This window comes from Pleurodeles waltl, chromosome 3_1 (assembly GCF_031143425.1).
Source record: "Pleurodeles waltl isolate 20211129_DDA chromosome 3_1, aPleWal1.hap1.20221129, whole genome shotgun sequence".
NCBI classification, from domain to species: domain Eukaryota; kingdom Metazoa; phylum Chordata; class Amphibia; order Caudata; family Salamandridae; genus Pleurodeles; species Pleurodeles waltl.
This window is the reverse complement of record NC_090440.1, coordinates 468,870,393-469,014,571: the sequence shown is the minus strand read 5'-3', so window position 1 is coordinate 469,014,571 and position 144,179 is coordinate 468,870,393.

The following is a 144,179-nucleotide window of genomic DNA, read 5'->3' as shown; positions in this document are numbered from 1 at the left end:
ATAGTTCAGGGAAAACTATGTAAATTCGGTCAGAAATGTTCTCCACCAAGAATGGAGAAAAGATACGGTGGATGCTCTCGCATGGTTCCTCGTAGTGAATACCATTTTTAAACTACTCCGAAGTAATTGCGGGATGTGGTTATTCAGATTTAACACTAAAGTGGACTTGCTTTTAAATACTTTCATAAACTTCTTTATTTTATAAGCACTACATCGTCACCTGATACTAAATACAGGGGGAATGGCATCCGAGTCTCCTGATACTAAAAATATCAATGGATTAGACCCCCGTCTTGGTTTACTACCGACACCTGTGTGTGTACAGTTTCCACACATTACAAGGTGCTCCTGCCACATGTGCTGACAGTGAAATGCAGTGCGTGCTGCAGCTGTGAGGTTTGACTGGAGACTTCAAGGGCCTGATTCAAAAATGTAAACTTTTGTGTATGTTTACAACTGTTTGCTAATCACATAGGTATTTTACTGGGAGTATATTTACGAATGCGGAATCTGCGAACATAAAGAGATAGGACTCTTCTATGGGTTTAATGGATCAATTGATCCTCAAATGCTGTCGGAGAGTGGGGGGTAGGTACCAGAAAAGAGCAACCCCGTCAAAATCAGGTTTTTTAAGTACCCCAGCAGGTTCTCAAGCGCTGGATGATCATAGGTTTCCAGCTGGGACACAATGGACAACCACTGTGACTAGAATAGGATTCTGTAACAGTTGAACTCATGACGTGCAAAGCACACTGCCTTGAACAATGTCCATCGTGCCAAAGGAAGCCATTGTAATGCTTGGAACATTAAGATAATACCAGACTTTAGTAGCTGTCAAAGTTGACTGTCCAATGACAGTCCATCAGTACTTCGCCATCTTCCTTGTCATAGCCACAACCAATGAAGTGCATAGCTGACAAGTTTTCAAATTGCTTATATGTGACACTTTCATGTTTGCAGTGTCCTTATAAGTGTTGTTCTACTGTCTAATGTATGATACTAAAAGTGACACTTTCTTACCATTAAAACCGGGCAATGGAGGCCATATAAAAAGCAAATTAGAAATGATCACCTTTTGAGCAATGAGAAGCACTAGCCGGACTCCATATGGTCTATACTCACCCCATTAACTACCATGTCAAGTAGTTAGACCCACCCAGTATGTTCAAACCCTACACACATCCATCAGATTTACCCCTGCTAAATGCGCTCTATTCTAATTTGCATCCATGTTAGACTTGTAATCTTTTGGCATGGTTTACCCTGACTTTTTTGCTTTCTGACCTCCTGTTTTGACTGTGTGCTGAACTTCATTTTTGCTGACTTTAGGACTCTGTGTGCCTTTTCACTGCTGACCAGTGCTAAAGCGCATGTGCTCTGTGTCTAAAACATGATACCGTTGTCTTTCCCAAGATTCTCATATTTGATTTACCAGTAACTCCCTTGTAAAGTGCACTGTGTGTGCAAAGGGCCTCTAAATCAAATGCCACTAGTGGGCCTGCAACACTGATTGTGCCAACCACTACTGTAGCCTTTCAAACATGCCTCAGACCTGCCACTGCAGAGCCTGTGTGCCCAGTTTAAAGTGCCATTTCAACCTCACAAGTGTACCCACTTGCGAGGCCCAAACTTTCCTTTTTATTACATGTACGTCAACCTTAAGATAGGTCCTAGTTAGCCCAAGGGCAGGGTGCAGTGTATTTAAAAAGTTGGACGTGTACTTTAAGTGTGCCATGTCCAGATAGTGAAAAACTCTTACATTTGGTTTTTACTATTGCAAGGACTAGCTCTCCCATAGAGTAGCATTGGTGTTGCCTTAAAACACCTTCTAAATGTAATTTCCAATTGGTAAAATATAGAAATATGGAATTTTGTGTCTCTGGACTCTCAATTTAAAAATTCATCTTTTGGTGAAGGTGGTTTTTAAATTGCAAGTCTGAAAATGCCAGTTTTAGAAAGTGGGCATTTTCCTACTTTAACCATTCTGTGCCTTAGCCTGTCTCTGAATAAGCATCTGGTTCTAGGTGGCAGCTACATTTGTGCATTCTCTTCAAAGTGCCATAAACAGGAAGGGCTGGGTGAGACAGGAGATACATCTGCACTCATCTGCATACTGATATTTGTTCTGGGCTGGGAGAGGAGGTGCACGCTTACATCTAAATAGGCTGTGTCCTGCCCTCACACAAATGACTGATTACCCTCTACTGGTGGTCCGGAGCAAGGGCTGAGTTGAAAGGGAACCTTGTACACTTCAGAGAAATCTTTTGAAGTTACCTCTACATCAAAGGCTTTTTTGGGTACAAGTACTGGGCCTCTGGCACCATATACTAAGTACACTTCTGGAATGAGGACATTCTACCAGAAAAAAGGACATCTATGCTGTCAGGAGGGACTGCCACTTTGCTGTTTGCTCTGCTGTGTTGACCTGCTGCCTGCTAGTTCTTGCGAGGGAGTGAGAGGACTGGATCTAACTCCTCTGCTGTGAGTCCCGCTCGGCCAAGTATTGCCAAATCCATTCCCAAGCCCTTGGGTTTGAGTGGGGTGCTGCAACACAAGAACTGGCGCAATGACACCTGTGCGTCACTTGTAACCGACACATCACACTGCAGAAACCCACTTTGCCACTGCCTGCACTGAAGCTGCAGGCACTGCTCGCCGTGTTAACATTAATGGACATAGGATGGAAGCTCTGAGAGACACAGGAGCCAGCATGACAATCGTCCAGTGTCATCTGGTGTCTTCAGAGCAGGTAGTCCCTAATGTGGTCCACTAACTTGTTGACAACCGCAAGAGGCAATGTATGGTGGCTCAGGTTCCCTTTGAATGGGTGGGTCTCAGATTCCTTGAGGGTAGTTTTGAGTCAGTCCATGCCTGTGGACTGTCTGCTTGGCAATGACCTGGAGCATACCGTCTGGATGGAGGTGGAGCTCAGGTCACACTTGGATATGTTCAGGTTGCCTGAATAGGTGTGCCTGACCACATGGTCCATAGTAGCAAGCAAGGGTGGTCAGAAAGACCTGTAGCCTGAAAGAGTAGACCGGGTGTCTGCCAAGATGAGAAAGGGCAAGGGGAACAGGAAACCCACTCCTGAAATTCACACCATCAGGCAGAAGGCTGACCTTGAGGGGGACACCCCAGAACCTACAGGGCAAGAAATGGCCGAACTGGAGAACCAGTCGGAGCTCACCAATTAGCAGCAGGAGGGAGGTCTTTTCAGGGAGGAGTTCTGTGCAGTGCAGAGGAAGTGCTCTACTCTTGTGGGCCTTCAGCAGCAGGCCGAGGCCCAGGCAGTTGGTGACACCTCTGGCAAGCACCTGATTTATTGGGAGAATGGTCTACTGTATAGTGAGCCTAAGGCTCCTGAACCTTTGACAGCCCATGTGCTGGTGATACCCCAGCATTTTAGAGCCTTCCTACCGGGTCTGGCTCATGATGTGCTACTGGCAGGTCATTTGGGAAAAGGACAAGACCTTTGATATCCACTTTTATTGGGCTCAAATGAGAAAGACATACAGGTGGTCTGACAGAGTGAGGGCTAGCATCAAGGAGGAGGTTGCCAAGATGCTAGAGCTTGGGTTATTGAGCACTCCAACAGTCCTTGGTCCAATCCAGTGGTTCTGGTCCCCAAGGCTGCCTCACTCGGTTTCACACCTGAACTCTGGTTTTGTGTCGACTACAGGGGGCTCACTGGGGAACACACACCCCATCCCCTGAGCTGATGAGCTAATTGATCAGCTTGAAGTTCCTCAGTAACTTTGAGTTAAGATCTGGGTACTGGCAAATTGCCTTGACCTAGGGGCAAAACTGAGGTCAGCGATCTCATCACCAGAAGGGCACTATCACTTCCATGTCATGACTTTTGGGTTGATGAATGCCCCTGCCACCTTTCAGATGTTGATCAATCAGGTACGGCTAGGTTGGAGAACTTCAGTGCTGCTTACCGTGACAACATTGCCGTCTTCAGCTCCAGTTGGGAGGACCATTGGTAATACCTCCAGAAAGTGCTAGGGACCCTGCAGAGTACAGGCCTCACTATCAAGGCTAGTAAGTGCCAGATAGGGCAGGGCTCTGTGGTCTACTTGGGACACAAAGTAGGGGGTGGAAGGTGCAGTCCCTGCAACTCAAGATTGACACCATTCTGGCTTTGGAATTCCCAAGACCCAGAACGAAGTGGCGGGCCAGACCGCTTTTGATACCCTGAAGGCCATGTGAACTGCACCCATGCTCAATGCCTTGACTTCTTTGAAGAATTTGTGGTGCAGACTGATGCCTCAGAGCATGGCATGGGAGCCGTGCTTTCGCAGCTATATTAAGAGGGCCTGAATCAACCTGTAGCCTTCATTAGTACGAGGTTACTTCCCAGAGAACAGAGGTGGAGCGCAATAGAAAGGGAAGCTTTTGCTGTGGTCTAGGTGCTAAAGAAACTAAGACCCTACTTATTTGGGACTCACTTCAGGGTTCAGACATCAGATGGCTGATGCAGATGATGGGTGAGAATCCTAAACTGTTGGGGTGGTCCATCTCCCAACAGAGAATGGACTTGATGGCGGAACACCGTCCTTGGCTAGAGCACAACAATGCTGATGGTCTTTTTATTTTTTTCCACATTAGTGAAGACAACTCCCAAGGGGTTGGGTAGCTCTCCCCAATTTCTTCTGGGGACAACACATGTCAGAACTGGCATCTTTTGGTGTGGTTTCTTCTTACTTTTTGCTTTCTGACCTTCTATTTTGATTGTGTGCTGAACATCTTTTTGCTGGCTTTAGTTCTCTGTGCGCTTTTTCACTGATGAACAGTGCTAAAACGCATGTGCTCTGTGTCTAACCCATGGTAACATTGGCTTCCCCATGATTGGCATATTTGATCTACCAGTAACTCCCTCGTAAAGTGCACTATGTGTGCACAGGGTCTGTAAATCAAATGCTAATAGTGGGCCTGCAGCACTGATTGTGCCAACCACTACAGTAGCCTTTCAAACATCTAAGGTCTGCCACTACAGAGCCTGTGTGCACATTTTAAACTATCATTTAGACCTGTCCAAACTTTCCTTTTTATTACATGTAAGTCACCCCTATGGTAGGCCCTAGTTAGCCCCAACGGCAGGGTGCAATGTATTTAAAAAGTTGGACATGTACTTTAAGGTTTACAAAGGTGTTTTTTAAATTGCAGGTCTGAAAATGCCACTTTTAGAAAATTGGCATTTTCTTACTTAAACATTCTGTGCCTTAGCCTAACCCTGAATACACGTCTGGGATTAGGTGGCAGCTACATTGGTGCATTTTCACAAGAAAGCCACAAACAGGAAAGGCTGGGTGTAACAGGAGATACCTCTGTACTCATCTGCATAGTGCTAGGCGTCCTGGGCAGGGAGATGGAGAGGCAGTTTACACTTACATCTAAAAGGCTGTGTCCTGCCCTCACACAAAGGTCTGCGTGACTCCTAGTGCTGGCCAGCGCACTATCATGGAAAGACTGCACTTTTGAATTTGCCCCAGTCCAGCGCGACCAGATAGTTCCGGTTGGAGCTAATGTCTTCTAAGCACTGCATTTTGATTCAATCTTTGAAAATTCATAACTTGACTTGTGTATGTTGGATTTTTGTTGTTTTGGTTTTGTTTGACTCAGATAAATAGTGACCACTAAATTCTAAAATGGTGTGGAGTTATTTTGAGGTGTTTTCACTGTTTTACTGTGTGTGTGCACAAGTACTTTACACATTGCCTCTTTATTTTAGCCTGACTGCTATGTTCCAAGCTAACAGCGGTTGAGCACAGGTACATTTTAGTGTGTATCTTACTTGCCCTGACTAGGACTGTGGTCCATACTTGTACAGAGTGCAAACCCCTGCCAGCTAGCACCAAACCCCAGATTTAAGAAAAGTGGTGCTTTATTACGTGAAGCCACACTTTCTTGCATCCCGTTACACCCCCCCCCAATGCCACAATGTGTGCATGTATTAATGATACAGCACACCATGGTGCATGTTAGGATCAATAGTGTCATAATTTCTGATGCTATTATAGTACTTTGCAGAATTAGCTCAAAAAATGATGGCGCTAACCCTGCAAAGTACATAGAGGCTCATTATAAACAATGGTGTGCCTCAATTTAATTCCTGGACTGAGCATGCGTTAAAAATGACGAGAAGAATAGCACAGGGGATCTCACTGATTCCACTGCCATATTTTTCTGGGCCTCCTAATGGAGGACCGCCCCCTTGCATACATTATGCCAGGTGCACGCTTAATGTAGCGCAAGGGTTTACAAAGTGCGCAATGCATGCATTCCACCACTTTGTAAATTTGGCTCAGCGTTTTTGCCAACCTACTGCCATATTAGTGTAAAAATAAATGACGCTAATGTGGTGCTAGGTGGCGCTAGGCCCGCCTTTAAGTTGGGCCCACATTTCTAACAATCAATCAGAGCCAGCCCAGCAAGTTTAAAGCCATTCTAGACCTACTTGTATCCACCAGAACCGGTGTGACTGTGCGAAGTCCATTCTAGCCCCTCATCAGAACTAGCCAGGTCCTGACAAGCCCCTCTAGCCCCATTCACAATCTGAACAAGCTAGGACATTGTTTTACCAGCATGGCCAGTATTTTAATGTCCTGGATGGTACAACATTTTTAAAAATCACCTAAAACCGGTATGTTTTCCTCTTATCAGTGCATACTTAAAATGGCAAACATAAGAAGATATGGCTTTACAATGTGTTTTAGAGAAACGTTACTGATCTGTGTCTGATAATTGAATAAAGGCAGCAAAGCAGTATTCAAAATGTATTGAACATTTTATATAAAGTTCAGCATGGAAACTCCATAGTGGACTTGGTGCCAGTTTGGTACTCTCAGGTCCATCCGGGGTCTTGATCCATGAAGTGCTCCATGTAACATTATCATTCAGGCTTCAGTTTACCCTGTCCTCTTTTTTCCACTTCGGTTCAATTCATGGCCATCTGAGCTAAAAATGGCTTATGTCCTGATTGTTGGAAATAGACCTTTTTGCAGGGTTATCCCCAAACGTTTCGCCTTCTTCCTCCTATTTTTTAAGATCTGGTTTTCTGGTTTATTGTCTCTCAACTATGCCACTGCCTGCACCGTGACCTGACGACGATGCATGGAGCCGTGCCCCAGTTTGCACTGCAACCCTGGTCTCACTGACGACACCACCTGATGCTGTCACAAGCCGCTGCTCACACCGTGACCTGTGGGCCCCGCACTCTGCATCGCCTTGCTCACATAGCAGCCTTGGTGTCCCCGATAATGACACCAACGCCGATGCCTGCACCATGGACCGTGGACACCACTAGTGAGGTGCACAAAGCACCGTCCCGTTCCTTACTGTAGCGCTGGTCCACTGACACCAGCGCCATCTTCTCCAGCATCGTCAACAGACACCCCTGTCTGCACCACGACCCGTGGGTGCCGCACGAAGCCCGCTCCACCTCATACCGCCACCTTGAGCCTACCGTTGGCAGCTCTTCAGCAACGACGATGCAGCTTCCTGCATCGTGACCTGGTGACAACACACATCACACCGGCCCGCTTCACACCTCAGCCCTGGTCTCACCGACACCGCAGGACACCGTCACCAAGCCACTGCCTGCACCATGGCCTGTGGGCACCACACGTCGCATCGTCCCACTTCACACCTCAGCTCCGACGCCATCCACACCAGTGCTCCTGACTTCGTCATCAGCCCAGAGTTCGATCTGCAATGGGTATGACTTCAAGGTCCCGATGACCCCTGCAGTGACCTCTGAAACCAACCCTAGCCGACACCTGTTGTTGCCAGCGACGCCGCACTCTGGATCTCATAGTGAGAATCACAGCGCCATTTCCAAGGTACTGTTTGCAGGTCTTTCCGACACCGTAGCTGACCCGCGACGCCACAGTTCGCCTGACCTGTTGGATCTGTTGTTCACAACACCTTGATAGTCCCAGACGAAACTATTGATTTCAAGAAACTGTATTTTTAAGTTAATTCTCACAAAATTCATATCTTTATTACTGTATGTTGGAGTTTTCGCATTTTGTTCTTGTTTTACACAGATATTACTGTGTGTTATGTGCAAATGGTTTACACATTGCTTCTGAGATAAGCCTGACTGCTCATGCCAACCCACTAAGGTGGTGAGCAGGGGTTATCTCAGCTGAGTATCTCCCTTACCCTGACTAGAGTGAGGGTCCTTGCTTGGACAGGATGTAAACCAACTACCAACTAGAGACCCCACTTCTAACACTAATCTTCTCTTGGTCCCGGTGGCTTTCCTGATTATTTTGCGGTTTAGGTTGCCGGTTTATTGCACTTTTGAGGAGCAGAAGCTAAGCTTATAATATTAGGAACTCAAATCGATCTAAGGACAGCTCACCTTACATTATGTTGTGTCTGTCTTAGTGCACTCCCACAATGATACACGTCCGGGATGCCTGACCTCAGAGTGGCGGGCATCCAAGACTGCCAGAGGTCATGGCTACTTTAACTCGCATTGTATATATCGGTTTCCTATAGCACTCCATATGTCACTTTCTTATGGCAACACCCTTCCTACTATCCCTCTGAGATAATCCCTTGAAGAACCATGGATTCCTTCCACCTTGCTCCCTCTGTCTTCTCCCTGCCCTCTTCTCGCTCACTATAGCCTCCCACTTATTTTGTTCTTCCAGAATCCCAAATTAAATGAATCATATTCCTGCGTCGTCTTCATGATTCCTAAAATATCCCAAATTAAATGAATCATTTTTCTGGATCGGACTGATGCTACCTTCTTGCCCACAATCCCAATATCCCTGCAACCTAAGCACCCAGCTTCATCTTAATCACTGACTGATCACTGCAATGTACTGTTGAATTTATGTAGGGTGCAAGGCACCTGTTTTAAAGTCCTGATGGGATTCACTGCATAGCTCTTCAGTTGGGCATATATAACTAGATTTAGAGCTTAGATTTGTCATGTGGTCCACCACCTTGAAGAGTTCTGCAGGATGTTTACTTAATGAACTACCTCTCAGGACATCACAACATCCTTTAGCCTAAAAGTTTACAATAATATTGCATACATTAATATAGCACACGTACAAAGTGAATTACTCCAAGGTACAAGTGTTAATTTTAACCAGCTGAAAGTTACTCATTTTTATGACCTCAAACCTTTGAAAGTCTAAGGTCATCATTATGACATTGTCAGTACATGCCGCTTACCGCCACAGTGACGGCCGGCAACATACCGCGCAGTGGCGACTATCTGTTCGCCATATTATGACACACACACCAATCCTACAGAATACAGCCACATGAACAAATCTGCCAGCCCAAAGGTCAGTGCGAAAGTGGCAGGCCTAACACCCTTACCGTTACAGCAACAAAACAACGCCCATCACATTATGACCCACGAATCACCACAGCGGACATTCAACGGCGATAAACCATTGGCAGTACATACTGCCGTGCTCACAATGGACACCCATATACAAAACAACACTACATTCGCCAATATGAAAAACACACACCTGACATTCAAACACAGACCGCAACCACAAACCCACAGCCACATTACCCACAACCCTTTACGAATACAAATCATTGCCACCAGACTGACACCAATTCAACTGCGACAACTAGACACACACCACGTACACCCATACATCCCTCACGCACCCCACATCACACACCCCACCACATTACTCAATACACTCTCGGCAACACACACCACACAACACCCATGTCCCCACAAAGGCACCCCAGTTTCACTGATGAGGAGTTAAGGGCCATGGTGGAGGAAATTGTCAGGGTAGAGCCACAGCTGTTTGGAGCATAGGTACAGCAGATATCCATTGCCAGGAAGGTGGAGCTATGGTGGAGAATCGTGGAAAGGATCAATGACATGGGACAGCACCCAAGAACAAGGGACGACATCAGGAAGAGGTGAAACGACCTATGGGGGAAGGTACGTTCCATAGCAGCAAGACACCATCTCGCCATACAGAGGACTGGTGGGGGAACCCTCACCTCCTCCCCCACAGCTCACGGAATGGGAGGAGCAAGTCTTGGCATTACTGCATCCTAAGGGACTCACTAGAGTAGCCGGAGGACTGGACTCTGGTAAGTCTACACTTACCACTTATCACCTCCCATACCTGCATGCCAACTCATACCCTCACCCTCAATCTCACTCCCATCACTCCACTCCATCCCACATACTGCACCAACGCAGATGACTAACCCCAATGCCAAGCCCTGCATGCTATGCCAATGCATAGACAGCCCTCCCAGCCCTGCATGGACACCCATCACCAAAGCATGCACAGCTTAGGGAAACTAACAACCCTACAATACATCACCATACACAAGCAAAAGGTGGCCGGGCAACACCAATGAAAGAGGGGAATTCAGGGATGTACAATATGTCAGACACATGAAGCATAATACATCACTTACATCCCCACAGGTACCCCAGGCAGTGTCAGCGGAGAGGATGTGCCATGACTATCCAGTCCCCCAACAGAAGATGTCCCCAGTGATGACAGTAACTCTGGATGTCTGAATTTGGATGACCTACCTGGCCCATCAGGGACCACTGGACAGCCAGTCACCCAAGTCCACTCACAGTCCACCACAGAGCCTCCCATTTCAGTATCCAACACCACAGCACCCACCCAGCGTAACCACACCTGTGTCCCCAGGACAAGTCAATCAGCAGTGTGCCCACCTGTACAAGGACCCCAGGCCACACCTCATACCCAAGACAATGAGGGACCTGGGGTCAGTGGCAGTGGGCACACTGTTCAGGGGACACAGGCACAGGCCATAAGGGACACTGGGAGGACTGCTGTGCGTCAGGGGGAAACAGAACCAGGGAACTGACTCTCCAGGAGTCACTCCCTGAGATCCTGGGAGCCAACCAACATTCCCAGGACACGATTGGCCAGATCCTTGACAACACGCAGGAGAACAGGCTGCTGCAGGAAGGACAGTATCAGTGGATCAGAGAGGACTTGCAGGCATTAACACCACCCTTATCTCCATAGCAGGGGTGCTGGCAGACATGGCCAACATCATGAGCGAGACAACAGCACACCAACTGGTCCCCTACCACTAGCCATCCATTGACCAGCCCCCCACTTCCACTGCAGCTAGTGGGCAGGACGTCCCGCCACAGGACCCACAGGCCACCAGCACCCCATCCCTTGCAGAAGGTGAACCACCCCACAAATGTTCCCTGCGACCCAGACAGAAGCCAGAGACACTTGCCAAGACCCCGCCAGGAAGTGAGACTCTCCTGATTGTCCCCCTTGTGTCCCACTCAGTTACCTTGTCCACTTTGAACTGCAGTTGCTCCCCTTCCTAAGGCCCCTTGGACACTGCACCTGTGTTACAAACAGACTTGAACAATACCCTGTACTTTCCTCCATCATCACCCCATTCCGTTGCACTTTCCCCTCAATTTCTTAGCATTACAATAAACACCCTTGAACACACCATGACTACTAGTACTTTATGTATTGAAAATGTGTATTCATGGAAACAGTCACATCCATTGCAAATGAACTGTACACTGTGAGAGCACAGAAATAATGACCGTAGCTGTCTGTAGGCAGTACATCAGTGCATAGTTGTTATATCACCAACATCTGTAAAATGACAAACCATAGGTGACAGTAAGTTGATATAAAAAGGAAGTTAATGCCATCATGCTACAGCCACACAGAATACACCATTAGTCATAGAAATGTGCAGTTGCACTGTCTCACCTGTGTGTCATTGGAAGTACTGATGGATAACTGATGTTCTGTTCTCCTCATCCTCAGCCTCTTCATCCTCACTGTCATCAGGGTCTATTGCTGCCACAGGGGCATCTCCAGTTTCCTCCTCCAGCAGAAAAGGTACATGGCGTCTGAGGGCCAGGTTGTGCAACATGCAGCATGCCATTACTATCTGGCAGACCTTCTCGGGTGAGTAGCACAAGGATCCACCTGTCAGATGGAGGCACCTGAACCTGGCCTTCAGGGGCCCGAAGGTCCTCTTGATGATCTGTCTGGGTCACCCATGTGCCTCATTATAACATTCCTCAACCCCTGTCCTGGCATCCTCACAGGGTTTAGCAGCTACAATAGTTTTGGGTAGCCAGAGTCACCTGCAAGTACTGAGGGAACACATTTAGGCCCATATTTATACTTTTTGACACAAAACTGCACCGACGGGTGTCAAATTTATACTTTGACGCACAGCGGTGCAAACCACAGGTGTGAGTCATTTTTTTGTACTCAAACCACTGCGTCACGTCGTAAAGGAAAACGATGTTAACGCGGCGAAAATGACTGTGAGCTGGTTTACGATGCCGCAAACCGGATACGTGCCGTTTCTTTACGTAATCACGTCAAAAAGTGCCGCAAACACTGCAAAATGTGCATAGGAGAACTAAAATGGATCCCAGATGCTTGCACAGACCCCAGGAAGATGGCAACAGACCAGGAACCAGCCAGGAGGACCCACACAAGACCCAGGACAGGGAGAAGAAGAAAAGAAAGTGTTGCTCCAGTTGCAAACGAGCAGGAAATTCTGGTTAAAGAGGTGACGGAACACCAGCACCAACTGTTTGTCACCTCAAAGTTGCCAATCAGTAGGAGAGAGGCAATATGGAAACAAATTGTTGACAAGATCAACAGTGTGGCAGAAGTACGGAGAACAGTCATCGAGTGCAAGAAACGCTGGCATGACTGCAAGCGCAGGACCAAGGAAAAGATGGCCAGGAACAGGAAGGCAGCAATGCAGACTGGAGGTGGGAGTCCAGCACCGCAGGAGGACCTGGACCACATGGAGGAGATGGTCGCAGCTGTCATCCCTGAGGAGATCATCACAGGGATTCAAGGACAGGACAGCGCAGACTACCAGGAGACAACACACATGCAGGGTAAGTCGCACGGGGAATTAAAATGCACAAATGTTAACTGTAAGCAGGGGGGGTGGACATACCTACCACAAAATACATGTAAGTCATGATATTTAGGGAGTGGAATGGGTAAAGGGGCACGGCACGGGGGCATGGCCCATTCTGAGGAAACCTGGAGCACACTACTACACAACACCAACGACCTTTCATGGGGGTATGCTGCCATGCCAAGGATGTTGCAAAGGTAAAGCCAGGCCAGGAGGGCAGGGTACAGGGTAAAACTGGCAGCCCGTCACACGTCAGCCAGTATTCTCCCTACATTAACTAGGGCCCAATTAACAACCTCTGGCCATACCTGCAAGTGGAATGTAACATTGACAACAGTTGCCACTACCACCTCTGCTGTGTGTGCAGGTCAAGTAGCTAATGGCAGTAACGTCCCCATGGATCAAACACACCCAAATTAGAGGTTTCAGGACGACAACGTTATCAATCCCCTGAAATCAAGACAAATGTTCCAATCCTGTCAAATGTGATTGTCCAAAGTTGCTACAAACATCAGCCATTGTTATTAACATTATGAGGTCCACAGCACTAATGTCATACCCATGCTGCATATGTCAGGGTCCACCCTGTGCCTGGGTCACAATAGCTCCAATGACACCAAGCAACATCCCAAATGTCATACTGCTCAGACAACAGCATTGAGGGGGAGGACACATGTAACTAGTTACAGAAAATACACCTGCACAGTCAGAGGCGGAAATAGAACACTGCTACGACTATCAGTGCAATCTAATGTACCACGCATTCCCCAACATCAGCAGTACACATTACCAATGCTGACATCCATATTGTGCCATAACAAAGCTAGACATAGTATATGCTACATCTCAACTACATATAGGTGGATGTGAAAGATCAGAGACTGGGGCAGGTCCAGATTGTTAAGTGTGGTGCTTGTGCCATCAGAGCACCCACAGCCAGTGAAAGGCCTCACCAGGAGAATGGAAGTAGACGGAGGGTTGAGTAGGACAAGAAGGTGGCAATTCACAATTTGGCTTGAACCAACACCTAGAGGATGTGATGCTGACAAGTCCACAAACTGACCACAATACATGTGACATGCAGGTGGGGCATAGGCCTGGGAGAATGCTAATATGAAAGACTGGAACAATGAACAGGAACCAAGATCACAATGTTAAAATAATCGGAAGGCAGGCATGTCACATTGCAAAGCCCACAACACAGACACACTAATTGTACCGTATCTCATTGCAGAGGATGATGGCTCTCCTGCGGATATGCCTGTCCTGGACCTCCCTGATGACATGGATGACGAGCTGACAAACATCAGCCAGCAGACCCTCCAAGATGACCTTGGAACCCTCCAGCACCCACCTTCAGTCACAAGGAGGAGCACAGATACAGCAGCCATCACAGAGGACCCACCCACCACCCCAATTGTATGATCTGCCAGCTCCTACACAGCTGAGGACTCTGACAACCTGGCACCAGCTTTGAGCGAACTGTAGTTGGAGTACAGCGGGAGCTGGCCAAGGAGGTGCGGGTGGGGATGCAAACTATGACAGCCAGCCTAGAAGGGGTGCGTTTGGGCATGATGTCAACTGACGAACAGGCAGCGGCTATGCAAGAGCGAACAACAATCATGCAGGAAGTAAAAAATGGTTGAAGGAAATTAGCACAGCTGTAATAGAGTTGACCCAACACCTACAACAACAATCCTGTCAACGCGTGCACGAATGCAATATTTAACCCCTCAGGGCCGACCTGGTTGCCTACCACCGTGATGTGGCTGCTATTCTTAAGAACCAGCAGCTCCTCCTTGCTGCAGTACTGCCCTTAAGACCCCCACAGCTAGCAGCTACCGGGATGTCTGACTCCACATCTTCAAACACTGAGGTGTGTGTTTCACCTTCACAACCACCACCACCAAGGGCAGAGGAGACTACACACACATCAGAAGATGAAGACGTGGAGCAGATCACCTTCACCCGTAAAAGTACCCGGTAGCACTAGTCCCTGCCACATGGCCACCTATTACCAAGGTCCTGTGCTTTGTAACATGCCAGTCTTGCAACAACTGTACTCAAGCACTGCTCTTCAACCCACTGTTTATCTTGTCAGCCTGCCCTGTGATTGTCTCTCACTAACTGATTGGCAAATCCTGTCCCTCTGCACTGTCTGACACTTCACCTCAGCATGTCCAATGACATGTCCTTTTGCACTTGTGTAGGATCACAATGGAAGATGTCACACTAATGGACTCACAATCATGGACAATGTACATATAGCACTAAAGCACTTTTAAATAACTAGGACTTACACAACAACTTTGTCTCTGTGTAATGTGACACATCAACCGTGATGGCCATCAGTGATGTTAACCTCAGCTCAAGGATCATTGATTGTCTATACACCTGACCTGAACAATTCTTGGGTGATAATTATGCACAGTGGCCGGAATTGTACCATCATCTGCCCTCCCTGAGGGTTATTTCTGAGCAAAATATAAACTATCCACCAAAATGCTGTGTTGTACAGAATAACGCTGTGTTGTACAGAATAACGCCTCCTCAAGGGATGTCTAAGCCAGAAAGTAGTGCCTTCGATTGTTACTGAAAGTCAAAACTTACGTACGTGACATTTTCGCCAATTTTTACCTAGCACACACCAAACAGCATGAAGGGATGTGTATGAGTTTCCATACAAATAAGTAACCGTGCTGAACATTGTAACAAATGATATGTGTGAGTTATGTATACCATTCTACGTGAGAGCATACTACCACTCACCTTATAAGGATTTGCTTGGACATGAGGCTGCAGGCAGATTTTACACAGTGTCCCCAATACCAAATCTGGTAGCAAAGTATGCGACATTGAAAACATACAGCACAAAATAACCACACTTTGGGATCCATAGTAACCGTGAGTGGTGGGTGCAATGGATGGCCGAATCTTAGCTAAGTAGCTTTGGTGTAGCTGCCAATGTAACAGTTCAGTTAGGATATGGTTGCAGATCGGGACACAAAAGCTAATACAAAAGAGGCACTGTTCACTCATGGCAAGGCCCTGATCTACAAGCATGTGACACATACTGTAAAGGGTTACCTAGATATTTATTAAACAGTAAAAACAGAAGCTAAAACCATGGGAAACACCTAACCTAATCTATTCTACTCAAACTACACATTACCCACAACTGTCCCTAACTAACCTAAGCTAAACTTACTTATCACATTTAATGAAACTATCTAAACCCCCCCCTTATAAGACGGGACACAGATACTAACCTAAACACATACTATCTAATACTAAACAAATATATATATTTTTGTATTTGTTTTGTATTTTCTTTTATTTATTTGATATTTTTTCAATTTTTCAAACACCAAAACCCCAACATTGCCCCATACACAAATAATAAAAACAGTTGGAAAAAAGTATGAAACCCCCACCCACTACTACTAACTAAACTAACAGCCTATACTAACCTAACACTAAGCCCCCTAAACCCACTAAGTTAAAGAACCAGGAAAGAGGAGGGTAGGGAGGGAATCATGTCTGAGTAGAAGCCTACAAGTTGGCCCTCCTCAGGGTCTTTTTAAAGGCACGCACCCTCCGGTTAACTTGTGCCACCTCCTGCTGCAGTCTGGTCATTTTCCATAGGACACGGTCCAAGTTCCTTTGCATCTGGGCAAAAGCTGCTGGGTCTATGGCTGCAGCAGGGGTGGTCTGGGTGCCAGTCGATGAAGTATGGGCCCTTGTCGGTGCCATGTCCGTAGGCTGAGATGCAGGTGGTGCTGCGACTGGTCCTGGAGCTGTTGCTGTAGATGGTCCACCAAAGGTCCCAGCTGCTGTTGGTGCCACCTGGGTGGTAGTGGTGGTGCTGGTGGTGGTGGCTGTGGTGGACACGGAAGGGCCCCCTTGTGCAAATGGCCTCCATACTCCGGAGGCTCTTTCATGGCGATATCGTCTTGCCATGTTGTGGTACCCAGACTCCACATCCGGAATGTGGCGGTAACGCATTGCCCTGCGTTGAAACTCTCAAAGCTGGATGGGAGTCATATTGGTAGCTGTTAAGACAAATAGAAAACCAAACATTAGGTACTGCATTGTGTGAAATGGCTCAAGACGTAAATCAGACAATACATCTAATGTACCTGTAACAGCCCATATCATCATACAGATCATTGATAGTCCCTGAGTAAGTACATGGCAAGCCAGCCTACAAATGTCCTATCATCAAATAGCACATCCAAACCCTACAAAATGGGTACCAACTGGAATGACTTTGGCATCATAGTTCTGCCAGTTGTCAGGTAAAAATCATGCTGCATATCCTCCACCACTGACAGGCCAACAAATTTCTATGTTCTGAATGGAAATCTAGGGCCACAAGATCTGCAAGTTGTAAATGGAATTGCCAGTATAGAATGCATGTGCTAATCATGAGTGGGTATCCTAGGTTTGGACAAGTGATTTACTGATTTACATGTCTGTGTACCAAACTTGGATCATCAGTCCTAGGTACACTATTCACAACCCTACGCCTGTGGTCTGGGGGGGGGTGGACAAGCAACTAATAATTTCTAACAACAAGGACACCCAGGAAGCTTTGGAAAGATGTGCATGGGTTTGGCCAGCACATCACAGGTAAGGAGGAACTCCAAATAGAATACACCCAAACCTTGGACAATCCCATCAACACTTATCTTTGGAAATGCAGACCATTGTCTACATCATTTCCTACCAGTAACCCATGACTTACAACAAACAGATAGATGCAAGCACACCTCTGGCCATGAGCTGCATGCACACCTAGGCCATGGTACTTAAGTGCCTCATATTCGTAGCACAACATGTGGAGCTACATGCTGCTAGGAAGTTAAACATACAGTCCAACATATTTATTAGTGAATAGGGAAGCTGAAGTCTGTGGGTAAGACTTTGGCATCCCTATTCTGGGAGAATCAGGGTCTGACTGGGTGACTAATTAACTAATATGGTCCACTGCTACATTTTCAGATTTCAAGTTTTATCCACATAACTCATCCCTATTCACACTGCTGTGCCTAAAGGACTGACCTAGAATCCCAAAATATGACAATACGATAAGGATTGGCCAACTCAAAGATGGTGATAAAATGATACTCCACTCAAGGAACAAAACAGATGATTGACCAGCACATCACACCTTGTTATGTGTCCAACACACAGGAGTCAATCACACATCATCAGCAAACACAACACAGAACAGAAATATCAACACTTACTGGAGATGTCTGGGTCCGCAAATCAAACCACCTCTCCAATACTGTGGGGTGCAGGTCCACCTGTAAGGCATGGAAGGGAGAAATGTGCTCAATGTCTGTGCACTGTACAACACTTCAAAATACAAATACTATGTGTAATATTAACTCAGAAAGTAAAGCCTCTCAGACATGATGGTACTGCCTTCTACATAGCACTGCAAACATGTGCAGACCCGGGGACTCCAGTGAGTGATACACACATATCCGCACACATGCACTGGCCCTAACTATCATGTGGTGGCAAACATGCTCCTTCATTAGTGAGCAGACAAAATCATGGAGTGTATTCCTCTCATCATGTGTATCCATGAGAGACATCCAAAGCCACTATCCGTGAGGACTGCAATACCAGTCACCCAGACATTGTGACTAAGATCAATTTTAGACACACAGGTACAATGTACAGAGGGCCAGGGACAGTTGTTAGCCCTCAATTTGTATCATTTTCTTCATTTGATGTGCTACAGCTATGGTGAGTTGCACCAACTATAGAGATATGAACCCCTGTGCATACCTTTTGCCAGCCATCCCTAATTGATATGTGTTGCTACAAACTCAAAATATCAGTCTGAGATGTTACTTGGGGTAAGCTATAACTTGTTACGTATGTGTCAGAATCCAGTTCAGACATGTATCTGAAAACAATTGAGGGACACAATATTTCAGGAAAATTTCTGGATTTCCAAGATATGTTTCCTGATACACTCAACGGCCACACATGAAACATATGTTTGATCCACATTGCCATCATCAATTGACGTGAAGCCAGCACTTATTTTCAGGCTCCTGTTGTGTTTAGAAAGTTAGTCTAGCTGTTGCGTCAACAAATGACGGTAATGTGTAAGAAATCTGTATACCTCACAGGCAACTGTGGCCCATATCTATACATATTTTGCACTGCATTTTTGTTGCTGTTTGACACAAAAGCAGCGCAAACTTACAAAATACAATTGTATTTTGTAAGTTTCCGCCGCTCTTGCTTTAAAACAGGTCACAATTGCGGTGCTAACAAAGTAGAAATATGACCCTGTATGTTTCACTAGCATTCCACATGTTCAAAAACATTGCCGGCAGAATATGAAAAAATCAGCTACTGTCACTACAGAGCATTTAAACGTGCACATCACTCTGATTTGTACTCACCAACAGGGCCACCAATCACAATCACCAGGTGGTCCAGCAGATATTGCTTCCTGGCAACAAGGTCAGCCCAGCGGTGCTTCAGCTGGTGGTCATTTTGCGATGTGTTGTATATTCTCTGCAACTGGTACATCACCTTTGCCCACCAGAGCCTCCTTACCTCTGTGTGATAGCCTTATATCACATGACCACCTGCCTCTATCATCAGGGGTAGGAAGTGGCACACCAGCCAAATAAACCCACCCAGCTCTTCCTCTCCCATCCTGCCAAGATGAGGCCTACCCAACATTATTGCACCAAAAATAAAGAGGAGTTAAAGCGGAACAAAGGAAAATAGAGGGAAAGTAGGACAGGAAAATGCAAAAAAGCTACAAACAAAGCCCAACCATACCCAAACTACCACTACCCACAACAGACTCCCAACACAACAAAGACAAATGTTGACAACACAAATGACCACAAAAACACTCAGACAGGATACCACAGGCACTTATTATACACAAAAAGACAATTTAAAGACCACACTGGAGACAAAATCACAAAATGCACAAAGAGACAAGTCTATACACAGCCACACAGTCAGGAAATATCACAGACTGCAAAGTGAAAGTGAAAGTACACCCACTGCACCAAATCTGTTAACAGGAAATCCTATTACATCACTTCCTGCCTCAAATCCGGTGCGTTTTTCTTGTTATGCGTCAAAATATAATGACGCTTACTGTCTGTGCGTCATTTATTTGGACGCACAGGATAAGAAATAACCCCGCATTCATATTGTTAAATATGTGTTCTACTTAACCAGTTTCCAGGGGGACAGAGTGGGAATTACTGCTCAGGGCCAATGGATGTTTCAGGACATTATGCGTCATATTGCGACGCATATGCGTCATTTTTAGACGCATGTGCGTCTTTTTTTTATGCATATGCGTCAAAATTTTGGTAATTAACAGGGTTTGGGTCATTTCTCATTTTGAATGGGACATGACAGTTGTGAAAATACAGAGATAGGCTGATTGCACTCACATTGGGCATTACGGTGTATGGGCACATGTGACAGATCATACTACTGTGGACCATGATCCTCTACTTGGTGTACCGGATTTTCATGCTTCACTGATGCAATAGATGACCAAACGTGTGGGATACAATTATGTACTACCCAGTTTGGGCATGTTTTGCGTCGAGAGGATAGCAAGGCAACGCAACTCACTACAATAACTCAATGCCTCTGGGTCAATGTGTGTGATGTGGCTACTACTATTGTTGTTGACCCACTGTGAAACATCACAAGATGCATTTTTGCTAATCTGCTTGTATGCATGTGGAGTCAATGTGTCCAACCCTCAGATGCAAGTCAGTGTGGAAATGAGAGAGGACGTGTGTTAGTCATACACATGGTAAGAACTGCTGTGTGCACTTTAGGTTTTTTGGAACATAAACACCACCAATGACAAAGCATGCACTGAATAGATAGCAGACGGTTATTCATGTCAATGTTCCAAAACCTAGCCATCACATGTCCTGGAATGTTGGATACTACTTCCTAGGCACTTGTTTGTTAACCCATGATTCAGGAATGGGATCATACTATGTGGGTACCGTGTTTCTGACACGGAGTCCCAAATATAATAACCAATTGTAATGTTACGCCACAGTTGGAGTCATATGACAGAGCCATGTCTCTCCTGTGGCAGTGGAGGACCAGCAGACCAAGCAGCACGTGTTCACATATTTCCAGTGGTAAAATGCACAGAGGTTTCTGGTTCATGTGTGTGGGCCAATGTTTAGCCTGTATAATTATTGGGGTCTATTTTGTCACAGTTACATGCAGGTCTAGTCATGAGTCTGTGGAGTTATTTCCTGTATCTACAAAGTATCCTTCGCAGATCAATAGAACGAAAGCCAATGGGGATTTGAGAACACACATGGGGATGGTCCAACCCTGTCACTGCAGACGTGTTATGAGACTGTCAACAGGGCAACCTTGGTGTGCTGACAAAGTTAATGTCTCAGGATTCTTATACCGGCAGGTTTCCTCACAACATTTGTACACAGGTTGGCCTTTAAAATTCCCACAACATCTGCGAACATCAGTGCCTCTGTGCTGAATACTCTCACAGCTATTCACCACACATGCCCCATCAATATGTTGGAAGCAATGTGAATCAGCGTGTGGACTGTCAGGGTCCTAACATGTGTAGACATTTCATGCACATTATCTGACGTTGTTTGTTGTGATGGAGGCACCATATCCAATCCATGCATACAGCCATGGTACACTGTCACAATTTGTCACTCATGCATACATGAGACCCAGACGAGGGATAGGCCATGATTCGGCTATTTGGAGACAGGTTCTCCCCCATGGTACAATAAATAAACTGATTATGCTATACAATGTATTTGAGTATGCATTGTAGACCCACCTGACACAATACCCCAGGAGGAATATGAGGGTTGGGAAAGCAACTATGATACAAATGTAGGCCCAAGGAACCTTTAGGGTAACGCTAAGACAGGAGCCAGTCAGGCTAACAGGATTCAGGGTCAATCAGGATCCAAACATTTCACAAGGTAAATACACAGTGGTCAGACTGAGAGTGGTCAAAGGAGGAACAAGACAGTGGAAACGGAAAAGTGTGTTTGTCCTGTGTGTTGGAACGTAACACATTAACCCATGGGCTATGTTACACAGCTGATTTATACGGCAAGGCATAACAGTGTTATAGATGAAATGGCTGCTTCTATGCTGTTCCAAGCAGCTGCAAGGGCAGTGCATGTTCAAATGGCTGGTCTCCATGGAGGTGCTCACAGGTGTGTGCAGCATCAGTCTCTCACAAGTCCTGTAGGTGAGATTCAAGTTCAAATGGCCAACAGTACCTTTCACATGGGAAGCAATGTACAGGTGATAACAGGGCTTAGAGACTACAAGCCAGTGCATTATTTAACCTGACGTCCATGCAGACAGAAGTACAATGACTATGGCATACCATACTAAAGAGGGAAGCACACTGGATTTACATTGTGAGTCTGGGAGTGTGTAGAGGTGGGATTATCTGGGGACACCTATTACCATTCCAGGAACATCTGAAGAAGGGTGGGGTGAGACCGGGAACATGGGTGTGTCAGGACTTAAGACATGGGCTGCCATGTGCAGGGGATGTCATGTGAGCAATGCTAGTCATACCTGGGGCACTTGTGCTATGAATTTGCTGCTTATATGGAAATCTAGTCACACATAGTCCTTGCAAAGATAGGTGATGTACGACTTACTGCTGTCAAGGGTCTGGTCATACATTACTGTTACTAATGCAATAGCACATCCACTGCCTCATGTATGAGGCATTTTTTCCCTTATTGACTGAAGGTGTCTTAGTTGTGTGCGTATGCTGCTATGAACCATGTTGCCAACATGTATGTGTGAAATAGGTGTGGTCCTCTGCTATTGCCCTTCAAATGTGAAATGGACAGGATATATGTAATTTACTCTGTGAGTTAATGTGGCTGTACTTTAATACGCTTCAAACTAGTTTAGGAATGTTCTGTGTCCTAGTCGGTATTTCAGCAATGCTCCATGAGGCAACACTCTGATTCTGATAATTAGAGATAATGTTATGCAAAAATTATTATCCAGACCATGGTATAGTGATTAGTATAGGTGTTTATTTACATATGGTAAAACAGTGGTGATGGGTGAGTAGAGTTAAAAGAAATTTTGGGCAATATGTTGTCTCCGACACAATCCTGCAGCTGTGTTTGGATGGCCCCCCTCATGTTGATGGACAGCATCCTCCTCTTCAGGCATTTGTGGGTCAGGTTCAGATAGGGGAATGTTCCTTCTTACACATATGTTGTGCAGGATGGCACAGGTCAAAATTGGAGGCTGCCTCCAGTGATGTTGAGGCACCTGAATCTTGACTTCAAGATGCCAAAGGTCCTCTCGACTATGGTGCGTGTCCTCCTATATGCCTCATTATATGCACGCTCTGCTGCAGTGCTTGGGTTTGCAAATGGGGTCATGATCCATGGCTGGATCCCATAACCCTGATCAGCTGAAAGAGAAAATGAGTGAGAACATGTTGACGTAGCTTGCACCATAAATATCACTTTGCATGGCAGTTGTTCTCTTGTGTTGTCTGTGACTCATTGGTGTTTGTGTTATTGTGTGGATTCGTAGGCTTCTAGGATGTACCATCAGCATTGGGTTGTTTCCTTATCTGAACGGGTGTTTGGCTTTTGTCCGGATGTCAGCAGTATTTTTGTAGAGTTTCAGTACAGTGTGTACTCCCTTGCATTGTGACTTGTGAAATAGGTGTCCCTGTGTCTTAACTGGGTGTGAGATGATACTTCCATACACAGAATGTAACACGGTTGGATCTATGTACCCTGGACATCCCATACAATTTGACATGTGCAATAGATTTATTTAACCATCAGTGGGACCCTTAGACTTTGCAAGGTGACAATGTGCAAAACATCTCCGTACGTTGTGAGCACTGACGTGTTAACAATTGACTATGCACTAATTTCACATGTGTGACACGTTCACTGCAGACCTATTTCTATGCCCTTGCCAAGTCGACTCAGGTTGTAAAGTGTACCTATACTACTGAACATGTTCAGGTTCAGATGGCTAACTTTGTTGTGAGGTTGTCATTTAGAATTTCATAAGTTCTGTATGCCAGTATATCTGTTGCGTGAGTGTTAATTTGTCGCAATGCGTATGTGTAGGAATGTGCACTTTCAATATTGTCCCATCAAGATGTGTTCTTCGCACAGTCCACTTCGTTCTTGGCAGTGGGCAATGTGAGAGCAGGAGTGATGTGAGATATTGGTACAGCCTCAATGATTGCACGTGACCTTCATTGTAGTCATCATCATGCTATGTGTGTCATGGTGTTTGACCTGCAGCAAAACACATTACATACCCCTTACACAGTACGTATTGGTTTGAAGGGTGTTGGATTGAGTGTTATTGATGTGATATTGAAAGATTAATCTTCCCAGATGTACTGCCAGTTGGGACCATGTGTTTGTCATTGTGTTGTTTTAAATTTTTCCCTTCTGTCTGTGGAGTGGCATCAGTTGTTATTTGGAACGGTTATTTGTCCCTAGTTGTGTCTCCCATTGGCTGAGGATATCAAACATGCCTAGCAGTGTCACAACCTCAGTGTGTTCCTATACACGTGTCGATGTCGTGATGTATGTGTTGTGTGTCCTAGAGGGTTGCTGTGCAGTGTGTATATAAGTAGGTTTCTGTACTTACCAACAAGTAGGCCATTGCCATATCGTCCATCCTGGAAGTATTGATTGATGGTACAGTGACGGAAGATGAATGAATCATGTACACTCCCAGGATACTTTGCCACGATGTTGGTGATCAAACCCCGGTGATTGACAATGTCCTGCACATTAATGGAGTGTGTGTGCTTCCTGTTGCGGTATAGATGTTCGGTTGCAGCAGGTGGCACAATGCGTACATGTGTGCAGTCAATGGCACCAAGGACGTGTGGGAAGCCATTAATTTGGGAAAACCCCTGTTTTGTCTCCTGCTGCTTCAGCTGTGTGTTGGAGAAGCTGATGTGGCGGGTGTGAGTGAGATCATGGCATCCAGTACCTTGGGTAGGAAGGCGGAGAATGATGGCTGTGAGATCCCAGCAACCAGGGCATCAGTGGTTTGAAAGGAGCCACTTGTGTAGCACAGCTAGCAGCTTGGTTTCTGGTGGAATGGTGCGAGGTGTCTGCAAGCTGGGTGCCAACTGTGGCTCAATGTTGCGCAGCAGCTGCTGAATGGCTTGCCAGTTAAGCCTGTACCTCTGAATGATGTCTTGTTGGCGGAGTCCCAGAAGGGTTGTTCTGGTGCGGAATATCCGCTCCTGCCTTCTGCATTGTCCTTTGGGGTCCCTGCTGGTGTTGTAGAAGCTGCTGTTGTTGGTCCTGTGCTCTGCGTCTGGGTGCATGCTGGATAAAAAGCACCTCCATGTCTTCATTTTAGAGCTCTGCTGTTGCTTCTGTGTGTTTTCCTTAAGTAGTGGTGTGTTTGCCCCATTTTAACACCTGCCCTGACCCAGGCGCACAGCTGTTTAAGTCATTTTTGGGACGGGAATGCCTACCTTGCATGTCATTAACGCAAGGCGGTTTCCCGCATCCAGAAAATGACGCACACAGAGGGATTTTGGCGTTCGCGGGCGTCAAAGGTTAAATATGGTGCACGGTTTGCGCCGATTGTGCATCAACATTTTTGACGCACATTCGGCGCAAACAGAGTATAAATATGCCCCTTAGCCTCAGAGAATCCTATGGGGTTAATACCAGAAGGCATACACTAACATACAATAGATGGGGACCAAGGCTCACCTATTAACCATACCCAGTGCCTCTGTAGTTGGGTCATCACATTGGGGATGCTGCTATTACTCAGAACAAAGGCATCATGCATTGACCCAGGATACTTAGCAATGATGTGGGAGATGTACTGGTCCGTCAGGCACACCATCTGCACATTCAGTGAGCGGAAACTCTTACTATTCCTGAATCCTGAATTGCCCACTACATCACCCGGAAATGGTGGGTGGACCTGAGACGCTGGGCACGGAAGACTGTGGAGGCCCAGCTGGGGATGGCCTCCCAACGAGGAAGGGCTGCCTGTCGGAACCTGACCCCCTGATGGCCTGCATACTGGCAGAGGCCTACCCTGAGCTGGATGGGCGCTTGAGGGAGTCACAGCAGCCACAAGGGGGTGAGTACAATTGGTATCATTACATATTTTGGCAGGTGGGGTGGGATCCGGGAGGTGGAAGTGTGTAAGTGAGTGCCCCTAAGGCCAGGCCAGACATTGCAGCGTGGGTCATCTCGGGTAATGGGTGTATGACAAATACAAGTAACCTAGCTTGTTAACAGTCCATTTCAGGCAGGGCATTTTGGGTCCCTGGAGCGCTGCGGTTGGCAGTCTGTGGCCCTCATCTTGCCTTAGCATCTAGCCAAAACACTGGTAGTGGAATGCAAAGTGCTTAAGCCTGTTCCCTGTGTGTGACATTGATGTGCATGCCAACTGTGGTGTTGGTGTTGGTGCAGTCAGTGTTTCCTGTCTCTCTCTCTCCCCCTTTTTTGTTCTGTCATCCTGTCCTTTTGTGCATTAGAATCATCTGGCAGAGGAGCAGGGGCACCGGCGACAGAGGGAGCTGCATCCTGTAGAGGGTGGCCTGGCTTGTAGTGGGTATCAGAGGTACTTACACCTTGTGCCAGGTCCAGTTATCCCTTATTAGTGTAGAAGAGGTGTTTCTAGCAGCTTAGGCTGATAGAAGGTAGCTATGGCAAAGCAGCTTAGGCTGAACTAGGAGACATGTAAAGCTCCTACTATACCACTGGTGTCATATGCACAATATCATAAGAAAACACAATACACAGATATACTAAAAATAAAGGTACTTTATTTTTATGACAATATGCCAAAAGTATCTCAGTGAGTACCCTCAGTATGAGGATGAGAAATATACACAAGATATATGTACACAAACCAAAAGTATGCAAGTAATAGCAAAAGGAAGTAATGCAAGCAATGTAAAGTTACAGTAGATTGCAATAGGAGCACATAGGTATAGGGGCAACACAAACCATATACTCCAAAAGTGGAATGCAAACCACGAATGGACCCCAAACCTATGTGAGCTTGTAGAGGGCCGCTGGGACTGTAAGAAAACAGTGGGGGTTAGAAAAATAGCCCACCCCAAGACCCTGTAAGGTAGGTGTAAAGTGCACCTACAACCCCCAGAGAGCACAGAAGTCGTGATAGGGGGATTCTGCAAGGAAAACCAACACCAGCAATGCAACAACAGTGGATTTCTGGACCTGAGTACCTGTAAGACAAGGGGACCAAGTCCAAGAGTCGCGACAGTGTTGAGAGTGGGCAGGATCCCAGGAGATGCCAGCTGAGGGTGCAAGGAAGCTGCCACCGGATGGAAGAAGCTTAGGGGGTCATTCTGACCCCCGCGCGGGCCAGGGTCGGCGGGAGCACCGCCAACAGGCTGGCGGTGCCCCGCAGGGCATTCTGACCGTGGCGGTTTGGCCGCGGTCATAAGAGGAAAACCGGCGGTCTCCCGCCGGTTTTCCGCTGCCCTGCTGAATCCTCCATGGGGATTCAGACACCCCATACCGCCATCCTGTTCCTGGCGGTTCGCCCGCCAGGAACAGGATGGCGGTGTGGGGTGTCGTGGGGCCAATGGCATGGGCACTGCAGGGGCCCCCGTAAGAGGGCCCCACAAAGAATTTCAGTGTCTGCTGTGCAGACACTGAAATTCGCGACGGGTGCAACTGCACCCGTCGCACCTTCCCACTCCGCCGGCTCCATTCGGAGCCGGCTTCCTCATGGGAAGGGGTTTCCCGCTGGGCTGGCGGGCGGCCTCCTGGCGGTCGCCCGCCAGCCCAGCGGGAAACACAGAATAACCGCAGCGGTCTCCTGACCGCGGTGCGGTATTCTGGAGGGGGGAACTCTGGCGGGCGGCCTCCGCCGCCCGCCAGAGTTAGAATGACCCCCTTGGTGTTTTGCAAGAACGAAGAGGACTAGGAACTTCCCCTTTGGAGGATGGATGTCCCACGTCGTGAAAAAGCTTGCAGAGGTGTTCCCACGCAGAAAGACAGCAAACAAGCTTTGCTAGCTGCAAGGGTCGCGGTTAGGGTTTTTGGATGCTGCTGTGGCCCAGGAGGGACCAGGATGTCGCCACTTGGATGAGGAGACAGAGGGGGTACCCAGCAAGTCAGGGAGCCCTCACAGAAGCAGGCAGCACCCGCAGAAGTACCAGAACAGGCACTTAGAAGAGGAGTGAACTGGAGTCCACGCGGTCACAAAAGGGAGTCCCACAACGCTGGAGGACAACTCAGAAGGTTGTGCACTGCAGGTTAGAGTGTTGGGGACCCAGGCTTGGCTGTGCACGAAGGAAATCCTGGAAGAGTGCACAGGAGCTGGAGCAGCTGCAAATCACACGGTACCCAACAATGCAGTCTAGCGTGGGGAGGCAAGGACTTACCTCCACCAAACTTGGACTGAAGAGTCACTGGACTGTGGGAGTCACTTGGACAGAGTTGCTGAGTTCCAGGGACCACGCTCGTCGTGCTGAGAGGGGACCCAGAGGACCGGTGATGCAGTCTTTTGTTGCCTGTGGTTACAGGGGGAAGATTCCGTCGACCCACGGGAGATTTCTTCAGAGCTCCTGGTGCAAGAAGGAGGCAGGCTACCCCCAGAGCATGCACCACCAGGAAACAGGCGAGAAAGCCGGCAGGATGAAGCGATACAAGGTTGCTAGTAGTTGTCTTGCTACTTTGTTGCGGTTTTGCAGGCGTCCTGAGCAGTCAGCGGTCGATGCTTTGGCAGAAGGTGAAGAGGGAGATGCAGAGGAACTCTGGTGAGCTCTTGCATTTGTTATCTGAAGAATTCCCCAAAGCAGAGACCCTAAATAGCCAGAAAAGGAGGTTTGGCTACCTAGGAAGGAGGATTGGCTACTAAGAGAGGTAAGAGCCTATCAGAAGGAGTCTCTGACGTCACCTGCTGGCACTGGCCACTCAGAGCAGTCCAGTGTGCCAGTAACACCTCTGTTTCCAAGATGGCAGAGGTCTGGGGCACACTGGAGGAGCTCTGGGCACCTCCCCTGGGAGGTGCAGGTCAGGGGAGTGGTCACTCCCCTTTCCTTTGTCCAGTTTCGTGCCAGAGCAGGGCTGGGGGATCCCCAAACCGGTGTAGACTGGCTTATGCAGAGATGGGCAGCATCTGTGCCCATCAAAGCATTTCCAGAGGCTGGGGGAGGCTACTCCTCCCCAGCCATCACACCCATTTCCAAAGGGAGAGGGTGTCACACCCTCTTTCAGAGGAAATCCTTTGTTCTGTCTTCCTGGGCCAAGCTGCCTGGACCCCAGGAGGGCAGAAACCTGTCTGAGGGGTTGGCAGCAGCTGCAGTGGAGATCCCGGAAAGGCAGCTTGGCAGTACCCGGCTTCTGTGCTAGAGACCCGGGTGATCATGGAATTGTCTCAATTCCATGATCTTAGACATGTTACATGGCCATGTTCAGAGTTACCATTGTGACGCTATACATAGGTAGTGACCTATGTATAGTGCACACGTGTAATGGTGTCCCCGCACTCACAAAGTCCGGGGAATTTGCCCTGAACAATGTGGGGCCACCTTGGCTAGTGCCAGGGTGCCCACACACTAAGTAACTTTGCACCTACCTTCACCAGGTGAAAGTTAGACATATAGGTGACTTATAAGTTACTTAAGTGCAGTGGTAAATGGCTGTGAAATAACGTGGACGTTATTTCACTCAGGCTGCACTGGCAGGCCTGTGTAAGAATTGTCAGATCTCCCTATGGGTGGCAAAAGAAATGCTGCAGCCCATAGGGATCTCCTGGAACCCCAATACCCTGGGTACCTCAGTACCATATACTAGGGAATTATAAGGGTGTTCCAGTATGCCAATGTGAATTGGTGAAATTGGTCACTAGCCTGTTAGTGACAATTTGGAAAGCAGAGAGAGCATAACCACTGAGGTTCTGGTTAGCAGAGCCTCAGTGAGACAGTTAGTCATCACACAGGGAACACATACAGGGCACATACTTATGAGCACTGGGGCCCTGCCTGGCAGGGTCCCAGTGACACATAGACTAAAACAACATATATACAGTGAAATATGGGGGTAACATGCCAGGCAAGATGGTACTTTCCTACACATCCCACAGGACCCAGGAGGCAGAGTCCACTGATGCCAAAGAAAGCAGTGGGATGGAAGGTGAGGGGAGCACCACGGTGGAGACAGGAGGTGACAACACAGACTTAGATACCTCCTCCGATGGAAGCTCCCTGGTGGTGGTGGACACCTCTGTGACCACCCCAGCTGCAGATACAGCCGCCACCCCCATACCAGCCCCACCCTCCCAGTAGCTCCTCAGGGAGTTGTTCTGTGCCCGCTCACCCAGGAGGGTGGGCATATCCTTCACCCCAGGCACCTCAGGGCCTGTCCCAGTGAGTCCTGCTACCCAGAGTGAGGACGCTATTGACCTCCTGAGATCCATCTCTGTAGGGCAATTAACCATTGTGAATGCCATCCAGGGGCTGGCATCCCAGATGCAGCAATGCAGTGCATTTCTGGAGGGCATTCACAGTGGATTGGCGGGCCAACAGAGATCGATTCTGGCTCTGGCCTCCTCTCTGATGGAAGCTATTGTCCCTGTTTCTACCATTCCCTTTCCAACTACCACTTCCCAGTCCCATTCTCCTCAACCCCAACCCATCCCAGGCATGCATACAGGCGAGCATGCACACAAGACAACACCCAAGAGTGGCACAGGCATACACAAGCACCACACTTCATTCCACAAGCACTCACGCAAACACCGTACAGTTGCAGACACGACAACATCCACTGCCTCTGCTGTCTCCCCTTCTTCCTCCTCCACCTCCCTCCCAGTCACGTCCACACTCACACCTGCATGCACTACATCAACATCCTCCACCAGCATCACCACACCAAGCAGCACACACACCTCACCAGCAGACACCTCCACAAAATCCATGCACGCATCCCCTCTGTTCTCTCTCACCCTGTTTGTCCCCCCTAAAGGACACAAACGCAAGCAGTCACACACCCAACATCCATCCACCTCACATCAGCATACATCCCATGCACCTGCAACCAAATCCTGCAGACATACACCTGCTACAACCACTCCCTCTACCTCCACTACATCACTCCTCCCTCCTCCCTCCTCCCGCCCCACCGTCCCTAAAAAGCTTTTCCTTGCCCAACTCATCCCCCGTCCTGCCCACATGAGCAGGGTACCAAAGACCCAGCCCAGCACCTCAGCCAAACAGTCCACGGGGACAGTGGTGGCACCACCTACTCGTGGTGGTAAGGATACCACACCTCTAGGCAAGAAGGGGAAGGAGCCTGCCCCTCCATCCAAGAAGGGTAAGAAGCCATCAACCCCTGCCAGGATGGGTAAGGAATCCACGCCCCATGTCATGGAGAGGAAGAAGCCCTCTACTCCAGCGGAGGCTGCCATGGTGACACCTCCACCACCACCAGGGGTCACGGGCCCTCACTGCCAGCTAAGGAAGTGCAGCCATCACCAACTGCAGAGGCTGTCCAAGAGCCACCTCCATCCGCCACCACACTGAGGCCATTACCAGCTGCAGAGGCTGCCCAGGAGGCACCTCCATCCACCACCACACTGCAGCCCTCACCAACTGCAGAGGCTGCCCAGGAGGCACCTCCATCCGCTACAACATGGCAGCCACCACCACCACCGAGTACCAAATAGGCCACCCTCCAGGGGCTGCTGTACGAAGGGCCCAATCCAGAGACTGTGGCCTTGCACTCCCCAGGACAGAGCAATGGGCATGTTGCCCCATCCAAAACCAGTGGGAACCTCACCCACCTGAGAGACTGTGCCCTTGCACTCCCCAGGACAGAGCAATAGGCATGTTGCCCCTTACAGAACCAATGGGCAAGTCAACCACCTGAGAGACTGTGGCCTTGCACTCCCCAGGACAGAGCAATGGGCATGGAGCTTCCTCCTGAACAAGTGAGCTTGTTTCCGAATCCGGCTGCGGTGCTCCCCTCCCCCTGAGGTGCCTGCCCACTTACAAACTGATGCCCCTGCAGAGTTCCATCCGGATGAAGTAAGGATTCGAGTTGGGCCTTAGACTGTGCCCTGTGGCCATGTGGGAAATTTGAACATTGGACTGAGCTGTGTCCCTTTGTGTACATCTGTACATATCTGTTTAATTGACAATTCGATAATTTATTAGCTGTTGATATGAATACATTCACTTTCATGCATTCCTGTTGTCCTTGCATTTTTCTGCTGTGTATCAGGTGCAAATTGGTGTGTGTGTGGATGGTGTATGTTGTGTGTGTGTGTGTGTGTGTGTGTCACTCTCGTTTTTCTCCCTCCCTCCCTTGTGGGTTCCAGGTGGAGCGTAACATAGATGTTCATCAGGAAAACTTGCAGTTCGGGTTCCATGGCGGTATTTTTCTTCCCTGTGTCTCCGATGGTGAGTCAGTTCTTTTCAGTGATATGTTTCTTCCAGGCTTCTGATGGTGTTGGTACCGACCTGGGAAAGGTGGCGATTTGCAGTGTCTTAAAATGGTGGGCGGCACTTTGTCTCCCGCCTGGCTGTTGCCGGCTACCGCTGTGGTGAGTGTTGTTTCTGCCCTGGCAGTCCGTGTGATACATTGGCTGTCTATGGGAGTTATCACCGCCATGTTCATAATTTGGCAATAATTACCGCCAGCCTGTTGCCCGTATTACCGCCACTTTCTCATTCACTGCCACGGTCGTAATGAGGTCCTAAGTGATCTGTGAGCACAGATGTATACAGTGGATGTAATAGCCCATTGGACTGATTTACTGGTTACACACAGTCAGCATCATCCATTGACCCTATATATTATAAATTCATCTTACACAAGGTGTGTAAAATGCCATAGGGTATGTAGGTTCGCCAAGATAAATCTCATGATTAGAGGCATACTTAACCTCATCAATAGTTTTTTAAAGTGCAGACAACTGTGCTAACAGCCCCAAAGCGCTTTTCTCCCCTGAAGCCTCTTTTATAATTAATCCATTTTGATGGATACTTCTAACCATGGGTTTCTTGCCTTTTGAATAATCCCCAGACATCATACTGAATCAGGACTTTTTCAAGCAGTACCTCTGTGTGCTGGTAGGTGGCTTTTCATGGCTCTGCACCAAAGTCATTCCACGCTGGAAGTGATCATGGAGCCGCATATAAGCTCCACCCAAGCACACTGAAGTCAACTCCTTTTTTTTCCATACCACTAATTACCAATCCAGAGCTACCCTTCATCTCTTCACAAGATGTTTGCTTAAAAATAAACATAGACATGCCAGTGAACAAGGGAAATGTCCCCCTCTAAAACTACATGGTGAAAAGCCTTGTTGGGGCTGTCGCAAATAAATGTCTGTGACAGATATCCATCAAGTATGCTGTGGTGCTTGGGGTTAGGTCACAAACCCAAGGCCTGAAGTGAATGTGCCCAATTAATCCAAAGCCCATGGGGGACTGTAAGGCAAAGGTATACATTGCCAAGCACAGAAGACGCCATGCAGTGATGGGTCGAGGCCAAAAGGAATGTCCTGTTCCCGCTCCCAAATTCATTCCCACAGCAGATCCTTGTCACAGTCAATGTCCTTGGTAAAGTCAAAATAGGAGCACAGAATGTCTAAGCGGACTCGGCTACTTTCCACCACTTTCAAACTCTAGAAAACCAAAAGGGTATCAACATGCCTTTTGGTCTTGCTTTTGAACTTCATCTCCTTCGGAAGCTGATTCCAAATCTTGTTTCAAATTGCTAAGCATTTTCGGATTCATTGGTGATGCCGCAGCAAATCCGAGAATTTTGTGAAGCCATGCTGCATCTTTTTGGCACACTACTGGCTCCCTCTGGTGTGCCTACATGTCCCAATGAAACACAAGGTCTTCCATATGGAACTCTGCTGGCCACCAGCTGGAATCTATAAAAGTCAGACTCGGTGCCGAGTTTGAGCTCAGTGTCATAACTTTTGTCAAACCATCAACTTTACTGCTGCCGATTGTGGACAACAAATCACAGCCAATACTGTTTTCTGACTCCAATGCGACCTTGCTTTGACTGAGGCTGCACCCTAATCCCACCAGGCTTCACATCTATTTTATGTAGATTGAGACAATGACCATTATGACTGTTAGACTTGGCATCCTTGGTGTGGTCTCCCCTAACTTTTTGCCTCTGTTTTCCAGGTTGTTGATGTGTTCTGGACCCTGTTTTTGTTACTCTGGACACTTTACCATTGCTATCCAGTGCTAACGTGCAAGTGCTCCTATGTAAAATGTATGTGTGATTGGTTTCCCATGATTGGCATATTTGATTTACTGGTAAGTTCCTAGTACTGTGCACTAGAGGTGCCCAGGGCCTGTAAATCAAATGCTACTAGTGGGCGTGCAGCACTGGTTGTGCCCCCCACATTAGTAGCACTGTAAATATGGCTCAGACCTTCCACTGCAGTGTCTGTGTGTGCAGTTTTAAACTGCCAATTCGACTGTATTCAATTGTACCCACTTGCCGGCCTAAACCTTCCCTTTTCTTACATGTAAGACACCCCTAAGGTATGCCCTAGGTAGTCCCATGGGCAGTGTGCAGTGTATGTTTAAGGTGGGACATATACTAATGTGTTTTATATGTCCTGACAGTAAAATACTGCCAAATTCGTTTTTCACTGTTGCACAGCCTATCTCTCTCATAGGTTAACATGGGAGCTGCCTTTAAATATTATTAAAGTGCAGATTCCCTTTGGGAGTAGATGGACATGTGGAGTTTGGGGTCTCTGAACATCTTTTAGTGAAGTTGGTTTTGAGATTGTGTGTGTTTGAAAATGCCACTTTTAGAAAGTAGGCATTTTCTTGCTTAAACCATTCTGTGACTCTGCCTGTTTGTGGATTCCCTGACTGGGTCAGTTTGACAGTTGGGCTGTTTGCACCTCTCTCTAGACAGTGACACAAAGGGAGATGGGGTGTAGCCTGTATATCCTGATGAGCCATGTGTGCTAGGAGGGAGGGGAGGAGTGGTCACTCACACCTGAAAGGGCTGTGCCTACCTCACGAAATGCAGTCTCCAACCCCCTGGTGCGTGTCTGGGGCCTGGCCTGGACAAGGCAGGATCTTACAAACAAGAGAGACTTACTTCAAATGCAGAAAGGAGTATAATCAGAGGACCCTAAACCCCTTGGAAATTAGATCACTTCTAGAATCAAGAGGAACCTCTGCCAAGGAGAAGAGCTGAAGAGCTGAGGAGAAGTGCTGCCCCTGCCTGTGACTGTGCTTTGTGGAGCTATCCTGCAGTTACTGCTTCTGCTTTTGAAAGGGGACAAAAGACTGGACTTTGTTGTGCATTCCTCCTTAATCTCCAAGGGCTTGAACTGAGCTTGCCTCCTGTTGTTGAAGTCTCAGGGCCATCAAAGTCTTACCCTGCCAGCACCTGGACTCTCTGCAGAGACTCCTGCCCTGCCAAGTGGTGCCCTATCCAGTTCCTGGGCCCTTGAAAGGTGAAGTTGGCAGACAAAGACTGAAAATCCACGCACAGACCGCTGTGCGGGGATATTTTTTAACGAACCTTCCGTGATGCGGATGATAAATGGCCTGCTGCTGGCTTCACAGCTGAAATCAACACTCTACCTGCATTGCGGCTGGAACCACGACACAACACGGCTGGAGAAACAATGTGAAACACCTGCTAACGAAGTCTGATAACGATGCAAACCCTTTGGAGCGTGGTTTTGTGACACCGTGAGATCAGATTTTCAACGCAACATCATTGGGCGCGGAAAAACAATGCAAAGACTGCCCGGACCTGAGGTGCCTGTCCAGATCGATGCATCGCTCTCTTGCGGGAGAGAAGAAACAACGCATGCCGACCCGACCGGAGGAGGAACGATGCATGGTCTTGCTTGCTAGTGATAAATTGACGCATCGCTGGACTTTTTTCACCACACACTCGCCCGTGCGGCTTTATTGTGACTCTACCCAGGTACTTTTATGAAATAACAGCATTCTCACTGTTTTCTAAAGATTGAGTCCCTCATTACGACGTTGGTGGTCAAGTCCATTGACCACCAAAACCAAACCTGACATTTGACCGCCAGTGCTGGCAGTCAGCAGATCGCCATATTATGAGTGGTGGCTGCTCACTGCCATTTTTGAGGCGGAGAGCAACCACCATTTGTTCTGGTGGTCGGATGTGCAGAAGCTGTTCCCTCACCGGCACCGCCACATCAGCATGACTTCGCCCTCCATATCACAAGCCATAATACGGCTCGGCGGTGTCCGTCTTGTGTGGTGGTGGAAGTGAAGGAAGACTGCCAGGACCCACCACCTCCCGGACGTCCTCCTCGACGGAAGAGGTAAATGGGCATCCAAAAGGGGAGGAGGAGGTCTGTGGTGTGTTTGGGTGCGTGTGTGTGTTTGTGGACGGGGTGTTGAATGCGTGCGTGTCTGCGAGTGTATGTGTGTGTGTGTGTGTGCATGTATGTGCACGTGTATGGGGTGTCTGTATGGATGAATGCGAGTGAGTGGGGGTGTCTGAATGCATGTATGCATATGCTGAATGGGTGTGTATGTGAATGCATGTGTGTGCGAAGGGGTGGGGGTGCTTGTGAGTGTATGGACGGGTGGGGGGATATGTGTGCATGTGTGCTGACGTGTGTGTGTGTGTGTGTGTGTGCCGGTGACAGGAATGAAGATTCCTGTTGCTGGGTGCGTGACCACCAGGCTTTTAGTGGTGGGGTGACTGCCACAGTGAGTCTGGCAGTCTCAAGACCACCAGACTGGTAATGAGGGCCTAAGACTCTTATTCTTTGAAAATTCAGAACTTGACTACTGTATGTTGGATATTTGTTGTTTTGGTCTTGTTTTGTTTAGATAAATATTCCCTATTTTTCTAAACTTGTGTTGCGTCATTTTGTAGTGTTTTCACTGAATTACTGTGTGTGTTGGTACAAATACTTTACACATTGTCTCTGAAGTTAAGCCTACCTGCTTTTGCCAAGCTACCAAGGGGGTGAGCAGGGGTTAACTGAGTGTGATTCTCCTTTACCCTGACTAGAATGAGGGTCCTTGCTTGGACAGGGGGGTAATCTGACTGCCAGCCAAAGACCCCATTTCTAACAATGACCAGTATGATGAGGGGGATGAACTAGTGCTCCAATAGAACAGATGACAACTACAGGATGCCAGTGGCCTGCATGTTTCCCCAGATACTGGCCTAGACACCCTCCATGGTCCCACCACTGAGGACAGCACTTCCTTTGCGGTGGTGATGCGGAGGGCAGCTGAGGGCAGCTGAAGTACTAGTCATCCGATAGCCCATTGTGGAGGTAAAAACCAATGTCCTTCAAGCAGGACTGACAAATCCAGAGTCTCTTTTGCCTTTCAATGAGCCCTCGGTGGAAATACTACTTGGGGCATGTGCGCAGCCATGCTCCAAACCCTCAGTGACCAGAGAAATGGCTCAGCACCATCACCCAGCTCCTTGTGACCCAGTTTCCTGATGCAATACCTCATACCAGAGAACTTGGAGGTTCAGGCATCCACCAGCAAAGTCAACCTTCATGCTTTTCCTACTACTCCACCGGCTTATGGTTCTTAGTAAATCAAAACATTCCATAAGTGTTTTCCTCCATCACCCTTGTGATGCACTTGGTCAATGCCAGTTGTTTGCTTGGCTGCTAGTTCCACGCATTTTGGGACATTGTTGCAGAGGTTCCACCTGCTGTACCAGAGGATTTATGCCCTGTCCTCACACAGATAATTCAGAAAGGCTGCGATGTTGCAAAATTCACCATCAGATGCTGGCTTGATTCTACACACTCCATAGGCCCATCTATTGGCCCATCTGTTGGCACTCAAGTGGCACTCAGACATCACACCTGGATGAGGTCCACAGCTTTTTCAGGGCTGCTAAATCTTCACTGAAAGACATGCCCTTTGACGACTCTTCCCCTTTCAGGGAAAAAGCAGACTCAGCCCTCAAGTGTTTTATAGAGAACAGCACCACAGCTCACACTTTTTTCCTGACCAGCTCCAGTTTTGTTCCCATCAGGACTACAGTAGGGGCTTTTAATTCCAACAGCAACAATCTAGGCAGCCAGTTCAACAAACCCCACATCCATTTCATGACCAAGGCTGTTGATCCCACAGACAGCGTGGACAGCAGAGGGCAGCATGAAGCTCCATCTTCTGCCTGCCCAGCTGCAACAGTCACAATATCTGTTAAATGTGTCCTTCAAAGCACACAGACAACATGATGGAGGTGGGATATGGAATTTTCTTCCAGGGTGGCAAGAAACTACTTCGGGCAAGTGGGTCCTACAAATTGTCTTGCGGGACCATGCCCTTCCATTCCTTTCTACCCAACCGCACCTTCCATGTTTCAGAGTGACTGATGGAGGACCACATATTTCTTTTACAGCAGAAAGTGCATTCCATTTTGGTCAAAAAAGCTCTAGAGTGGATCCCAGCATCATAATAGAAATTGGTTGTTACCCCACTTCTTTCTGGTGCCAAAGAAGGTTTGAGCCCTTTCCTTCTATTTTAGACCATTCCGTTCAGAGTACTACCCTTTAGTCTCATCAGTGCCCCTCTCATGTGCAAAAAAATGACGATGGCTGTCACAGCACACTTTTGGAGATTGGAGGTACCAGCCTTCCCCTACCTTGACAACTGGCTGTCATAAGGCAGGCTCACACCAGGCAGTAATCACCCACCCAGACTACAATGAACTTCCTAACATTGTTGGGAGATCAACACACAGAAGTCACACTTTACTCCTTCACAGACGATTCCTTCCATTGGAGCAGTTTTGGACATGTGCAGTTCATGCCTCCCCCATGGAGGGGAAAGTCTGGACAAACTGGTTATGATTCCGATATATCAGCCTCTGTCCTGGATCTAAGTACGGATAGTTCGACGACTACTGAGATTTTTGGCCTCCTGTATCATGCTGGCCAAGTATGTCAGCGGGCATAAACAATGCAGTGGGATCTGAAGTCCCAGTAGGCACAGCATCAGGCTGTGTCCCATTTCAGAGGAGACTTCAAAAGAACTGCAATCGGGTGAACGGCAGACCCCCTCCTAACCAACCACAGCTAACAGTGGTAACAGATGCATTGCTACTGGGTAGGAGAGGCTATGTAGGATAGAAGTGGGTGGAAATTAGAGGCATTTGGTCTCTGGTGGAGGCCCAGCTCCACATTAACCTGAAGATCCATTTGGCACTGAAAGCCTGCCTGCCATCCATCAAAGGGAGGATGGTACAGGTACTCACAGAAAACACTGCCATGTGATATCACAATAAACAGGGAAGAGTTAGGATATAGACCCTGTGCCAGGAGGCACTACGCCTCTGGAAGTGGCTGTATCACCAGGGAATTTTCCTGATGCGAACCACCAGGTGGGATCTTCAAATGTCAGGAATGACAAACTCTGCCTTCATGTGTACACTCTTTGATCTGCTGCATAACTGTCCTTTGCAGCTACCCACTATATTTTCCTCATCCCCAAAAACATTGGCGTGTCGGGTAAGTGAGCTACAAGCCCTCTCTGTCAACTCACCATACATGAGTTTTGAGAACAGCAGCCTCCTTTCACTCGAAAACAGTAACTCCTTTTCATATCTGGAAAAGCATCATGCTCTCAGCATTCTTCACTCTACCTCACCACTCTAAGGAAGATGAGAGACTGGATAGGCTAAAGCCCAAAAGAGCTCCAAGCTTCTACATCGATCGTACCAGGAAACATCATGTGGATGATCAACTCTTTGTTGGTTTCACTGGAACAAAGAAGGGCAAAGCAGTCCAGAAAAGAACCATCTCATGCTGGATCATTCCCTGCATCAAAATCAGATACTCACTGGATAAGATGCGGGAGTGCCTGTTCTGGACATTTGGGAGACTGCTACATGAGTGTCAATTCAAATGCTTATGAAGCACTACTCCATGAACAACCAGGTCCAATGAGAGGGACACTTTGACTGCTCGGTCCTGCACGGCTTGTGGATCTGAGCCAGTTCACAGAACCACCCCAGGGATCTATTCAAAAGGTGAGGAACCTGTGGTTAGAAGTATCCACTGTAAGAATATTACTTACCTTTGCTAATGCTCTTTCTGGTAGATACTCTATCTAACTACAGATTCCTCACCAACCCTCCCATACTTCTTGTACTGTGAATTTAATTATTTTCCCACCTAATAAGATCTAGAGATTGTCACACAGCTCAAAACTAATCTGCAGTTGTTCTCTACATCCAGAGGGGCGGACATCCTAGAAAGTAATTGAAGTCAGCATGCATGGGTGGCACTAACATGCAGCTCCACCTTCCACTTTCAGCATGAAATGATGTCTGGATGGCACGTCATGATGCCACATGCCACCGCACAAAGATACTGCTTGAAATTTTCAGATACCGTCTAATGCCTGGGGAATATTCAAAAGATGACCAATCAGCAGTTATATAGACAGTATTCATTACCAAAGATAAGTACTTTGTTCAACTGCTCAGCTCTCCTCCTTCTGTAAATAAGTTTGCGCAGTTTGTTCTCCAATCCCTCTGGTTTTAGCAGAACAATACCATAACTTTAGTGTTGCCTTACCATGAACTGTTCTGCTCTTAGAATATTTGGAACACAAATTTTCAATTTTTAATACGCACACAAACACCATCCAAATTCTTAAATAGTAATCTGAAGTAAACCCTCCTCTTAAATATTAGGGCCCGATTCAATTCCTGGAGGATGGAGTATTCTCCCTCAGACTGGCGGAGGACTTTACGTCCGTCAGGCCGATACTACTCCACCCTCCAGGTTTATAAATGGCCACCTAGCTGGTGGTCATTTATAAAGCATTGTCAGGAACCTCCTTCAGTGTGGTTCCTGTCAATGCATTTTACTGTTTGCTATGAGGCTGCGGCGGAATAAGGCAGCCCTGGAGCACACAGTATTCTTTTCATCTTTTCAATTTTCTTTTCTATTTTGAAAGAAAAAATAAAGCTCCCCTCACCATGGGACGCTTCTCCCATGGCAAGCATTATAATGTTTTTACTGTACCTTACCACTAGGTTTTACCTGGCAGTGAGGAACAGTAAAAAAATATGTTCGTCCATCTAAATTGGATGGGCAGACATGGAGCTTTCTCTGACAGCCTTGACTCCCCAGTGCTATTGAGGGAGATTAATCACAGCGGGGAATGAGTAGTCTATGCCATGATAAACTCCAAGGTCCCTCCACATGTCAATGCGGCAGACGGACCATTTATATTGGAGCAGAGGGAACAACATCAATGTTGCGACTAATTACCCTCTCCACCAACATATAAATCAGGCCCAAAGTTTGTAATGTGAGAAATAGTGCACAGGAATATACTATTGACTTTCACACCACTGTGATGTTCTTGTAATGAACAGCCCTTTTCTTGGGTAATACAAGATTTAAACATTCTTACGCTCCTGTGTGTTTTTTCACATATAACAAGTCCCTCGATATCTGGAAGTTTTTCTCTGTTATTTATGTGTTTTTATTACAGCTGTCTCTAGCCCAGAAATAAAAATGTACAGTTTTTTTTTACTTGACTCCAACCCCGTCCACTCCTACTCCCTCTTTCCATTACTCTAGCACAACAAAGGGTCGTGCACCTGCTTTCGCAGAGCAGCTGGTCCCCCTAATGCGATGAGGGATGTTCAGCTGCTAGAGCTTTGCCTTCCAGCCCTCGCTGCCAGGGCAGTCTCCTTGCTTTGGTGAATCATGCTGTATGAAGTCAGACTCCCACATACCCTAAGAAATGAAGGTCGCACTGATTCACGCAATCTTCAAAGACTTAATGACAGATAAATAGCATCGCCGCTGCTACCCTATCACTGCTCTTACTGTGGCACTCTAAAGGCAGGCACGCCTCGCTGGATAAACACAAATGCTGGATCAAACCAACCACTTATTTCCTTTTGGAAATTCAGAGATGGTCACCTCTTGGCGCGTGAACGGCAACACAAGCTGTCCTCAGGACAAGGTTGATTCGAAAGCGTCTGCAGATAAAACGGCGTTGTCTCTAAACATCGAAATCGCTGTTGGACAGTTTTTGATTAATATTCATGAAATAGGCTTTGGACTCCAGGCCCGATAATGTCAAGTTTGAAATTCGTTCTGTTTATTTCGCCCTCTTTTGCTGATTTCTCACAGTGAGAGTGGTGGAAAAGATAAGGAGTGTATTTCTGTCTCTCTCTTTCTCTTTTTCTATCTTTCTTTTTCCTTCTTCTTCATTTATTTTAACTCTCTCTCACTCACATGCATGCATTTAAAATATACTGAAATGTATTTTAATTCACTTTACCTAAGATGCCAGTGGAGGTTCCGTTCCAAATCCTGCTCTTCCACTTTTTTTTATTACATTAATAATGAATTATAAATTAGGAATCACTATTAATGTAATTGAGTGAGCAGAAAAGGAGCCTGGAGCCCTCGGCTGGTAATGCGAACTGCCTCTGTTTTCCTGACACTAATTTTGCCACCACTCAGGCCAGAGGCCGCAAAGGCAATGCCTAGGGTTGCAAAGGGCAAGCCAGGGGTCGCAGTTGCGACCTCTGGCGACCCCTTAATTACACCCATGCTCTTTTCTCGCTCCCTCTGCCTTACTCTGACTCTTTTTTTTTTGCCAGGTGGTAACGCGGGCTCTTGCAGTCCTTGCAGCTCAGGAAGGGGTTGGGACCTCAGTTCAGTCGAAGACCTATGAAGTTTTGTGAGATGTCAGTCTTGAGGGCCCTTACTACGTCCTGCAGGAGGCTCAGTTCATTTTGCGTTACGCCACTTTTTCTCCGTGTCGTTCGCAGTATTTCGTTAATTCCCTTCTGATCTCCTCTCTTTGCCGTATTCTTCTCTTTGGTTGCTTTCATACGACGCACACACTTTGATGCCAGCAGTAGCTTCAAGGAGTTTAATGTTCACCACAAAATATGAGACGGAACTTCAATGTTAAGCTGAAATATAAAACAATCACAAAATAGTAAGAGAAAGATATAAAACCAGTTATGAAGAGAAAAGATGACTTTTTTAGAACGAATGATACTATCAACAGCTACCGAAGCAATAGTGTTGCCGTTTGAGTAGTGCTTTCACGCAAAGTTACAAAAATTACAACTGCACACTTAGATGACACACACATGTAAGCATCCACAATGCTGTGGGCATTATTTGAGTATACAAGGAATAAAGTACCCCCTGGTGGACATTAGAAGCAGTCGCTGCTCACTGCGCGCACACGCAGAGGGACAGGGCAGATGCAGCCCATGGGGGAGGAAGGGGGTACAATTTAATTTTTTTTAAAATAAAATTAAAAAACGTATCTGCACGCGGCCGCACCGTTGCCCTCCTCCATCTCTTCTGCTGCATGCAGGTACTGACTCCCCCTCAGTGCTCGTCACAGCCTGTGGTCCTGCCCCGTACCAAAAAACGATGATAAACACAGTTTATTATCGGTTTTTGGTTGAAGGTTTGCAGGTGCCGCTGCTGGCGAGGGGGTCGACACTCCTACACCCTAATGGAGAAGCCACCCCTGATTGGAAGGATATTTCAAGCCACCTCGGGGTTCCATAACCATATAGAGGATCAAGGCAGAATTCGAGTACCTGTATAGGATTATGGAGCTCCGAGGTGACTTGCAATATTCTTATCTCATACACAAGGGTTTGCTTTATCCCATAAAATGCATGATCACACCATCACCTTTCCCACGAAACACTTAAAACCTTGGTGTGTAGTTCTTTCACATTAAAGCTCGAGCATGTTTCCAAACATGAAGAATAAAAATAAAACATTTAGTGCAAAATAAAACACATCAAAGACCTCTTAAATATTTGTGCAAACTGATATTAGAAACAGTTCAATACAAGTCAGTTTAAAAAAAAAAAAACTGTGGTAGCTTGGAATGTGTAAAAACATGCAGAAAGATACTAGCATATGTGAAGCAGAAGCACACAGCAAGCACGCCGCTGGTGTGCCTAAGGCAAGTCTGTGTGCACCCATCCATGCCCGGATCACTCCGAGCACCAGAAACCCTGTGCCTATTCTCAGAGGCACATTTTCCACTGAGGTATTCAAGGGAGGAATTCATGGGTTTTAAGAAGGTAGGCAAGAATACAAACTGTGTCACTCTTGAACCTCAACTTAAGGTGGATTTATTGTGTGCTTCATGCAACTTCACCTTTATGAATGACACTGTTCGAGGTAGACAATTCACGTATCCTGACTGGGCCTCTTTAGCAGTTTCACAGAAAGTTTTCCTTGTGCTCTGCTTAATGCAAGGTCTGTAATTAAACATAAATTTGAGCTACGGAATTTATAGGTGCCCACAAGCCTGACATCTTATTTGCTACAGAAACCTGGGCAGACTTAGCTTCCGGTCCCGACTTAGTGTAGGCGGGTCCGGCAGCATACGTTATCTCCAGATCAGACAGAGTTCGCAAACCGGGTGGTGGGCTGACTATCACCTTTTGCAACCATCTTTCTGCATCTTGTTCCTCAGTTTCAAATAGCTAAGACTGTGAAACTCTTTTGTTCCAAATCAAACTCTCTAATTTCAATTTCCATCTCGAAAACACAGCAGACAAAGATACCTTTTTTGATTGGCTCTATGGCTATGGCTATGATTATATCAGATGGTGAATCTTCCAACTCATTTTGCAGGCCATACATTGGATGGCATTTCCACCATTAATCCATTTCTCCAGGTCACTGATGCCCTGCCACTGCTGTGGTCAGACTATAGAGCAGTTGCATTTGGGATCAGTATTCCTTCCTCACAATCTACAGGAGGCTCTACTTCCAGAGTCAGGAGAGGTTGTGCCTGTAATAGCATTAATGCCACAGAATTTCAATCTGTACTGTCAGTCACAAAACCTACTGCCATGATAGATCTTAAATTAGCAACGCAGAATTACTCCTCATGGATTGGGGCAGCAATAGATGTGCTTGTGCGCAAAAAAAACTACACCAGTCAGAGAAAATAAACATCTGAACCAAGGTTTACAGAAAGGCTTAGAGCTCATTGACAGCTCTGTAGAATGCAAGTGGAGATCAAAATATGATCCTCGGGACAGATAGGTTTATTCACAATAGATTGCAGATTAGTAGTAATGGGGGAATTCAAGTCTGGAACCTTCCGCTTGCCAGGTGGGGAGCCGCAGGCCTCTTCCTTGAGCCCCACCCTTTTCAATCTGTACGTCACCCCACTGGCAAAGCTCATTCAAGCATTTGGCTTTTCTGTTGTCTCATAAGCCGATGACAAGCAAATAGTGATCTTGGCATCTAACAACCCTGAGGAAACAGCAATAAGATTTAACAACTGGACAAGACAGATTAATAACTGGATGAAAGTCAATTGCTTAAAGCTTAATTCTGGGAAAAAGGAGGTCCTTGTTCTGGGCAATGGTAACTCCTTTTGGTCTTCGGTTTGGTGGACCCAGAAACTTGGCTTATTGCCCATACCTGTGAGGAGAATGATGAATTTGGGAATTGTTTTTGATTAATTAAGTTTTGAAGATCAAGTCAATGCCCTAGTATTATCTGTTTTCTTCACCTTGAGAATCATGAGGAAGATATGTCCTTTTATCCCTCTGGAACTTCAGAAAAACATAGTAATGGTATTGGCCTTATCAAAACTGGATTATGGCAACGCTTTCTTCCTGAATTTCCAAAAAAGGCTGGTCCATAAATTGCAGATGTTGCAAAATGCATCAGCCTGGCTTCTTTTAGATATTCCTAAATAGCAATCTGCCCCACAGGCATTGGTAAACTGCACTGGTTGCCCATAGAGAAAATAATTACATTCAAGGCCCTCTGCATTGCCTTTGAGGCTCTGAACAGTTTGGTCCAAGTTACCTGCGGGACAGATTTATGTGGTATTTCCCATCAAGAAAACCGAGATCGTCCACTCTTAAACTTTTGGTGACTTGACTAAACAGGCCTGTTGGGGAGGCAGAAGTTTTATTTTATGGAACTGCTAAGTTATGGAATGTGTTACCTATTGTAGGAAGCTGGCTCTGTATATACTATGTCAAAGTGAGAGATAGTGTGCACAGAGTCCAGGAGAGGTTGATAGTGGCAATAATAGATAATACTAATGCTCTATTTGTGGTAGTGTGGTCGAGCAGTAGGCTTATCAAAGAGTAGTGTGAAGCATTTGTTGTACACACACAGGCAATAAATGGGAACACACGCTCAAAGACAACTCCAGGCCAAAGGATTTTTATATAGAAAAATACTATTTTCTTAATTTAAGTACATACATTGTAAGGTACTTGGCATAGGTAAATATAGAACTTTGAATGAAAACAGTAATGTACACACTTTGGCATAAAATGGCAATAATCTATTTTAAAAGTGGACACAGTTCCTGGGGGAGGTAAGTAAAGGTTAGTTTGTCAGGTAAGTAAAGCACTTACATGTTCAGTCTCCGGGGCATAGGCAGCCCACCGTTGCGGGTTCAAGTCAACCCCAAACACCCAGCACCAGCAACACAGGGCCGGTCAGGTGCAGAGGTCAAAGAGGGGCCCAAATAGCATAGGCGCCTATGGAGACTAGGTTTGCTCCGGTTCCAGTCTGCTAGCAGGTAAGTACCTGCGTCCTCGGGGAGCAGACTAGGGGAGTTTTGTAGAGCACTGGGGGTGTCCCAAACAGGCACACAAAATACACCCTCAGCTGCACCGGGGCGGCTGGGTGCAGTGTGTGAACAAGGCGTCAGGTTTTGTGTTGAAATCAATGGAGGGACCCAGGGGTCACTCTGGCGAGGCAGGCAGGGCACAGGGGGGCTTCTTGGGCCAGCCACTGACTGGGCACAGATGAGGACCACCTGCTGGTCACCAGTAGTTGGTTCCTCCAGGGCCTGGGGCTGCGGGTGCAGTGCTTTTTCCTGGCATCGGGTTCTTTGTTACCGGGCAGTCGCGCTCAGGGGGATCCTCTGGATTCCCCCTGCAGGCATCGCTGTGGAGGTGCAGGGAGGTCATCTCAGGGTGGACACGTCATGGGAGTTGCCTGGGGGTCCTTGCTGCAGTGTTGGTTTCTCTGGAAACGGGCCTCATGAGTGAGCTGGGAATCCCTTTAAAGATGGTTTCTTCTTTGTTGCTTTGGACAGAGCTGCTGTTCATGGGAGTTTCTTGGTCCTTTGGGTTTGTAGGGCAGTCTTCTGAGTCGGCAGAGGTCGCTGGGCCCACTGGATGCGTAGCTGTTGCAGGTTCTTTGAATCTGGAGACAGGCTGGTAGGGCTGGGGCCAAAGCAGTGGTCGTCTCCTTCGTCTCTGCGGGATTTTCAGGTCAGCAGTCCTTCTTCTTGTTAGGTCATCAGGAATCTGATTTCCTGCGTTCAGGGTCGCCCCTCAATACTAAATTTAGGGGTGTGTTAGGGCTGAGGGCAGTAGCCAATGGCTACTGTCCCTGAGGGTGGCTACAACCGCCTTGTGCCTCCTTCCTTTGGGGAGGGATGCACATCTCTAATCCTATTGGGCTATATTCTCCAAAGCATGATGGAGGATTTTCTAAGGAAGGGGTCACCTCAGCTCAGGACACCTTTGGGGCTGTCCTGGCTGGAGGGTGACTCCTCCTTATTTTTCTCATTATCTCGTCCGGACTTGCCGCCAAAATTGGAGGCTGTGTCCGGGGGCGGGCATCTCCACTAGCTGGAGTGCCCTGGGGCATTGTAACACCAGGCTTGAGCCTTTGAGGCTCACCGCCAGGTGTTACAGTTCCTGCAGGGGGAGGTGTGAAGCACCTCCACCCTGGACAGGCTTTGTTCCTGGTCACAGAGTGCACAAAGGCACTCACCCCATGTGGCCAGAAACTAGTCTGGAAGTGGCAGGCTGGCAGAGACTGGTCAGCCTATCACTAGCAGTTGGGCTGGCATGCAGGGGGCATCTCTAAGAAGCCCTTTAAGTGCATTTCTCAATAAATAGCACACTGGCATCAGTGCGGATTTATTGTGCTAAGAAGTTTGATACCAAACTTCCCAGTATTAAGTGTAGCCATTATGGAACAGTGGAGTTCGTGTTGGACAAACACCCAGACCATATACTCTTTATGGCTACCCTGCACTTACAATATCTAAGAATTGGCTTAGACACTGTAGGGGCATGGTGCTCATGCAGCTATGCCCTCACCTGTGGTATAGTGCACCCTGCCGTAGGGCTGTAAGGCCTGCTAGAGGGGTGACTTACCTATGCCACTGGCAGTGGGTTGTGGGCATGGCACTCTGAGGGAGTGCCATGTCGACTTAGGCTTTTTCTCCCCACACACAAGCTGTGAGGCAGTGTGCATGTGCTGAGTGAGGGGTCCCCAGGGTGGCATAATACATGCTGCAGCCCTTAGAGACCTTCCATGGCCACAGGACCCTAGGTACTAGGGTACCATTTACAAGGGACTTATCTGTGTGCCAGGGCTGTGCCAATTGTGGAGACAAAGGTACAGTTTTAGGGAAAGAACACTGGTGCTGGGGCCTGGTTAGCAGGTCCCAGCACACTTTCAATCAAAGCTGGCATCAACAAAAGGCAAAAGGTTAGGGGGTAACCATGCCAACAGTGGCATTTTCCTACACCTATGAATTTGAAGAATAGTCCTAATTGTTTGCCTTTCAGGAAATCTCTTAAAACCTGGCTATTCAGCAACTAGCCCGAGCATCCCTTCCAGTACAACAGATCTAGTGCCCAGATGCCTCAGCGATTGTGAGTGCTTTACAAATCAAATCAAATCAAACTTTTCTCTATCTGAGGAGTGCAAAAACATATTTTCTCTGGTTGTCATTGTAAGCTATAACATAGAGCAGTAGAAAGAAAAGCAACGTTTCATTTTCATTGTTTTGAACAGTATCTCCATGAACTGACCTGCTATTCACCTCGCTGCTGACTCTGGAAGCAGGCATTGTGACATCAGAACTCGATTATAATAACTTACAATAGTCAAGTTCTGACGTCTTTTTTTTTTAGTCAGCGACTGAGTTAATCACTAGTCTCCAATTATACAGACCTTAGAGACATGCATTTATGCAGGGATTACAGAATCTGATGTATTATGAATTAATAAGTAGCAGAAGACACAGCGTGATGTACAGTGAGGAAGATGTGATGTAGGAGGAACACCCCCACTTGCCCCAATTAATTTGTGATATCTTCAACCAGATCTCATTTTTTGGGCAGCAACATTTGGCATGTTGACTTTTTTAAGTCTGTACAATGTGTGTATGTATAATGTTAACAACAAAACTGCAAGTCCTATAATACACAGTTCTATTGGCTGAAAAGCTTGACCTAGCTGAAGGTGTTGTATGATATGAGCCACCTGGTTGCAACAATTGCATGGATGGAAAATTAAAAACAATGTGCATTCCCTTATTAGTGCAACTTGATTTTCTTTTTGCTGCTTTAAATGTTTCTGTCATTTCCATGTCGAGCATTTGGAACCAGACTGTCCCTGCTGGCCAGTTTTATACCAGCATTTCAAGTATTTTAATATCCTGCAGGTTAAAAAATGGAAAATCACCGAAAGGTAACCTGAATGTTAAAAGAAAACACTTTAAAATGTGTTCTAAAGTTGCCCCAATGAGCCCTGACTGTTAATTAAAGTAAACAAAGACAGAAAAGCCATGTTAAAACTGAACAAAGATAATTTCATATACATTTCTTCTTAAGAATCAGGCCTGGGCCTTTGCAGAATCTTAGAACCTGGACAGATAGTCAGTATTGTTCTCTGGGAAACGTAGCAACCTTAATAATAAGTAATGTTTTCACATATTTTATTTATTGGCCTCTTCCTAAAGGTTTACTAGCCAATGTTTGCATTTCACTCCAGACACAATAAATGGTTCTTTTGTAAAACATGGAGGCTCTTGTTGTCATTAGGTAAGGCAATGACTTATCCAAACGAATTCTATGTAGACAGGTTTTCTCTTCATCCAGGCTAGAACCAATACGAAACAGAAAAGTATGTTGAAACAATGATGTGAACAAGAAATCCCCTTTACTGAACCATGGCACGGAAACTTCAACCAAAGAAAGCAATTCCACTTCTCACATCACAGTCTGTGTTACCTATATTACGCTTTGGGACATATATGCTGCTTCGTTCCATTTGTAAAGCAAACCTGACAAGAAAAAGCAAAATAAATGATCACTTAAAGACAAAGGATGGGAGGTGAAAAGTGAAGACATTATCAGAAAACTAGCGGCAAGGATGCTAAGTCCTTGAGTATGAGTTGAAATGTAAGGTTCGTTTATGGTCAACAAAAGGGACTTAAGGCTGATAAAAGTGAGATGTAAATTATAGAAAGGCAATCAAGTGCCATCCACAGGCATGGCAAAACAGTGGTTAGTGAAGCTGTGAAAAATAACCCACTTTTTGTTGTGCTCCCCTCCAACCCCCTCCCACTCCCATTCTTTCAGTATGGTTATGATGGCTTTAGGACTCTATCCATTTTATTTGTACTAAGCAGTAGCAAAGTGCCTGTGCTTTCCCCTAAAAAATGTGATGTAATTTGAACTCCCTGTTTGGCCTTTTAGTTTCCCTATAAAGCCTTTGTAAATGGTACCCAAAATGCACTTATGACATGACATATGTGGGCTGAAGTATGTATTTACACCACCTATATATAATTCCAAAATATATGCCTGCCTTGAGCACCACTGTGGTCTGGATCAGCTGCAGTTTCAATGCACTAAAGTGATACATGTCAAGGAAAAGTGCAATTGTCATGTAAGAAAAGCCTATTTTTATGATTGCAACTCATCCTAAAATATGCATTGTAAGCCCACTAGGCTGGGTGCTACTAGATAAACAAAGAGAACACTAAATATTGGGGTTAGTGTGCACTCACAGTGAAATACAACCCAAAAGCTGGTTCTCTGTGTAGGTCTTGGAAGACGTTTTCCTGAACAGACCTAGATGGGATTAAATCATTGGGGAATTTCTAGATAAACACTTCAAGGTTATATCCTAACTAATGCTCAAAATCTGATTTAACGGTTATATGAGATTTCTGGATAGCGCAATTGTAAAAATAATTTCGTAAAAAATGTATTTTAGGTTGCCTAAGCCAGAACTGGCTTAAACACAGTTCTGCCACCCATCATACATCCAGAGCTAGAATACACATACTTGGCAGGAAAAGTTAATAATAGCTCATTGGACAAAAGCCTGCCTCTGAGCTCAGGAAGAGCAAATGGGTGTTAACATTGAATATTTAGCATGGATTAGCTATCCAACAGTGGACAGGAATAGTTGGCAGAACAAAGGGCAGCTTTTGTACTGAATCTTTTGGCTAGGTGAGGTGAAGGCGGGCTGATCCTATTTATTCCCAGGACATTCCCACACAGTCTAGCTTCATTCACAATAGGGAACAGAGTCGGTTTTAACCATGTAAAATGGGAAGAGAGCTCGTCTTTACAGGGCTGTGTCTAAGGAGCTGAAGACAGCTTTGCCTGGTGGCAGTTGAGGAATACCCGCATTCCTGACAGAAAGTACAAATAAGGACAGTGGTTGAAGGCACAAAGAAGGGGTACCTGGAATGTTTGAATTGAGAAGATAAAGACTTACCATAAGGCAAGCAGTAGAGGCAGTAACACTATTTGCAATGAGGTAAAAAAGGCAACAAGTGAAATGCGAGCTGGGCTAGCTTTATATTTTCTTATATTTTTCTTAAATGGGTCAAGTTTCGGGGATTAGAGGCTAACTTCTTCCTCTAGAGATTAAGTAGAAAGGTTACACTTGTCCCTATTAATATTTATTTTAGAAACTGTTAGAAATTGGGTGTTTGGTTGGCACATGTATGCACCCTATCCAAGCATGAACCACAATCCTAGTCAGGGTAAGTCAGATACACATCATAAATTATTCTGTGTTCACCCTGTGGTAGCTTGGCACAGAGCAGGCAGGCGTAACCTAGGAGGTAATGTGTAAAATATTTGTGCAACACTTAATACAGTAAAAACAGTGAAAACACTACACAAAAATAATCCACACCAGGTTAGAAAATTGTAGCTTAATTTAATGAACAAAAGAAGACAAAAAGATCAAACCCAATAAGTAGAAGTCGAGATAAGAATTTCAAAGAATATTTGCAAATGTAGTGCTTAAAAACGTAGGGGCATATTTAAGAGACACTAGCGCCATTCTAACACCACATTAGTGTCATTTTTTTTTACGCCAATGTGGCGTCAGAAGGCCAAAAACACCGTACCATTTTTACAAAGTGCTGTAATGCATGCATTACACCACTTTGTAACCCTTTGCGCTACATAATGCCTGTGCCTGGCATAATGTATGCAAAAGGGGTGTTCCCCGTTGGGGGGGGGGCAGAAAATGGCACAAAGAAATCAAAGAGATTTCTTTGAATCATTTTTCTAAACACTTTTAACGCTTGCTTAATGCAGGTGTTAAAAGGAGGCTTCAATTGGGTACAATGGGCCTCTGGGTGCATTGCAGGATTAGCGTCAAGATTTTTTATGCTAATCCTGGAAAGCGCCAGACTAGCGTCAAAAATTCTGGCGCTAGCCCCCTAACTACCACCATTGTGTGCCGTATTTTAAATATGGCGCACACATGGTGGCACTAAGGGGTGCAAGAAAAGTGGCGCTGCACTATGTGCAGTGCCACTTATCTTAAATATGCCCCTCAGAGCGCCAACAAGGCTACCTGGTCGTGCTAGACCGGAGTAAATCCAAAATTTCAGGCTGACCACAATGGAGCACAGGCCGGCTACAGGGACCAACCTTGTCCTGCTGAAACAGTACCTTGAGTGGACGGTTGCGTTGACATTAAAGATTCATTGCGAGGAGCAGAGGAGATGATGCAAAGGTTATGCGTAATTTTTTAACTTCCTTTCATTTAAAAATTGATAAGCATATTTTGCACATCACCAGCCGTTCTAGGCACAAAACAAAATATCCAGAACCTGCTTGTAACGCCTGCCATCCCACCTCGCCTTCCACACAGCCTCCAGCCCAGTCTCCAGTCTTTAGAGGTTATCGTCCGGAGTCCGTGGTCCATCCCTGGCGGGCACATTATCTGAGCATGCAGTAGGCAGGGTACATAGTCCTCCCATGTACTCATTCCATTTCCTGTAATTCATTGAAGGCCTTGATGGCATTACGCTGCCAGAGGTCCCCAATCTTTGATATGTCGATAAGGTCCCACCTTGCGAACCCAGGGAGGTCGCCCAGGGTGCCCAGCACTCCGGACTCCCAGAGTGGAGTAGCCTGCATTAGTCTCCCTCCCAGCCTAGTGCCCTAAGTGTGGTGTGGCAATAGCCTACTGTCAGTGAAGTGGGTCCCAGGTGACGTGAAGACCGGGCTGCAGTGTAAATGGCCCTCAGGAATCCACCCACTGTGATAATCTCCCATCCATCTGCTAGGTGGGTTCATCTTGTGGCAGGTGCATCCAGTAGTTGACCGTTGTTATCTGTGCAGCCCAGTGATACTTCTTTATATCGGGAAGGGGAATTCCCACATCATACCATCCCCTTGTCAGTTTACGCAAAGCAATTCTGGATGGACCCCCGTCCCATAGGAGGGCTCGCAGTTCCATTTCTATTGCTTTACAGTAGTGCAAAGGAACCGCGTAAGGGGTACTGTGTAGGACATACAAATAGCGTGGAAACTGCATCATCTTAAAGAGAGCAGCTCTTCTGAGAAAGCGCAACGGTAATAGTCTCCAGTGTTGTATGTCCAGCTTAAGTCGTCCCAGGAGGAGATCCAAGTTGCGGGAGTGGTAGGATGCGGGTCTGTTGTTACAAAAATGCCCAAGTATTTAAAACTTAAACGCTAATTTTCCTTTCAATCGGGCAGTCCTTGGGGAGGTGAGGGGGTCTCCTTTGAGGATGTAAATGGTAGAGTTCACCCAGTTGATCTCATACCCCAAGTACTGGCCAAATAGGGTAATTATGTGCATTATCCGGTCCGGGGTTGTGGAAGGTTGTGTAATGTATAGCAGAACATCAGCTGCACATGATGTTATTCTGTCCTCCCACTATTCATTCCAAGTAATCCCCTTAAACAAGGGGTCTATCTGCCCCATGCAGCTGGTGGCTCGAGGGGCCAATGCAAACAGCTGGGGCGAGAGTGGGCACCCTTGTCGAGTGCGGCAGTGAAAAGTAAATGTTCACAACAGTGCGTCATTCACCACTACTTGTACATGCAGGGAGGTATAGAGGAGCCACTTCCAAGCCATGAAGTGGGGGCCAAATCCCATCCATTCCAGCACTGCGAAGAGATATGGCCACTCAACCGAGATAAAGGCCATGCAGGCTTCTAGGGAGAGAATCACCGCCTCATCCCGCAGGGTTTCACCCTGAGTGAGCACCCTGTGCATTCTCCGGAGGTTGAATGCTGTGTTTCACCATGACATAAACCTGACTGGTCTTGGGGAATTAGTGTGGGTAAGATTGGTGTAAGGTGGGAGGTCAGCATTTTGACCAGTATCTTGATCTGTGCATTAAGCAGGGAAATTGAGCTGCAGTCATACGCCGGTTTTCCTTCCTTGTGACTAACAAATATGGAGGGCAAGCGCTGGTCTAGGGGGAGCTTTCCATTAGCCAGGCTAATACATCCTTTTCAGATGGGTTGCTAGGGTAGTGGCTTTTGTCTTGTATAGTTCAACTGCAAATCGGCTGAGACCCATTCCCTTTCTTGACTGTAAGTTACAAATGGCTCCCACTATCTCCTCCAGTGCGAACTCACCATCCATGCACTCTCTGTCATCTGCTGACAGGGTGGGAAGAGTAATGTCCGCTAATAGTTCATGTGAGTTATCCACTGTGGCTGAGGAACTCCTCATAGTAACTTCCAAAAGTGCTCGCAATCCCTTCACTGTCACTGACTGTGGAACCTGACAGTGCAAAGCGCACTTACCCAATGGTGCGCTGTGTCATGCCTTTCGAGCCTGGCCAGCAGCTTCCCCACCTTATCCCTGGTTTCATACAATCTCTGCTGATTCACCCTGTATTGATATCTAGCCACCTCATGTGCCACATCTCAGTACTGACATTGTTTAAGCTTCAAGGTGTGGATGCGTTCGCCAACATGCTGGTAGGGGGGCTTGTTCTAGCATTGTGATCTCCCTTTCCAGGGCTTCCATGCGAGCCCATTTTCCTCTTATTTGTCCCACCATTTCAGAGAGTCCCACTCCTCTAATCACCGTCTTGTACACTTCCCATACCGTTTGAGCAGAGCCCACTGAGGTAGCGTTTTCATCAAAATACTGCTTGGTTGCCCTTTTTAATGGCACTTTAACTTTCGGCACCTCTAGGTACCATGGATTTATTACATTCTGTCTCTGATTGTTGACTGAGTGAGGGCCATAAACCATTCACAGAAGGGAGTGGTCTGATATGCCCTGGGTAGAGTGATGAATCTCTCACACTTGTGGCAGTTGATGGACAGGCAAAAGTAAATAATCGATGCAGGGGAGACTGCCGTGGACTGCTGAGTAAAATGTATATTGATGCTTAGTAGGATATTGAATCCGACAAACATCCATCAAGCCCTGCACTGTCATAAAGGCAGCCAGCGGTTGTCTCATGGGGTGAATCGGTCTAGGAGGATGCCAGTAGGAGTTGTGATTTAGGGTGGTGTTAAGGTCCCCTTCCCTAATTAACTCTCCCGGGGGAAGCTCAGCAGTAGTGCATTGAGCACTCGAAGCGTGCCTCCCTGCTGCCACAGTGGGATGTAGATTGAGAGTGGGTTGAGTAAATCTCCCACCCAGGTCAGAGAGAGAGCCGCATACCGGCTCTGGTCATCTGCCCAAGTTTGCTTGATATCGAGTGGAAGCGACTTCTTCATTAGCATGCCTGCCCCCCTAGAAGCAGCAGTGTAACCTGCATGATTGCCATTTTGCATCCCCATCTATCTAGGGCTCGATAAGTATTCCCCAGCAGGTGAGTTTCTTGTAAGAGCGCCACATCCCGAGAGTAGCATTTCAGATATTATAGGACCACTCCCCTTTTGATTTTGTCCCCTAGTCAGTTAACGTTCCACAAGAGAACATGCAATATCAGATTTGCCATGTGGAAAGGGACTGGTGAGGTGTCTTACCCTATGGGGAGTGTAGCTCCTGGGGGTAGGAGTCACCAGGCCTCAGGATGTGTTGTGTACCTATGTGCCAAGTCTATGTTCCGTGCCTTACTCATGCTTGTCATAAACACAACTAAATTGAGAACAAACCCCAACATTGTGAACCCCCCTCCCTGCTGATCGGGTCTTGATCTATCCGCCACCCCAACAGTGCAGAGTGCCTTTTGCCCATACCTAATGTAACTAGAAAATAAGAGTGGGGAGTAGATGGTAAGTTCGGGCTCCCAACCCCACCCCAACGCTAAACCATGTTACCTAGATGCTGGCTTCCTCAGGCCGCAGTCTCCCATCAGCCAAAGCAGGACCTCTGCGTTATCTTTCTCCAGGGTGGTCAACTGCCCACCCTCCCCCAGCAGATCCAATGCCATTGCAGCTCCAGCTGCTGGTTTCTGGTCAGTCACAGACTTGGTCTCTGGATAAGACGTGTTCCGCCTGCCGGGTCTCCTTGCTCTGTGGGGAGGGGCTCCCATGGTGATCGGCAGCCGTTGTTTTGTCGGTCTCCTGGGACGTCTCTGTTTGCTGACCATTTGCCATCTCTCCAGGTAGATCTAGGTTTCCCCCAGGGAGGAGAAGTAATGGGTTTTCCATTAGATGATTACCCGGAGCTGTGCGAGATAGAGCATTGAGTACTTGAGCTCCCTTTCCCTGACAACTCGTTTGACCTCTAGGAAGAAGCGCCACAGTTTTTGCACTCAGAGCGTAAAGTCCAGAAAGAGCATCACATGCGCATTAGCTATAGTTAAAAGTGGGGCGATTCGGGCTATCTGGAGGATTATGTCCCTGCCTCTATCGTTGTAGATCCTCACAATGATGGGAAGCGGGGCACCTGGTTTTGGGGGAGCACCTGGGGTTTGGTGCGCTCCCTCTATCAAAATGTACTTAGAGAGGCCACGCGGCTGCAAATGGTGAACGATGAGGTCCTCCATGAATAGATCTACTGCTGGCTCATCGATTTCCTCGAGTACCTCTACGATCCTGATGTTCTTTCAGCGGGAACGCCCTTCCAGGTCCTCGACCTTAACTTCCAACATTGCGGTAGTGGCTTTGAGCTCCTGCACTTGTTCTTTGAGTGTAGCCCTGATGTCTTTGACCTCCGTCAGGGAATCCTCTGCCTCTTTTACCCTGGTACCCAGCTTCTTGAAGCTCACCCTCATCAGTGCTACCTCCAACCCGGTCGAGTCCATTTTAGCCTCTAGGACACCCCTCACTCCCTGTAGTGACGCCATGATGTACTTCAGTGATATGGCATCTTCCTCTAACATCACTGTTGCTTTTTCTATGCCCAGTATCTTCGTACGGAGGACTCCGGTGGCCTCCTTGGGCTGTTTAAATGTATACAACTTCAGTTGCTATCCTGATTGTGGTCCCTTGCCGCCTGCTATGCTGCCACTGGTCCTGGAGGCGGTTGGCGTGAATGGGCATGTGCTATGTCATGGGGGAGGCGGTTGACTCGCTGTCTTCTTGGCCTATGGAGTACTTCCACGTGTTGGGTACCCCTCTGGTGTCTTCACTCTATCAGGGCATACATTCACCCCCACAATGGCGCCACACTTTACCAATGACTCTCCATTCCAAAGTCATTTAAACACTATGCATGAGAGGTGGTCTTCAAGTCCTCACCTTTGCGGAGTCCAACCGTCATCCTCTCCACATTTTCCGATCCCTTTGGCTACTGCAGGCACTAGGAGTCCCGGGGCAGGAGCACACTCTTCTGCAGGGGATGTCGCCTCTCACCTTCAGGCTTCCCCCCAGTCTTTGTCTACTCTGTGTTTGGGGCTCACAAGGGCGCACTCCCACCTGCCCTCTCTAATCCGCCTCCTGGACTGCCCTTGGATGTGGCCACATCCGTGGAGGGCTCGCCACTGTCACTCTCTTCAGGCTAGAATGCCTGTCTGGGCGGTGCAGGCCTCAACCAATGGCCCAACTCCATTCTCCCCATTTTGCGCAGTCTTGGGCCTCCACCTCGCATGCCTAGGCCACACTTTCTTCTGTCACACCACTTGGGCACCTCCAGTCCAACGGGGCCACCAGGAGTGATCAGGGCCCCCTTCTTCTGTCTATTACCCCAGGGCCACAGCCCCTCCTCCCAGGTGGGTTACCTGTCACGCTCCACCCGCAGGTCTTCCTCTGCCTGTTGGTGGTTGGGGGAGAGAGCGGTATGCAGTTATTGATGCATCGTCATCGAGCAACTCAGTTGTTGATACAAAGTCCTTGAGGTGCGGTGTTGAAACCTTTATGATGAAGGCAATGAGTCGCTGTTGAGCCACGCATCCAGTGATGCAAAGGTGAGGAGTCATGACTGAGGGCGATGTGCCGGTTCTGAGCCACGCACTTGATGCTGCAAAGTCTTTGTCCTCAGTGGCAGCAGCAATGCTTCAGGGTTAAGGAGAGATGTAGCGGTTCCGATCAGCTCAGCAACAGCAATGCTTGGATTTATGTAGAAAACAGCTGCAGAATCCACTTCCAAGGGTCCAGGCAACATTTGGCAGGATAGGGCTCACAGTTGGCAGAGTGCAGAAGCTGTAGCAGAGGAGAGTTACGTATTTGACGTCCCCGAGACTTCATGACAGGAGGCTATCCAGCAAGCCCTTGGAGTCAATTTGAATCTGGGGATGTAGAGATACATGTCCAGTCCTTTTCATTCGCAGGCAAGGAGGACAGCAGGCAACAGGGCAGGCATAGTGAAGCAGGAGTCACTCAAAGTCCAGCTGACTTCCAGCAGAGTGACAGTCCCTTGTTGCTGCATAGCAGTCCTTCTTCCTGGCAGAATGTCCTCAGGACCAGAAGTGCACTGATTTGGTGGTGTTTTGGATCCAGTACTTATACTCATGTCTTTGAAGTGGGGGAAGCTTCAAGGAGAGGCCTTTGAAGTGTGCAAAGTGCCTGCAATTCCTTCCCTGGCTCCAAACACTCTACCACCAGACACTGAGGGCCACAGGTGGCCCTAACACTGCCCATGCCCCTCTGCCCCGCTTCATTGGAATGCTCACTGTCTTCTTTGCAGACAGTGTGCATTCTGAGCGTGCTTGGGTGCTACGGTATTGGCTTTGGTTTCCTTAAGGGAGCAAAGGCCAATACCGTAGCACTGTTCCCGCCAGTCAGCCCGGAGGGAATGTCTTAATACAATGTTCCCACCAGACAGCCTGGTGGAAACATTATAATACGACAGGGGAGATGCCGCCAGCATGGCAGCAGTGTCCTCCCTGCGGCTTTGGCGGTCCTGTGGTGGGATCGCCAGAGTTGTAATCTGGCCCACAGTAAGTTAAAGATGTTGACTAAGTTCATATGCTTAAAACAAAAGAAACAGAATAGCTATTTCCACACTAATGATGTGACTTGGCAATCGATTTTAATCAAGGAAAATCAATTTAAAGGCCAAGTTATATTCTGTAGCAAGAAAAGAACAAAAAGCAGAATATTGAGGAACATTTGATCTATGGTTCTATCACACCATTTATTTAGACCAGTGGTCTACATCCATTACAGATAACAAAGCATGTAAGGGCAAAGGCACATCTAGGTTCCTAATACTTGATAGTGGTGAACATACATCTGCTAAAATAATGCAAGCCACATCATAAAGTGTAATTTTAGAGAAGACTTAAGCAGAATTGTAATATAATGGGGTTATTTTATTCCATGCACGAATAATAAATCTGCAGAAGTAGATAAAAAAAGAGTAATACAATATTCAAATTATATAAAATGATGTGGTGAATGAACAAGCTGCAATGATGGTGCAGTTCTGCATGCATCCCTTTAAATGTTACCATGGTCCTATCTACGTTATGATGGTCTCCCACAATAAAGGTCCTGAAACAGAGGAACAACAACGGCAGGATCCATGAAATTAATTATGGTCACTACCATCATAGTTCAGACATGAGACATCCCAAATGTCCTATGCCATTTACTTTATAGGATCATTGCAGCTCTTTTCTTGTAATTTCTCATATACTGCCATGCATGCATTACAAAATATATGAGCGGGCCATCCCATGAGTTGGAGACACACAGGCATAGACGGCCTCAAACGTTTTACATGGGTGTATGAAACAGACGGGGACCTTCGACTGCTCCGGTGTCAGGAAGCACCCCTCATCCTCCAAGCCACAGTGACTATCTGGGAACTGTAAATATAGACAGAATTAATTTCATTGAAGAGACATCATGATTATACTATGGAAACTTTATTGAAACTTTGAGAAACAAGACAACACATGTTTTGCGGCCTCTACAATAAAATATTGCCTGTTCAGGGCTTACAATACAAAGATGTTTTCATATTTATAAACTTAAAAGACATCACTATAACGAGAATGAACCAAAAACAATTATGTGAATCTAATTTGGAAAAGAGGATAGAGAGAAATGAAATTAAAAAGAAAATTACAAACATTACTATCAAGAACACAAGAAGACAATTTACAATCAAAAATATCAAATTATTAAAAAGCTAAAAGAAAGTTCTCAATGGGAACCATCCATTTGTGGTGGAAACAGGCTCCTCAAAGAGTCAAAAACGATCAGGGATGACATCAGAGAATATTAGCAGGTTCTAGGTAATCACCACAAAGTAAAATATTGCAATCACATAAGTATCATTCAAGTGACACAAAATCAAAAAGGGCAAGGTCTTAAAATCTAGAGATTAATTAACTGAAGAAATCCTAAAATATGCCAAAGAACAATTGTTGGACTTGTCCCTTTTTGCAGGGCAATCCTCAAACGTTTTGCCTTCCCTCTCCAGTTTTGCTAACCCATTTTTGTTGGCTTTTAGGACTCTGCACACTTTACCACTGCGAACCAGTGCTAAAGTCTTGTACTCTCTACTTTAAATGTAGTAAAATTGGCTTACACCCAATTGGCACATTTAATTTACTTGTAAGTCCCTAGTAAAGTGGCACTACATGTACCCAGGTCCTGTATATAAAATGCTACCTGTGGGCCTTCAGCACTGATTGTGCCACGCACTTATCACTTAGGTAGCCCTTTAAACATGTCTTAGGCCCATCAATGCAGAGCCTGTGTGTGAAGTTTTAAACTGCTCCTTTGACTTGGCAAAATAAACCTTTTGCCAGGCCTCAACTTTCCTTTTTAATACACATACCTCACCCTTAGGGTAGGTCTTATATAGCCCAGAAGGCAGGGCGCAGAGTATTTAAAATGCTGGACATATATTATTACCTTTTACATGTCTTGTTGGTGAAAACTCTTAAGTGCTGATTCATACTTTTTCGGTGCAAAATTGCATTAATGCAGTTTTGCACCAAAAAGTTCAGCACCGGCTTGCACCATTTCTGTGTACCAGCCGGGCACCATATTTATGGAATGGTGCAAGCCGGTGCAAAGGGTAAGCTAGCTTTAAAAAAAATGACGTTAGTCGGGTGAGGCTGGCGGTATGGAAGAAGTGGGTTTTGCACCAAAAAATGATGTTAGGCAGGTTAGAGTAAAAAAAATAACACTAACCTGCCTAGAGTCATTTTCTGATGCAAAACCATCCATACCACATGACTCATGTCTTAGAAAAGACAGGAGTCATGCCCACCAACCCAATGGCCAGCACAGGGGACCAGGGTCCCCTGGGCATGGCCATTGCACCCAGTGCCATGTAGGGGGACCCATTTCAGGGCCCCCACTGGCACTTTAAAAATATACATATATACTTACCTGTACATACCTATACTTACCTGGAATGGGGTCCCCCATCCACCGCTGTCCCTCTGGTGTGGGGTGGGGGTGTCCCTGGGGTCTGGGGAGGGCACCTGTGGGCTTATTATATTGTGTTCCACCATGGAAATAGGCTCCCAGGTCCCCTAACGCCTGCCTTGACCCAGATGTTAAAAAATGGTGCAAAGCAAGCTTTGCACCATTTTTTGACCTCTCCTCCCCGTGCGTGATTTTTGCACACAAGGATAAATAAGGCGCTAGGGCCTTGGAGTAATTTCTTGCCCTTGCATCTCATTGAAGCAAGGTAGTTTTCTGCAGGCAAAAAAGGACTTTAACTCCAATATTTTGGCACTAGACATGTCTACCACCAAAATATAAATATGGAGTTAGATTTGTACCAGATTTGCATAAAAAAAAGAAATCCAAATCCGTCGCAAACAGAGTATAAATATGCCCCTTAAATTCATTTTTCACTGTTGCTAGGACAGACCTCTTCCATAAGATAACATTGGCTTAATTCGTCACATTTAATAATTGATAACTTTTAATTGGGAGCAGGCAGGAATGCAGAGGTTTGTGTCTAAAGAATTGTAATTTAAAACCCCTTGAGTGATTCACAATTCTGAAAATGCCCCTTTTAGAAAGTTAGCACTTTTTTGCCCCACCCATTTTGTGCTGCAGCTTGTATCCTGGGTCACATGACTAGGTGGAGCTGACAGTTTGTCTTTGTCTATTGCTCTCAGACAGTGAGACAAAGGGGAATAGTAGCTAGCAGGATTGTCCATCTCTGACCTGATGAGGGGGAGGAGTAGTCACCTACCACACTTGCCCATGATAAAGGCTCTTAACAGCACACTCACAAAGGGTTTTGATACTAGTCTTTTGTGACCCCAGACAAGTTGGGACGAGGAGACAGGAATTCCAAACACCTCTGGAGCTGGAAATGTCCAGAATCTTCTCCTACTTCAAAGTGGGCACCATGTATAAATAATGGATCCTCAGGCCCAAGTCTTCAGTACACCTCTGGAAGACTCACAAGAACTGTTGTGCAGCTCTGCAAGCAGGATTGCTACTCTGTTGACCTGCTTTCTTGCTGCCCTGTTTCCCTGCTGCCCTGTTGCTTGACTGAAAAGGACTGGACCTGTATCTTGAACCCAGGATCATCACAGTGGCTTCAAGGACTAGTTTGCTGCCCTCTTGATCAGAGCCTCACAGACAGAAAAAGCTCCAACCACCTTGAACCCAGCACCTGGGCTCTGTGTGCTGTGAGTCCTTCCATCCAAGTGGTGCCACACCTGTTCTGGACCCTTGGAAGTGGGCCTGAAGGTGCTCTGCCAACCCAGCTGTAGTCCTGTGAGCAGAATAGACACAGAATGACACATCTTCTTGCAGCCGCATCGGAACTCGTAAAGGATTCAAGGTACTTTGTTCATCAGGCCTAACTTGGTCCCTGTATATAGGCTTGCGCTCTATCGTGGTCGGCCTGAATTTGTCGCTTTGTCCCAGTTCAGCACAACCAGATAAGCACAGTTGGCACTTTGTGCTTTTAGACACTATTTTCACTTAAATTCTTAAAATTGTATATCTCCAGTTTTACTCATTGGATTTTTGTTGTTTTGGGTTCAAATGATGTATTACATTTTACTCCATGTATCCAAATTGGTGTGCAATTCTTCTTGTGTTTTGTTTTCACATTATTACTGTTTGGAGTGCTTCATAAACACTTTACACATTGCCTCTAAGTTAAGGCTAAATAGTTTGTGTAAACTACCAGACTGCTAAACACAGGTTAATTTGGGTTTTGCTTGTGACTTCACACTGACAGAAATTGAGGCTGCTGTATTAGTAGGGATTCACCCCCTCAGCCAGTAACCCATTTTCTAACAATGTGCTCAGCAGTGAGATTTGGACTTGTGTTTGTGCAGTGCCACACAGTGATTTTGTGTTACAGTAAAATCCCAGATAAATAATTTGATAACATTTCGAGTTTATTTTATATTCTCCCTGATTGGCATTTTTGCTCTTTCCAAATTTACTCTCATTCTACCTGACTGTCTATTACCATACCTGCAGAAATTAAATCCAAGCTCATCAAACTAGAGTACTACATGGTGGACAAGTTCAAGGAGTTCTGTAAGGAATGGGGACTTCCAACCAAAAAGGGCACCAATATATTGGAGCTTTACAAAGCTCTGAGGGCCTCGGAGGAGCTTTACCAGTGAAACAAAAAGATATTGTCTATGAATCGTCGCCACAATAATAGGCATGGTTCATAACTGCAGATTAATTCATGTGGACTATTGTTTCTCAAAATAACCCACAAAGACCAATGCATGTGCAGATGTGCAGGGGCAAAATGAGATCACATCGCAGTCCCTCCTATTTGGCAAAAAATTGTGTTTCATAGTAGAAGAAAATGTTAGTGAGGACAAATTTTGTTAGTTCTATAAACATTACTGTGGAGTAACATGTTGGCTGATTTGGTAGATAAGAAATGCTGTAAGCATCTGTTGCCTGTCTACTGGTCTATACTTTTGTACAGCAATCTTATGTCCATAGTGACTAATATCAAGTCTTCCTCGCAAGGAATATCATAAATTTGTTCTTCCCAGACACCACTCACAATCAGACCCTAGATAAAGTACAGTTTATTTCATTAAGCAACATATGATCTCACTCGACATTGTGGACATGAAAATCATTCCTTGAATAATATATCTTGTGTGGGCCTAATGAAGGAGCTAGTTGACAGCAATTGTATGTAATTGTAATAGCACTGAAGGTGAACAACACCCAAAGATTCTGTCTGAGGTCACAAGGAGTGGTTGGTGTTGAGGGGGTACACATCAACCACTTCAGTGGACAGACCTGCTACACTGGTGGCTATGGGAGCCAAGAATGATAGTGTTGAACCTTGCACCTGACAATGACACCTAGTCAGAGACAAAGTATAGAACATCACTTCACCAACTCCCGGGTGGATAAGGACACTTTCACCACATTGAGCATTCCTAGGTCAAAGAGTCATGCTGCTGCAATCACAGTGCCCCAGTGCTACTGACAAAAAAGAAACCAAGTAAGGCATCCCATCCTCAACCATCTTGCCAGTCTCTATAATCTATGTGGCCGTCCTGACGGTGCAAACTGGAAAACCATAAAATATATTACCAGTGTGCCTGTGATCCTATGGCTGAGAAGCCTGGACTCCAAGCATGGGTCTCTGCTGGAATGGATACACCAGCACATGAGGTTGATGCATGACAAACCTGGTGCTGTGCTCTATTTTTCCTGCATCTGCCAACTCCTATAGCTCTGGGGATGACATACTTTTCTATGGGGACTAAGCCGTGGGTACCCCTGGAATGTTCTGAGAGGATCCCGCTTTATGAAACTGCCATAAGGAAAGGATCTCACAGAGACTGTGAAAAAGAATATCACAAGCTGGGTGGGGTAAATCCTGAATAGGAATATTACATAGACTGTGCACCTGAATATCGCAGATAGAGCAATGGGAACCCTGGACTGGAAGGTAAAGGCCACTATGAAATTGAACACTGTATTAGATTCATAAAAGCTGAAAAGGTCTCAATAACTAGTACTGAATGGTGAACCTCTTTGAAGGGACACCCTTATTTCCTGTTACAAAAACTAACAACATACCAGTTAGTATCAAGAGATCCCAAAAAGGACCACAGTGCCCTACAAAATTGATGAAACGTTCTCAGCGACTAGCACCAATGGTAAACTTCTTTGAAGGGACACCCTTATTTCTTATTACATAACTAACAGCATACATGTTGGTATTATGTTATCGCAAAAAGGATCACATTGCCCAACAAAATGAGGGAGATATTTAATAACCACCACAAGCTGATTAAAACTAATCTCTAAAAATTTAACCAATGTGCATCTCAACAACACAGTGAAGACGTTCTTCAGTTTTTGTATTCTAATATTTTCACTTTATGTGATTCGATCTCCAGCACACCAGCAGCTTCTGTTTACATTGTAATTTCTACTACTACCTGGATTCACCTCCTTCAAACTGGGAGATATCAATGAGATGCTAAGGTTGACAGACAAATACAAAGGCAGTTAATTCTCCAACTGACGAGGGCTCAGACTCATGCTCCAAAACACCCCCTCTTGCACTAGAAAGTACAACATGATAAACATCTCTCTCCTATCAAGAGTTGTGTCAGACCCTCTAATGTTTGCCATCATCAACCCACTTCTGAAAAAAAAAATGCAGACGCCCCAAGATGATTTCTAATTACAGGTCCTTCTCAAACCTTCTTTCCATTGAAACAAGCTGCAAAAGGGCAAGGCAGGGATGCTTCACAATGTGCGAAATTTAACAATCTCCTCTGCAGCCATCAGTCTTGGCTAAGGCCATCCAGGTGCACCAAAACAGCCGTTGTCATTACAAAAGAAGAGCTCCTCTTCTCAATAGATTGAGACAACACAAGCGTCCTCATACTCCTGAACCGGACTGCAGCTTTTGATGCTGTTGACCAAAACTATTGTGTATAGGCTGGAGTGGGTAAAACTAAGAGGCACTGCCCTATCCTGAATCCAATCTTTTCTCTTGGGCCACTGTGAAATTAGAGCTGTATTTTTCATGTGTCTATCATCTTCAGCCAAATCCCAATGAGCTTCCCTGTTCAACATTTATGTATACTATTCCTTGAAGGAGCACCAAATGAACTTCCAAATGAATGCAGGTGACAATTAAATACACTTCCCATTCAAATACAACCCAAACACCACCACAAACATCACCATATGCTTGGACAACATACTCCAATGGATGAAGGAGAGATTCCTCTTCATGAACTGAACCAAACCTGAGGTCTTCATATTGGGATACCCTACATCCACAGTGTCAAAAGCAAGAAAACTGGGGATACCTTTTGCCTCTGATCTGCTGTCCACTCCACAAATAAATGTTATGGTCAAAGGAATTAACCTTGAGCTCAGTGTAGAGTCTTCCCTCTCCTTCAAACCAACCCACGAGCTGGCAAAGCCATTATAATACCCCTTCTAGACTACTGCAACATCGCCAACACTTGCTTTCTCAAAAAGCTCACTGCCAGACTTAAAAGACCACAGAACCTGGCAGCTAGAGTGTGTCTTAAAATATATAAATTGCACTATATCAAACATGCTTTGAAATCGCTTCACTGGCTTTAATTCAAAGGCAATCTCAAATTCAAAGTTCTATGCAATGTTCTATGCATTGTTCACAAAGCCTTCTGAGAAATGGCTTGAAATACCTGCAAAACTAGCTGCACTCTCTATCCAAGCTAGATATTTCTGAGTGATCAACAGCAGCCAACTTAATACAGTAGTATTGGCTAAAGTGGGTTAAATACGGAGGAAGATAACTGGGAATATGAGGTCCATATTTGTAGAATGCCTTAAACCCCTCTTTAAAATTTGAACTACTTCCTCCTCGTTGCTTTCTTCTTGTGACTGTTCAGTTCTTTTACCACTTCTTGGCCTCTGATGTAACTTAAAGGCTACAGGTAATACAATACAAAACACCCAAAGATTTTTGCTATCTCTTGGAGAAAGTTAAAGTAATGGCACTCGGTGAGTACAGTCCATCCACCGGCACAATATATTTTCTCTTCTTTTCAACTCTTTAACCAAGCACTTGAGCAAGTGTTGTCACATTGAAAATCCTCCTCTGGAAGCTGATACAAGGTCTGCTGCAAGTGCAATCCTCCTACAACTGACAAAAAAATATTTCTCAAGAGGTGTCCTCACTAAAGAAACCAAGTGGGTGATAATTCCACTGGCATTTTAATAGTCTCTAAGCTGAGTGGCTACCTGGATGACATCAGAGAAGGACCCTCCACTGCATCTTGAGAGTTGAAATTGGAAAAAGGCTCCCCAACTGATGGGGCTAAGGCTAAATACATGGTCCTATATTGGGTAAGAAGAGAAGAGAAAGTGGGGTGGCTGTTTGTGCTAATGTTCTATGTGTCTTTGGGTGGTCTGTAGGTTGAGGGTTCAGAGTGAGGAAAAGCTTCCTACAGAAAAACTCCTTAATTGGCAAATATACTTCAAATCCATTGACATCAGTGGGGGTGGTGGTGGATGGTTTGGTCAGAAATGTTCACACATTTTGTATAATATCAGTAGTCACATTAGAAATAAAATCATCCTCTCTAAATGACTCACAGCTTATTGCTTCAAGAAACAAAAAGTATTGGGGATCAGCACTTGGCCCAAACTTACAGCACAGAAGCAAGGAAAGGTATAGCTAACTTGATTCATAGCACCAACTTTGCAGACCCTTGCCTGGTGTGCCTATTAAATTAAATTAAAAGCACTTGTAGGAAAAAAGATTTTTAGTTGAGGTAGGCAACTGCCCTTTTCAAGGAATAATACCATTCCTTGTCATAGTGAACCCTAAATTAAACTGAGCTCAACCCCATGGTAGCTATGGAACAGAGAAGACCATCTTAGCATAGGGCAATGTGTAAGCTATTTATGCACTAACAAAATAGTATTAAAGTTAAAATACCAGGCAATAAAATTGCAAACCGAATTGGAAAACCAGAATATGAGTTTTAAAAGTTTTAAGTATAAATAACAGCAAAAAACATTAGCCACCAGTGTTTGGCAATGGAAGCAGTAGACCGGGACAGGACACAATTGGAGGCTAAACATGTTGAAGGCCAGGTCAGCTCCACTAAGTGGATTGATCCCAGGGAAAGTCTGAAAGTCAAAGAATTAAAAAAAAGATTCCAAGTCCACTTCAGAAAGGGACTTTATTACTTTTTTGAAAGAAAACATTGAGATTTCTTTTAAGAGCCAATGCAGAACTTTTGAGAACAAAAGTCCTCCTTGTGTGGGACGCCCATGAAATTGTAGCCGCAGCCATGGTACTGCAGTCCAGATAACTGAAGCAGCTTAATCCTGCTGACTCTCTGGAGCTTTCAAGTTTTCTTGCTGAATTTTTTTTAAGTCCCAGCGCAGAAAGGGTCTTAGTTGTTTATTTTTTGTTGTAGGACAAAGCTGAAATCCAGTCTGACAGTGTGGAAATGCCAATCAAATACTTTTCTCAATGGGGTCCTCTGGAGAAAAAGTTTTTAGAATTTTGGAAACTTTCTTTTGGTTCTCAAACTGAGTGTACTTCTAAGGCCCCCAGGACTTCAGGGGAGGGCACTTAGAGACTCTCAGGGTGTCTAACAAATACTAGCAGTAAAGTTCAGTCCAGCTCTAGTTGCCACTGCTCTGCTGGGTACATGTTATGTTATTTTATGTTATGTTATTTTATGTTATGCTCTGCTATGTTATTTTATGTTATGCTATGCAGATTTTTATAGTACCTTGTAACAGGGTTACCGGCTTCCCCAGGTTCAAAACGGTCATTGGGCCAAAAGGAGAGTTCCCGGGGGACACTTTGGAGAGTGCTCCGTGCTTAAGTAAGCACGTCCACCAGGAAGAAAAGGAGACGTTTGGCGCGGCAACAAGAGAGGAGGAAGACACATAGGGAGAAGGAAGCAAGGATGAAGACTGAAGAAGGAAACAACAACACGCTTGAAGTCCCAGACGGGAGCTGCTCAGCGACGGAGGAAGGAGAAGACCGCACAAACAAGGGAGCTCTGAGAAGCGGCAGTACCCCTTTTCCGGACGTGACATCCTGCCACGTCCCAGGAGGGACGTGGCTAACGCAGGTACGTGCCTGCATACGGGGTACAGCCAAGACCTTCTTAAGAAGGACTCGGGAAAAGGGAGGCAGAGAGAAAAGAGAGGGATGGGAAGGGTAAACCCCACCATCAGTCCCAACACAAAACAATGGACAACTGCAACAAGCCTGGCTCGCCAATATAAAAGCATGCCTGCAATATGTGTTAATTAAGAAACCATTTTTTTTCTCTTTTGATTTACTTCTCACAAGTACACCCTAAAAGAGCACTAAATAGAGAAAATGCATCACAGTGTGTTCACCTGTAGGCACCACCCCTCACTCTCCCTCCCCCTGATAGGACTCAAAGAATAACGGATACATAAACCACTTACCTCCTGTTGTTCTGTCCTTTGCTTTTCCCACATACTCTGGAACAGTGACACCGGGACACTGAGCCATACCTACAAAGGGAAAACAGTGACAATTAAGAGACAAGATCATCTGGAGAGAAAATAGAAGGAGAAGGAGAAAAGGAAAAGAGACCAGGAGAAGGGTTCCAAAGGACGGGAAAAAGAGTAAAATACAAACTGTTAAGAGAACCAGTGAAAGGAGGATTATAGTAAATAGAAATAAAATAGAACCCTCTTACCAACATATCTTAAGAGTCACCCGGAGATTTTGTTTTGTTGTTTTTATCTTCAGAAAAAGAAGAGAAAATAAGGGCATCCCAACTAACCCACCACATACCTCATCACCCATGGGTGTATCCTGACTCTTAGCAGGTGTGTAGTGCTGGATCTTACTTGAAAATAAAGATCTTCAGGTTCTTGCAGAATTCAAGTGATGAGGAGCGTCTAATGGTGTGTGGGAGGTCCTCCATGCGATGTATGAGGAAGCCTGACCTCCTGCTCTGCTTTTGGATATGGGAGGTATGTATACAAGCGAGAGTCCGGCTATTCAGAGTTGCCTGGTGGGTTGGTGGAACTGCACATGGCAATCCAGGTCGACAGGACCAATGTTTTGTAGTGCTTTTTATTTACGGGAAGCAGCATAAATGGTGCATGGTTATGTATACTTCATTGTAAGGCCTTCTGTGTGTCACTGTAGCCACACAGAAGAGAGCCAAGTGGCCCTTGGAGTCTTCATCTTTGTCCTGGTACATCAGGGAGCAGGTCCAGTCCTTCTAGACTCCTCTTAAGTCACAGACAGTGGGCCAGTCCTCTTCTGATTTTCTGTAGGTCCGGTAAGCATTCTGAGGAGTGTTCCTTGGGGTGCTAAGTTTATATTTAGCAGTAGAAAGTTAGTAAGGTGTGACTCCTGCCTCCTCCCTCACTAGGGGTGAAAAAATTCCTAGGGCCAACCCTACCCACTTTTGAGCAGTTCCTCTCTGCCCTACTGCAGACAATCACACAGCGCCCCAAAGTCTCAAAATTAAAGATTAAGAAACCCTTTCTCCCTTGTGCAGAGTCAGTGAGCCCTACCCAGAGGTGTGGCCAGGGTAATGAGTAGTTCCCTTCACTGTGATCACTCAAAACTGGTCTGGGGTAGCTTTGCTCCTGCTGGGTTTGGTGATAGCCGAAAAGGGAGACAAAGGCTGGGGCTATTCCATTTGTCACCTGACATTTTCATAACAAGGCAGTCCCCTTTGAAGTTGATAAAGCTCCTGGATCCACCCAAACTGGTCTCCCTGCAGGGGTAATTAAAGCACCTTCCCATCCCCAGGCCATTGTCACTGTTCTGGGAGCAGTTTTGCACATCCATGCTACATTTCATTCAAGCTAAGTATAGGCTAGGGAACAAATGCAAATTAGCCTCTAGCAGCTTCACTCAGGATATATGTGACTTTCTAAAAGTTAATTTTCCAATATATTTATTAAAAATCTGACTTCACAACTAGACTGGATTTTTATTAAATATAACAATAAGAATGGAGGCTGTAGCTGGTATAGGTCAAAAGCATACATTAAAATACATCATCTATAATATGGCCTCTATTATGTGCCAGTTAAATCATGGACAGAGATAATGTTGTTTTGGGACTAGTCACTGGAGGAACATGCCATTTCCAGTGTCACAAATGTTCCACTCTTACATGCAATGTGTGCTTGGGGGTGACATATTTAGTATTTAAAATCGGGTTTTCCTATTTGTGAAAATGGTGATCAACTCAAAATGAACAATGCATCTGTAACTTAAAGGGATTGCCTGATACGCCTCAATGGTGGACAATTTAACCCTTTCTCAAAAAACCTTTCTTCGACCTGATCATTTTTATATTACCAAGTTGAAGATGCATTCTCTCCCAAATCATGAGCTTCTTGATCTAAAATGATCTTATATGGAAATATCAGTCTGTGTTCATATCAGTCTTCAGTACATATCCATTGCAAATAAAGCATAGTTGAGAATTCTAGATCCTCATCTTGCTAGACCTTTAAGCAGTTTTTAATGTGATTAATCTAGCTATTTTAATACACGTTCCGGAGAGCCACTTGGGCAATGACTTATTTGTACCTTTGCTGAAAGAACAATCCTGACTCAGTGCAATGAAGAGAACAATACCATCACTGTGGTGTCAATGCCATTTAGAGGTTCACAGGGCTCCTTTTCTGGAGCCAACAGGTCTCTTCAACTTTTACGCTTTCAGAACTATCTGCCCTCAGAGTTTACTTGGTAATCCCACCAGCAGCCCCTGGGAAATTCGTTGCCAAGTAGTCATAATACCTAAAAACGTATTTCAGTGGTGTAAGAGATAGCAGTACACAGATAGAAAGCCCAATGAAATAATAATGGGAAGTCAAGTTTCATCCAGCCCTGATAAAGAGGACTGCTGCATGTACACATGCCAGCAAGAGGAAGCACCTAAATAAAAGAAACAGTGATGAATCAATGTACACCTCAACTCCTGCCTTTTCCTCTGCCTCCCTCATTTAAACTGTACTCTTGACCTATCAAACCACAGACAATGCTTTCTCTAGGAGGGAAGTCTGAGCTATGTGGAGGAGAAGCCCAAATTCAACACAAAGGAATAAACATGATAGCTTAGCTTCTTACTTATCATTGAAACCAGGGATATGTGATTGGGACCCAGTTCCTCAACTGAGAAGTTAGCGGCATGTGATTCCTGGTGAATTTAATTCATCTTTCCTAACTCCATTTCCTCACAAGTGTCTTGAAATGTACCAAATAGAATATGGAAGAGAAAAAAACAATACCTAAGAGGAGGTTGCGCAGTGGGAATTACTTCTGCCACATGTGCATGTTATTGTCTGTTACCAAACCCTTGCTCTGCATCCTGGAATACATCACAATCTTACACATCGGCTCATAGTTATAAGGTAAATTCCAAAGCAAAACCCCACTAAGTGTGGAGTCACAGTTTGTAGAGTTGTGTGAACATCACACTCAAAAAAATGATGAACAACCACTGCATAATAATCATCTTGAGTCTTCAGAAGTATGTACAGCAGGGTTTGGCAAGTTCCAAAAACCACTCTGGATATGTTTTTGGGAATAAACTTACAGAAAGAAGGCCTGGAAATGTTTAGATTAGGCTAAAACCAATAAGGTTACTGCATCTCGTGAGACGATGACCTCTTTTGAAATGGGACAGAACTATCATGGAGCAAACGGGCTTGAGCGGAAGCCGGTGTGACTGCACAGACTGTTGGATCAGTTCTTGTTCATCTTTCCTTTTTCCAAATGGGCCATTTCCTAATAAGGTCACTTTACAATTTCATGGATTCAGAAGAATTTGGTGGAGCAGCAAGTGTAGGGCGTTCTCTGGTGGACAAGTTATTCTCTCACTAACATAACGGATACTGGGTGAGCCTTATTTTAAGTTAATAAGGCAGAGAGGATAAGAAAGATCGGCTCAGGACGAGGCTGGAGCCACGATTCAGTTTCTCAGCCACAGGGCGTGCAGCGCCCCTTTTTTTCAACCTTATTGCGCACGAGGCCCTAGATTGGGCATCGGGCCTCGGCAAGTTCAGGGCATGGTGCGCCCTCGAAATTAGTAGTGGGCACCCTCCACCCCCTCACTCACCTGGTGCTACCTGTTCTTTTCTTTGTCTTCTTTTCTCTTCTTTCTCCTTTTCTTCTTTCCTTCATTTTTACAAATAGGAGCCATGTTCTTCTTTCTTCCAGCATGCCCTTCTTCTACCTCTTTCCCTGCATGCATTAGGATCCTCATCTGAAATGGCGTCTTCATCTATGTTCGCCTATGGTCCTTTCCCAATCCAACATGACGCATTTTTAAGTCCTGTTTGTCACTTCCTGTTTTAGGGTATGTAAGGTGTGGGATTCTTGCTCTCCTTGCTCTGCAACACTTCCTTTGGTGGTGATCATGCTCCGGTTGTTTTTCCTCTAGCCTTTTTCCTCGCCTGTTCCAGTTTCTTCCAGTATTTGTTTTCTTTTTATTGGAAGACTTACATTTTTTCTTGTGCTTATTCTCTGTTCCAGCAAGTTCCAGCCATAGAGGTTTTTTCCCTTTGGGGTTTTTCCTCTGGGACTCCTTCTGGAGGGCACGGTCTGCCTTTTGACATCCTATTGTCAGCAGCACCATGGCTACCAGAAAGGGCCACCCTTACCTTGGTCAAGGCAGGACCCACACGGATCAAGACCATCCTGCAGTTCCAGTTGGCCCAAGCCGTAAGCGACGAGTAAATTGTGACAGGATATCCATCACATTGGGGTGGAGTAACCCATCCACCAAACTCTGAATTAGACCCATAATCATAACATAACACACCCTCTTGTCTAGCTCTTTGTGTAGTGGTAAATTTGTAAGTGTCAGTAGAGGTCTTTTAAACTTTGGCGGATGGTCTGCCAAATCTTGAGGTAAGGATTGTTTTGTCCAAAAGGGTCCAGTTAACAAAGAAGTTGCTCATGACATCTAGCCACCATGTCATGGCAGTCTGTAATTATTTTGATTTTCTGAAACGAAATGTATCAATAGTGCATTTTGTTTCTGAATATAAAAGGAGAACTTTTCTCCCAGTTTATCAGGAACATTGGTGCTTTTTTCAAGCTTGCAATCACTGTAGTTTACGTGGCCATCACAAACATACATCCTAAGGCCCACCCTTAACAGAGTAGACCTTCCAATGCAGTCCCACTGGCAGTCCTACAGCAAATGGACCATTTTCTAAAGTCTTGTGGCATTGGAGCCAGCTGAGTCTATCCTGTCTTAAACCATGCGTTTATCCTACAACTAAACAAGTTCGCAAAGCTGGCATTTTGGATGAGTGGGACAACCAGCTGTTTACAGAGATGTCCCACATCTACCAAATTCTACTGAAGACCCTATAGATCTGTCCGAGCAACTGGTTTTCTGACATCTGCAGCCTTGCAAAGTCAGATGAAAGATGCACCTACTTTCAGCTTGCAAGCTTCATGATGGAAAATAGTGTTTTTAGTAATTTGTATATAGATCAGGGTGCAGTACAGAACCTGCTATGTTGTATATCAGTAAAGGTACACTATAAAGTATGAAGAGTTTGCAATAGTTTAGTTGAAACATGATTGCATGCACAGTATCAACAACGTAACCATTACATCCTGGTCACAGAGCCCAGAGGGAGCGCTAGCTCTCCCTCTGTGGGGTTAATCAGGGATGGAAGGGGAAGCCCTTCCCCTTTCACCCCCGATCCCCCCAACCCTGTAACGTCAGCACGCGAGCGCGCGCTGACAATCACAGAGCCTCCCCCATCGCGCTGGAAGCTCAGCATCCAGCGCGATCGAAAGAGAAATGCTTTGCATTTCTCTTTCGATCACGTGGGGGAGGCCCGGAGAGGCTTCAAAGGGAAGGAAATGTATTTCCTTCCCTTTGAAGTCTCTTCAAGTGTTTCAAAAGCCGAATTGCTTGCAATCCGGCTTTTGAAACGCCCACTAGACACCAGGGATGTTTTTTTGGGGGGGAAATTGTCATAAGGGAGCGACCCCTTGGGCAAGGGTCGCTCCCAGGGGGGGTATTTTTTTTTAAGGCCTTTTCTGCCCCCCTGGGGGCAGAAACCTCTAGGCACCAGGGATAATTTTGTTTTTTTTGTTTGTTTTTTGTTTTGTTTTTTTGTTTTAGGTGTGGGGAGCGACCCCTTAGGCAAGGGTCGCTCCCATAGGGGGCAAATTATATTTAGCCATTTCTGCCCCCCTTGGGGGCAGATTGGCCTATTTTTATGAGGCCAATCTGCCCCCAAGGGGGGCAGAAACCACTAGACACCAGGGAGTTTTTTTGTTGTTGTTTGTTTTTCACGTAAGGGTCGTTCCCCTGGGGGGCACATTTATTTTAGGCCATTTCTGCCCCCCATGGGGGCAGATCAGCTTATTTTAATTATGCTGATCTGCCCCCAAGGGGGGCAGAAACCACTAGGCACCGGGGATTTTTGTTGTTGTTGTTGTTTTACAGATGGGGAGCGTCCCCTTAGGCAAGGGTCGCTCCCCTGGAGGGACAAATTGTATTTAGGCCATTTCTTCCCACTTTGGGGGCAGATCGGATGATTTTAGGTAATTCTGCCCCCAAGGGGGGCAGAAACCACTAGGCACCAGGGATCTTTTTTTAAGCCGTCACGCAAGGGTAGCGACCTTGTAGGCAAGGGCCGCTCCCCGGAGAGGGTGGGGGGGCAAATTTGTTTTAGGCCATTTCTGCCCCCCCTGGGGGCAGACCGGCCTATTGTTATTAGGCCGATCTGCCCCCAGGGGAGGTAGAAACCTCTAGGCGCCAGGGCAATTTTTTTGTTTGTTTTTTTTGTTTTTTTAGAGATGGGGAGCGACCCCAGAGGCAAGGGTCGCTCCCCTGGAGGGGCAAATTGTATTTAGGCCATTTCTGCCCGCTTTGGGGGCAGATCGGACGATTTTGGGTCAATCTGCCCCCAAGGGGGGCAGAAACCACTAGGCACCAGGGATCTTTTTTTTGTGCCGTCACGCAAGGGTAGCGACCTTCTAGGCAAGGGTCGCTCCCCGGAGGGGTGGGGGGCAAATTTATTTTAGGCCATTTCTGCCCCCCCTGGGGCCGGCTGAGCTAGACGCCAAAATCCACAGGTAGGCACTTTGGGCCCTTTCCTTTCGTGAGCTCTAGGCCCACCCACACAAGTGAGCTACCATTTTTATCGGGAGACTTGGGGGAACGCTGGGTGGAAGGACATTTATGGCTCCTCTCAGATTCCAGCACTTTCTATCACCGAAATTAGAGGAAAAAGGTTTTTCTTTGGCCAAATTTTGAGGTTTGCAAAGGATTCTGGGTAACAGAACCTGGTCAGAGCCCCACAAGTCACCCCATCTTGGATTCCCCTAGGTGTCTAGTTTTCAGAAATGTGCTGGTTTCCTAGATTTCCCCAGGTGCCAGCTGAGCTAGAGGCCAAAATCTACAGGTAGGCACTTTGCAAAAAACACCTCTGTTTTCTTTCAAAAAATTTAATGTGTCCAAGTTGCATTTTGGGGCATTTCCTGTTGCGGGCGCTAGGCCTACCCAGAAAAGTGAGGTACCATTTTTATCGGGAGACTTGGGGGAACGCTGGGTGGAAGGAAATTTGTGGCTCCTCTCTGATTCCAGAACTTTCTGTCACCGAAATGTGTGGAAAATTAGTTTTTTTAGCCACATTTTGAGGTTTGCAAAGGATTCTGGGTAACAGAACCTGGTCAGAGCCCCACAAGTCACCCCATCTTGGATTCCCCTAGGTCTCTACTTTTCAAAAATGCACAGGTTTGGTAGGTTTCCCTACGTGCCGGCTGAGATAGGGGCCAAAATCTACAGGTAGGCACTCTGCAAAAAACACCTCTGTTTTCTTTCAAAAAATGTGATGTGTCCAAGTTGCATTTTGGGGCATTTCCTGTTGCGGGCGCTAGGCCTACCCACAAAAGTGAGGTACCATTTTTATCGGGAGACTTGGGGGAACGCTGGGTGGAAGGAAATTTGTGGCTCCTCTCAGATTCCAGAACTTTCTGTCACCGAAATGTGTGGAAAATTTGTTTTTTTAGCCAAATTTTGAGGTTTGCAAAGGATTCTGGGTAACAGAACCTGGTCAGAGCCCCACAAGTCACCCCTTCTTGGATTCCCCTAGGTCTCTACTTTTACAAAATGCACAGGTTTGGTAGGTTTCCCTAGGTGCCGGCTGAGCTAGGGGCCAAAATCTACAGGTGGGCACTTTGCAAAAAACACCTCTGTTTTCTGTAAAAAAAATGGGATGTGTCCACGTTGTGTTTTGGGCCATTTCCTTTCGTGGGCACTAGGCCTACCCGCACAAGTGAGGTACCATTTTTATCGGGAGACTTAGGGGAACGCTGGGTGGAAGGAAATTTGTGGCTCCTCTCTGATTCCAGAACTTTCTGTCACCGAAATGTGAGGAAAATGTGTTTTTTTAGCCACATTTTGAGGTTTGCAAAGGATTCTGGGTAACAGAACCTGGTCAGAGACCCACATGTCACCCCATCTTGGATTCCTCTAGGTCTCTAGTTTTTAAAAATGCACAGGTTTGGTAGGTTACCCTAGGTGCCGGCTGAGCTAGAGGCCAAAATCTACAGGTAGGCACTTTGCAAAAAACACCTCTGTTTTCTTTCAAAAAATGTGATGTGTCCACGTTGCGTTTTGGGGCCTTTCCTGTCGCGGGCGCTAGGCCTACCCACACAAGTGAGGTATCATTTTTATCGGGAGACTTAGGGGAACGCTGGGTGGGAGGAAATTTGTGGCTCCTCTCAGATTCCAGAACTTTCTGCCACCGAAATGTGAGGAAAATTTGTTTTTTTAGCCACATTTTGATGTTTGCAAAGGATTCTGGGTAACAGAACCTGGTCAGAGCCCCACAAGTCACCCCATCTTGGATTCCACTAGGTCTCTAGTTTTAAAAAATGTACAGGTTTGGTAGGTTACCCTAGGTGCCGGCTGAGCTAGAGGCCAAAATCTACAGGTAGGCACTTTGCAAAAAACACCTCTGTTTTCTTTAAAAAAATGGGATGTGTCCACGTTGCGTTTTGGGGCATTTCCTGTCGCGGGCGCTAGGCCTACCCACACAAGTGAGGTATCATTTTTATCGGGAGACTTGGGGGAACGCTGGGTGGAAGGAAATTTGTGGTTCCTCTCTGATTCCAGAACTTTCTGTCACCAAATATGAGGAAAATTTGTTTTTTTAGCCAAATTTTGAGGTTTGCAAAGGATTCTGGGTAACAGAACCTGGTCAGAGCCCCACAAGTCACCCCATCTTGGATTCCCCTAGGTTTCTAGTTTTCAAAAATGCACAGGTGTGGTAGGTTTCCCTAGGTGCCGGCTGAGCTAGGGGCCAAAATCTACAGGTAGGCACTTGGCAAAAAACACCTCTGTTTTCTGTCAAAAAATGGGATGTGTCCACGTTGTGTTTTGGGGCATTTCCTGTCGCGGGCTCTAGGCCTACCCACACAAGTGAGGTATCATTTTTATCAGGAGACTTAGGGGAACGCTGGGTGGAAGGACATTTGTGGCTCCTCTCTGATTCCAGAACTTTCTGTCACCAAATATGAGGAAAATGTGTTTTTTTAGCCAAATTATGAGGTTTGCAAAGGATTCTGGGTAACAGAACCTGGTCAGAGCCCCACAAGTCACCCCATCTTGGATTCCCCTAGGTTTCTAGTTTTAAAAAATGCACAGGTTTGGTAGGTTTCCCTAGGTGCCCGCTGAGCTAGGGGCCAAAATCTACAGGTAGGCACTTTGCAATAAACACCTCTGTTTTCTGTCAAAAAATTGGATTTGTCCCCGTTGTGTTTTGGGGCATTTCCTGTCGCGGGCTCTAGGCCTACCCACACAAGTGAGGTATCATTTTTATCGGGAGACTTAGGGGAACATAGAATAGCAAAACAAGTGTTATTGCCCCTTGTCTTTCTCTATATTTCTTCCTTCCAAATATAAGAGAGTGTGTAAAAAGACGTCTATTTGAGAAATGCCCTGTAATTCACATGCTAGTATGGTTACCCCGGAATTCAGAGATGTGCAAATAACCACTGCTCCTCAACACCTTATCTTGTGCCCATTTCGGAAATTCAAAGGTTTTCTTGATAGCTATTTTTTACTCTTTATATTTTAGCAAATTAATTGCTGTATACCCGGTATAGAATGAAAACCCACTGCAGGGTGCAGGTCATTTATTGGCTCTGGGTACCTAGAGTTCTTGATGAACCTACAAGCCCTATATATCCCCGCAACCAGAAGAGTCCAGCAGAAGTAACAGTATATTGCTTTAAAAAATCTGACATTGCAGGAAAAAGTTACAGAGTAAAACGTAGAGACAAATTGCAGATTTTTTCACCTCAATTTGTTTCAGTTGTTATTTTCTGTAGGAAACCTTTGTAGGATCTACACAAATTACCCCTTGCTGAATTCAGAATTTTGTCTACTTTTCAGAAATGTTGCAGTTTCTGGGATCCAGCATTGGTTTCATGCCCATTGCTGTCACTGACTGGAAGGAGGCTGAAAGCACAAAAAAATCGTAAAAATGGGGTATGTCCCAGTAAAATGCCAACATTTTGTTGAAAAATTGTGTTTTCTGATTCAAGTCTGCCTGTTCCTGAAATCTGGGAAGCTGGTGATTTTAGCACCACAAACCCTTTGTTGATGCCATTTTCAGGGAAAAAACCACAAGCCTTCTTCTGCAGCCCCTTTTTCCCATTTTTTTGAAAAAACTAAATTTTCACTGTATTTTGGCTAATTTCTTGGCCTCCTTCTGGGGAACCCACAAAGTCTGGGTACCTCTAGAATCCATAGGATGTTGGTAAAAAAAGGACGCAAATTTGGCATGGGTAGCTTATGTGAACAAAAAGTTATGAGGGCCTAAGCGCGAACTGCCCCAAATAGCCAAAACAAGGCTCGGCACAGGAGGGGGAAAAGGCCTGGCAGCGAAGGGGTTAATAGAATAGAGCTGTAATCAGCCGGGCAGCCCTGAACTCAGCACCGCCCTTGCGGAGTACAACTCAGACTGCCATCGGGCCGTAAGGAACGATGTTCCCAGCAGAGCTGATGGTGCCCTGGCGGTCTACTGCCAGGGTCGTAATGTGGCAGTTTGATTACCACAGTTGTGGTGGCCCGACCATCACTGCGAGGTTGGCAGTCCTTGGAATGCGAGCCTCGTAATGAGGCCCTTAATTATCAGCTATCTAATGGAATGTGATTACTGAAGCAATAATTTTTTTCTAGCGGCTGTGTGATTACTGGTATACTTACTGTGTAATTGGGGAGTGATTTGTGACACCTTAGTTATATTATGGTGGCCATTACAACACAAATAATTCAATAATGGCACATTAATAGTCTCACGTATGGATGCTAGTACAACAAATTTCTATATTTGATGAGGCTTGATTACTGGTGCAAAAACGATAACATGCGAGCCCTCTTATGGGGCAATAACAGTCCGATACGAACATGATTAATGAAGGGGGCACTGAATTATGCAGTATTTAGGGGCATATTTATACTCCGTTTGCGCCGAATTAGCGTCGTTTTTTTCGACGCAAATTCGACGCAAAACTAACGCCATATTTATACTTTGGCGTTAGACGCGTCTAGCGCCAAAGTATGAGGAAAGAGCGTCATTTTTTTGCGTGAACGCCTTCTTTGCGTTAATGAGATGCAAGGTAGGCGTTCCCGTCCAAAAAAATGACTGTGACACAAATGCGTCGTATTTATACTCCCGGGCAAAAATCACGCCCGGGAGTAGGCGGGGCAAAAAACCCCACATTTGCGCCTCTTTTTAACGCCTGGGTCAGGGCAGGCATTAAGGGACCTGTGGGCTCAAAATGAGCCCACAGCTGCCCTCCCATGCCCCCAGGGACCACCCCTGCCACCCTTGCCCACCCCAGGAGGACACCCAAGGATGGAGGGACCCATCCCAGGGACATTCAGGTAAGTTCAGGTAAGTATACATTTTTATTTTTTTAATATTTTTTTTTGGCATAGGGGGGCCTGATTTGTGCCCCCCTACATGCCTCAATGCCCAATGACCATGCCCAGGGGACATAAGTCCCCTGGGCATGGCCATTGGGCAAGGGGGCATGACTCCTGTCTTTACTAAGACAGGAGTCATGTAAATGCCGTCTGGGCGTCGTTAAAAATGGCGCAAATCGGGTGGAGGCGATTTTTTAGCGTCAACCTGACTTGCACCATTTTTAAGACGCCCTAACGCCATTTTCCCCAACGCCGGCGCTGCCTGGTGTACGTGGTTTTTTTCCATGCACACCAGGCAGCGCCAGTCTGCTAGCGCCGGCTAACGCCATTCAATAAATACGGCGCCCGCATGGCGCTTCAGAATGGCGTTAGCCGGCGCTAAACTTTTTGACGCTAAACTGCGTTAGCGCAGTTTAGCGTCAAAAAGTATAAATACGGGCCTTAATGTGTAATGCTAGATATTGTTAATGGGACGACGGTTTTAAGATGTTTACACATGAATAGAGATGAACCAATATTCCATTTTCATTTTGGTTTTTGCAGGAAAAATATTTAAATGCTTTGACATATCAAAGATTGTACTGATCAAATGCAGAAACAGTGTCGGCGGTTGCTCTTTGTGAATTAAGTTTTAGTGAACAAATGATAACGTGAGAAGAAGCTACTCTATTATTAGGAATGTGTTTGTAAAATACATAAGGAGAAATTTATGACATAAATATAAATCGGGAGGCATTTGTTAAACACAGGGAAGAAGCAACATGACAGGAAGAAGAAAAAATAGTATCTCAATCACAGCTGGAGCTGCGGACAAACACTAATCAAGACGAACTAATCAGTACTTGGTCTATGCTCCACATGAAAAAAAATGAAGCCGGCACTCACTGGCCAAATTCGAGGCAGCAAATATGAGTGACAAAGAATCCAACTAATGTTAAGCAGTGGGCAGGCTCTAACCCTCTTTTAGAAAACAGTATCTCTCGCACTGGAGAGTGCTTGCGCTGTCGCAGGCGAGACATAAAAAGTAAAACCATCCAGAGGAACTTGATCTTGCTTTGCTGCTAGTGTGACCACCTCCTTCCACATCATGATGGACTCTGTTTCCTGGCCAAGACTTATTTGTAGTAACCACATTGTGAGCTTTTTAATTTTGTTTAACTTCTATTTATGTCCATTGAACTTATTAGACTCACACACCTGAAAGTAATGAATATTAGATGAAAAGTTATCCATATTAGTCTCTTTCGGAAAACATGTACACACTTCATCACTTTAGTTCTAAAGGTTATTACAAAGGCATCTACTGTGGTCTCGTGCTATCCATTCATCGGCTGCAGTAAAAAAAAGCATTGCTCTACTGAAACCATAATAACGCATTTGAAGAGGTATATGTAACTACTTCGACCCAGACTAGTACTTGTGTCACAGTGTAAAGTCAAGCATCTAACAAAAGACAGGTGTGGCCTTCCTCCCCAGAGCTGTGGCAGAGCGGCTCCTAACCACAGCTGTTGTCACCAACTGTAACCAACAATAACACGCTGAGAGATTAATGTCTGCATTTATGGCTGCATTTCAGAGATAAAGTTTCAGTCTCATTTCCTCCTCTGATATACTTCTGGAAGGCAGCCAGCTGCAATACAGAAAGCCAGGCACACCACCCTTATTTCGATGCTTGGAGAAGGTCGAGTCAGGGGCCAGCCTTTAAAGTAGGGTAAAAATACAACTTTCTGAAATTCTAGACCTAACGTTCTGAAAACTCATTGAAATGTTAGTTACTTATTCACAATGACCTGAAACCGAAACCGTAACTCTACAAATCATTCTATAATTTGCAGCCCAACGGAAGGCAGGACTGGAGCTATGATGCAATTGACATTCAGTCTCAGCCTGCAGCTGCTGCAGACTAGTAAATGTTTTACTTCGCACATTTCGGTGGTCCTACGTGAAAATACACTACTCCAGGAATTACCAGCAACAAATCAAACCGTGCTCCATCTCACATATGGGTCCTTTCGTACCCGCTTTCCTTCAATACCCGATTCACCCCTTCATTGACTCTGAAAGTAATGTATTGAGAAAACCTTTAACGACGAACCTCAGATACCCTAGGCCCTTACTGTAGCCTACATGATCTCACACGAAAACACACACAGGCCCCATCCAAATATCTACCCGACACTTGTTTTATGTAATTATCCAGTTTCTTCCCCTAAGCACTGTCTGTGACTGTTCCTGCACTTTAAAGACTTTTGAAGCGGTTGAAGTGATCTGTGTAATGAATTACATTGGGTGTTGTGCTGGAGACATGCCAAGCAATTTATTCTACATTACGAGTGGCCCGGAAAATGCCACAGGGTTATTGGTAACTCTAACCATGCGAGTGAAGGATCAAATTTTATAGAATTAAGAAACAAATTAATTTAACATTGATTTGGTGCAGAATTAACATGTAGGCCTCATAAGAAAAATAAACACTTTTAAATTACATGTATTAAGCTTGAATAGGTGAAGTTGCATTTTCTGACAAACTGACCTAGTTCAAGAATTTGAAATGTAATGTTTTCTGATCTATCCACAGCCATATGTTTAACAAAATGCATTAGTAGAATAAAATGTTGAAGTTTAACCCTGCAATTGCTTCTATTCACACAAAAAACACAGTAGAAGAGAAAATGCAATTATGTGAAGCAAATGAATGGTCTTAAAACTAAGCATTGTAATGATAAGGAATGTGTTTTTCCACTAGAATTAAAACTACTGCTGACAAAATGGATAAGAGCAGTTATTTAGACCATGAGACACGACTGCTCCCATAGGCAAAATATATTTTTCTGCATAGGAGATTGAATCATATAACATAAAAAATAAGAAGAATTTAGTGGTAAGAAGTGGCTGTGGTCACTTAATGTTGCCATTTGTGGTATTATGTCCAGGAGAGGAGCGAAAGAAGTGTTCCTATTCCAATGAAGACATCAAATAATAATTAGCTGACTGAAGAATAAAAAAGAAACATGTTGCAAAAGCTTAGATTATGGGCCTAATTACGAGTTTGGTGGTCTGGAAACCCATCTGCCAGACTCGTGGTGAGAAGACTGCTGTGGAGCTGGTGGTCTCCCGACCAGCCCCATTAAGAGTTTTCACTGGTCAGCTCATTGGAAAACGTGTAGCGGCATTGGACTCAGCTCCACGTGGAGCTGAGTCCAATGCCGTCGCACGGGGTGCCCCCTAGCGCCCTCTGAATGCGTGCGCATTTTGATGGTGCTGGGGAGGGGAGGCCCTGCACTGCCCACGACAAAGTCATGGGCAGTGCAGGAGCCCCCCCGTGGCTCCTTGCACTTGTTTTCCACCATGAAAAGGCTGGTGGAGAACATGGTTGTAATCAGCACAGCGGCGTTGACTTCAGTGCTGGAGTGGCTGATTACAACCAGAACAGCTGTCATCCCATCGTATCAGAGATCCTGGCGGAGACCAACTATCAATCTCATAATATGGCAGTCGGACCACCACAGCTGCAGCAGTCCCACCTCCACCGTGAGTCTGGCAGTCTTCAGACCATCAGACTCGTAATCAGGCCCTATGTTGCCTCTAATAGTGCTTGTTCTTAGAACAGGTCAGATACATTGCCCCATTGCTGACTTTCTCATCGACCACATTCCCTGTCCAAGTCTGTGCAGCTCTGACTGAGACTTTAATGACTTTCTTGAACTTCTTTTTATGGGAAGTTCTGTTTTGATTGAAATTGATATCTGACTCTGAAGCTTTATGTTTTGATCTGTCAATTTAGAACTCTTTATGGGTTCAAACTCACACCTTTTCTTATGCTCCACTCCCTTAACAATCCCCATTCTTAGAATAGGGATTCTTTCCTTTATGGAACGTGCTTTATGCATTATTGATTGCTTCTTTTAATAACTGATTAGCTGATTTAATTAGTTACAGTATTTATAAAGCACTACCATCATCCCCATAGGGACATCCTGGTGCTAGGATCAGGAAGGCCCACCACTACAAAACCAATGATTGAGGAAACAGCCATGTTTTCAACTTCTGTAAAAACCTAAGAAGATCAGGGATGAAACGAAGGTCTAGAGGCAGAGAGTTCCAGCACATTAATGCTAAATGGCTGAAAGAGCACCTGCCCATTCTTGCTCTTCTGATACGCTTGGCTCTCAGCATAGCTAAATTAGCAGAGCAAAGAACATTTGTGGGCTTATAGAAGATGACTCTATTGCGCACAATATTAGGTCCATGATGATGTTGATGATTTATATTGAAGAAATTAATGCTGACTCAATCAATCAATCAGAAATGTGTAAAGCGCACTACTCACCTGTGACAGTCTCAAGCCGCTGAGATGGTGGGGTGGAGGCGGAGAGGTGCTGCTACTGCTCAAACCGCCAGGTCTTGAGAAGTTTCCTGAAGGTAAGAAGGTCTTTGGTCTGGCACAGGTGGGTGGGAAAAGTGTTCCACATTTTTGCGGCGAGGTGCAAGAATCATCTACCGCTGCTTGTAGTTCTGCAGATGCGTGTGACGGTTGCGAGGGCGAGGTCGGCGGAGCAGAGATGCCGGATCGGGGTGTAAAAGGAGAGCCTCTGTTGAGGTATTCTGGTTGGGCGTTTTGCAGTGCTTTGTGAGCGTGGGTGAGAAGTTTGAAGGTGATTCTCTTGTTGACTGGGAGCCAGTGCAGGTTTCTCAGGTGGTCTGTGATGTGGCAGTGGTGGGGGATGTCCAGGATGAGGCATACAGATGTGTTCTGGATGCATTCCAGTCTCTTCTGGAGTTTGGCCATGGTTCCTGTGTAGAGGGCATTGCCGTAGTCCAGTTTGCTGCTCACGAGGGCTTGGGTGACTGTTCTTCTGGATTCGGTAGGTATCCATTTGTAGATCTTTTGGAGCATGCGGTGTCACGACTTACGCGCTGTTTTAACCTGGAGTCCGCTGAACGAGTGGCGAAGTTCTTGTTCCTGAATGTTCAGCCTTGGCCCAGGTAGGGGCGACTCTTTCTGGTAGCCACGGTGCTGCAGGCGATAGGAACACCAAGGGCAGGCTGTGTCCTACAGAATTAGTGCCAGAGGGAAAAAAAACTAAAAAGGGGAAAAAACCTCCAAAAAGGAAAATTTCCTGGAACAGGAGGAAAAGTCAAAAAGAAAATACAAGCTCAAAAAGAACAGTAAAAACACTGAAACCGACGGGAAAGAACAATGGCCTTACTTGATATCTGACACAAAGGAAGAAGGAGCAAAGACACCATCCAAACAGAAAGTGTTGCAGCGCAAGGAGGGAAAGAATCACAGCCCTTAAATACCCAAAAACAGGAAGCGACCAACAGGAAGTGCAAGGACACCATATTAGATAGGGAAAAACACATAGAAAAGTAATGGACAAGGAGCCATAGAAAGTAGGGAACCAAAGCATGCTGGGAAGAGAGGGGAATAATGGGAAAGGAGGAAAAACATAAAGGGAGGCACAAATGAGGGCGACAGAAAGAAAAAGACAACAATAGCAGGTAAGTGGGAAAGGGTTAAATATGCCTGAATGTGTGCTGCGCTAGGAAGAAATGAGGCCCATGCCTAATTTGGGGCCTCGAATGCTGCACAAGAGGCTGGTGGCGCGGTGTGTCTCTGTGCCGCGCGCCATACCCAAGCCGAATGTTCGACTCGCGCCACGCGGCGCAACATGCGGAATGTGTTGAATCAGGAGGTGGAGATGGCGTTGACTTGCTGGGTCATGGATAATGAGGAGTCCAGGATGAATCCTAGGTTGCATGCATGGTCAGTGGGAGTCAGAGCGGCTCCAAGAGTGGCAGGCCACAAGGAGTCATCCCATGCAGAGGTGGTGGAGCTGATGATGAGGACTTCCATCTTGTCGGAATTGAGTTTGAGGCAGCTGCTCTTCATCCATTCGGCGATGGCCTTCATTCCTTCGTGGAGGTAGGTCTTGGCGGAGTCCTTGGTGAGGGAGAGGATCAGCTGGGTGTTGTCGGCGTATGAGATGATGTTGAGGTTGTGGGATCGGGCGATGCTAGCAAGCGGGGCCAGGTAGACGTTGAAGAGGGTTAGACTGAGTGACAAACCCTGGGGTACGCCACAGATGATTTTGGTAGCCTCCAAGCGAAATGGGGGGAGACAAACTCTCTGGGTTCTGCCGGTAAGATAGGAGGTGACCCAGTCCAGGGCTCTTTCGCAGATTCCTGCATTGCTGAGGCGTGAGTGTAGGGTGTGGTGGCAGATGGTGTCGAACGTGGCCGAGAGGTCCAGGAGGATGAGGGCCACGGTTTCGCCATTGTCCAGTATGGTTCTGATGTCGTCGGTGGCAGCAATGAGGGTGGTTTCGGTACTGTGGTTGCTGCATAATCCGGATTGGGAAGGGTCCAGGGTGCAGTTCTCCTCGAGGAAGTGGGTTAGTTGTCTGTTGACAGCCTTCTCGATTACTTTTGCTGGGAAGGTTAGCAGGGAGATCGGCTGGAAGTTCTTGAGGTCCTTTGGGTCTGCCTTGAGTTTATTGAGGAGGGCGTTGATCTCGTCGTGTTTCCAGCTCTCCAGGAAGGTGGTGGACTCGAAGGAGCTGTTGATGAATTTCCATAGTTGGGGTGCAATGACGGAGCTTGCTTTGTTGAGGATGTGGTGAGGGCAGGGTCAGATGGAGAGCCGGAGTGGATGGGGTTCATGATTTCGATGGTGTCGTTGTCATTGACGGGGGTCCAGGAGAGCAGGAGGTTGGTCAGAGGTGAATCTGTGGTGTTGGTGGTTGCTGGGGGGGCTGGGTGCTGAAGCTGTCGTGGATGTCTGCAATTTTGCGGTGAAAGTAGGAGGCTGGGGAGTCGCAGAGGTCTTGGGATGTCGGGATGTCGCTGGCATTGGAGCTGGGGTTGGGGAGATCCTTCACGACGTTGAAGAGCTCCTTGTGGCTGTGTGCGTTGTTGTTGATTCGTTCTTTGAAGGCGATTCTGTTGGCGGCTCGGATGAGTTGGTGGTGTCTGCGGATGGCGTTTTTGAAGGCTGTGTGGTTGTACAGAGTCTGATCTTGGCGCCACTTTCTTTCGAGTCTTCGGCAGGTTTGCTCAGATTCGTCGAGGTCGGCGGTAAACCAGAAGGCCTTTCTGTCTGTGCGTCTGTTGGAGGGATTCTTGATTGGGGCGAAAGTATTGGCACAGGTGTCGACCCATTGCCTGAAGTTGTAGGCAGCTGCATCAGTGTTGGTGGTGTCCATGGGTGGGTTCCGGGACAGGGTCGCGATAAGTTGGTCTTCGGTGACCTTGTTCCAACTGCGGTGGGGGATCCGTTGTGGGTGGTGGTGCTTTGTGGGTTTCTTGAAGGAGAAGTGGATGCAGCGGTGGTCTGTCCAGTGGACTTGGGTGGTGTGGCCGAAGGAGACATGATTGCTGGTGGAGAAAATAGGGTCAAGTGTGTGTCCTGCGGAGTGGGTCAGTGTTGTGACGAGCTGTTTGAGGCTGAGGTTTTCGAGCAGGGTGGCAATGTTGTTGTTGTTGGTGTTCTCAAGGTGGAAGTTTAAGTCCCCAAGGAGTATGTAGCCAGTGGATGCGATAGCGTGTGTGCTGATGACGTCGGTGATGGAGTCGCTGAACTGCTGTTGGGGGCTGAGGGGTTGTAGATGAGGGTCCCTCAGAGGGTGGTGTTTGGGTAAGTGTAGATCTGGAAGTGCAGGTGTTTGGCGGTGCTGAGGATGTCTTCGCTGCTGGTCGTGATCCTGAGGGTGTTCTTGTGGACAATGGCGATGCCTCCTCCTGGTTTGTTGGAGCGGTCCCTGCGGGTGGAATGGCTATGTCCATGTCAGGAGCTGAGGAGTGGTTCATCCAGGTCTCGGTCAGGAAGGCGACATCTGGGAAGGCTGAGTCGAGTAGATTCCATAGCTCTACTGCGTGCTTGTGGACAGAGCGGGTGTTGTGGAGGATACATCTGAGATGGTTGCGTCCTGCCTTGGTGGGTGGGTCGTTGGCATGGAGGCTGGTGAAGGTGCAGTCCAGGAGGAGAAGGGTCCACGGGTGGCCTGCAGGGAGGCATGAAGGCAGGCGGGAGAACTGCCGGTGTTGAGGGCGCAGAGGGTGGTGGCGTCGTAGTGAAGACGTGCGTGGCGGTGGTGGGGGGGACGGGAGCCAGAGGTTCTGGCACTGGGCGTGGTCCACGTGCAGACGGGCTCAGACGGGCTTGCCTTTAGCTTGCCCTCGGCACACCAGCGGCGCGGCCGCCATTAAGTAGGGAGGTGGGGGGAGGAGAGGACAGCTTGGAGTGGGGTGAAAAACTGTGCGAAAAAGGTGGAGGGGCCGCAAAAAGGAGGCGGGCTGCTGTAGGAGGCTGGACTGGCTTGTAGTGGGTACCAAGGGGTACTTACACCTTGCACCAGGCCCAGGTATCCCTTATTAGTGTAGAGGGGTGTCTAGCAGCTTAGGCTGATAGAAAAGGTAGCTTAGCAGAGCAGCTTAGGCTGAACTAGGAGACGAGTGAAGCTCCTACAGTACCACTGGTGTCATATGCACAATATCATAAGAAAACACAATACACAGATATACTAAAAATAAATGTACTTTATTTTTATGACAATATGCCAAAGTATCTCAGTGAGTACCCTCAGTATGAGGATAGCAAATATACACAAGATATATGTACACAATACCAAAATATGCAGTAATAGCAATAGAAAACAGTGCAAACAATGTATAGTCACAATAGAATGCAATGGGGGCACATAGGGATAGGTGCAACACAAACCATATACTTTAGAAGTGGAATGCGAACCACGAATAGACCCCAAACCTATGTGACCTTGTAGAGGGTCGCTGGGACTGTAAGAAAACAGTGAGGGTTAGAAAAATAGCCCACCCCAAGACCCTGAAAAGTGGGTGAAAAGTGCACCTAAGTTCCCCAAAGAGCACAGAAGTCGTGATAGGGGAATTCTGCAAGAAACAGCAACACCAGCAATGCAACAACGATGGATTTCCTGACGAGGGTACCTGTGGAACAAGGGGACCAAGTCCAAGAGTCACGATCAAGTCGGGAGTGGGCAGATGGCCAGGAAATGCCAGCTGTGGGTGCAAAGAAGCTGCCACCGGATGGTAGAAGCTGTGGATTCTGCAAGAACGACAAGGGATAGAAACTTTCCCTTTGGAGGATGGATGTCCCACATCGTGAAGAGTCGTGCAGAAGTGTTTCCGTGCAGAAAGACCGCAAACAAGCCTTGCTAGCTGCAAGGGTTGCAGTTACGGTTTTTGGATGCTGCTGTGGCCCAGGAGGGACCAGGATGTCGCCAATTGCGTGAGTGAACAGAGGGGGCGCCCAGCAAACAAGGAGCCCTCTCAGAAGCAAGCACCACCCGCAGAAGTGCCAGAACAGGCACTACAAAGTGGAGTGAACCGGAGCTTACCCGAAGTCACAAAAGAGGGTCCCACGATGCCGGAGGACAATTCAGGAGGTCGTGCACTGCAGGTTAGAGTGCCGGGGACCCCGGCTTGGCTGTGCACAAAGGAAATCCTGGAAGAGTGCACAGGAGCTGGAGTAGCTGCAAAATACGCGGATCCTAGCAATGCAGTCTAGCGTGGGGAGGCAAGGACTTACCTCCACCAAACTTGGACTGAAGAGTCACTGGACTGTGGGAGTCACTTGGACAGAGTTGCTGAGTTCAAGGGACCTCGCTCATCGTGCTGAGAGGAGACCCAGAGGACCGGTGATGCAGTTCTTTGGTGCCTGCGGTTGCAGGGGGAAGATTCCGTCGACCCACTGGAGATTTCTTCGGAGCTTCTAGTGCAGAGAGGAGGCAGACTACCCCCACAGCATGCACCACCAGGAAAACAGTTGATAAGGCGGCAGGATCAGCGTTACAAGGTCGCAGTAGTCGTCTTTGCTACTTTGTTGCAGTGTTGCAGGCTTCCAGCGCGGTCAGCAGTCGATTCCTTGGCAGAAGGTGAAGAGAGAGATGCAGAGGAACTCTGATGAGCTCTTGCATTCGTTATCTAAGGAATTCCCCAAAGCAGAGACCCTAAATAGCCAGAAAAGGAGGTTTGGCTACCTAGGAGAGAGGATAGGCTAGCAACACCTGAAGGAGCCTATCAGAAGGAGTGTCTGACATCACCTGCTGGCCCTGGCCACTCAGAGCAGTCCAGTGTGCCAGCAGCACCTCTGTTTCCAAGATGGCAGAGGTCTGGAGCACACTGGAGGAGCTCTGGGCACCTCGACTGGGAGGTGCAGGTCAGGGGAGTGGTCACTCCCCTTTCCTTTGTCCAGTTTCGCTCCAGAGCAGGGCTGAGGGATCCCTGAACCGGTGTAGACTGGCTTATGCAGAGATGGGCACCATCTGTGCCCATCAAAGCATTTCCAGAGGCTGGGGGAGGCTACTCCTCCCCAGCCCTGACACCTTATTCCAAAGGGAGAGGGTGTAACACCCTCTCTCTGAGGAAGTCCTTTGTTCTACCTTCCTGGGCCAAGCCTGGTTGGACCCCAGGAGGGCAGAACCCTGTCTGAGGGGTTGGCAGCAGCTGCAGTGAAACCCCGGGAAAGGCAGTTTGGCAGTACCCGGGTCTGTGCTAGAGACCCGGGGGATCATGGGATTGTCACACCAATGCCAGGATGGCATTGGGGGGGCAATTCCATGATCATAGACATGTTACATGGCCATATTCGGAGTTACCATTGTGAAGCTATACATAGGTAGTGACCTATGTACAGTGCACGCGTGTAATGGTGTCCCCGCACTCACAAAGTCCGGGGAATTGGCCCTGAACAATGTTGGGGCACCTTGGCTAGTGCCAGGGTGCCCACACACTAAGTAACTTAGCACCCAACCTTTACCAGGTAAAGGTTAGACATATAGGTGACTTATAAGTTACTTAAGTGCAGTGTAAAATGGCTGTGAAATAACGTGGACGTTATTTCACTCAGGCTGCAGTGGCAGGCCTGTGTAAGAATTGCCAGAGCTCCCTATGGGTGGCAAAAGAAATGCTGCAGCCCATAGGGATCTCCTGGAACCCCAATACCCTGGTTACCTCAGTACCATATACTAGGGAATTATAAGGGTGTTCCAGTATGCCAATGTAAATTGGTAAAATTGGTCACTAGCCTGTTAGTGACAATTTGGAAAGAAATGAGAGAGCATAACCACTGAGGTTCTGATTAGCAGAGCCTCAGTGAGACAGTTAGTCATAACACAGGTAACACATACAGGGCACACTTATGAGCACTGGGGCCCTGGCTGGCAGGGTCCCAGTGACACATACAACTAAAACAACATATATACAGTGAAATATGGCGGTAACATGCCAGGCAAGATCGTACTTTCCTACACAACTCCCCCCCCCAAACGAAGGACAATAAGACTAGCCATGACCTGATGAGTCTTCATTGTCTAAGTGGAAATATCTGGAGAGTCCATCTGCATTGGAGTGGGTACTCCCAGGTCTATGTTCCACTGTATAATCCATTCCCTGTAGGGATATGAACCATCTCAACAATTTAGGGTTTTCACCTTTCATTTGTTTTAGCCAAAGTAGAGGTTTGTGGTCTGTCTGAACAATGAAGTGAGTGCCAAACAGGTATGGCCTCAACTTCTTCAGTGCCCAGACCACAGCAAAGGCCTCCCTCTCTATGGCAGACCAACGCTTTTCTCTAGGGGTCAACCTCCTGCTGATAAAACTAACAGGTTGATCCTGGCCCTCAGAATTAAGTTGTGATAACACTGCCCCTACCCCTAATTCAGATGCATCAGTTTGGACAATGAGTTTTTTGGAGTAACAGGGGCTTTTCAGGACAGGTGCAGAGCACATAGCCTGCTTCAGCTCCCCAAAAGCTTTCTGACAGCTAGCTGTCCATAATACCTTTTTAGGCATTTTCTTAGATGTGAGGGCATTAAGAGGGGCTGCAATGGAGCCATAGTTCTTTATGAACCTCCTGTAATACCCAGTGAGGCTTAAGAAGGCTCTCACCTGGGTCTGAGTTGTAGGGGGAACCCAATCTATAATAGTTTGGATTTTCCCCTGAAGTGGTGCAATCTGTTCTCCACCTACCAGGTGTCCCAGATAAACCACTTTGCCCTGCCCTATCTGGCACTTTGAAGCCTTGATAGTGAGGCCTGCCTTTTGCAGGGCCTCCAAAACTTTCCATAGGTGGACCAGGTGATCATCCCAGCTGGAGCTAAAGACAGCTATATCATCTAGATATGCTGCACTAAAAGCCTCCAGCCCTTGCAGGACTGTATTCACCAACCTCTGAAAAGTGGCAGGTGCATTTTTCAATCCAAAAGGCATTACTGTGAATTGGTAATGGCCTCCAATGGTTGAAAATGCAGTTTTTGCTTTTGCATCCTCTGATAACTTGATCTGCCAATACCCTGCAGTCAAATCAAAGGTGCTTAGATACTTGGCAGATGCCAGTGTATCTATTAGCTCATCTGCCCTGGGTATAGGGTGAGCATCAGTTTTGGTTACCTGGTTGAGACCTCTGTAGTAAACACAAAATCTCATTTCCCGTTTACCATCTTTGGAATGAGGTTTTGGTACAAGTACCACAGGAGAGGCCCATAGACTTTCAGAGTGCTCAACCACTCCCAGTTCAAGCATTTTCTGTACTTCTTGCTTTATGCAGTCTCTGACATGGTCAGGCTGCCTATAGATCTTACTTTTGACAGTCAAGCTGTCTCCAGTATCTATAGTGTGCTCACACCAAGAAGTGGTGACTGGCACAGTAGAGAAGAGTTCAGAAAACTGACCCAGGAGATTTATGCAGTGGTCTTTCTGCTCAGCAGTAAGACAATCTGCCAAAACTACACCTTCCACTAGAGCATCTTGCTCTGTGGAAGAGAAGAGATCAGGGAGAGGGTCACTCTCTTCTTCCTGTCCTTCATCTGTTGCCATGAGCAGGGTGAGATCAGCCCTGTCATAGTAGGGTTTTAGGCGATTGACATGGAGCACCCTAAGGGGACTGCTGGCAGTGCCTAAGTCAACCAAATAGGTGACTTCTCCCTTCTTTTCAACAATTATGTGGGGACCACTCCGTTTGTCTTGGAGTGCTCTTGGGGCCACAGGCTCCAAGACCCACACTTTCTGCCCTGGTTGGTACTGAACCAAAACAGCCTTCTGGTCATGCCATTGCTTTTGGAGCTCTTGGCTGGCCTGAAGGTTTTTACTGGCCTTTTTCATGTACTCAGCCATTCTAGATCTTAGGCCAAGTACATAGTCCACTATGTCTTGCTTAGGAGCTTTTAAAGGTTGTTCCCAACCCTCCTTCACAAGTGTTAGAAGACCTCTTACAGGGTGTCCAAATAGGAGTTCAAAGGGGCTGAAGCCCACTCCTTTTTGGGGTACCTCCCTGTAAACAAAAAGGAGGCAAGGTAACAGGATATCCCATCTCCTGCGGAGTTTTTCAGGGAGTCCCATTATCATACCTTTGAGAGTTTTGTTAAATCTCTCTACCAGTCCATTTGTTTGTGGATGATAGGGTGTGGTGAACTTGTACGTCACACCACATTCCTTCCACGTGGCCTTTAAGTAAGCAGACATGAAATTGCTTCCCCTGTCTGATACCACCTCTTTTGGGAAGCCCACCCTGGAAAAGATTCCCAGGAGGGCCTTTGCCACTGCAGGAGCTGTAGTGGTCCTTAGAGGAATTGCTACAGGATATCTGGTGGCATGGTCCACTACCACCAAGATAAACCTATTGCCTGAAGCAGTAGGAGGGTCAAGGGGGCCAACTATGTCAACCCCTACCCTTTCAAAGGGAACCCCAACCACAGGCAGTGGAATAAGGGGTGCCTTTGGAGTGCCACCTGTCTTGCCACTGGCTTGACAGGTTTCACAGGACTTACAAAATTCCTTTGTGTCCTCTGACATTCTAGGCCAATGAAACAAGGGGACAAGCCTGTCCCAAGTTTTCATTTGCCCCAAATGTCCAGCTAAGGGAATGTCGTGGGCTAGAGTTAGGAGGAACTTTCTGTATTCCTGAGGAATCACCAATCCCCTGGCAGTTCCAGGTTTTGGATTCCTTGCTTCAGTATACAAAAGGTTGTCCTCCCAGTAAACTCTGTGAGAGTCACTGACATCCTCATTTGCTTGCTTGACAGCTTGCTGCCTTAGACCCTCTAGTGTGGGACAGGTATGCTATGTCACACTCAGCTCCTCCCTGGCAGGCCTCCCTTCACCCAAAAGCTCAGCAGTGTCTGCTTCCAGCTCCTCTGGTGTAGGTTCTGCACAGGGTGGAAATTCTTCTTCCTCAGAAGTAGAATCCACTGTAGAGGGAGGGATAGTAGGTAGTGTTTTACCTTTACTAACCCTAGCTTTAGGGAGTACTTGGTCCATTCTTCCAGGATCCAAGTCACCCTGTCCTTTTTGCTTTTTGGCCTGAGCCCTGGTTAAAGCAAAAATATGCCCTGGAATGCCCAGCATTGCTGCATGAGCCTCCAACTCCACATCTGACCAAGCTGATGTCTCTAAATCATTCCCTAGTAGACAGTCTACAGGTAAATCTGAGGCAACCACAACTTTCTTTGGACCAGTAACCCCCCCCCCAGTTGAGATTTACAACAGCCATGGGGTGGCTAAGTGTGTTGTTATGAGCATCAGTCACTTGGTACTGGTGACCAAGTAGGTGCTGTTCAGGGTGGACCAGTTTCTCTATTACCATGGTAACACTGGCACCTTTGTCCCTGTAGGCCTCAACCTCAACACCATTTATTAGGGGTAGTTGCTTGTACTTATCCATATTAAGGGGACAAGCAACCAAGGTGGCTAAATCAATAGCCCCCTCAGAGACTAACACAGCCTCTGTGGTCTCCCTAACAAGACCAACCTCAACTAAATTACCAAAAGTGAGCCCAGCTACTCCCTTGGAACGGCTATTAGTAGGTTTGCTCCCACCACCACTGCTATTACTAGGGGCACTAGGTGTAGCAGCAGGGGTTGTAGTGGTAGGAGGCTTGGTGCTTTTCTTTGGACAACTGGGATCTGTTGTCCAATGGCCTTTTATTTTACATAAATAGCACCATGGCTTCTTTTATTTGTTTTGATTTGAAGAAGATTTGGGCCCACCACCCCCACCAGAGTGTTTTTGTGGGCCTGATGAAGACTCATTTTTAGATTTGTCCCCACCCTTGTCAGAAGACTTACCATCCTTCTTCTTGCCATCCTTGTCACCCCTGTATGAACTTTTCTGTTCACCCTTGTTCTGACCCATTTGTCTGCCTTCTTTCCCAATTCTTGGGGAGAGGTCAGATCAGAGTCTACCAGGTACTGGTGTAACAAATCAGACACACAATTATTAAGTATATGCTCTCTCAGGATTAAGTTATTCAGGCTTTCATAGTCAGAAACTTTACTGCCATGTAACCACCCCTCCAAGGCCTTCACTGAATGGTCAACAAAGTCTACCCAGTCTTGTGAAGACTCCTTTTTGGTTTCTCTGAACTTGATCCTGTACTATTCAGTGGTTAAGCTAAAACCACCTAGGAGTGCATTCTTAAGAACTGTAAAATTATTGGCATCACTTTCCTTAACAGTAAGAAACCTATCCCTACCCTTTCCACTGAAAGATAGCCATAGGATAGCAGCCCACTGCCTTTGAGGGACCTCCTGTACAACACAGGCCCTCTCAAGTGCAGCAAACCACTTGTTAATGTCATCCCCCTCCTTGTAAGGGGGAACTATCTTATGCAGATTGCTAGAATCATGCTCTTTTGCAGGATGACTATTTGGAATACTGCTGCTGCCACCATGGGGTCCAAACCCCAACCTCTGTCTTTCTTTTTCTAAATCAAATGCTTCCCTGTCTAGATCCAGCTGTTGCTTTTTAAGCTTCAGCCTGGACTCTCCCACTCTCAATCTATTGAGTTCCCTTTCTAACAATCTGTCTCCGGGGAGGGTGGGTTGGGCATGCCTTGACACAGAAGAATGGTGTGAATGAACAGAGGGAGACCTGTCCCTAACAGATGGCACTCTAACAGCCTGGCCTACAGAAGTCACACTCCTACTGTGATGAGAAGTAACACATTTACTGTGATGTGAAGTCACATTAGTACCAGCTATGCTAGGTGGCCTGCTAAGGGGCACGTTGGGAAGGTATCCTTCTAACCCTTTTCCTAGGGGTGCCCCAGAATCAGAGTGGGAACCATCAGCTAATGTTTCACCAGAAGTGCCAACTAAGGTCTTATCTTGTTCAATGAGCATATTAACTAACAGTTGTCTTGAGGGATTCTTCCCTACCCCTAAACCTCTATCTATGCAGAGACTCCTTGCTTCCTTCCAGCTAAGGTTGTCATAAGCTATGCTGGCCAGATCAAGATTTTGGCCTGTACCAGACATGATAGACAAGAGTTTAAGGGACAGAAAAAGAAAGAAATAGTTTTCAGAACTTTTTAAAGAACAGAAAAAAAACTTTTTAAACTTTTTAAGAACTTTTTGAAAGTTTAGAGGTACTTTTCAGCACTTAGTAAAAGGAGTGAGAGAAGAAAATCAAAACTTTTTGGTTAGGTGTACATACACTGAACTTGTTTTGTATATTTTTCTCTTATGAAAAGTACAATGACAAAAGTGGTACGTAGTTGCAAAGTACTTATCCCACCGCTGCACAACCAATGTAGGAGGCTGGACTGGCTTGTAGTGGGTACCAAGGTGTACTTACACCTTGCACCAGGCCCAGGTATCCCTTATTAGTGTAGAGGGGTGTCTAGCAGCTTAGGCTGATAGAAAAGGTAGCTTAGCAGAGCAGCTTAGGCTGAACTAGGAGACGAGTGAAGCTCCTACAGTACCACTGGTGTCATATGCACAATATCATAAGAAAACACAATACACAGATATACTAAAAATAAATGTACTTTATTTTTATGACAATATGCCAAAGTATCTCAGTGAGTACCCTCAGTATGAGGATAGCAAATATACACAAGATATATGTACACAATACCAAAATATGCAGTAATAGCAATAGAAAACAGTGCAAACAATGTATAGTCACAATAGAATGCAATGGGGGCACATAGGGATAGGGGCAACACAAACCATATACTCTAGAAGTGGAATGCGAACCACAAATGGACCCCAAACCTATGTGACCTTGTAGAGGGTCGCTGGGACTGTAAGAAAACAGTGAGGGTTAGAAAAATTGCCCACCTCAAGACCCTGAAAAGTGGGTGCAAAGTGCACCTAAGTTCCCCAAAGAGCACAGAAGTCGTGATAGGGGAATTCTGCAAGAAAAAGCAACACCAGCAATGCAACAACGATGGATTCCTGACGAGGGTACCTGTGGAACAAGGGGACCAAGTCCAAGAGTCACGATCAAGTCGGGAGTGGGCAGATGCCCAGGAAATGCCAGCTGTGGGTGCAAAGAAGCTGTCACTGGATGGTAGAAGCTGTGGATTCTGCAAGAACGACAAGGGCTAGAAACTTCCCCTTTGGAGGATGGATGTCCCACGTCGTGAAGAGTTGTGCAGAAGTGTTTCCGTGCAGAAAGACTGCAAACAAGCCTTGCTAGCTGCAAGGGTCACAGTTAGGGTTTTTGGATGCTGCTGTGGCCCAGGAGGGACCAGGATGTTGCCAATTGCGTGAGGGGACAGAGGGGGCGCCCAGCAAGACAAGGAGCTCTCTCAAAAGCAAGCAGCATCCACAGAAGTGCCGGAACAGGCACTACAAATTGGAGTGAACCGGAGCTCACCCGAAGTCACGAAAGAGGGTCCCACGATGCCGGAGGACAACTCAGGAGGTCGTGCACTGCAGGTTAGAGTGCCGGGGACCCAGGCTTGGCTGTGCACAAAGGAAATCCTGGAAGAGTGCACAGGAGCCGGAGTAGCTGCAAAACACACAGTTCCCAGCAATGCAGTCTAGCGTGGGGAGGCAAGGACTTACCTCCACCAAACTTGGACTGAAGAGTCACTGGACTGTGGGAGTCACTTGAACAGAGTTGCTGAGTTCAAGGGACCTCGCTCGTCGTGCTGAGAGGAGACCCAGAGGACTGGTGATGCAGTTCATTGGTGCCTGCGGTTGCAGGGGGAAGATTCCGTCGACCCACGGGAGATTTCTTCAGAGCTTCTAGTGCAGAGAGGAGGCAGACTACCCCCACAGCATGCACCACCAGGAAAACAGTTGAGAAGGCGGCAGGATCAGCGTTACAAGGTCGCAGTAGTCGTCTTTGCTACTTTGTTGCAGTGTTGCAGGCTTCCAGCGCGGTCAGCAGTCGATTCCTTGGCAGAAGGTGAAGAGAGAGATGCAGAGGAACTCTGATGAGCTCTTGCATTCGTTATCTCAAGGAATTCCCCAAAGCAGAGACCCTAAATAGCCAGAAAAGGAGGTTTGGCTACCTAGGAGAGAGGATAGGATAGCAACACCTGAAGGAGCCTATCAGAAGGAGTCTCTGACGTCACCTGCTGGCCCTGGCCACTCAGAGCAGTCCAGTGTGCCAGCAGCACCTCTGTTTCCAAGATGGCAGAGGTCTGGAGCACACTGGAGGAGCTCTGGGCACCTCCCAGGGGAGGTGCAGGTCAGGGGAGTGGTCACTCCCCTTTCCTTTGTCCAGTTTCGCACCAGAGCAGGGCTGAGGGATCCCTGAACCGGTGTAGACTGGCTTATGCAGAGATGGGCACCATCTGTGCCCATCAAAGCATTTCCAGAGGCTGGGGGAGGCTACTCCTCCCCAGCCCTGACACCTTATTCCAAAGGGAGAGGGTGTAACACCCTCTCTCTGAGGAAGTCCTTTGTTCTGCCTTCCTGTGCCAAGCCTGGCTGGACCCCAGGAGGGCAGAACCCTGTCTGAGGGGTTGGCAGCAGCAGCAGCTGCAGTGAAACCCCGGGAAAGGCAGTTTGGCAGTACCCGGGTCTGTGCTAGAGACCCGGGGGATCATGGGATTGTCACACCAATGCCAGGATGGCATCGGGGGGGCAATTCCATGATCATAGACATGTTACATGGCCATATTCGGAGTTACCATTGTGAAGCTATACATAGGTAGTGACCTATGTATAGTGCACGTGTGTAATGGTGTCCCCGCACTCACAAAGTCCGGGGAATTGGCCCTGAACAATGTGAGGGCACCTTGGCTAGTGCCAGGGTGCCCACACACTAAGTAACTTAGCACCCAACCTTTACCAGGTAAAGGTTAGACATATAGGTGACTTATAAGTTACTTAGGTGCAGTGTAAAATGGCTGTGAAATAACGTGGACGTTATTTCACTCAGGCTGCAGTGGCAGGCCTGTGTAAGAATTGCCAGAGCTCCCTGTGGGTGGCAAAAGAAATGCTGCAGCCCATAGGGATCTCCTGGAACCCCAATACCCTGGGTACCTCAGTACCATATACTAGGGTGTTCCAGTATGCCAATGTAAATTGGTAAAATTGGTCACTAGCCTGTTAGTGACAATTTGGAAAGAAATGAGAGAGCATAACCACTGAGGTTCTGATTAGCAGAGCCTCAGTGAGACAGTTAGTCATAACACAGGTAACACATACAGGGCACACTTATGAGCACTGGGGCCCTGGCTGGCAGGGTCCCAGTGACACATACAACTAAAACAACATATATACAGTGAAATATGGGGGTAACATGCCAGGCAAGATGGTACTTTCCTACAGCCGCAAAAAGGGGTTGGGCAGCGGGGGCAGCAGTGGTGGGTGAGAGAGAGAGGGGTGAGAGCGAAAGTGAGAGAGAGAGAGAGAATAGAGTGAGAGAAAAATGAGGACGAGAGTAGGGAAGCAAAAGGAGCACAAAGGGACAGAAGAGAAGCAGATCAGAGAGCAAAGCAGAGAAGGGAGGGAAAAAGGAGGAGAAAGGCAGAAGGTAGCCTAGTAGGAAAGCAGAGCTCTCCCACTAGACAGCAGGAATAAGGCTTAGGCAGAAGCCTGCAGGTGGAGGAGGGCCTCAAACTCCTGACAGGGGTCAGGAGTTCAGAGGAGCCAGGGAAAGGGCTCTACTTGCAAGGTGGAGCCATGGGAGGCAGAGCAGTGCACTGACCAGGTCAGTGGTATTGCTCAGCCTACCATGCAGCGGTCGCCATTAAGTAGGGAGGTGGGGGGAGGAGAGGGCAGCTGGGAGGCTGGGGTGAAACACGGTGCGAAAAAGGGGGCGGGGTGCAAAAAGGGGGCAGGCCGTGGGGGCAGCAGCGGCAGGCGAGAGTGAGAGAGGGGAGAGAATGAAAGTGAGAGAGAGCGGAGTGAGAGAAAAACAAGGAAGAGAGTAGGGAAGCAAAAAGAGCACAAAGGGACAGAAGAGAAGCAGAGCAGAGAGCAAAGAAGAAAAAGGAGGAGTAAAGGAGGCGAGAGGTAGAAGGTAGCCTAGTAGAAAATCAGAGCTCTCCCACTAGACACCAGGGATGAGGCGCAGGCAGAAGTCTGCGGGAGGATGAGGGCCTCGAACTACTGACAGGGGTCAGGAGTTCAGAGGAGCCAGGGAAACGGCTCTACTTGCAAGGTGGAGCCACGGGAGGCAGAGCAGTGCACTGACCAGTAAATATGAGCTTCTTAAAGACTGATTAATAAAGCTTCTAAACTCACATCAGCTCTCATTATTGACTGATCATATAATTGAAACTGTGATGATAATTTAACTCATATACAGCTCCTGGTTAATCTAATCTAACATCAAAGATTTATACGGCTTAGTGGCTGCAATGTCACCCTAATCAGCAGGTAAGACATTCTCGTGAACTGTTAATTGTGAACCAATGTCCTAGCTCTCCAGCACGAGCACGCTTAGAGATAAGGGCTTACATGTAGTGAAGGGGTGTTGATATTTCAGGGTTAAATTCCTTGTTAATTCCTAATTGTCCCTATGATTTTCACCTTAAGAGTTAGGCTGCTTTTAGCTGAAAGCTTCATGTTAAAACAAACAGATCAGATGAAACATTGTTGATCTCATAATTTCGATATGGCGGGTAACAGCTGTTGCTGGTCTCACCGGAATTAAAATATCACTGGTAATGAGGGCCACAGCTTTTAGCCAAAGGGGTAATATGTTCTTGCAGTCACAGCAGACAGAAACTGTGTCCTGTTCAGTTTTTGTGACAGACTTTATAGGAAAACCCCCATTTTTGCATGTCCCCACACGTTTTGCTAGGTTTTTCTCATGTTTTTTGGATGTGTGAAATTGGTATACAACTAATTTGCATATTTAACTTACCTATAAGTCCCAAGTATATGGAACAAAAGTTACCCAGGGTCTGTGAATTAAATCTCACTGAGGAACTGTAGCATCCATTGTGCCACCCACAACATTGACAGGGCAAACATGACTACAGGCCAACAGTTGTAGCATGGATATGGCAGTTTTAAAATGCAGATTAAGCCTGTTAACTAACCCCTTTTGGCAGGCTGAAACCTTGCTTTTAAAAATCAATGTCACCCCTAAATATGCCTTACTGCTCATAAGACAGGTCATATGGTATTTAAAAGTAGGACTCGCAAACATTTAATGCTAAACATGTTCTAACAGTGATAAAGCCCCAAAGGCTATTTCACTGTAGGTGGGCTGGCCCTTCAAAGGAAAAGACTGGATTACATTATTACATTTTATAATGCTAACTGCAGCTACAAAACAGCTAGAAATGTAATTCAAAGAACAGTATTAGTTATCTGATATTCAAAATCGAATGTAATGGTAAAATTGCATTTCAATAACTATTAAAGAAAATTTACTTTTAGAAAGTTACCTTTTCCCTGCCTAACGCCCCAGGCGGCCCATTTGCATGAGTTTAGCTGTCACCTGGCAGCTAAAAAGCCTCCCTGATGAGTTGTGAAAACTGCTCCTAGAACAGGACAAAGACCTTGGGTGTGGGAGGGTGTTTATGTTCCTCTTGGAGGACAACCATCTGATCTGACACCTTGAAATGTATCAACTTCAAAGAGACCTATACTGTTGCAGGAAAATGTCAGCTAATAACTTGTACAGTGCCATTTTTAGGATTTACCTGTACAGTGCCTGTGCTGTGCTTGTGAAATCTATTGTACTCAATATAAAAACTTAAAAGGAGCTTCCATCCCACCCCTTTGGTTTTCATTGGTTCCCGTGCCTGACACTTACTTTTCCTCTGTTTCTATTGGCTGCAGCATACTGTTTCCTGGTGTTTCTCATGTTGTTCCAGCTGTGCTTCTCTTATCAGTTTCCAGTCACCGAAGTACTGTTTCCATGTGCTTTTGGGGCATTTTTTAAACTGTTTTGCCTGCACAGCGCTTGCGTTGTGCTTGTTTACCTAATCTCCCCTGCACTGCGCTTACGCTGTGCTTGTCAACCTAACATTCTGGCTGCATACATTTCAAGCTGTTTGTCAGCTCTGTTTTTCTTTTTTAAGTCTCGACCACCTCTGCAGTGATCAGGCTCGCTCACTACATGAATATCATATGAGTCAGTGGTATAGAATCAAAGATGCTACCCTCCCTTGTCTTTCACTGTATGATTTGACATCACGCTTCCGAGAAATGGCAGCTGGGCCTGAGACACCTGAAAATAATTGCAGAAAGCATAGGGCCAGCGAGAACCACCTGGTCCCTACATTGTCACAAGTCCACCGCCTCCTGACTGGCATAACGGGAAGGAAGCTAACAGACCAATCATCCAACAGTACATACTACACCTGCGCCTGCACCAGGCTCAGTGAGGAGTAAAGGAATAAGTAAGCGCTAGGTGTAAGAGAGAAGTGTACGCATGGCTGGCTTGTAGTGTTTCTGTTATTGTGTACATAGGACTCCAACCCAAAGATCCTTTACTGCCAATTGCTAACTCTTGCAGAGAAGTGATGCTGTGCTATATTCTTTGCCTTCTGCTTCGTTACTTCAGCTATGTAGGAAGTGATTCTGGGCAAAACACTTCAGGCCAGATGTAGCTAGCATTTTGCATGGTGCAAACTACGAAAATCGCAGTTTGCGCCATGCAAAATGCGCATCGGGATGCACATTCACATTTTGCAAGTCGGTACCGACTCGCAAAATGTGAATGCGACTCGCAAATAGGAAGGGGTGCCCCCTTCCAATTTGCGACTCGCACCGCAATGCTAAATTGCTTTGTGACCGCGAACGTGATCGCAAAGCAATTCGCAGTTACCACCAGTGTCACACTGGTGGTAACCTATTCGCAAAAGGGAAGGGGTCCCCATGGGATCCCTTCCCTTTTGTGAATGTTGCCAAAAGGTTTTTTCAGAGCTGGCAGTGGTCCAATAGACCACTGCCTACTTTGAAAAAACGAAACCAAATGGGTTCGTTATTTTTTTTGTTTTGCAACTCGTTTTCCTTTAAGGAAAACGGGCTGCAAAATAAATTTTAAAAACTGCTTTATTTAAAAAGCAGTCACAGACATGGAGGTCTGCTATCTCCAGCAGGCCCACCATTCCCGTGAGTGCAGGGAACCGCTATGAGGTCGCAAAATGCAACCCACCTCATTAATATTAATGAGGTGGGTCTTTGCGACCCCATAGCGATTCGCAGACGGTGTCTGAGACACCTTTCTGCATCCGAATTTGTGATTCGGAAATTACTACATCTGGCCCTTCATCTCTCCCTGTCTGCACTTATTTGAAGCATGCTTGTCGTCTGCATGTATTTCACGGTGCTAGCTCCAGTACGTGAAGCCCCTCCCTTTCAGGTGCATTTGTTTGTAGCTCTACATTTGTCTATTGGCTCTCTCATTGGCACCCACTGTTGCACTGCTGCCAGCGACGCAAATCCGCACCTCGCAGCTCAGCCTCATAGTAAGCCTCAAGACACATCACTAGCGACACTAATAAACAACCCATTTCTTTAATCCTGTTGTCCTTTGGAGGTGATTCCCTGCCGCACGGTATTGATGGTTGTTGTAGTACTGGGCATCTTTGTTTTTGTTTTGCTAGTATTAATTTACTTGCCATATCAGATCCGGATTTACTTTCACAAGCAGATGTGTTTTACTTTCTATCGTCCACCAGAGACCGTTGTTAGAAACATCCTCTTCCCCCTAGCTTGGCCCCTCATTATTCTGTTCTCTCACGAACAGAGCACTCTGTCACCCCTCTGTCTGTTAATTTGGACTGCATGCGTGTTTATAACAATTATGTTTTCATTTACTTATGTGTGACTAAAGATCTCAGAATTCCCGGTTTGTACAGAAAGTGTTGATTGATTAGCTGTTCTGCCTCCAACATACACATCTTGCTTCATTAGCTATACACACTCTGTTCTACAATTGCAGTTTGGTTTAGTGTGAATTACGACCACACATCTTCACCTCTGTGATAATTTGTGCCACAAGTAAGTTCTTGGTTGTAGGTTCTGGACCTTGTCCATGCTTATTTAATTTTTCTTTTTGACTTTCTTTCCCAACTCATGTGTAAAATCGTAATGTTTCATTAATGCTTCAATTGATTAAGCGTCGCTACTGTAGTTACATTTCTTGTTTTAGAGTTAGGGTGTGCACTTCCAGCTGCTGCTTTCCATTCAACATCGTAAAGTTAAACGAATTGAATGAAACAAGCATCTAATGTTACGCAGACCAGCAGTGAAGGAATTACTATCATATGAAAAAAGATTCTCCATCATGCCAAAGACTTTGCTTATTCTACTAACACTTATCTGTTTCACTCCGAACAAAATAGTAAGACAAATAACAGACCACATTCTGTGTCCTACTGTTCGTGTAAAAAAAGTTGGACAGTTGGAGTTATCGCCACTCTCTTTTATTTCTTCACATTGTAAATTCAGGCTTTAAGCAGTTTATTTTGTGGTTAGTTACATGAATACAATTAAAGCGGTAATTTCTGTAAACTAATTTCTTGCAACCACCCACTGGCAGACAAAAGAAATGCAGCTAATTATTTTCTGCGACTCCTCTATTTATAAAAGTATTTAATCGGATACACAGAGCTACAGAAAATGCGTCTCAGCTTGTGTCGAGACTGATTATCGGCAGCGTCAAGTGAAGGTTCTGTCGGTTCTCATCCAGCTCGCCCTTTCATTCGTCGAAGCAAGAAACTCCAAGCTTCAAACATAGTACACATTGTGGCATTCGTTTGTGATACACTGGAATAACTTATTTATGAAGCTAGTGCTTTTAATCTTCCTCACCCATTCAGGACATTGCACAAAATTGAAGATGAAGGAAATAACAATGTTCTTATTTTAACAAAAAAAAAAACACAAGGCCATTTAGGGCCTCATTACAAATTTGGCAGTCCTGTGACAGTTGTGTCGGCGGTGGCAGTGAGACCGTCAACAGGCTGTTGGAGAAGGCTACTAAATTATGACTTTGGCAGTAATGCACATGAAACACAGCCAAAGCACCGCCGGCACCGCCAGTGTGGTCAGACCGCCGCAGTCGAATGGGAGCCACCAACAGTCCAATGGAGACTATGTTTCCGCCGGACTCATTACATGGTTCCACACCGCCAACACTTCCGTCGCAATCGGACCACCACAGAAACCCAGGTGGAAACAAACTGTATAAAAGGAGACACTCACCTCCAGGAAGCCATACTCATACAAAGCCGTCATGGAATCACAACTAGACATCATCCTGCTGCTCCTGCTCACCAAAATTCAAAGGAATCATCGCCAACGAGGACAACAACAACCATAAGTACACACACTCCACTGTTTCATTAGTATATTGTTACATTTTGTACAGTCACACGACATACCATAAGGAAAGGGGTGTGAGGGCTATACATACACGTAACAGTACAGTGACTTGCACACTCACATAAAACAACAAAGACACCCACACATACACAACACGAACACTGCAGCCAGCACACATACACACTGCACGTCATTAACACATAGGGGGTCATTCTGACCCCCGCGGGCGGCGGGAGCCGCCCGCCTGGAGGGAGCCGCCATATGGCCGCTCCGTGGTCGAAAGACCACGGAGGCCATTCTGGCTTTCCCGCTGGGCTGGCGGGCGACCGCCAGAAGGCCGCCCGCCAGCTCAGCGGGAAACCCCTCCCCACGAGGAAGCCGGCTCCGAATGGAGCCGGCGGAGTGGGTATGTGCGACTGAAATACAAAGTGGGGCCCTCTTACGGGGGCCCCTGCAGTACCGCCGGGGTCGGAATGACCCCCATAGTTTCGCACTGCAACAGAGCAGAGGCTCAACTTCACACAATTCCATACAACATACCAACACATCACAACAACACCACAACCACACAAATATAAACACATTTCAAGCACTCACAACTGACACTGGCCAGGGACTCCTCACACATATAACACAATGTACAACCATCTGGGAATGAACACACACAATTACAAAATCATGTAACTCAGCAATTGACACACACATAACACACACACAGCACATCATACCCATTATACCATGCACAAAACACACAGACTCACACAGCCACAGACCACAACAACAAACACATGTCTACACAAACACAATACCATGGCAACAACATATCTGCTACATACACATGCCCATCACACAACACACACCCAATCCATTGGGTACATAATCACTGCATACACCCTCACATACTGCTCAAACAATACAGGAAGCACAAGCACCACACACACAAATACTGACACACAACCAATGTCAGTCAGGAACAACTCAAACCTAGGAAAGGAAATGCAGGACAAGCATGTAACCAGAAAACCAACAAAGTATTGGTCCAAATATATTTTGGTGTCAAAGACAAATGTCCAAGGCCATTGGCCAGTCCAGATCCAGAAAATGGTTAAGGCAAAATATGGTGCACCAACTTGACTCCTGACTGCCATGTAACATCCACAGGTAGGGGCATCAAGGGGGCAGGCAGGCACCTCAGGGAGTCTTGGAGGTAGTGGGGGAGGGGGGATTTAGGTTTAGGCTGGCGAATGGGGATTTGGGCTTAGGCCTGGGAGGGGGCATTTAGGTTTTGGTTTGGGAGAAGGTTTGGTCTTTTTGGGAGGGGTTGACTTCTTGGCGGGGGAGGGGCATGAGTACTGGCAGGAGTGGTAGTGGAGGCCTTGGAGGTGGAAGGGAATGGCTTGGGGAGGGAAAAGGATCTCTTAGGGGTGTCATGGGGGAAGAGTAGGGAAAAGATCAAATTCTGAGAGGAATGATTTTTTGCACACATTGAGACAGTCATGACAAAAGCATTTGGGTGTGAAGGGAGAGGGAGTGGTTGTAAAAGGTTCTGGTGTGGATGTCTTGGGTGCATGTTTGTGGGAGGTATGCTTGTGGGTGTCTGTTGGGTGGGTGAGTGAGGGTGTTAATGTGTTTTGGGCTCAGGGGTGGTGGAGTGGTGGGGGATGCTGTGGTGGGTGGGTTGCTGTCTGTTAGGCTGGTGACTGCAGGTATGGTGGATGTGCTGCATTTAGGCATGTCTGTGGTTGTGGTGTCTGCGGGTGTGGTGTCTGCGGATCTGCTGGGGTGGAGTCTGTGGGTAGGATAGGTGTGATGGCTGGATATCTGAATGTTGGGGTGATGTCTTTAGGTGTGTCAGGTTTTGTGTCTGTGATGCATGGGGTGGTCGGGGTGTCAGGGCAGGTCATGACTGTTGCTGTGTCTGCAGGTGGATGTTGCTTGTGTGTATGCTGGTGGTGTGTCTTGTGGTGCTTATGTTTGTCTGCACTACCCTTGCATATTGAGGTGGATGCATGCCAGTCTGTTAGTAGGCTTTGGCTGGCTCAGGGAAGTGGGGATTCGGATTGGGAAGGGGTAGGTGGAGGGGGACAGTAGACAAAGGGTGACTGGCTTCAGTCAGTGTGGAGGCCAGAGACTGAAAATATCTCTGTAGGCCAGCCAGTGCAGGGTGAATGCCCTCCAGGAACTCATTACTTTGTTGGATTTGATGTGCCAGTCCCTGGATGACATTCACAATGATTGACTGACCCACAGAGATCGACCTTAGGAGGTCAATAGCCTCCTCACTGAGGGCAGCAGGGCTAACAGGGGATGGGGCAGAGGTGCCTACGGCAAAGAAGACGTTCACCCTCTTTGATGGGCAGGCACAGCCAACTGGTTGGGGATCTACAAGGAGAGCAGTGATAGAAAGGGGGGGCAGTGATGGTGCTGGAGTGGTCCGATATCCGTGTGCCACCACTAGTGAGTGGGTACTGGAGTAGGGTTCAGATGAAGATGTACTGGAACCAGTCTTCCCTATGGCATTCCCCTCACGCTCTTGGCCACCTGGTCCCTCGGTGTGGGTGGTGTCGTGACTGGAGGTCCCGTGGCCAGAAGCTCCCCACTCAGCTGTGCCCCGTCTCATTCACCTGCTGATGCTGAAAAACAGAAAGTGAGATATGGTCATCACATTCACTAGATAACACTTCTGTCATACTTTACACATTAGTATAATTGCATCCAGTTGACCAACACCCACAGGTAGTACCAGTTAAGTGCCAACATCATATCCGAACAAGATACAATGTATCCCTATCATTAAAAACATTGTTACACACCAGCCAAGCTACCCAAGTCTCACCTACAATGCAATTATATCAGTGGACCAATCACACTGACCTTGTCATGTCAAGGTGACTTTGCCACAAGAAACAGGCTCCCCATCCACAACAAGGTAGTTAAGCACCAATCAAGCTACAGTTCAGAAATGTGACTTTGATTTCCACTATTCAAATGCACAAACTCAACATATACAAACAATGAGCCCTGATGTCATGTACCAGGCAATGAAACATATTGAAGAGTAAAGTCAAGGCAGCCTGGTTTGTACAAGCCATACCCACTTCATGTTACATAGGTAACAACATGCACATTGGATATATGCAAACATGCAACTCCTCTAATTGGCATACTTAACATTTTTAAGGTGACAGAGTCAGAACACATTTCACCCCCACATGTACCAATAGTGATGTATTAAGGAATGTAAATACATTATGGACCAAGGCATCTAAGTCATTGCCCTCCAGAAAACAAACTTTATCAGTCATGTAAGGGGCAAATAAGCTCAGAGCAGTGTCTCACACACAATAACAAGTTGTCAATCATTTGTTACTAGTCAGTGGACCACTGTCATGTGCAGGAAGGTGACAATCAACCTTAACTAATCATCACACTGACTGCATAACATCACTATCCACATGCCAGACATGACTAGCCTTACATCTGTCTGTGAAGAAATCTGACAGAGAAAGCACATGTGATGCTACCATGACCGTAACACCAGCCATGATGAAAACCAAAAGCCTGAATACACATACTATACCACTCACATGTGTATGTGAACTAACACACTGGCACCACATTGGTGTCAGTGCAAACAATAGGTTCACAAACATCCAGGACCCAGCAAACATATCCTTCATAGCAGCAGAAAGTATGTATTTAACTATTTACAATGTGGAACCATGACAGAACCTTTCAATTGACGCATGATGTTGGCAAAAAACTAATTGTAACTGTGAAAAAGATACTGTTGCCTATGTATCATGCCTACAACAGTATGCCTAAGGACAATGCTGCATAGCACTTCCCACCTCCAGAACATGAACATGGTACTAACATTTATAGCCCTGACACCAATATTTGTGATCCAAAAGAACTGTTGCAAAACCTCCATGGTTTCCAACATGTATGTTGTTTACTTATGTGAGGCATCACAAATATCTATGTACCTCCCTCAAGGGGGATCACCTTGTAACAGGTCTGAAGAAGTTAAGCTAGTATGTCATGTGAAATGTACGATGGACATCACACCCTCATATGATGTTGTCAATCATCAGAAACCTTTCGAAAAGTAGGAATGACTTAGAAATCTCTGACTCAGTGTTGCACATAGACATGGATCAAGGGACATTGCAATGGACAGAGAACATGGAACTGGACACCTTACCTTCATTACATTGGGAATATTGACCTGTAGGTGGGAATGAACAACCACCAGGATATGAAAAGCTGAATATGACACACTCATATGTGCATCATCATATGCTTTTGTACTGAGAGTTACATGTCCCTAAACACATTAGCATGTGCACACCTGTGTACTCTACCTCAATGTATTGACAGGAGATCAGAGACACTTTGCACTGACCATATTGTCAGAGCTAACAGTCTGTCACATCAGACACTAATCTGGTAAAGGGTTGAAATTGTGCAAGGTCTGTATTTACCCCCTTGTGGCTGCTCTGCTGCCCTCAAGCGGCCGTCCAACTCAAGTTAGGCCGCGGCCAATATGCGGACCATTGGGGGTGGTCAAGGTCCGACAGGCACCCTGTCCTCCTTGGGAGGATATCCCCAACTGGGCCTCTGCGGTCTTCAGGGCCCAGCGTCTCAGGTCCTCCAAGAGTGGGTGCTCCGCCGCCTGTGGACCCCCAGGGTCCACACTTTCTTGGCAATGGCACACCAAATCCCCTTCTTCCAATGGGTGTTAACCTGCATGGATGACACAGAAAAGAAAAGAATGTCCTGTCCACATGCACCATACCAAAACAAGCAGGGTGAAAAACAATTTAGTTCAACCAGCCATACACAAACTGTCTTCAACATCCCCTCCAATGATAGATGGCGATGGCCATATGCAGTCATGCCATGTGTGAGGTTGAAACGGGCAAACAACATGTATGTCCAGCACCAGGCGTCAGCTTCTTACCTATGACCATACTACAAACACATTGGTAAACATGATTTGTCTGGCTAAGTACGGTATGCCGCCTTCGGTGATCATGTGTTACATTCAGTAGGTGGGTCAGGGTACATACATCACACGCTATCCACTATGTCTCAGGGCCCCAAATCTAGCAAAGCACATATGCACATGCCCATGTACCCACACATATTACCACAACTTTTGAACCTTCCGCATTTTCTGGACATAAACACAAACTTTGCCCATCTACCATTGTTTGGTATAACAAAGGATAGATGAGCAAATAAAACATATGTGCACATGGTGCACTTACCTGTTCCTCTGGTGCACCATGGAACTGCCCATACATGGGTAGGACGGCCTCCACCAGCTTCTCCAACTCCTCGGATGAGAAGGCTGGGGCCCTATCACATGAGGGACCTAGCATGATTGCTCTCAGAGGCAGTACACATCAGCTCAGGTCATGAAGGTCTTGCTGGCAGCACTGTCAGGAGTCAAGTGAGAAAGGAACTATAAGATGGGAATCACATCCACCACATAATAGACCATTACCACCGGTGGACATCGCCACTGGCCCAAGACCCCCAATGTGTTCCAATGGCAATATCCACCGAGCTAGTATCCGCCTACTGCTGTGACGACTTCCGCCAGCAGACTTAGGTCATTTCCTTATGTCCGGTACAGCCGGTCAGGCAGCTGCCATTTTAAGGTGCATAGATGATCAGAAAAGTTAAAATAATTTTGTGTCACAAGCTGTGAAAGACATCTATGACATAGGGGCTCATTCTGAGCCCGGCGGGCGGCGGGAGTCGCCCGCCTGGAGGGAGCCGCCAAATGACCGCACCGCGGTCAAAAGACCGCGGCGGCCATTCAGACATTTCCTCTGGGCCGGCGGGCGCTCTCCAAAAGAGCGCCCGCCGGCCCAGAGGAAATGCCCCTGCAACGAGGACGCCGGCTCAGAATTGAGCCGGCGTAGTTGCAGGGGTGCGACGGGTGCAGTTTGCACCCGTCGCGTATTTCAGTGTCTGCATTGCAGACACTGAAATACACAGTGGGGCCCTCTTACGGGGGCCCCTGCAGTGCCCATGCCATTGGCATGGGCACTGCAGGGGCCCCCAGGGGCCCCACGGCACCCCCTACCGCCATCCTGTTCCTGGCGGGAGACCCGCCAGGAACAGGATGGCGGTAGGGGGTGTCAGAATCCCCATGGCGGCAGAGCGCGCTCCGCCGCCATGGAGGATTCCCCCGAGCAGCGGGAAGTCGGCGGGAGACCGCCGACTTTCCGCTTCTGACCGCGGCTGAACCGCCGCGGTCAGAATGCTCGTGGGAGCACCGCCAGCCAGGGTCAGAATGACCCCCATAGTTTTTAGTGATGGCTTTGAACAATGTGAAACATGGTAAGATTGTCAATTTAACAGTCACTTATAGTGACATGCTTATCCATTTCTAATTCATGATTGAGGAAAAGTGATTGCAGTTAGAAGCCATTGGTCACCTAGGTATGTGTTGTGTACAATGTATCTACAATATTATATGTCATGTCCGAGCATTATGTTTGACATATGTATTTTAACACATACAATGGACAGTATGAGTGATACAAATACGTTCTTTTTTATCTCACATAGTTACCCAGGCATGATAACAGTAAGAGAACTTCCAGTGTACCATCCACTGGCAGACCTGAGGACCATGGAGAATTACCTTATCATCCAAATCTACTGCCTGGATAGGCAGGCAATCATGGATCTCTATGTCAGTTGCAGCCAGATCTGGTGCCTGCCATTGGTAATTCCTGTAGCATACCACCCATTGCACAAGTTATGTCAGTGCTGCACTTCCTGGCCATAGGATCCTTTCAACATACCATTCCTCTAAATGCAGGGATGTCTCAGCCTGTGTTCAGTCTGGTTTCGAAAGCTGTATTATCAGCATTGTTGAGACACCTGGACAGCTACATCAGATTTCCACAAGGTGAAGATTTGGCCCATGTGAAGGCTGATTTTCATGCTTTGGCATACATCCCACATGTGGTGGGAGCCATTGGTGGCACTCATGTAGCCTTAGTTCCCTCAAATGCCAATGAATAGTTGTATAGGAACAGGAAAACCTTCCACTCTATTAATGTCCAAGTAGTCTGTTTGGCTGACCTTTACATTTGTGCAAGGTGTCCGGGTCAGTCCATGATGCCCTCATCATGCAGAACACCAATATCCCACTGCTGATGACACAACAGTACAAAGAGAGGGCCTGGCTGGTTGGTAAATCATGTATCTCATGTGTGTCTGCAACTTATATCTACTACCAAATGTTTGGATGCCCAAGATTTATGTTTGCATTTTTATAACTATTCCTTACAGGGGACTCTGGCTACCCAAACCATCACTGGTTGTTGACACCTATGAGGTATCCAACCACACCAGGGGAAGTCCACTTCAGTGAGGCCCACGGAAGGACAAGGTGTGTCGTGGAGCACACTTTTGGGCTTCTGAAGGCAAGATTCTGTAGCACCGATAAGTCTGGTGGAGCCCTCCTTTACTTACCTACCAAAGTAAGTCAGATTGTTGTGCCCTGCTGCATGCTCTACAGCCTCACCCTCAGACGTCAAATCCCATAGGGAGAGCCAGCAGTTCCAGTGGGCAAGAATGCAGAATTGCCAAGTGAAGATGACTGTGATGAGGACGAAGCTGGAGACATCTGGGCAGATCTCATCAATCAGTACTTTACCTGACAGTAGGTATGTGATGTCTTGTGATATAACTAACTCAGTGAGGCACTGGGGGGGTTGGAGATGCTTAATAAGGATCTTAGTATGACCATCAGACAGGTCATAAGTAGCTTTAAAGCACATAACTCAGATGTGCATGGATAATACTACATGGAGTATTGTGCACCTTTTTTATCACTATAGTCTAAGCTTGTCACAGTGCACAATCAGAGTAACTATTGTATATGGGGGGGCGCGTGGCCAAGCAAAATGGCCGGGGGGACCCGCACCTAGTGAGCTCCCGCCATCCCGGCTTGATCCTTCACTAATCCTGGGATGCCTGGGACGATTGGTGCCCACCTTCAGCACAATCGTATCGGTGCGACACAGCCCCGTCTTGGAGCTCCGATTCCTCGCATTCAGGACAGCACCATTGGGCCTCTCCCGGGCTGCGTGGAGCATGGCTGATCGGCGCTGGGAGGAGGCAGCGGCTGGCTGCCTCCTTCGCACTTTCTGCACTTTGCTGCTGGGAGTCGTTCCTCTCAGGTGGAGTTAGGGACCTGCCTGCCCCTGGAGGTGCCTGGCCTTTGCTGCCTGGCCTGGTGCGGCATAGGGCTTGAGGCGGTCTGCTGGGCGCTTGAGCGGAGAACTGAATAGCATGGAAGTGCACTGTTGGATGGCCCGGGCAGGGCTGGGGGCCGGCCTTGAGCAACGGAGGAACAAGGGAGCCCGGGGGATAGGAAGAGGACTGGCCAAGAGTGGTCCGTAAGGAGCAGCCAGAGAGCAGCCGAATGGACCGAGGTACAGCCTAGTGGGGGAAGGCTGCGGATCCCTGCATGGAGAGCTGGTTTGCTGGTTCTTGGCCCGGGGCCTGGTTGTGGGCCCTTTGAGTTCAGAGGCACTGAGCTCTTTGAGAGGAGCCTTCTTGGGGTGCCCGGATCCCCTGCGTCCGGGGCTGCCTGCTGGGAGATGGTGCACGATGGTGCCCCGCGGCTGAGGGTGTAGTGGAGCCCAGCATCTGGTCTCGTGGTGCTGTAACCTCCAGGTACTTTGGCCTCATCACCAGGTCAATCGAGGGGGCGATATTGCATGGTTTCTGGCCAGCTGCGAGATGGGGCGACTCTGGAAGACAGTTGGGTCGCAGGGGAACACCATGGAACAATACCCCACGCCGGCGCCCCTGCCACAGCACCAGACTGGATTAGGGGGGCATGGAGATGTCCTGAGCATGCCGGCGACTACCGAGGAGCCATCGTGTGCTGAAATTCTTGTGGCTATACAGGGTTCCAGGTTGGCCCTCGAGGGGAAGATAGAAACGGTAGCAGTTGAGGTCAACCTCCTATGGGCGGACCTCAGGAAGGTCTCTGATAAGGTTAAGGTGGTGGAGGGCTCTGTTTTGGAGCTGCAGACGGAGGTTGGGCTCTGCGTAAACAGATGGTGCAAGTTAATTCCACAGTCAGAAGGCTGAAGGCAAGGCTGGAGGACGCAGATGGCAGGTCCCGGCAGAAAAACTTCTGTCTGCTTGGGTTCCTGGAGCGCACACAGTGGTCCACGGTTGGAAGCTTTGTGGAGAGTTAGATTAAGGATGTTTTGCAGCCGGTCGGGCTGTCAAGGTGTTTGTGGTGGAGTGTGCTCACAGGGCCCTGGTGGCACCTCCCCGGCCCGGTGCACCACCGAGGGCTATCATTGCCCGTCTCTTGAGTTATAAAGAGAGAGACTGTGTCCTGTGGGCGGCCTGTGAATCTGACAGGGCGGTCTTCGAGAACTGTAAAGTTTCCATCTACTCTGATTACATGAACAAGGTTCAGGGCTCCAGAAGGGGATTCCTGGAGGTGAAAGCGAAGCTCCGTGTCATGAACATCAGATATATGTTGTTGTACCCGGCACGCCTAAATGTGCTCTCTGGTGGCAAGTTACACTTTTTGAACACCCAGGGGAGGCTTGGAGATGGCTGGAGATGTGGGACAAAGTTACTCCTGGCAGACCGGAGAGAACCGGTGTGGTGGCTCATCGGGCTTCTTGCATAGACGGCACGGACTGGAGGGCTCGTGGGGACAGCCAAGTGGAGGTACCGCGGCACAGGTGGAAGCTATTATACTGATAATAGAATTGAGATACAACAGGATGGGACAATGGTGGTGGTGACTCCTGGATCGGTGGATGGATCAAATGGGGAGCTGGAACAGGGGGCGGAGAGGATCCCTGCGCATGTTTGACTTTGTTGCTTGTTTCTGGAGATTGCTGTTGCGCCCTCTTTTTGGGTGGCCTGTGTCTAAGTGAGAGGCATTTGTACTGCATGGAGGGGTGCCTTGGGATGACAATCAGGTTTCTGATGGGGCTGTACTTGAATTTAGAATTGTATTGTACGGGGGGTGTCAACGAGATCACTGAGTTATGTTGGGTTGGCATTCAGGCACAAGTATATTGAGTCCGGGATGTGGGGTGGTTACTCCACAGTTGTGGTAGAACTTCATAACTGAGAAGTTGAGGATTAGGCTGTGGTCCTGGCAGCATCTATAACATGAATCTACAATATGGTTTGATGTGTTTGTTCTACTGTTCATCTGGGATGGGTGATGGGGGGTGGTTCAATCGGTTGGTAAGGTTTATCAATGTTTGAAGTTCATAACAGCAGTGCATGCATGAATGCAAGAGGGGAAAGGGGCATCAGCCTTGTCTTCTCTCTTTTGGGGGGAGGTGAGGGGTTGAGGATCAGAGAGATGGATGGCAGTAAGGATTTGGCATGGGCAGGCAGATTAACATGCTTACATGGAGTGTCAGGGGGTTGAAAAGGTCCACTTCTTTCTGAGGCGACATAAGTTTCATATAGCCTGTCTTCAGGAAACACACATGACTGAGGAGGAAACACAAAAACTATCCAAGAAATGGTTGGGTCAGATGTTCGCCTCCTCCTCCTTCTCCACTTGCGAAAAGGGGCATGACAATATGGGTGGCCCCAGGGACCCCATTTACCCTTGTTTATAGTGGATGTGGAGGGTAGATATGCACTCGTGTACTCGTACAGGGCACCTTGGATGGGTCGCCCATCACTATTCTCAACACTTATGCACCCAATACATATGATCACTCCTTCTATGCTAGCATACCTGAGATCTTGGGGGGTGGGGTGGAAGCGCCTATCTTATGGGCCGGTGATTACAACTGTATTTTGGATGGTGAAAAGGATTGTCTCCTACCCAAGCTGGGGACTAAACCGTTGAAGGTGAGATCCCTCACAGAAGTTATGAATAACTTAGGGTTGTGGGATGGATGGATGGAACTACACCCGGAGGGTAGGGAGTACACCTGTCATTCTAAGACACACAACACGTATAGTGGGCTGGATCGATTTCTTCTGGGTGGACTGAACTGCTCACCGGTGCTGGATATCAAGCACCTGTGTATGTTTTTATCTGATCATGCACTGGTGTTTATGCAGCTGCAGCTGCAGTGGGGAGCTGATAATACTGAGTTAGCGCGTAGTTGTCTTATGCCTGCGGATTTTCTGACTGATGTGGGATGCCGGTACAAGGTGGCAGTTGCCATTAAAGGTTATATGGACTTGAATTGGAAAATGATGAAGTCTATGGGCATGGAATGGGAGGACTTGAAGGCCGTAGTGAGGGGGTTCTGCATAGGCACCACTTGTGGGGTACGCAAACAAATGGAACAAGAGCACACTAGTTCGGAGGATAAGTTGGCGGTTCGGCAGCATCAGACACCGACCACAAGAGAGGCTGAAAAGGAGCAACTCAGGTTGTATAAGTCAGTTAACAACTGCTGAGACACACTGAGCAGGGTAACACTTAGATAAATCTGAGAAATTATTGGTGTGGATCCTAAAACAGGAGGTGGCCCCCATCGTACATATAAGTAATGCCAAAGGTGAGACGATTACCAATCGTAAGGATAGCCTTCAGGTATTGGTGGAACATCTGCAGTGGAAGCATTGACGAAATCTAGGTCTCCGGGAGGTGACGGGCTTCCGGTCGAGATTTACCAAACTTTCTCCCTCCTCCCGCGAGAGAAATTGCTGGCGGTGTTTGAGGAGGCCCAGCTGCGAGGCACAGTGCCGGAAACCATGCGCCAAGGCATTGTGTGCTTGATGCTCTTAAGCCTGGAGGGGATCCTGGTGATTCTTCCTCCTATCGCCCGCTTACTATGCTGAACAGCGATGTAAAGATCCTGTGCAACATATTGGCTACTCGGCTTTGTGGGGTGATCCAGAGCTTGGTGCATGACGATCAATGCAGTTTTAGCCGTGGTCTTTGCAAGACCTACAACTTGCGTCGCTTGGCAGACGTACTGCATGAAGAGGTAAAGAGGACCAACTGGTGCTAGTGTCGTTGGACCTGGAGAAGTCCTTTGACACAGCAGAGTGGGGCTATCTTCTGGAGGTGCTGTGGGGCATGGGTTTGGCCCACACCTTCATGCATGGGTAAGACTGTTGTATACTGCACCCTCCGCATGTGTCTGGGTGGGAGGAGAGCTCTCGGAATCCTGGGAGATTGGTAGGGGAACCAGGCAGGGATGCCCGCGTTCGCCACTCCTTTTCACCTTGGCTTTGGAGCCACTGGCGATCTGTCTCCGAGAGGAACTGGGACTTTGGGGTATTCAGGTTTGGAAGATTACCCACATCGTTTCCCTATATGCAGATGATGCGTTGGTGTATCTTCGGGAGCCCAGTGTTTCGGTGCCTTAGTTGCTGTGGCTGTTGGAAGCCTTTGGAGTTGTGTCTGGTCTCCAGGTGAATAGGAAAAGTTACTTCTGTTTCTTTTGGGGTCACTCTGTGGCGTGTCTCAGGAGGATTTACTGAGGGTGGGGCTCAGGTGGGAGATTGAGAGCTTCCGGTGTCTAGGTATTTGGGTCACTCACACTGTGGTGGCGCACGAAAGACACAATGTAGAATGAGTGGTCGCTCGGTTTTGTTCTGGAATAGATTACTTCTTTCGGGGATGGGGAGGGCAGCTGTGACTAAGATAGTGTCTTTACCTGGTTCAGAACTCTCTGTTTCCGTTATCCACTCAGCTCTTCAGCCGTCCAGATAGCTTGCTGATTTCATTGGTGTGGGCTGGGCGATGTAGTAGGGTGGCATTGTCCGTGCTGTAGAGGGATATGGAAGAGGGAGGGCTGGCAATTCCCAATATTAGACATTATTATTATGCAGCGCATCTACAACATGCTGCTAAGTGGATGATTGAATCGGACAATTGGGAGAAGAGATTGTTTGCAGGAATGCTGGGTGGGAAGATGTTGGCGCATCTATTGATGTCGGGCGGTCTGTCTGAATCTACCATCCCTATTTGGTCAAAACCACTGCCTGGATCTAGGAGCAGGCCATTAAGAATGTGCTACTAAAGGCCCCATTTAGTAGACAATTGAGGATTTGGGTCTTAGCACCCTTCAGAGACATGGACAATCTAATGTCCATGGGGGGTTGGAGGCTGGGAGGATGTGAATTAGCAGGAGATTTACACCCCAGTGGTTAGCTTATCTCCTTCACTGATGCTCGGGGCACGTTCAGTCTGGGCCCCGGTCAGTTCTTGCAAGATGCAAAAATGGAGAGAGTGGCCTTTGAGATCTGTTGTTGTTTTCTGGTGGCCCCTCGGCGGTGTTGAGTGGACTGATTAATTGGGGTGAGAGGACTCATTTGATCACTCGGTTCTATAAAGCCCTTCGGGATGATCAGCCGGGTGCGACAAGTGTGGCGTGTAAGGCTTGGGAGCGTGAACTGGGGCAACACATAGAGGATGCTGACTGGGCAATGGCGTTGTCGTTGGTGCACAGGGTGTAATGCAACAATAGGTTTAAACTGTTGCACTTCAATTTTGTGCATAGGACATACTTCACACCTAGCCGTCTCAATAAGATTGATCCAGGACGAGGGGCTGGGTGCCCCAGGTGTGGCGCTTTCAATGCCTCCTTCCTGCACTTAGCTTGTTCCTGCAGGATGGTACACAATTTTTTGTGGGAGGTGGTTGGGAGCATAGAGGAGGTTACAGGATTGGGGCTGGAAGCAATGCCATTGACATGCCTTTTAGGTGTAGTGTAGAGACCGCGGGTAGGTGTATCCCATATAAGCTCACACAGTTGGCTTTGGTGTTGGCCAAGCGTAGGATGGCTATTGGCTGGATGAGTGCCCAGAACCCTTCCATCCCTTGCTAGATTTGAGATTTAATGGAATGGGGTGCGGCTGAGGAACAATATATGTGGATAACACGCAGAGAGGAGGGGAACTGACAGACGTGATTGCCTGGGGAACACTATTGGAACGGTTCACTGGGGTGGAGGATTTAAGTTCTGCAGGAAGTACGGATGATGAGGGCTGAATAAGTACACCTTGCATCAACTTGATAGGTGAAGACCAACTGTGGTGAGGCTATGTCTCTGTTGTTTACAATATGAGTAATGGCTGGTTTCATTTGGATACTCGCCGGGGGGGTGTTTGAGGGAAATTACTGCCACAGTGGGTGCCATCGACCCTTGTCTTGGATTTTATGTTAACTCTGTCCTACAGTAATGTGACAAAATGGTACTATAATATCTCACATTGATATGCACTGCACTTTATTCTTGTTCGTTATGTTTTCCAAACTCAATAAAAACAGAGTTATAACCATTGTATATAGGACATAGCTGTACGATGTTTTACAATCAATTCCTGCCTACACCTTATGTATGACATTTTTATTTTGTAAATCACTTCACAAGGTCATCTTCATTTGGCAATATCTGACTGTGTTACAAGCAGGTGTGATTTGCAGGCTGACATGTGAAGTGAATATGTATTGAACCAGGTACTGTCAGGCATGAGATTTGTGGCATGTCAGGTCTATGCCCAGACTGTCAGGACAATGGGATGGTAGTGTCCTATTCCACACCATTAACCTGTTTGACATGAGAGGTGGGCCCAATGGTTCCATAACCTCAACCTTCTTAATGGCTTGATTTTGGTGATACCTTATTTTGTATGTAGCTGTCAGTGTGTTTCCTCATTTCAGGCCACTGTGCATATGTATCAAGACTTACATAGGTGAATGGCATGCCCACTGATACCTGGCCATAGTCAGTGGATGGTTCCATGACTGGGGACATTTGTACTGGCCTCTGTCTGTATTATGGGGTATGGTCATTTTGGAGCTATGGTATGGGTATGTGATAAGGCATTAGCTGATAATACATTAAACCAATCTGTTTCCCTATTCGGATAGGGAACAACTGACATGTCCCTAACATCATTGGTTGGCGGGGTGCTAGTTATTCACACCTATGCTGATTCACTAAAGTGAGCAGCAGTACTTCACTGTATGATCATTGGCAATTTCTAAACCTAGGTGTAGGTATGTGCAGTTATTGTGACTATAAGTCTGTCCATCAGTATCATCAAATACAAATTGTACCCTGAATACACAGTAGATGTGAAATTGAACTTTACTAATTTGTATATTTGTGTGTATCTTGTATGTGTAAGAGGTATTACAGTTAGCAGTTAAATATTGCTGAAAAAGGACTCTCAGGCATGACCTGTAGTTTTGTACTGTTTATTAAGGAGTGCACATTCATATGTGAGAATTGGATAAAATCAAATTAATATAAACAGTTAAGGGTTCAGACATGGTGGATGCAATCGTGAGGGTAGCTTCTACTACATTTGAAGTCTCAAGTCCAGTGTTCTTGTACCATTGGAAAATGGAGGTTGGTTGTAGGAGAGTCAACAGGGTGTATCAGTGACACACAAGGGTAACCAATCAGTAGAGGTTCACTTCCTGGCAATGTTTGGAGTCTTAGCATCTGCTCCTCCTTGATGTTTAGGTGGATGTCCATGTTTGCAGGGAGTTCTTCAGCTTCAGAGGCAGAAGTGTTTGAGGCCTGTCCTTCCCCTGGCAGGGCCTCCTTTCCACTGGCTGCCACAGATGTCACAGTGCAAGTGGAAGGGCCCAGCTATTGTGAACATAACCTACTCAGGGCAGTCTCTCAGCACCCCTGCAATGAAAGCCAGCTTGGCATTTTGGACGTCCCACCGTTGCATGACTTCCTGGTGGTTGTCCCTCTGTAGATGATTTATCTCCCCCATCATGGCAATTACATGGCCCATCACACCTTGGGATTGTTGGTAAGCTCCCAAGACTTAGGAGATGGTGTCTTGGCTAGTTGTATCTTTAATAGCTTCCATCCTTTGGCCCACACCATTCGCCCTACGTGACCTACATCCACATGCCTCTACCCACCCCCACTGGTGCCAGGTCCATCATTGTCTGGGATTTGTAGTGGTGACTCAGGTACCTGTAAAGGTGATCACATGATGGTTGAAACTGCCCTTGGAACACAGGATTGGGGGTGAATGGTTGGCTGAGATGTAGAGGCAACAAGGCTGGGAGGAGTTGATGAAGGCAGGCCCAGGCTGACAGTTGTAGACTGACCAGGTGTCCCAGATGGGCCAGAGTCATCCTCAATGTTCACACATCCAGGGGTGTTTTCCTCACTGAGAGCTTTGTCCAGAGGGGAAGTGGTTGTCTCTGCTGTCCTTTCCATGGTCACATTGACTAGGTTACCTATAGGGAAAGTGGAACACACAGTTACTAATAGTAATACAACAAGTGGTATCACACTTTGATAGGCAGACATGCTATGTGCCATACACAGAAAGCTTTTACTTTTTGATCCCCTGATATGACAGTGACAGTTACAGTTCCTGCAGAAATACGATGCAGTGAGAGTGTAAGCATGCACACTACAACATATACACAGGAATCAAAGAGGCTTTCAGCATAATTGAAATGTTGTGGGAATGAACACATGGGCCTCATTACGAGGCTGGCGGTCTTGAGACCACCAGCTGCAGTGGCGGTCCGACCGCCACATTAAGACCCTGGCAGTCAGACCGCAAGGGTTCTGCTGTTTCCATCAGGTTGACGGTGGGTGGAGGTCACAATCAGCCAGGGCGGCGCTGCATGCCGATGATCTCATTCTTCACCAGCCTTTTCATGGTGGCCTTAGCACCATGAAAAGGCTGGTGGAGAACAGGTGCAGGGAGCCACAGGGGTGGCCCCTGCACTATCCATATACTTGGCATGGGCAGTGCAGGGGTCCCCTGCCCAGCACCATCGCAATGTTTACTGTCAAGCCGGAGACATTGCTGCCGCCAGTTCCCTGCTAGGCTGACCGGCGAAAACCCCCTTGTTTCCGAACGCCAAACTCATAATTAGGCCCATCGTTTTCTGAATTTTGGTTTATAATACTTTTGGCTACTACTGTCACTGCAAACCTTTGTATTAGATGAGAAATGTGGGAAGTAATGACTATGGCAAACTCACCACCTGTTCTACCAAATGCCCACTGGCTGAAGTATGCATGTCTTTTAACCTGCCATGTCCTCCTTCCTGCTCTTTGTTTTACCAACTCCCTTTATATTACCACCAGTTACTGCACAATATATTGCCTTCCTCAGTAAAAAAGTCAGACCACTTTTACAGAGTTTCTTTAACTAATATTGCGCACCTCCTCACCAAGCTAAAATGTAGAAAAAATGTTTTTATTAATCAATTAGGCGAAACCTAATGCATTTACCAATGCTTGTTTGTTCCCGGTCAGACAGGTACCAATCCCAGTGAGAGAGGAGAGAGGACCTGTCCCCAGAACTAGTTTAGCATGACTGGGGGGGTTGCTCATTATCACAAATACACGTCAAAGTGGGAACACTGGCACTGCACAGAGGTAGAAGGGTTCTGTCATACTGGATTTAAAGTCATCCTGTATGGAACTGTCAGGCAAACGGAAACTGCTGCAAAAGTGGTTTGGGCTACACTTTGTAACTTTTTCTCTACTGGTCCACAGAGAGGTCAGGATTCTTCCTGAACGCACAGAGCCAGGCATAAAGGAGGTAGCCCTGTGCACCCTCTTGGAACATGCTGGAACACACTGCGGAAGAACAGAAAAAGGGCTGCACCTGCTGTTAGAGACATATGATGATCCCTGAAGAGCTGGGCCAGCTCCTACTTGTACCTAGAACAAAGAAGTGATGCAGTGTGTCCAGGACGGGATCAATGTAGTCACTATCAGGAGCTCTATGCAAAGGCACATATAGACAGGAGCAATACAAATGGGAAACCCAAGTATCCAGCTAAAAGTAAAGGGATCACAATAACATGCACAATAACCAGGGCAGCTATCTCAATATCATGGAGACAGCCATGCCAATATTATTCTCCTATTATTCTCATCACTGGGAATAAAAGAAGATTGTACCCTCGGGTCTGGGGACTCTTAATGTAAATAGACCTGAGTTACCACACTTACTGTAGAAAGATCGGGAAGTGGCCTAAGTTACTCCTACGTTTTCCCAGATAATTAGGTTCATTACACTCTCTCCAGTTCATGTGTAGAATCCAGCTGTGTACTGTGAGTAAAGTGTATTTCCTTTTCAAGTCAAAGCACTGGCTGAAGGATGATTTATTAATTATTATCAGTTTACTGAGTTTGTATCTCTACCCCACACTGCCTCCCCGAGAAAGCCTTGGACCCCTCTACCTTGCATACTCTAAGGGTAAAGTGCTATGGGGTTGGGAGGACTTGATTTTCAGTTTTGGGTCGAGTAATAAAGTAAGTCCCAGGGCCAAAGAGGTTCAATAGTCTGTTTGTCACAATTTGAGCCCAGTAATCTCTGCTTGCAGCGAGACCTGTTAAAAATATCTGACACAGTATATTTAGTGTAAAACAGAGAACAAACAGTCCAGATCGAGATCCTTATTATTAGATTAGCAAAAAATATGTACTAGTAGTAAAAAGCTCATTTTGAGTAATACACCGATAAAAATATCACATCGCAGAAACAATACAGTTTAAATTAATAAAAAATAATAATTTACTTGTAAAATTGTCAATGCAGTCATTTATGATCAACCAGTATAACGTTATTTTATTAAGAGTCAACAATCAAAATCTAGATACCTATAGGAGAATAATTAAATGTTAAAATCTTATTTACATGAATAATCAGATTCCTATTTTAAGAAGTATAACCTCTTTATTACAATTGCTTTCCTCTATGCAACAAACATGTTTTCCTGTTTTTGGCAGTAGGTTGTGTTGATTCTTTGTATGCCCAAATACTGGGGTTTTCTTTGCTCACGTATTTCACCATATTAGAAGGACTCAGTAAAAGCCACGGATGAGCGACTCAGTTATGATTTAATGGTCAGTGCACTCATGCTGTTATATGTTGTAACTTTTGTCAACACATGGGGTTTTTCACAAATGTAACTTACACTTGTGAGTAATGTACATGTGTAATGTAATCTTACATTTTTATGTAACTTTACTATTTTTAGCTATTCACAAAATGTGAGGGTAAAGTTGCTCAAGAGTGTAAACTTAGACATCTTCACTTCCTGAGTATAAGGTAGCACTGCCAAAAATGAAACAGTAGTATGGCACCACAAATGACCAACCCCTCATAGTGCAACACCATCCCTGAGAAAATAACGGGGCTAAGGACCTAATTAAAACCCCATATGAAATAATGTTAGGTTCAATGACATTACTCATAATAGTTAGAAAAATAAATAAATATACTATAATTAAATATAGGTAAATATAAAAATTATGTGTTTAAAAAATCTAAATATAAAGCATATTTAATTATAAAATAATGTAGTAAACTTTTTGAATTTACAAATTAATGTGGTATAAAATAGTATAAAACTATATTTACATTACTTTAAATTCATTCTATATATCACTTTTTATAATTATTAAAGCATCCTATGTTTTCCTTTAGGTGGAAACTTATTTTTTAATTTAAACTTCAGCAAAATAATTTTAATTTAATATGTTAAACTAATGAAAGATTTAATTTAAGATTAAGTTAATAGTTAAGTAAGAAAACATTAAGATATATTGCTATTTACATTACATTAATATTTAACACAAATCATTTGTAGTAACTGATTTAGGCCCTCATTACAACATTTGCGGTAAATGTGCCTACCACCATGCTGACGGCCGCCAACATACCGTGACCTCAGCGGTATACCGCTATGGGTATTATGACAGACACAGAGAAATCCGCCACTATACAGGCACACACACAAGTCCGCCAACCCAAAGGCCAGTGATAAACTGGTGGTACCAAAGCCCACACCGTTACGCCAACAGAAATACGCCCACAGCGTCATGACCCACGAATCACCACGGCGGACATTCAACCGCAGTAAACCATTGGCGGTATACACCACTGCGCTCAAAATACACACACACTAACAAAACAGCACCACATTGGACAATTCAAACTGCACACACCTGACACACATACACACCACACCCACACACCCACACACACCCACAGTACCGACAACCCCTTACAATGAAAAAAAAAAATATTGCCAACTGAGAGAGAGACAAGCCAGGAGCACCCACTGAATCCGAGCCACATAACACCATCACCCATACACCATCCACGCACCTCACAGCACACACCCCAACACAGCACCCCACACACCCTCACTCATACCACTCACACTGCACCTATGGCACCCCAAAGACACCCCAGGTTCTCTGAGGAGGAGCTAAGGGTCATGGTTGAGGAAATCATCCGGGTAGAGCCACAGCTATTTGGATCACAGGTGCAGCAGACAGCCATTGCTAGGAAGATTGAGCTATGGCGGAGAGTCGTGGATAGGGTCAACGCCGTGGGACAGCACCTCAGAACAAGGGATGATCAGGAAGAGGTGGAACGACCTATGGGGGAAGGTGCGCTCCATGGTTGCAAGACACCAGTTAGCTGTACAGAGGACTGGCGGTGGACCCCCACCTCCTCCCCCACAAACTAACAACATGGGAGGAGCAAGTCTTGGCGATCATGCATCCTGAGGGCCTCGCAAGAGTAGCAGGAGGATTGGACTCTGGTAAGTCAAATGTTTCCCACTATATCCCCCACCCTACCTGCATGCCATCACAAACTCCTACCTCTACCCTCACCCCCATCACTCCACCATCTCACATATACCCCACTATCACAACCCACCCATCCCAATACCAAGCCCTGAATGCAACACCAATGCACGGACACCTATCACAGACCTGCATGGACACCCATCACCACAGCATGCACACTAGTGACAGTCACTTAGCCAACAAAATCACAACTCACACAAGCCAAAGCTGCCTTTCCAATAACAACCATAGAGGGAAATATATCCATGCACATGATGGCACACGCAGATGCAATAACACTGCATTTACATCCCCACAGGACCCCCAATCAATGTCACTGGAGAGGAGGTGCCAACAACATCCACTCCCCCCCCAGAAGAGGCCCACAGTGATGACAGAAGCTCTGCACGCCTGGATCACGATGACCAACCTGGCCCATCAGGGACCTCTGGACAGTCTGTTACCCTGCCAAGTCCCAACCCACCACAGAGCCTCCCCCCTCAGGAAAAACCAGCACAGCACCCACCCAGCGGGCCCATGCCTCTGACACGTCAATCAGCAATGTGTCCACCACTACAGGGACTCCAGGCAACCCCACAAACCCAAGACAATCAGAGACCTGGGGTCAATGGCAGTGGGCACACTGTTCAGGGGACAGAGGCACAGGACAACAGGGAAGCTGGGATGACTGCTGTGCGACAAGGGGAGGACAGGCCCAGGGAACTCACTCTCCATAAGGCACTTGCAGAGATCCTGGGAGCATACCACCATTCCCAGGAGACCCTGGGCCAGGTACTGTACAAGTTGCAGGAGACCCAGAGGCTGCAGGAAGGACAGTACCTGGGGATCAGGGAGGACCTGAAACACATCCACACCATCCTGGTCACCATTGCAGGGGTGCTGGCTGACATGGCCAACACCATGAGGGAGGCAGTGACACACCAACGGGCCCCTGACACTAACCACACTGAAGAACAGCCCTCCACCTCCGCCGGCGCTAGTGGACAGGAGGACCACCACAGGACCAACAGGCCACCAGCACCCCACCCCCTGCAGAAGGAGAACCACCCCGCAAACGGTCCCTGCAATCCAGGCATAAGCCAGAGAACATTGCAAAGCCCTCCGCCAGAAAATAAGACTCTCCTGATTGTCACCCTTGTGCCCCACTCTATTGCACATCACCCTCTACTTATGAGCACTTAAATAAACACCCTTGGAACAAATACAAATCTGGAGTCTGTCAAATGATTGAAATATGTATTAGTACAACATTCTGAAAACATTGCAAGTCAAATGTACAGTTATATATACATTGGTATGACCCTTAGTGGGCAGCACTAAACATACCAGGAGCCAGAGTGGGCCACAGACATCTGAAAATAGAGATGCCAAAGGGTACAGTAAGTGGCCATAGACATAGGGAAATCAGGCTGCCATGTACAATGTCCAACAGAAAACTGAAAAGTAAAGTGAAGTTACATTGTCTTACCTGTGCGTTACTGGAAGTACTGCTGTATGATATTACTTCTGTTGTCCACATCTTTTTCCTCTGCCTCCTCTTCCTCACTGTCCACAGGCTCTACCGCTGCCACAAGATCATCTCCAGGCTCATCCTCCTGCAGAAAAGGCACCTGGCGTCTCAAGGCCAGGTTGTGCAACATGCAACATGCAACGATGATCTGGCACACCTTCTTGGATGAGTAGTACAGGGATCCACCTGTCATATGGAGGCACCAGATTCTGGCCTTCAGGAGGCCAAAGGTTCTTTCAATTAACCTCCTTGTTCGCCCATGTGCTTCATTGTAACATTCTTCTGCCCCTGTCCTTGCATTCCGCACTGGGGTCAGTAGCCATGAGAGGTTGAGGTATCCATAGTCACCTCCAAATATCGAGGGATACCTGTTAGCCAGACACTCACCCTTAGGGCCAAACCCACACCAATATACCTACATCAACTGGGTGGGGACCATGGGCTCACCTATTAGCCACACCCGGTGCCTCTGGAGTTGCAACATCACAAATGGAATGCTGCTATTCCTAAAGATAAAGGCATCATGCTCAGAGCCAGGATACTCGGCATTCACATGGGATATGTACTGGTCCACCAAACACACCACCAAAGCTTTTTCTATTTTCTTTTTCTATTCCTGAACACTTGTTCATTTCTCCGGGGGAGGACAAATGCAATATGTGTCCCATCAATGGCACCAATGATGTTGGGGATATGTCCCAGGGCATAAAAGTCAACCTTCACGGTGGCCAAATCATCCACCTTGGGGAATAAGATGTAGCTGCGCATGTGTTTCAGCAGGGCAGACAACACCCTGGTCAGCACGTTGGAGAACATTGGCTGAGACATCCCTGATGCCATGGCCAATGTCGCCTGGAAGGAACCACTTGCCAGGAAATGGAGCACTGACTGGACATGCACTACAGGGGAGATACCTGTAGGCTGGCGGTTAGCTGAAATCAGGTCTGCTCCAATTGGGCACACAGTTCTTGGATTGTGGGCCTATCAAGTCTGTAGGTCAGGATAATGTGCCTGTCCTCCATTGTTGCCAGGTCCACCAGGGGTCTGTACACGGGGGATGTCTCCATCTCCTATTCATCCTCAGCGGTTGAAGTATAGGGAGAAAAGGTGAGCAGAGGGTCATATTCACACATATGTTATAATAAAATGCATTTCTTCCTTTACAGAAACAGTATGTGAATTCAAGAGTTAGTTGATGTGCCATTGTCTGCTGTGACGCAGTTAGGTGCCATGGCCTGTGTCCCCCTGAAATGGTGGCTGCCTGACCTGTGAGGAGAGACAAGTGGAAATGAGGTAATTCCGCTGGCATTGTGACGGTACACACCTCCGCGGACGTGACCGCCATTTTCTATCTGTTCACTCACTTGCTACCTGACCTTCAACAGGAGAGGACCTACACTGCAAGTGCTGCTGTGACCTGTGTCTGGAAGCGACAATGGCTCAAGTGTCTGGGGAAAGGGATCCCCGCCTTCACTTCGGAGGAGATGGAGAGACTGGTGGATGGGGTCCTACCCCAGCACACTTTACTCTATGGTCTGCCAGACAAACAGGTGAGTACACTGTGAGCATGATGCGTGGGCCATGAATGTAGGAATTGCTGTGTGTGTAGGCCTCTTGTAGGGGGGGCTGAGGGGTCCTGGGCAGAGTGCTGCATGTACGGTGGTCAATGTATGTGCATAAGGGGATGGAGGGGAAATGTTGGGCCATGAGTATAACAGTCCGGAGGGTATGACTAATCTGTTTCTGCTGTATTTTTTCTGCAGGTCAGCGCCCATCAGAAAAAGGGTATTTGGCGTGCCATCGCCATGGAGGTGTGGACCTTGGGGGTCTTTGACAGGCGGAGCACCCAATGCCGCAAACAGTGGAAGGACCTGCACCGCTTGGCAAGGAAGACGGCGGAGGCCCAGCTGGGGATGGCCTCCCAATGAGGAAGGGGTGCCCGTCGTCGTACCCCCTGCTGTTCCGTATCCTGGCGGTGGCCTATTCGGAGTTGGATGGGTGCTTAAAGGCATCACAGCAGCCACAAGGGTGTGAGTACAGATTCAGAATCATGACTTTGCGCGCGTTAAGGTTTTACCTGGGTGGGGGATGTGGGCTGTGGGTACCCCTAGGCCAGGGTGAACTGGCAGGGTAGGTCCCTTATTGGGCAGGCTCTGAAGCACTCCAACCCCAATAGTGTTAGTGGCCATCTACTACTGGGCAGGGTCCTGTTGGTTTCAGGTGTGCAGCTAATGGCGTTAGGCAATGCACCCCATGGGCTGGTGACTAGTATTATAACTGGTAGTGCATGGCCTAGTGCATAGGGTTGATCCCTGTGTGCTGTGTATGCCAACTGTAGTGTTGTTGCTGGCATTGACCAAGTGTATCCTCTGTCTCTTCCCCCCCTTTTTGTTTTTTTACCCTGACCTTGTGTGCATTAGCATCATCTGGCGGAGGAGCAGAGGCACCGGCGATGGAGGGAGCTGCTTCCCTTAAGGGCCTGGAGGCCGAATCCACCGATGGTGAGGGCACCAGTGGGACGGGGGGCGAGGGTAGCACCACGACGGAGGCAGGAAGGGACACTACCGACAGCGACTCCTCCTCCGATGGAAGCTCCCTGGTGGTGGCGGACACCTCTGTGCCCACCCCAACAACAGGTACAGCCGCCGCCCCTGTACCAGCACCGCCCTCTCAGCAGCCCCTCAGTGTCTTATCCCGTGCCAGCTCACCCAGGTGGGTGAGCATCTCCTTCGCTCCAGGCACCTCAGGCCCTGCCCCAGTCAGCCCTGCTGCCCTCAGTGAGGAGGCTATGGACCTCCTGAGATCCCTCACTGTTGGGCAGTCAACCATACTGAATGCCATTCGGGGTGTCGAAAGGCATTTGCAACAAACAAATGCATACCTGGAGGGCATTCACTCTGGCGTAGCGGCCCAACAGAGAGCATTCCAGGCTCTGGCCTCTGCACTGAGGGCAGCCATTGTCCCTGTCTCCAGCCTCCCCCATCCAACTTCCTCTATCCAGTCCCAATCCCCTCAACCCCAACCTATCCCAAGCACACCTTTAGACCAGCAATCACCCAAATCAATACACAGAAGTGGCTTAGGCAAACACAAGTACCACACTTCATCTCACAGGCACTCACACAAGCACCATCCCCATGCAGACATACCAACGTCCACTGCCTCCACTGTGTCCCCCTCCTCCTCATCCTCCACCTCCCTCCCAGTAGCGTCTCCACTCACACCTGCATGCACTACATCCTCATCCACTACCTCCATCACTGGCACGCCTGTCAGTACACGAACCTCACTGCAAGTCACCACCCCCACATCTATGCACACGTCCCCTGTGTCCTCTCCCACTGTGTCTGTGCCCCCTCCTCCCAAAGTACACAAACGCAAGCACACACACACCCAACAGCCATCCACCGCACAACAGCATCCAGCTCATGCACCTGCACCTGCACCCAAACACAACAGACTGACACCTCCTACAACCACTCCCTCTTCCTCCACTCCCAAACCTTCACCCTCTTCCCGCCTCAGAAAAGAAGCTTTTCCTCGCCAACATTGACCTCTTCCCTACCCCTCCCCCCGTACTTCACCTTGGGCCAAGGTGTCCAGAACCCAGCCCAGCAACTCAGCCACCCAGTCCACATCCGCTGTGGTTTCAGCAGCTGTGAGAGGCTCCAAGGAGGCACCCGTCAGCCCAGCCAGTGTGTCACCAACACCTGCCAAGCCCAAGAAGGTTCAACCACCTGGCAAGGGCAAGAAGGGGACAGCAGCCAGCAAGGGCAAGGAGGCACAACCAGCCAGCAAGGCCACGTCAAAGACTCCAGCTGGCAGAAGCAAGGAGGCACAACCATCTGCCAACGGCAGGAAGGGGCACAGAACAGCAGCCATGACACTTCAGCCGTCCGAGTCTGCAGGTGAAGGCCTGGAAGCTACCACCACAACCGCCAGCACTGCCACCTGCACCGCGGCCAGCAATGCCACCTGCATCGCCGCAAGCAGCACCACTGCCAGCAGCAGCAGCCCCAGTGGGCAGCCGTCCGAGGCTGCAGGTGAGGGCCTGGAGGCTACCACCACAACTGCCAACACCGCCACCTGCACTGCGGCCAGTACCGCCACCTGCACCGTGGCCAGCACTGCCACCTGCACCGCCGCAAGCAGCACCACTGGCAGCAGCAGCCCCAGTGGGCAGCCGTCCAAGGCTGCAGGTGAGGTCCTGGAGGCTACCACCACAACCGCCAGCAGTGGCACCTGCACCACAGCCAGCACCGGTACCTGCACCACAGCCAGCACCGCCACAAGCAGCACCACTGCCAGCAGCAGCAGCCCCAGTAGGCAGCCGTCCGAGGCTGCAGGTGAGGGCCCGGAGGCTACAACTTCAACCGCCAGCACTGCCACCTGCACCACGGCCAGCACCACCACCTGCACCGCGGCCAGCACTGCCACCTGCACCGCGGTCAGCACTGCTACCTGCACCGCCGCAAGCAGCGCCACTGCCAGCAGCAGCAGCCCCCATGGGCAGCCGTCCGAGGCTGCAGGTGAGGGCTTGGAGGCTACCACCACAACCGCCAGCACCACCGCCTGCACCGCGGCCAGCACCGGCACCTGCACCGCAGCCAGCACCGCCACAAGCAGCACCACTGCCAGCAGCAGCAGCCCCTATGGGCAGCCTTCCGAGGCTGCAGGTGAAGGCCTAGAGGCTAGAGTGCCAACACCGCCACCTGCAGTGCAACTGCGATTCACTGAACAGCCGTCACCGCCGGAGAGCAGTGTTTAGTGGTGACTACATGGGCTGCAGTGCGTTCTGGAACCCTGCAAAAGCTGTCGTTGTGACACCCAGGTGAGAGACTGTGACCTTGCACTCCAAAACATCTGCATCACAGGGCGCAAAGCCCCCTCCAAAACCAGTGGAAGAAGGCATCCACTCACCCCCTCCTTGCCAGAATAAAGCACACTGGACAAAAGGCCCCCTCCAGAACCAGTGGAAGAAGGCATCCACTCAGCCCCTCCTTTCCAGGATGAAGCACACTGGGCACAAGGTGCCCTCCAAAACCAGTGGAAGAAGGCATCCACTCACTGCATCCTTGCCAGGATTAAGCACACTGGGCACAAGGCCCCCTCCAGAACCAGTGGAAGAAGGCATCCACTCAGCCACTCCTTGCCAGAATGAAGCACACTGAGCACAAGGACCCCTTCAAAACCAGTGGAAGAAGGCATCTACTCAGCCACTCCTTGCCAGGCTGAAGCACACTGGGCACAAGGCCCCCTCCAGAACCGGTGGAAGAAGGCATCCACTGAGCCCCTCCTTGCTAGGATGAAGCACACTGGGCACAAGGCCCCCTCCAAAACCAGTGGAAGAAGGCATCCACTCACTGCATCCTTGCCAGGATGAAGCACACTGGGCACAAGGCCCCCTCCAGAACCAGTGGAATAAGGCATCCACTCAGCCCCTCCTTGCCAGGATGAAGCACACTGGGCACAAGGCCATCTCCAGAACCAGTGGAAGAAGGCATCCACTCAGCCCCTCCTTGCCAGGATGAAGCACACTGGACACAAGGCCCCTTCCAGAACCAGTGGAAGAAGGCATCCACTCACTGCATCCTTGCCAGGATGAAGCACACTGGGCACAAGGCCCCCTCCAGAACCAGTGGAAGAAGGCATCCACTCAGCCTCTCCTTGCCAGGCCCCCACTAGGGAGACTGTGGCTTTGCACTCCCCAGGACCAAGTAGTGGGCAAACCACCAACTTGAGAGACTTGAGAGACTGTGGAATTACACACCCCAGGGCCAAGCAGTGGGCAAATCACCCACTTGAGAGACTGTGGCATTGCACTCCCCAGGACCAAGCAGTGGGCATGGAGCCCCCTCCAGGAGCAGTGGCATTGTACCATCTTTCAGCTGAGGTGCCCCCCCATTCCCCGTCCCCCTGAGGTGCCTGTGTGTTTTCGACCTGATGCCCCTGCAGTGTTCTCTCCGTATTGAGGCAGGAGTCAAGTGTGGGCTTGGCTTATGTGTTTTGGCCCAGTGGGCCACGGACATTTTTTGTGTGGACATTGTCCCGCATTTTGTATATATTGTATATATTGTGCATACTGTTTTTGCTTTATGAACTTGTTTCTAAGTATTACTAATATTACACTCATTTGACTCCATTCCTTTTGTCCTTGCGTTATTCCTGAGGGTTACGGGGTGTATATGTAATGTTGTAGCATGTGTTTGTGTGTATGGTGTTGGGGGTGGGGGTGTTGCGTGTTGCGTGTGTGTGTGTCACTCTCTTTTTATTCCACCCCTCCCTTGTGTGGTAGGTGCAGTACTCACCGTGGTCATCATCGCCGGCGTTCATGCTTCTGGTATATGAGAAGATACACCAGCATGGGGAAAATCTGCAACTCGGGCTCCATGGCGTCCTGGTTCTTTCTTGAGTGTCGAGAGGAGAGTGGTTTCCCTTCAGAGTACGGTTTTCACTATGCTTTTGATGGCATTGGTACTGCCCCAGAAAAGCTGGCGGATGGGCGAGTTGTAATGCTGTGGGCGATACATTGTCTGCCGCCTGGCTGATGGCGGTGGCCTCCGTGGTGTTTGTTGCTACAGCTGTGGCGGTCAGAGTGTTAAAGTCGCTGTATGTGTTGCCGATTTCCGCTGTGGTCATGATTCCATTTTTTTACCGCCGGTCTGTTGACGGTGTTACCGCCGCTTTAACACCAACCGCCAGGGTTGTAATGAGGGCCTTAATGTTTAATAAGCTTTTTGGATTTTCCCTATACCTTACCATAGGAAGATATATACCCCGAATATGGAGTCTCCCGGTGGTAAAGTATAGAGAACAATAAATACGTTTATTTAACTAAAAAACAGTAAACATATTTATTATAAAGTCCACCGGACGCAGTACTTATCTTTCAATTCCAGACTTTATTTTCATCTCCACTGTTCAGCCCTCATACAGCTTTCTCATCCTCTTCTCTTACAGCTCCTCTCTTCACCTCTCTTCCCTCAGCCCTCACCTCCCAACATTCTATCTCAACCTCCCGTCTCCAACAGTCCGAGTGTTCCATGTTCCCACTTCCCACGGGGAAGAAGAACATACCATTCTTGGATCTGTGTTATAATTAATACATACTACTACTATTATGACTGTAACTATTAAATATTATAACACTAACATTAGACAACTACTACCAATAATTATTATACAATACTACCAGTAATTATTATACAAAACTACCTTATTACAACACATCTTCCCCTTTATGACAAATAAAAACTCATTGCTACATCTGACATGTAGGAAAATCTTATCCCATAAAAAAATATTTTTCCTTGACATCGTAGGCCTTACACCAAACCGGAGGTCTGGATGATCGTTCGAAACGTGTATTCTGTGCATGACGTTGACATTCCACATACAAGTTCTTGCCATTTCACAGTGAGACTCTATCGGAGAGTGCCATATTGTTACGTATAGGGTATTTAACAATTCTGTCCATGCTCCAGCATTGGCCATTGTATAATATAACAACATTTTTCTTTATTTTAGTTATGTAGAAGGGACCTGTGAACTTAGAATCTTTCATGTAGGGTCTTGATTGCCCCAACGGTCTATTTACTAAAACTTGATCTCCCACCATCCAGTTTTGCACTTTCACTCCGTGTTTAGTATCATACCTCTGTTTGTAATTACTTTAGTGCATTGTTATTTTTGTACTGTTGTGAGGGAATAAACTTTCGTTTTTATTACCTCCCCCAAGCCAAGATGGAAAGAATTTGGTGCATGGTTTCCTGCCACGCAAAGCAACAAAGGGGAAAATCTTAGTAATTAAATTCGGAGTAGTGTGGTAGGCCCACAGCATCTCCCTGACTGCACTCTCTACATTTACATGGTTAATACAGGCCAATTGAATACATTCTTTAATCATACGGTTGGTACGTTCAGCCAGGCCATTAGCCCTAGGGCAATAGAGTGCAGTAGTGAGATGTTTTATACCAACCGAGTCAAGAAACTGTTTCATCATCATGGATGTTAACTGCACACCATTGTCTGTAATGAGAGTTTCTGGAATTCCTTCTACGGCAAATATGTCCTTAAGAAAGGTTATAACAGAATTGGTGGTAATTTGGTTTACAAATCTCGTGGATATCCAATGGGAATGGTAATCAACTAGAACAAAAGCAAATCTTTTTTGAAGACTTGCATAATTAAGAGGGCCAATAATATCTAAAGCTAGCTTAACCCACGGTTTATTAGGAACTTGAACCGGAGAGATGGGAGTTTTACGAACTATTTTAGTTTTGTCACTTGCAGCACAGATAGAACATTCTTTAACCTCATTTTCTATTAAGGAATCCATGTTGGGGAACCAAAAACACTCTATAACTCTTGCCTTGGTGAGACTTCGTCCTAAATGTCCCTCATGGGCAAGTTTTATTATTTTCAATCTAAGGCTCTGGGGAGGTATGATTTTATCATTTCTGAGTACAAAATTATTCTTTTCATTAATTTCCAATCTCACTTCCCAAAAATCCTTAATGACATCTTCCAGATCTCTTCTCGTTAACGGCCATCCCTCTTTAGCTTTTTCTTTTAATATGGATAAGGCGTCATCCTTTTTACATGCTAACTCCCATTCATCATTACTAATGGAAGGTAAGTCAATTAACAGTATGGGAAATTTGTTAATCTCCACCTCCTCTTTAATGCTCATAGGAGACCTAGAGAGGAAATCAGCTGCAGAATTCCTACTACCGGAAATGTATTCCACATTGAAACAAACATTTTCAAACCCTAAGATCCACCTGCCTATTCTTGGAGTGCTATTGCTGAATCCTTTGGTGGAGAACACGTATACTAGGGGTTTATGATCAGTTCGCAAGACAAATTGAGTTCCCCAGAGGAAAAACGTGAAATGTTTTATGGCCCAGAAGGCCGCCAGGGCCTCTCTTTCGATAACCGAGTAATTAGTTTCTGCTTTGCTTAAGGCCTTGGATGCAAAAGCTACTATTCTTTCTTTCCCGTCAACAATTTGAGATAATGTGGCGCCCAAGCCTAATTTGCTGGCATCGGTTGTGAGAATTGTTTTCCTATTATGGTCAAAATTGCACAAGTAAGGCGCTTCCACTATAGCCAATTTGATTTGCTCGAATGCACAATCATGGTCATCGGTCCAAATATATGGTGCATGATTTTTTAATAACTCTCTAAGTTTACATGAAATAGAAGAATTTTTTTAAACATATTTGGACATGAATTCAGCCAACCCCAGGAATGATCGTAACTCGTCTTTGTTTTTGGGAGGATCAGCTTTCTTCACCGCATCTACTAGGGAGAATTTGGGTTTAAGTCCGTCTTTAGAGATAATGGCCCTCATTCTGACCCTGGCGGTAGGCTACCGCCAGGGCCAACGGGGGCGGGAGCACCGCCGACAGGCCGGCGGTGCTCCCGAGGGCATTCTGACCGCGGCGGTTCAGCCGCGGTCAGAAAGGGTAAACCGGCGGTCTCCCGCCGGTTTACCGCTGCCCCAGTGAATCCTCCATGGCGGCGGAGCGCGCTCCGCCGCCATGGGGATTCTGACTCCCCCTACCGCCATCCCGTTCCCGGCGGTCCTCCCGCCGGGAACAGGATGACGGTAGGGGGTGCCGCGGGGCCCCTGGGGGCCCCTGCCGTGCCCATGCCAAGGGCATGGGCACGGCAGGGGCCCCCGTAAGAGGGCCCCGCAAAGTATTTCAGTGTCTGCTAAGCAGACACTGAAATACGCGACGGGTGCTACTGCACCCGTCGCACCCCTGCAACTACGCCGGCTCTATTCTGAGCCGGCGTCCTCGTTGCAGGGGCATTTCCTCTGGGCCGGCGGGCGCTCTTTTGGAGAGCGCCCGCCGGCCCAGAGGAAATGTCGGAATGGCCGCCGCGGTCTTTTGACCGCGGTGCGGTCATTCGGCGGTGACCGCATGGCGGGCGGCGACCGCCGCCCGCCGCGGTCGGAATGAGGGCCAATGTGTCCTAGGTACTCTACTGAATTCACCCCTGTTAGAAATGGGGTTTTTGGTTGGCAGTTAGGTTGCCCTCTGTCCAAGCAAGAACCCTCACTCTAGTCAGGGTAAGTCACACACAATCCAAAATCAGCCTGTGCTCACCCTCCGGTAGCTTGGCACGAGCAGTCAGGCTTAACTTAGAAGGCAATGTGTAAAGCATTTGTGCAATAAATCATACAACACCATAGTATAACACCACAAAAATACACCACACAGTGTTTAGAAAAATATAGAATATTTATCTGGATAATTGTAGGTCAAAACGATCAAAGTTGCAATACGAATTTGTAAAGATATCACTGAAAAGTGATATTAAGAGTCTTTAAGTCTTTAAAAAGCAATAAAGTGTCTTTCAAGCACAGAGTACCTGGTTTCTGGTGGGGAATCTCCTCAGAGGGCCACAGGAGAAGAGATGCGTGGAAAAAGGGGTGTGTGCGTCGTTTTCCGCTCAGCACACACAGACTTGCGTCGTTCTTTTCCACGCGGGGAAGTCGGGCGTCGTTTTCCGGCGCGCAGACAGTCTCTTTTTGTGGATCACGGGGATTACCAGATGTCCCGGGTCTGTGCGTGGATTCTCCTGCTTATTTTCCGGCTGCGCGTCGTTCTGCGGGGCTGCGCGTCGAAGTTTCGATCTCACGGTAGGCGTCGCGTCGATTTCTCCTTGGAAGTCGGGCGTCGTTTTCCTTGCGAGGCCGTGCGTCGAAATTTTGGTCTCACGGCAGGCGTCGCGTCGATTTCTCCTTGGAAGTCGGGCGGCGTTGTCCTTGCGAGGCCGTGCGTCAAAGTTTCGCACTCACGGTAGGCGTCGCGTCGATTTCTCCTTGGAAGTCGGGCGGCTTTGTCCTTGCGAGGTTGTGCGTCGAAGTCTCGATCGTCCCGAGGGCGTCGCGTTGATCAGCGTCGGTGTGCAGCGTTTTTACCGCCGCGAAACAAGCTGTGCGTCGAAATTTTCGGCGCACGGAGCGTCCACGTGAAAGGCAGAAGTCTTTTTGGTCCTGAGACTTCAAGGAACAGGAGGCAAGCTCTATCCAAGCCCTTGGAGAGCACTTTTACAGCCAGACAAGAGTTCAGCAAGGCAGCAGGCCAACAGCAAGGCAGCAGTCCTTTGTAGAACAGCAGACAGGTGAGTCCTTTGAGCAGCCAGGCAGTTCAGCAAGGCAGCAGGCCAACAGCAAGGCAGCAGTCCTTTGTAGAAAAGCAGACAGGTGAGTCCTTTGAGCAGCCAGGCAGTTCTTCTTGGCAGGATGTAGTTTCTGGTTCAGGTTTCTTCTCCAGCAAGTGTCTGATGAGGTAGGGCAGAGGCCCTGTTTTATACTAAGTTGTGCCTTTGAAGTGGGGGTGACTTCAAAGAGTCTCTAAGAAATGCACCAAGTTCCCTTTCAGTTCAATCCTGTCTGCCAGAGTCCCAGTAGGGGGTGTGGCAGTCCTTTGTGTGAGGGCAGGCCCTCCACCCTCCCAGCCCAGGAAGACCCATTCAAAATGCAGATGTATGCAAGTGAGGCTGAGTACCCTGTGTTTGGGGTGTGTCTGAGTGAATGCACAAGGAGCTGTCAACTAAACCTAGCCAGACGTGGATTGAAGGGCACAACAAGATTTTAGTGCAAAGAAATGCTCACTTTCTAAAAGTGGCATTTCTAGAATAGTAATATTAAATCCGACTTCACCAGTCAGCAGGATTTTGTATTACCATTCTGGCCATACTAAATATGACCTCCCTGCTCCTTTCAGATCAGCAGCTGCCACTTCAACAGTGTATGAGGGCAGCCCCAATGTTAGCCTATGAAGGGAGCAGGCCTCACAGTAGTGTAAAAACGAATTTAGGAGTTTTACACTACCAGGACATATAACTACACAGGTACATGTCCTGCCTTTTACCTACACAGCACCCTGCTCTAGGGGATACCTAGGGCACACATTAGGGATGACTTATATGTAGAAAAAGGGGAGTTCTAGGCTTGGCAAGTACTTTTAAATGCCAAGTCGAAGTGGCAGTGAAACTGCACACACAGGCCTTGCAATGGCAGGCCTGAGACAAGGTTAAGGGGCTACTGAGGTGGGTGGCACAACCAGTGCTGCAGGCCCACTAGTAGCATTTAATCTACAGGCCCTAGGCACATGTAGTGCACTCTAATAGGGACTTACAGGTAGATTAAATAGTCAATCATGGATAAACCAATCAATAGTACAATTTACACAGAGAGCATATGCACTTTAGCACTGGTTAGCAGTGGTAAAGTGCTCAGAGGTCAAAAGCCAACAACAGCAGGTCAGAAAAAATAGGAGGAAGGAGGCAAAAAGTTTGGGGATGTCCCTGTCAAAAAGCCAGGTCCAACAACCCCCAACTGACATTTTTCTCTTTTTAACGTGAGCCCTGCTGTCTTTAACTTTTGAAGGACAACTCTTAAATTCTCGTTGTGTTCTTCGTCCGTGATGCCATAAATAAGAACGTCGTCCTGGAAACATAAGGTATTAGGTAAGTCGCCCAGGACGTTTTGCATAATTTTCTGGAAGACAGCTGCTGCCGATGCGAGCCCAAAGGGCATTCTATTGAACATGTAAGAGCCAAATGGGGTGGTAAAAGCTGTAAGCCATTTAGATTCGGGATGCAACTCAACTTGATGATATGCATTAGAAAGATCCAGTACTGAAAAGTACTTAGAATTTCATGGATTCTAGGAAGAGGGTATCTCTCGACCCATATGTTCCTATTCAAATCCCTCAAGTCTACGCATAACCTAATGTCTTTACCGTTACTCTTCTTGGCCACCACAATGGGGGCCAACCATTCCGAACACTCAACAGGTTGTATTATTCCTAAATTTTCTAACCTATTCAATTCCTCTTTGACTGCACTTTTTAGTAGATGTGGTATAGGCCTAGTCTTGTGTGTTACTGGTTTAGATTTGGGTTTGAGCTTAATCTTGTGCTGGAAGTTTTTTAAAAGCCCTAATTTATCAGAGAAAATTTCTGGAAACTCTTGTACAAAGAATTCACTTCCACTATAGTTCTCAATACATATCACTTGTTCTGGATTGTTAGAATCAAGTTTTATTCCAAGTTCTTTTTGGTGTTGCCACCCTAGCAAACTGGAACCATCTTCCACCACATAGATCTTCCCAATGGTGGATCGACCCTTAAAAGAAATAATGCCTGTGAACATTCCATTCAAGCAAATGGGATCCCCATTATAACCTTTGGGATAGATATCCGGTTGTGATAACTCAATTTTGCTTCCGTTTTCAATTTCACTCAAATCACAAGAATTAATAATCGTGAATGCAGAGCACGAATCCGCATATACTCTAGTTAATCTGTTATTAATGGCTATAATACATTCTGGATATTGATTAGTGTTACTATTATCTGAATTTACTTGTAACACAATCTTCTTGATCAATTGGGAAGCATCTTCCGATTTCTTTTTATCAACCAATCTGGATGTGTCCTTGCACACCCTGGCAAAATGGCCCCTTTTATTGCACTTCCTGCAAATTGCAGATTTGGCTTGGCAATGAATAGAATTAACCAGGTGATTACTACTACCACAGCGGTAACATGTTAAGTTTGGTTTTATGTTTCCATACAGCTGGGGCTGCTTGTCTGTGCCTCTGATTTTAAGGATTTTATCATCTCTAGAATCACTCGTAATTTCATTTATGTGTTCCTCAACTGGTATGTATCTAATTTCCTGTAAACAGATTTCAGTGTGTTCTATAGATTTCGCTATTTCAATTGCTTCCTGTAGGTCAGGTTGTCTTTGTAGAAGTTTTTCTTGAATTTTAACATTATTTGTGCATCGGACTAGTTGGTCTTTGATAAGAGAGTCATTGAGATCCCCGAATTCACACAATGTACACAACCCTCTAAGAGCAGCAATATAATTGGTGACACTCTCTTGCTTGCCTTGACATCGAGAGAAAAATTTGTGTCGTTCAAGGACAACATTAATACGGTCTCCAAATTGTTTCTCAAGTTTTAAATACGTGGTTACATACTCATCCTGAACCTGACCTTCGGGATTATTAGGATCTGGAAGAGAATCATATATTTTCCTCCCATGAGTCCCTAAATTATGTAGCAAAATATGTTGTTTCCTAATGGGATTGAATTTGTCCCCCCCAATTGCTATTAGATAAGATTCGAAAATTTTAAACCAATCCTTCCACGGAACGTTGGGTTCCCCCATTTCATTTAAGAAAGGGATTGGTTGAGACATCCCTGCAGCAGCCATTATTCCCCCAAGATGGAAGCAAATATTTATTATTATTATTTTTTTTTTTTTTTTTTTTTTTTTTTTTAAATAAATAAGGATATAATTCAATTACCTAAGTCACAAATTACAATATTACAATTGCCATTCAAAGTGTGATTAGCCTAAGTTCTCATAGCAAACCAACTCAACCAGGAAATGAAAATTAGAGAAAAGGCATTGGCAACAAGACAATCCCAACATGCACCTCAAAATTGTATAACCAACAACTCAACCAGGATTGAAAATTAGAGAAAAGGCATTGGCAGCAAGGAAATCCCAACATACACTTCAAAATTTGTATAACAACACCACCAGCTGAATTGAGAATAGATAAGAAATGTCCCCTTTCAATCGAAACGCATTAAATTTTGCTCAAAATATAGACCTTGACTGTTCTGTCCATAAAATGAATGTTGTTCTTTTCAGTCACAACGTTCTCTCAGCACAGGGTTTGTGGATATGTAACCCCGACAAGAACCTGATTTCGCTCTGCCTGTCAGCGCGAGCAGGTAACAGGCAAGAATCCGTTTCTTGAAATGCAGCCGTAACGTATCTCGCTGTGCCTGTCAGCCCCGCAGGCAAGAAACTGAAGTCTGAGGTGTTTGCGAGCCGCGATCGCAATTGTGGCCGTGGCGATCAATAATCTGTTGCGCGGTCCATTAACTCCGTTCCACAGCAGACGCAAGTTTCGCTGTGCCTGTCAGCGCTAGCCCCGACAGGCAAGTGTTTGCGAGTCGCCCTGGTGATTGTGGCCGTGGCGATCCGTCAGCCACACACTCTAGCAGAGTAAATTCAACCGGTGAAAAGGCACTTCGACGAACCGTCCCCACTGCAAGCTGTGCTTGTTAATTTGTCTCAACCGGTATATAAAATAGTAATAAAAGATTAGATTATGACACCTGATATGGTTCCAGTCAGGTTCCAGTCAGGTTTCCACTGTGAGGCTTAATGCAATTCTTTAGGTGAATTCGAAGAATGTTGTAACCTGTAA